Raw genomic sequence first — 144,179 nt, 5'->3', positions numbered from 1 at the left:
CAGTTCACAATTGATCACACTGATAGGTCTAAGAGTCAAAGGGATCACACAAACAAAACTAGTGTCTGCTAATACTAACTGACAGAATCAAAAATGGAGAGAACCATCCATCATGGGAAGTGTGATACACAGCAGACTCATAGAATGGCAGATGTCCTAAATAGCACTCTGGCCTCAGAATCAGCCCTTAAGGCATTCAGATATGGCTAAAGAGCCCATGAGAGTATTTTAGGCATGGAAAGCCAAGACACTCTGGAAAAAAAGAAGACCTAAATGGAAGATCTCTTCGAGTGAGATCCCAGTGGTAAGAACAGGTCATCAAAGGAGGATGTACCTTTCTCTGAAGGGAGGAGAGAACTTCCACTTTGACTATGATCCTGTCGGAATAAGATTGAAGTTGGTGAACTCAAAAGGCTTCCATAGCCTTGGCAACTCATGACTAGACCTAGGGAGATTACTGACACCGTAAACAAGAGTGTCAAATTGTTAAGTCAACAACAGGAGTCATTGTGCACTTACTTCTCATGTGGGATCTGTCCTTAATGTGTTGTCCAATGTGAAGCAATGCTATAACTAGTACTGAAACAGTATTTTACACTTTGTGTTTCTGTGTGGGTGCAAACTGATCGATCTTCTGTATATAAAGATAATTGAAAATGAATCTTGACGTGAATGGACTGGGAGAGGGAGTGGGGGATGGGAGGGGTGTGAGTGGGAGGGAAATTATGGTGGGGGGGAAGCCATTGTAATCCACAAACTGTACTTTGGAAATTTATATTTGCTAAATAAATAAAAAATCTTAAAAAAATGAAAAAGAAAGTATCAATAAATTGAATTTTTTTAAAATTAGGAGTTTCTGCTAATTCAAAGACATAAGTAAGAAACAAGGAACATTTAAACTACCAAGCCATAACCTAGAGGTTTATATTTTTAAATGAAAAAAATTTAAAGTGGTATTAACATTCTATTGTTGCCTATGCAAACTTCTGTATTTTTAGATTGTATGAAAAAAAAACACAAATATGGAAACAGAAAAATTAGACAGCAGGTACATACGAAAATAATGATGGAAATACTAGAGTTAATATAAGGATGAAGCAACTGGAATAACCCAGTGCTGCTAATAGGAGAGTAAATTGGTGAAACTCATTTGGGAAACTGTTGACAATATCTGTTAAAGCTGAATATCATATCTTCTGATTAAGCAATTCCTAAAGTGCCAATATATGTGCACCAATATAATTAATTAGAAAATATTTATGGTCCGTACATTGTAACACACCTAAAGCAGTATTTCTGCAAATGTATTGCAAACTGTATATAAGAATATCCCTGCAGGAACATAGAAATGAAGAGCCCCCCCACAGTTAGAAGGATCCATCTTTGGAGGAGCCTGCTTCAGACCTGAGCCATGGTAGCTGACTCCTGTGACCTGGCACAACTGTTATTGACTACTCCCCACTTTGTGAAGGTGGTTGTCAGAGTTTTTAAACTACAATCAAATGTGCTGGGGGCCCCCATATGTAACCATGCTAGATCTTCATATAACAGAAGTATCCAGATAATTGCACAGGGCACTCTGGAGTGGCTCAGAGTCCCTTGCTCTGTGAAGTGAAACCAAGAGGACTCAGAAGCCATGAAATTGTGAGTGTGTGGGAATGGGTGTCCAGAGATGGAGGAGGTGAAGCTAGCAGAATCTCTCAAGTTCCTTCTGTAGCTATTTTTATAAAGAAGTTCTTTTTTTTATTTTTTGACAGGCAGAGTGGACAGTGAGAGAGAGAGACAGAGAGAAAGGTCTTCCTTTGCCATTGGTTCACCCTCCAATGGCCGCCACAGCTGGCACACTGTGGCCGGTGCACTGCGCTGATCTGAAGGCAGGAGCCAGGTGCTTCTCCTGGTCTCCTATGGGGTGCAGGGCCCAAGCACTTGGGCCATCCTCCACTGCACTCCCTGGCCACAGCAGAGAGCTGGCCTGGAAGAGGGGCAACTGGGACAGAATCCGGCACCCCAACCAGGACTAGAACCTGGTGTGCCGGCGCCGCAAGGCGGAGGATTAGCCTAGTGAGCCATAGCGCTGGCCTATTTTTAAAGAAGTTCTAATGAGTAAAATTAATCCTGTCAAATGTATTTTGTGAATGTATTTAAGGTAATCATGTGTGTTGCTCTTTACTATGTTAATGTTTATGTTAATTGATTTACAGATGGTGAGTTATTCTTGCATTTCTAAAAAATCTGATTTGAGCATGTTTTTTAATGTGCTATTGAATTTGTTCAGCCTTTGTAAAAAATGTTCCATCTGTGTCAGTGAAGCTGGCCTGCAGCTGTCTTCTCTTAGTAATGCCTGCACAGCAAGTGTGGGCTTAACTTACTACCTGGCAATGTCAGCCCTGTCACTTGGACTTTGAATCAGAATAGCTGATCTCACAAAATGAATGTGTAATTACATTCTACTCTGGATCTTTCAGAAGAATTACAGAATTGTTATAATTTCTTATTTACATATTTTGTAGAATCCAGTACAGAGTGTACAGGTTCTAGATTTACTTTAATCTTATTATTTGTTTAGTCTCTTACAAAGGTGGTATTCTGTTCATATTCTCTATTTCTTTCTGACTCAGCTTTGTTAGGTTGCACGTTCCTAGAGATACACCCATTTCCTCTAGATTATCAATTTTCTTGGTTTATATTCATTCATAATATTCTCTTATGATCTTTTGTATCCCTGTAGCATCAGTTGTAATGTCTCCCTTTTCACTATGATTTTTTTTTCATTTTTCACACGTTTTTCATTGTTGTTATGCATAAGAATTAATTAATTTTCCTTATGTTTTTGAAAGAAAAAAACTTTAGAGCAGGTATTGTGTTTAGCAATTAGGATGCCTTTATGATGCCTTGATCCCATATTGGAGTGTTTAAATTTAGTCCTGGTTGTATTCCTGAGTCTAGCTTCCTAGTAATTGTACCCTGTGAAACATCAGGGGACAAATCAATTATTTGGGTCCTTACCACCCACATGGAAGGCCTGGATGAGTTCCTCACACCAGATTTTGTCCTGAGTCAGCTCTGGTTTTTATGGATATTTAGGGAATAAACCAAACTTGGACGATATTTCTGATATCAAACCCTGGTACTCGAATATGGGTTGAAGGCATCATAATTACTGTCTTAACTGCTAAGCTAACCAACTGCTCCCCCTTGATTTCTTAATGAAAACAAGTGCATTATGGATAATCTTTTGCAATAAATTTTCTGTATTTAGCAATAAATCCTGAAAATCACCTTATATCTCAGTTATTGTCCTTATTTTTATAGAACTTTTTGAAAGGTATAGACAGAGATAGGTTATATATATAATATATATTATGTTATCTGTTATATATTATAGATTATAATATATAATATTTATAATATATATTGTACATGTTATATATTGTTATATAGCCACAACAACACAACCAGCTCTGTGTCAGACTGAAGTCAGGAGTCAGAAACATGATTCTGCTTTTCCATTTGAGTGGCAGGGTCCCAAATATTTAGGCCATCTTCCACTGCACTCCCAGGCACAGTGACAGGAAATTGGATCATAAGGAAAGGTGTTGGGGCTTGAATAGGGATTCCAGTATTGGATATTGATGGCATACATTGTGACTTAACCCACTGCACCAAAATGCCAGCCCCATACCTTTATTCTTTATGCTGCTGCACAATGCTTTACTGTGTGTTCCATAGCTATTGAAACACTCTCTTATGTGAGCAAAAATATATATAAAGCATTATTACCATTTACCAAATTACCCATCCAGGTTTGTTCTGGTTTGAATTACTAGCAATATAAAAGATTTTATAATATAAGCAAAGTATAAATATTATTCACCACAGCATAATTCACTGTAGCCAAGATTTCTAGTGTGGCCTGTACTCAGTGAAAAGTTATGCAGGCACAGAAGAAAAGGAAATCCTGTGACATGGATGAACCTTGAATATATTTTACTAAATGAAATTAGCCACAAGTATCATTCCCCAAAGGAAAAATACTATAAAATTCTAATCATATGAAATAAATAAAGTAGTCAGAGGGACTGGCACTGTGGAGCAGTGGGTTTAAGCTCCTGCATGCAGTGCCAGCACCCCATATGGGTGCTGGTTCTAGTCCTGGCTGCTCCACTTCTGATCCAGAATTCTGATATGGCCTGGGAAAGCAGGAGAAGATGGCCCAAGACCTTGGGTCCCTGCACCCGAGTGGGAAGCCTGGAAGAAACTCCTGGCTCCTGGCTTCAGATTGGCTCAGCTCTGGTTATCTCAGTGTTTTGGGCAGTGAACCAGTGGATGAAAGACCTCTCTCTCTGGCTCTACCACTCTCTAACTCTGTCTTTCAAATAAATAAAATAAATCTTTAAAATAAATAAAATAGCCAAAATACTAGAAACAGAAAGTAGAAGAGTGGTTATGGATGGTAGGTATTCAGTAGAAATGGAATTTTTAGATAAAAAAAATCCTAGAGATCTGGTATGTATGTAGACATATGTATATGTCACTTACCTTAGAATGACAGCTGCCCTTGTGAGATACAGTACTCAAGCCCTCTTCTACCTGACTCTGGATAAGAAAAGGGCTCCTTCTGTTGGTCTTTGGTCACTCTTTGGGTGCTTGTGAGTAGGTCTGGTGGCAGGCTATTCCCAAAAGAATGGAGATTCATGACTGGTGTTATCTAGGAATGTTGGGAAGACTGCAATGATGTCTTCTTTCTCTCCAGTTTGGTCTCCTTAGTTATCACACTCTCTTTGGGTGAGAATACAGGAAGATACACCAGTCTCTGCCGAGTTTATGATGATGCAACTGCAGTTCAGTCCTATGAATGGATCCTCCTTTGTAAGAAAATGGGCAGCCTCTCATCTTGGCCTGAGACTTTGAAATGCATCCAATAAATATAGTCCTACTTTTATTTTTGTAGGACCTTTTCCCAAGTGTATCAGTCCAGAGGATGATCAATAATATCTTTCCAACATTTACATTAACATTTCTTTCTCCATGAAGAATTTTCCAACAGAGAAAAAACATGAAAGACTGTGATTTTTCTCTTCTATATCATGGAGTTGCTAAGGAAATAATTCCCTCATTAACCATTGGAGTGATCTAAGTGAATTTAAGTCAGTGGTGAACATAGGAGATAGAGCTGAGTGAAGGCAGAAGTTCACAGTGCAGTGAGGAGACAGACACTTCTGCAGCGAGGTCAATCAGTATTAGAGGGACTGGGAGAGGTTGCACAACATTGAGTGAGGGATAAATGAGAGGGTTGGACAGAAGAGCAAGATGGAGTTATTCATTTGTGTTCACCAATTTAAACTTAAATTTATTGGATGTATAGGAACATTTGGATAAATTCTTTTTTTCTATTTCAACATTTCATTTATTTTATTTGCAGTTTGTATTCAATGCAAATCAATTCCATAACATGAGGAATTACTATGAATCAAAGCATAAACACACAAACATATGTGCAATCCAAAATAGAGGAACAGCATTAGATATGAAGCAAAAAGTCACATTCATTCACACACACAGTGGACTCAGATCTGGTCAACCTGGTTGTTCCCAGGCAGGTTTGTAAAGATGATAAAGTGTGACTGTGGAGAATAAGATTTCTGCCAGAGCACTCTTAGTGAAGACATTTTCTTCCTAGTACACAGAGTGTGACCTGAGATAATGATTAAGGATAGCTTATGACCTCTAACAAGAAGAGCATTGAGCCCTTGTGAGAATGTAGACTTCACAAGAACATGCAGCTGCTTTCTCAGACATGCTTGTTAGGGTTTGCAACCATGACTGAGAACTACAACCAAGACCATGCTGAGCAAAGAAAAAGTTTTAGGGTGAAGAACTGCCAGGAGTATCCTCAGAGAGAGAGGTGCTCTGGGCTCAGGTGTAGGACTGGGGTGTTATAGGGAACTTGTCCCAAGGGAGGTGGGAGATAGGTTGGAGAATCTAAACAAAGGGATGTGGGATGTGGGCTGGAGCAGCTGGAGAAGATACCTGATACAAGGAGGCACAGGATGTCTGCCTGATTTATAACTAGGGGCAGTTGTGGGAATGGTGAGGCCCATAAAGTCCCTCAGGCCTGATTTGTGAGAATGATGAGGTTTTCCGTAAGCACAACACCTCTGTGTTTTTGCTTTCCTGATGCCAGGAAAGAGTGAGGGAGATGCCTCAGACAAGTGTGGATTCAGGACTCTCACAATGTTTAATATATCTTGCTAAACGTGTTTCAGAGAAACCTTAGTTCTATGAACACATGCACATTCTCTACAATAGGCTGTTATAATCCTTATCAGTAAAAAAACCACACCTGGTTAGTCTGTGCACACTTTCTGGAGGAAGAGACCCCATGTCCTGTTTTTCCTTTCATTTGCACACCCCAACATGTAACCTTGGTAATCCAGACTTAAAATCAACCATTAGGCTTAAAGCTCCCTGTCACTGGTCCACTCCCCAAATATCTGCATTGGTCAAGATTGTGCCAATACTTAAGGTGGGGTAAGGACTTTATATAGGTTTCCCAAATGGGTGACAGGAACCCAGTTAGTTGAACCATCACCATTGCTTTCCAGGATGTGCAGTAACAGGAAACTGGAGTATGGTTCTGGATGAAGATATAAACTTATGCACTGTAATGTAGGATTCAGGCATCTAACTACTAGACCTGCTGGCTCCTCTTATCCATATTTTTAAAATACATATAATATATGAAGAGTAATTTTATTTACTTTTATCTGTGGATTTAAGATTTTTTAAAAGAATTATTTATTTATTTGAAAGTCAGAGTTACACAGAGAAAGGAAGAGAGAGAGAGAGAGAGAGAGAGAGAGAGAGAGCAAGAGATCTTCTTTCCACTGTTTCACACCTCAAATGGCCACAATGCTCTGCTAGAACCAGGAGTCAGGCGTTTCTTTGAGATCCCTCACATGGGTACAGGGGCCCAAGCATGTGGACCATCCTCCACTGTATTTCTAGGCATATTATCAGGGAGATGAATTGGAATTGGAGCAGCTAGGTCTTGAACCAGCACCCAAAAGGGATGCTGGTGTCACAGGCAGTTTCTTTACCCACTATGCCACAATGCTGGCCCCCTGGCTATAGATTTAAAAGGCATGTAACAATAAAAAAATAATGTTACATGACAATTTTTTGAATGACTGTTGAGATGACATTAAATTGGAAGTATTCTGTTTCCCATTTAGCAGATAGACTGGATTAAGAGACAAGGAGATGGGACTGGCAATATGGTATAGGAAGCTAATCCTCCTCCTCCTGTGGTACTCATATGGGCACTGGTTGGTGTCCTGGTTGCTCCACTTCTAATCCAGCTCCCTGATAATGGCCTGTAAAAGCAGTGGAAGATGGCTCAGGTGCATGGGCCCCTGCACTCACATGGGAGACCCAGAGGAGATCCTGGCTCCTGGCTTGGGATTGGCCCAGCTCTGGCCAATGTGGCTATTTGGGGAATGGACCAGATGATGGAAGAGCTCCCTCTCTCTTCTCTCTGTCTAAAACTCTGCCTCTCAAATAAGTAAATAATAATAGTAACAGATACAAGGAAAATGATAACTGATGATTGGAAACCCCAGAGAAGAGAGAAGGGAGTCTTCACCACAGAAGAAATCAGGCTAAGATCATCATATTGCAGCAATTCAGGAATCTGAGCCTGTCTGGAACTGCTTCTTATTTATGACAGTGAACACAGCAGAGATAGAGGTGAAAGAGCTGTACCTGCTGAACCCCAAGTTTTGTATTTAGACTGCTCAATCTGAATAATGCTGGTCACTGTTTCATCATCCTCTCCACCTTAACACAAACAGACATAAATCCCATTTATTATTTGCTACATATGGAACACCATATACTTTAGCACTTTGCCTCTTCCAATGTTCAGTCATTTTGTGGAGGAACCTAATGTTCATATCAGAGAATAGTTAACTCATGGTCACAGCTGATACATCAGAATTAATTCATGTTTAGCTTCTTCATAATGAGTTAGGAGATGCATTTGAAACTGATAAGGAAATAGCTTTGTATTCTTTAGTTCAAAAATTTTAAATCATGTATAATTTCTCACTTTACTCAGACATCTACAGGTTATTTCACAGCATAGCTATGCACTCCCATATATTGAAATCACTGATTGTTCAGATTGTGTACATATCCCAGTGATTGTGTGGGAAAGACACGTGGAAGGCCAGCACAGGGAAATACTTGAGGGTAATACCAACCATGGTTTAAATTTTCTATCCATAGAGTCACCCCTTTGGTACAGTTATGACCTTCTCTCCTACACACTGGTACAGATGGCCTTGGCTGAGCAAGGATGTCCATATTTTAGGAGTTAGTCACATTCAAGGATATGATTATGGATGTCACCAAGGAAGTTCAGGCCCTGCCTGAGACATCTGAGAGAAAGCTGTAGAGGATGTGATTCTGAAGAACATCTTTTATAAGCAGTAAGACATATGGATTCTAATTCAATGAAGAGTTTTTAGGAAAAAAATGTAGCATTCACTTATCTAACATTTTAACCCTCAGGTATTCACCCAAGGGAAGTGAAAATACATATTATAAAACATTTTCTCAAATCTGCCAGTAGTCATGGAGACAAGACCAGAGAATCCTGGATTATATAAAGCAAACGGTCATAAATGAGATTAAAATAAAATCAGAGAGATGTTTTTCAGATGCAGAATAGGATTGCAAATTGGGAGACAGATTCAGTTTAAAGTGAACCATGGTTCTTCTGAGGTGGAGCAGGACTGAGACTTTTAAAATAAGGAAAGGGAGGGGATGTCCAGATTTGCATTCTTTGAATACATATAGGATAGGATGAATGCACTGGTTTGAATTGATGCAGGGACTAGCATGTGATTCAATAGGTTAAGCTGTTCTTCTGACATTGGCATCTCATACTGGAGTGCAGGTTTGAGTCCTGGCAACTCCTCTTACAGTCTAGATTCTTGCTAGTTTGTCTGAGAAAGCAGTGGATAATGGCCCAAGCATTTCTGTCAACCATATGGAAGACCTGGATGAAGCTCCTGACTCCTGTCTTTCATCTAATTCAGCCCTGATTGTGGTGGGCATTGTGTAGTAAGCCAAAAGATGAGTGATTTCTGCTGCTTGTCTTTCTCAGTCTCTCTGACTTCCAAATAAAAACTAAATTAAAAATGAAGGAGTGGCCATTTGACATAGTGGTGTGACCACTGCTTGGGATGCTTGCATCCCATGTCAGAGAGCCTGGGAAAAGTCCCAGTTCTGCTTCTGGTCCCAGCTTCATGTTGGTGAGCATTATGAGAGATGGTGATGAGGGTTAAAGGAGTTGAGTTCGTGCCACCCTTGTAGAGACCCAGATTGTGTTTCAGGTTGCTGGTTTGAACTTGGTCCTGCCCCAGTTGTGGCATAAAGTTGGGGAGTGAAACAACAGATTTGAGATACACCCCATTTCTACTTTTCAAGTACAAAAATAAAATAATTATTTTTAAAGGGCAACAGGGTTTTCAAAACCTTTAAAATAGAAAGATCAAGCTGTTTCCAAACTATCACAAATATATTCCCAAAAAGAAATGCATTGTGAATGTTATTCTATTTTTTGTGCAGTCTCCACACAAGCATGTAGATGCTTAGAAGGGGACAAGTTTTACAACTTTGACCTAATAGGAATTGGGTAAGGTTTAGCCTTCATAGTATTTGATGCTGTCCCTGCTTTACTAACATGATATGGATACTGTCATCTTACAATTAGGTCATTTTAAGAGTAGTTAATTTTGAAATTATTTCAAACTTACAAAAATACCATGAGTGAGTCCTATTCATTGAGAATGCGCAGTTAGTATCCTTTTAGCACTTTTGCCTCTGACCCACCTCAAGCTGGGTCCCTCCAGTGTTCCTTTCTGAGAAAATGTGGGCCCTGTATTCTCATCAGAAGCACGGTGGTTCGATGCTGGGCTCTGCTCAGTCTCCCATCTATGCTATGATGGATGCTATCAACTTGGTATTTAGTGAATTTCTGCCAGATTGATTCACACACAACCTTTTAAGGATTTTTTTAGGTGTGTTCTCATGCGAAGGGAAGGAGTGTTGGGGATCCGGAGTCTTGAGCTTGAGACATTTTCGGCCTGAAAGGGGAAGAATCCGCTTCCGCCACTGCACCCGGCCCATGCTGGCCCTTGCTCCCTGCGTCCAGCCTAGCGCCGCAGCGTAGCCTCTTCCTAGTCTCCCTCCTCAGCTCTCCCTGCATGTTGCATGGTCGCCTGGCACCCTGGGCTGCAGCAAGGAGCCCCCTGGAGGCCAGTTGGGCAGGGCAGGCAGCGCTGGCAGCATCCTGAAGTTTACATTAATCTTCTCCGAGTGGAACCCATGACTTCTGGTCAGGACGCTAACGTTGTGGCTGAACTGCAGGCACAGCGAGGCCAAGAGGGCAAGGACAGCTCTCATCTGATGAATGACCCTGTATCTCAAACTACTTCTCAAACAAGTTCCATCCCAGCTTTGAGTCAGGTACAAACAACTGTTTCAGAGCTAAACCCTAATGCGAAAGTGTGGGGGACTCATGTTACATTTGGAAGCAAGTAGTGCAGCTGTCGGTTTGAGTGCTGCATGGGAGGAGACAGCCGGCCATGGTGCAGACTGCAGCCCGCAGGGATTGGATGTCAACGGTGATGGTGACAAAGTCATGAGAATGCAGCATTACCAGATTTACCTGAGTCAAAACAGACATGAACACTTTGGCTCTGGATCATGCAGAATACAAATCTCTACCTGAAAATAGTGAAACAGGAGGAGATGAATCTCAACCAGAAAGCCAGGAAGAGTCTCAAGAAGTACTTTAAAAAAATTGGAATTCTGTTTATCTAGGGAGACTCTTGCTAGTGCCATGTATCTTACATCACAGATGGATAGTGATCAGTATACTCTAATTACAATGGTAGCTAACTCAATACTAGTGTGGATTTGATTATTGAAGTGCTAAGATCTTTACCTTTAGTCCAGGTGGATGAGAAGGGAGAAAAAGTAAGGCCAAATCAAAATCATTGCATAGTAATATTGTGAGAAATATCTGAATCTACCCCTGTGGAAGAAGTAGAAGCACTATTCAAAGGAAATAACTTACTGAAATTTATAACTGTGAATTTGCCCATAATGATAATTGATTTATTACATTTGAAGCAGAAGCTGATGCACAACAGGCTTACAAATACCTGCAAAAAGTCAAAACTTTTCAAGGAAAACCAATTAAAGTGCAGCTAAAAGCAAAGGCAATAGCTATAATCCCATTTTTGCCAAAGAATGGATTTAGGTCTCTCTACATGAACCTTTATACACAGCAGTGTTACACATCATTTATTTACCTCCAGTATACAGTCCCCAACAACAGTTTCCTCTGTACAGCCTGACTGCCCCCAGACATTGTCAACAATGTGTAGCTATTTCGATCCACCCTTGGTAACTATTGGATTTATACATGGGTTTACATCTCCAACCTTCAAGCCTGCAGCCTCTCCTTTGACTTCACTCAGACAGTATCCTCCCAGAAGCAGGAAAAATTCCTTTGGCTATAGGAAGAAAAGGGAGGAAAGGTTTACAAGCAGCCAAACTCAGTCTCCAACACGACCAAAGCCTCCATCACAAACTTTGAACTGGGGCTGTCCAAATTCCCCCCATTACCTGGAGCTGAGGCAATTTGATGACAGGACTTGTTTGAAAACAGGCTATCTAGCTTGATAATAGGATTATCAAAGGAAAGGAGCCTCCATGCAGATGCAAGTAGGAATGCTATTCCTGTAGTGGTCCCCAGAGAGCCCTCACTGCTAGCCCCATCCCTAGCCCATTTACCTGAGGATCCCAAGGTGACAGAAAAGCAGAGGGAAACCACAGTGTGGACAGACTCCCTTCTGTCCTTACTACAACTGCGTGTAAATCAGAGCAGGTGCATGGAGCTGCCACAGAATTGCAAAAGCCAAGATTTGTCAGAGAACGAGTAAAGAGCCACCTTCTTCCCCACTGCAACCCTCAAAAGAACAAAAGTCAAGTGCTGGCAGTTGTAGGAAGGAGGAGAAGCTTGCTGCACCTGTGTAGAAATAGAGAGAGCCCCCTGCCCTCAAGTCCACTCCCAGAGTCCCCAAAGACCAGGGGAAGCAGCCTGGGCACTGGCCCTCACCACCAGCTGTTGGAAAGTGTCTTCACAGAGGACAGAACACTACCCTCAAGTCTCCTCAGTAAAAATTCTATGTCTGGGAGGGGTTGCAAAGAGCTGCATTAGCCACAAATGAAGCACTTTTCCCACTCAGTATGAGAGTGAGTTGCTGGTTAGGCAGTTGCAGTATCTGTGAGCCCCATGGAATGCCTGCAAGTTATTTTTTCTTCTGTGAGTCAGATTCTCCCCCTCTAAAAAAACTGTTTCTCAGAATTTAATTAATATAAACCTTATTTTTGTTTGGTGCTTAACTGGAGGTGATGTGTAAGTCTGATTTTTTTCAGGATAGAAAATTCATTAATCCCAACAGATTGGTGTTTTCTATTAAGCCTCTGTGTGGTTCTGAATGCAAGCTATATACAGTGAATTTTTCTAAATTAAGGGAACTATGCTACTTTATTTTTTTAAATAATATTTATCTACAAGTGCGTATCTCAGATGCCCCATCAGATGGATGAGGGCTGTCAAGGGTGGCCTTGGCCTCGAGGTGGAAGGGGGTTGGCAATGTCAGGTCACTGACACACTGGCATGGGAGCTGTGCTTTCATCTAAACTGTTAACAAATGATTCTAGCATTTAAAAATACATCTAAATGTACATATAGGCCTTTTTTGATCCAGTGGGCAGAAAGAACCTGCAGAGCACACGCTAGAGAAACCTGAAAGCTTTCAGTTTTGACATCCTGCCAGCAAGTAGTCAGCTTCTCCCCTCAATTGTAAGTGGCTATTACCTAAAATCAATTCAAAACACGTGAATAGAACCTAGATGAAAATATACTTTGTTGGCCACTGACATGTTGCCAGTATGTTGTATCATGAAATGGTTTTCATCCCTGTGAGCTGGCTGCTCTGGCTCTTGGCCTAGTGCACCTGCTCCATGCACATTTCTGTCCATGTTCCCCCACCCCCAGGCACTCTCTCGGAAGAGTCCTCATCTTAACTCCATGAGGTTGTCTTCCTGAACCTCTGCATCAGCACATGGATTTAAAAGTTATGTAATGGTGAGAGAATGCTGTTTGTGGTTTTATTCCCCTCTTTGGCTGGTGGAGGACAAAAATTGTTGCGCTTTTTACCTCCAAGATGAGGGTCTCGTTGATTCACTTCTAGAAGTGTTGTACTTCTGAACAAGAATGCACTAATGTTACCAAGTTTATAATAAATTTGAATATAAATTATTTTGTTTTAAAATGCCTAAAATTATTCTCTTTTATTTATTTATTTGACAGATAGAGTTATATAGTGAAAGAGAAACAGAGAGAAACATCTTCCTCCCATTGGTTCACCCCCCAAATGGCCACCACGACCAGAGCTATGTCAATCTGAAGCCAGGAGCCTGATGCCTCCTCCTAGTCTCCCATGCAGGTGAAGGGGCCCAAGTACCTGGGTCATCCTCCACTGCCTTCCTGGGCCACAGCAGAGAGCTGGACTGGAAGAGGAGCAACCAGGACTAGAACCCAGTGCCCATATGGGATGCCAGTGCTGCAGTGGAAAATTAACCAAGTGAGCCACGGTGCTGGCCCCCAACATTTTTCTTTAATTATTCTAAGCAGCAGACATTAAAATATTTCCTGCTACATGTAACCATGCAGTTTATTCCATGAAATGTTATTTAACAAGACTGATGGTTTTTTAAAAAATTATTTCCATCCAATATTTAAAGGCTTGAATTGCATTTAAACTTGAAAATGACTTTGCTTTAACTTTTGTATAAGACAGCTTAGAGTTCATGGAGACACCCCGGGTTGGCATGAGTGGATCAGAATTATTCAGTTACTGTGTGTGTATTTTGTCGCTAGTTTTACTGAGTAAGCATACCACAGTAAAAGAACTAGCAGCAGTTTTTGTAATATACCTTAAAGATCTTAAACAGGTGATCTTTTTTCTGATTGTTGAAAAATCCTGTAAAAGCAAATAGTTGATACCGTATTAAATATGTGCACTTTGGGAGTGTGCTTTGCTTGTACAGTTGTAAATAATCTGAACATATTAAAAAAGGTTCCCTACAGAGAAAATCTGATAAAATTATTGATATATTATAAATGTTGATGCTGAGCTGGATGTAGATATACTTAATGCTGTGGTTTGAATATTATTTTAATTTGTTGAGTTTTTTCCCCCTCTCATACTGGTGTGTTGAACTGACTTTGCCTATTTGCTGCAAAAGGGAAAAGGAAAGTTTTATTAAAAGCTGTGAGATGTTTGTATACTCTCTTTCAAAATATGGAAATGCATATTAGTCATATTTAATGTGAAAGAGTTCTGAAGACAACGTAGTAAGCAGAAACTGGTAGGATCTTTAAGTCAAAATGGAAAATGATCTACTAATTTGAATCATATATTACTAAGTATGATTTACCCTACCAGAGAAAACCTGCCTGGTGTCTCTCACTGTTCTCTTCAGAGAAGTAGTCATTATTCAAAGATGAAGAAATACACATATTGCTAATAAATTTCAAATGCCTGATTAAGGAATGGGAGAATTAATTTCTTGGTAGCTGTCAGATCGCTGGACTGAAAACTCAGAAATAATTGACCTCTTCAAACCAAACCAAGAGATGCTGTAAACACTCAAAGGGCAAGCTCTGAGATCTGGGGCCCTTTGTGTCACTTCTTAGCAGCAGGTGCCAGGGTGTGTTCAGCCATCCCTGTCCCCAAACACCAGTGGGTCTGTAACAGTAAGTTCTTTCTCAAACATGTGATATTTGCAACATGACATGTGTGATTAGAGCCAACTGTGGTTGGTTGGTTGCAAACTAAAAGGCTAGAGCTCAAGAGCAGCATGCAGGAGAGCGGTGGGCATGTGGAGTGGTGTCATCACAGAGAAGGGGCTGTGCTGGTGGGTTCTGCTGACATCTGGAAGATGTCATTACACTGTAATTACCACTTAGCCAGTGACAGTCTGTTGCATCCAGAGCCGAAAACTTGCTCAGATGTGATTTTTATAGTAAAGGTGATATGCCAAATAACTTTTTAAAAAAAGATTTATTTATTCAAAAGTCAGAGTAACACAGAGAGAGGAGAGGCAGAGAGAGAGGTCTTTCATCTAATGGTTCACTCCCCAATTGGCCATAATGGCTGGAGCTGTGCCAATCAGAAGCCAAGAGCCAGGAGCTTCTTCTGTGTCTCACTTATGGGTGCAGGGGCCCAAGAATTTGGGCCATCTTCTACTGCTTTCCCAGGCCATAGCAGAGACTGAATCAAAAGTGGAGCAGCCAGGTCTTGAAGCGGCGCACATAAGTGATGCTGGCACTTCAGGCCAGGGCGTTAACCCACTGCCTAATATTAAAATAGTGCACTCAGAGAATTTCATCATGACAGCCTCAATTTCGGACTACACCTTCAGCACTGTAAGTTTCTACAGCACCAGCAGCAGTGTGGGCCATTAAGGATTCTTGCTGGGAGAGATAAGAGGAAACTTTCAGCATCAGTGATCCATGCATTAGAAAGAAAGAATTTCTGCAAATAATTTAAATCCATAACCATCAGCTTTGTTCAAAACTTTGTTTTCCATAACTGTGAAAGTGAAATTAAGGGAGAGATTTGAGACAGAATTCTTAAAGATACATGAAAGAAGGTTACTGAGTGGTACCTAACTTGGCAAACCTGCAGCAGCAGGTTTTATATAAGGAACAGATCACCCATAAACACCTCACTCACACCACCAGAGTGCACAATCTTGTCTTCCTTCTCATCAGCTTCACCTCCACTATTAGCAATTTTATTCCTGTTTTAGAATTTAGGCTCTCTTTAGTTCAATTTGAAGGTATAATCAGAAGATATCACTACTCCCAACCTAGGTAATACTAGCAAGCAAAAACACAGTGTCTTCAGTGTCAAACACCTTTCAGTGTTATGCCAAACTTATTAAACAACATGATACTGGCATTTTTACAATGATGAAATAATAAAAATCATTAGAGCAATTTATCAGGCTTACAGTGCACACAAAAAGAAAGTGCTATCAGTGTGTCAAATGTAGAGCACAGTGTGCAAATTGTTGAATATTCTCAGGGAGAAGTGAAAAAATTAAGACAAATCATGCTGGGTAAAAGTATATGGGGGGCCGGTGCTGCGGCTCACTAGGCTAATTCTCTGCCTTTCGGTGACAGCACACCGGGTTCTAGTCCCGGTTGGGGCACTGGATTCTGTCCCGGTGGTTGCCCCTCTTCCAGGCCACCTCTCTGCTGTGGCCAGGGAATGCAGTGGAGGATGACCCAAGTGCTTAGGCCCTGCACCCCATGGGAGACAAGGAGAGGCACCTGGCTCCTGCCATCAGATCAGCGTGATGCGCCGGCCGCAGCACGCCAGCCATGGCGGCCATTGGAGGGTGAACCAATGGCAAAAGGAAGACCTTTCTCTCTGTCTCTCTCTCTCTCTCACTGTCCACTCTGCCTGTCAAAAAAAAAAAAGGTATATGGGGACAAGATTTCAGCAGGCAATGTTAAACAGAGAAGCACCACACAGAAGTATGGAATCATTGTTTAATCAATGGATGCCCTATTCTGGGTTCACAGCTGGGAGGTAGAAATACACTTGGAGATGCAGAGGTCCTTGATCCTCTTCATGATGACTTTTATGCAATCAAGACAGTATTCTCAGTCACTCTCACATGGAAGCAAGTGTCTTTATGCCTTTATCTCAGCTGTGGGCTCTTTCAATTATGCTTCCTCCAGTGCTGGACTTAAGTATCCTGCAAATGAAGCAGATTTTCTTTCCCAGAAGAGCAGCTGGAAACAGTGGGGAAGATCCTATGGCTGCATCTGACAGAGCATATGACTAGTGTATTTATAGTGGTCTAACTAAACTCATCTTTACAAAATCACTTAATATGTGTATCTTTCTATATCTAAAAGTTACACAATTTTTGTCCATGAATACTTTATATCATCATGCATGGATTGAGTATTTTCACATATTCACATCACCATTCCCTGTTCATGTAGAATGGATAATATGACATAATGTCTCTACTGATGCCATAAGATTTATACATAGGGGCTGGCACTGTGACATAGTGGGTAAAGCCACTGCCTGCAGTGCCAGCATCCCATATGGGAACCAGTTGAAGTCCTGGATACTCCACTTCCAATTCATTTCAATAATAATTTTATTTTGCACATTGGAATCGAAGGGTGAACCAATCACAACTCTCTCCATTCATCTTCTCTTCCAGTTACAATCATAAGTACATCTATATATTTCCAAGATTAAAGAAAATTAATTTTTCTCCAGTAAGGTTATTACTTAATTATTCTTAAGCTTATTTTCAGTCTTCTCTTATTTTCAATTCAATTTTCTGCAAACTCTTTGAAGTATGCTTCTTACGTTGGTTGCTAAATAATCTCATGGGCCTGGCACTGTGACATAGTGGGTTAAGCCACTGCCTGCAGTGCTGGAATCCCATATAGATGCTGGTTCAAGTTCTGCCTGCTTCACTTCCCATCCAGCTTTCTGCTATGGCCTTGGAAAGCAGTGGAAGATGACCCTAGTCCTTGAGACGCTGCAATCACATGGGAGGCCCAGGAGAAGCTCTGGATCCTGGCTTCAGATTGCCTCAGCTCTGACTGTTTGTAGCTGCTTGGGGGAGTGAACCAGTGGATGTAAGACCTCTCTATCTCTCTCTCTCTCTCTCTCTCTCTCTCTCTCTCTCCCTCTCCCTCTCCATCTCCCTCTCCCTCTCCTTCTGCCTCTCTGTAAATCTGCCTTTCAAATAAATAAATATTAAAAAAAAATCCTTCCCTATTCTCATTAGAAAACAGACATGAACTAAATTAATAAAAAAATGGGGCCAGTGCTGTGGCATAACCGGTAAGCCTGTTGCTGGCAGTGCTGGCATCCATATGGGCACCGGTTCAAGTCCCAGCTGCTCCACTTCCAATTCAGCTCTCTCTGTGGCCTAGGAAAGCAATAGAAGATGGCCCAAGTCCTTGGGCTCCTGCACCTACTTGGGAAACCTGGAAGAAGCTCCTGGCTCCTGGCTTCAAATCAGTGCAGCTCCAGCTGTTGCAGCCAGATGGGGAGTGAACCAGCAGGTAGAAGACCCTTCTCTCTGCTGCTCCTTCTTTCTCTGTGTAACTCTGACTTTCAAATAAATAAATCTTTAAAGAATTTTAAAATAAAAAATTAATACTCTCATGGCTTTCTAAAGTTCTGTGCATTTTCCTTCTCTTTTTTTTAATTAACATGATGTCCTCCAGAAGCTAGTGTTCTGTTTTTTTTAAAGATTAATTTATTTAATAGGCAGTATTACAGAGAGAGGGGAGGAGACAAGGAGAGAGAGAGAGAGAAAGAGAGAAAGAGAGAGAGAGAAAGAGAGAGAAAGAGAGAGAAAGAGAGAGAGAGAGAGAGAGAGAGAGAATGAGAATATTCCATCCATTGGTTCACTCACCAATGGCTGCTATGTCCAGGGCTGGGTCAAGCTGAAGCCAGGAGTCAGGATCTTCATGCAATTCTCCCACATGAGTGCACACTCTCAAGTACTTAGGGCATCTTTTGTTCCTTTTCCAGGCATATTAATAAGGAGTTATCAGAAGTAAAGCAAGCCAGGACTAGAATCAGTTCCCAAATAGGATGCCAGCACTCCAGGCAGCAGTTTAACCTGCTAAGCCACATGCTGCCTCTCCATTTTCCTTCTCTCTTTCCTAAAGATGAGAAAATATGTATTGATCTATTTTCAGTCTTAGTCTGTTTTGTGTTGTTACAAAACCAGTGTACAATGTGTAATTTATAAAGAAAAAGTGTATCTTACAGTCATATGAGAAGTCCATGATCAAGAGGCCCCATCAGGAGAGGGCCATATTCTTGTTACTTAACTTGGCAGAAGTCATCACATGATGAGAGAGAGTGTAAGAGATAAAACTTATCACCTCAAGGTCCTTTCAAAATTGGTGTCAATCTGTTCCTGAGGGTTGAAACTATTGTCTTGGGGATTTTTTTAAAGATTTTGTTTATTTGAAAGGTAGAGCTACAGACAGAGAGAGGGAGAGGCAGAGAGAAAGGTCTTCCATCTGATGGTTCACTACTCAAATGGTGACAATGGCTGGAGCTTGGCCAGTCTGAACCTAGGAGTTAGGAGCTTCCTCCAGGTCTCCTATATCAATGTAGGGGTCAAAGCACTTGGGTCATTCTCCACTGCTTTCTCAAGTGGCAGAGAGCTAGATTGGAAGAGGATCAGCCAGTACATGAACTGGTAACATATGGGATACTGGCACCACAGGCAGAGGCTCAGCCCACAGTGCCACAGCACGAGTCCCAGGTATTAGGTTTTCAATACATCATCTGGGACGATACATGTTAAAGTCAGACCATTTTTAAAATCATATTGCATTTTTATTACTATTCCAATTTATTTGGCCTACAAGTAGAATTTTTTATTGTAGTTATTCTATTTCACAGCTATTGAAATTAAATGTAAGTTTTTAATTTTTTTTAATTTAAGGTAAACAGATTTCACATATTTCATATATACAGATTTAGGAACATAGTGATACTTCCCACCTTATCCTCTCTCCCACCCACACATCCCCTCTCATCCTTTCTCTCTAATTCCCTGTCTTATTTTTCCTTAAAGATCCATTCATTTTTTATTTGAAAGGCAAAGTTACAAAGACAAAGGAAGGAAGAGACAGAGAGAGATCTTCAATCCACTGGTTTACTCCCCACATGGCTGCGATGGCTGGAGATGGGCTGGTCCAAAGCCAGGAGCCAGGAGCTTCTTCCAAGTTTCCCACGTGGTTACAGGGGCCCAAGCCCCTGAGTGATCTGATCTTTTCCAGACACATTAGCAGGGAGCTGGACTGGAAGTGGAGCCTCCGGGACTGAAACTGGGCACAGTTCTCCCCACTACACCACAGTGTCAGCCCTACTTCTCTTACTTTCTACACTGATCTACTTTCAGTGGACTTTTTACTCTTAAGATTCACCGTATACTAAGTAAAGAGTACAGCACTGTTGTTCAGCAGCAGAGACAAGGGCTATAAACAATCATAAACTCTCAAAATGTCAATTTCACTCCTATACATTCCATTTTTTGCTGCTCTATTAGTTACCGCAGATCAAGGAGAACATAAGGTATTTGTCTTTTTTGAATTGGCTTATTTCACTAAATTTAATGGTTTTTCATTGTATTCATTGTGTTGCAAAACAAAGGATTTCATTATATTTTATAGCTGAGTAGTTGTTTTTTTATCCAGTCATCAGTTGATGGACATCTAGGTTGAATCCATATCTTAGCTATTGTTAATTGAGCTGCAATGAACATGAGGATACAGATAGCTCTTTCATATGCCTATTTCTTTTTTTAAATATATAATTAATTTATTTGAAATACAGAGTTACAGAGAGAGGTAGAGACAGAGAGAGAGGTCTTCTACCCGCTGGTTCATTCCCCAGATGACTGCAATGGCCAGAGCTGCACTGATCTGAAGCCAGAAGGCAGGAGCTTCCTCCAGGTCTCCCATGTGGTGCAGGGGCCCACGGACTTGGGCCATCTTCCACTGCTATCCCAGGCTATAGCAGAGAGCTGGATCAGAAGAGGAGCAGGCAAGACTAGAACTGGTGCCCATACGGGATGCCAGTACTTCAGGCCAGGGCATTAACCTACTGTACCACAGTGCTGGCCCCTAATATGCCTATTTCATTTCACTTAGATTAATTCCCAGGATTAAGATTGCTGAGTCATATGGTATATCTACATTCAAGTTTCTGACGTGTCTCCATATGTCTTCCACAATAGCTATGCTAGTTTACTTTCCCACCAAAAGTTGATTAAGATGCCTTTTCCCCACATTCTGTCCAGCATTTGTTGATTGTTGATTTCTGTATGAGAGCCACTGTGACAGGGGTGAGGTCAAACTTCATTGTGATTGTGATTTGCATTTCTCTGGTGACTAGTGATATTGAGCATTTTTCACTTGCCTGTGGTTTTTAAAATTTTCTCTTTTGATAAGTGCCTATAGAGCAGTTCACATTGGTTGTCCAGAGAACCAGCTATATCCTGTGCCTTATTATGCAGTCACAGAGTTTCCACAGTCTCAGCACACAGGGCTCCCACTGTCAATGGGTGCTGAGGATTTGATCCACCTTGCTAGACTGTCTCATTCACAGAGAGGCAGAGACATTCCCAGAGCCTCAACAGTTTGAGCACTGGAGCCCATGACATGTTGAGAGATTGGGGGGACCTCAGTAATATGTGGGTGCACAGACTCTAGTCAACTTGCCCAGCCAGACTCAAAGTCAGTGTGAAACATGGAGTTTTCCTTCTGTTAGAATCTCTGGATCTCACACATGCACAATAGCCACCAACCAAATGCTTCCTTCTCCCCACCAGTTGCAAGTTGCATACATTGAAGCTGCTGCCACTGGTACTGGTAGTAGATGGCATCTTGTCTCAGCCAGGTGCTGGGCACGTGCACAAGAGCTTCTGTTTCTGTCCAAATTAGTGCCCATCTTCTCTCAACTGATATTGGGCACCATTGCTTAGTGAATGTAGTGAGAGAAACATGCCCCCCCTAGTTTTTTACTGGGTCAGTGGGTACACTTTCCCCTCAGAGCTCCAGGCCAGACTCATGTCAAAGTCTCGCTCTGTCTATATCACCAGTGGTATGGGTTGCTGCAGTCTGATCTCACCTCACTCTCCAAAGCTGGTGCTTTCTCCTCCTCTTGGCTGCTGGCATCATGTTGTGTCTGTGTTCATGCTGCATGTCTGCATCTTCCACACTGATCCATGGTGTTTCTCTCCTGTAGAATTTCCACCACTGTTTTCTCTAACTCTTCCCCAATAATGTACTTCCAACACTTTTTGAAACTAGTTACCACTAGTATATGCGCTTCCCTATTCCACCATCTTGGAATCCTCCAACATGCATGCTTTTTATGGAATTTCAGGTATATAAAATCTGGAGATACTCTATTGAAAAATGCTAACATGGCATCCCAAGGGTATCCCTGTATTAAGAGGAACATAGTTAATATCATTGAATTATTTTTCCATTGTTCAGTTGTGAGAGACTCATGATCTTTCTTTGGAATTCTGTAATTTATTTGGATAATAATTCTTAAAATTATGTTATCTTTACTAACTTTATTTTTTTTACAAAACCAGTAGCAAATGAGTGTCTTCATGAAACTAAGTTGTGTTTAATCTTTACCAATTAATAAACTGTGAGTGCCCTTTCAAGAATGTCTTTCCAGCCTGTAATCACGGGTAAAACACTATTATTGCAGAGGGAGGTTTATTGTTTTTGTTCTTCCAGCTTATCTATCTGTAAGTCTGTATACATTTCTATCATAATCTTGTTTTGCACAGTGGAATGTAGGTACAATCCTGACCAGTTCTCTCACTACCACCTACTTTCATTTTCTCTTCCAGGTATAGTTCTATTGACTTCTACATGTCTACATGTTTCTAAGACCAGAGAAATTAATATATCTCAGTAACTTGCTTACTTCATCATTCCTCAGTTCATTTTATATTGTGCTTTAGGACCTCTATGAAAATTTGTTAATTAAAATGGAAAGGCAAACACAACATTCATCATTAGAGAATGCACATGAACAAGATAAAGTTGGCATGGTTAAAAGACAATAGAGCCATGTAAGCTGAGAGCAAATTAGTATCTTGTCTTTCTCCCACCCATGTACTAACCAGGCCTGACCCATCTTAGTTTCCAAGATCAGATGAGATTGGGGTTGGGAGGTTCAGGGTGGTATGGCTTTAGAGAGTCTCTTGTCTTTCTGATGCTATAGCAAAAAGACATATTTGTTACATTTCAATTTAAAAATTAAGAGGAAATTTGCTAAATACCTATGAGATGTATTCTGAAACAGAACCTTTATGAGTCATAAAGATGATGTTGTGCATAGTGTTTTAGTTCAAGGCTGGAAATAAACACTCAATATGCTGCAGAGCCAAGAATTACCTAGTGTTAAAACATAAACAGGGGTCAGTGCCATGGCTTAGTTGGTTAATCCTCCGCCTGTGGTGCCAGTATCTCATATGGGCACTAGAACCCATATGGGTTCTAGTCCTGGTTTCTCCTCTTCCAGTCCAGCTTTCTGCTGTGGCCCAGGAAGGCAGTGGAGGATGGCCCAAGTGCTTGGGCCCCTGCACCTGTATGGGAGACCAGGAGGAATCATCTGGCTCCTGGCTTCAGATCAGCACAGTGCCATCCATAGCTGCCATCTGGGGGCTTAACCAACAAACAGAAGGAAGACTACTCTCTCACTGTCTAACTCTACCTGTCAAATTAAAAAAAAACATAAACAGGTTATTTAGGTTATTTTGGAATTGCTAAAACAGTATGATATTTGAGAGCTTTTGGAGCCTGTACTTATGTATAGATAAGACCAGGAGTATGTGGAGGACAGAATCTATTGTGTGGCCTTAAATAACTCTCCATGCATTTCTCTCAGTCTATTAATGTAGGTTGTGCAGACACTTTTTAATGTTATATTTTCAGGAAAATCATTCTATTATACATTTGAATTTTAACCTACTCAAATTAGTCTTTTGTTTATTTTACAGGCTGAGTGGACAGTGAGAGAGACAGAGACAGAGAGAAAGGTCTTCCTTTGCCATTGGTTCACCCTCCAATGGCTGCTGCGGCCGGTGCCCTGCAGCCGGCACACTGCACCAATCTGAAGGCAGGAGCCAGGTGCTTCTCCTGGTCTCCCAGGCGGGTGCAGGGCCCAAGCACTTGGGCCATCCTCCACTGCACTCCCGGGCCATAGCAGAGAGGTGGCCTGGAAGAGGGGCAACCGGGACAGAATCTGGCGCCCTGACCGGGACTAGAACCCAGTGTGCTGGCACCGCTAGGTGGAGGATTAGTCTATTGAGCCGTGGCACTGGTTTCAAATTAGTCTTAATTGAAGTCCTGAAACACCAGTAACATAAACTATAGTGAGAGCCAAAGGCTATTCTCTAATCATTGCATTAATTGAATCTTTTGTCATGTCTAAAACTATTTTTATCTTCAAGAGAAAGGGAGCTAGGTAGAATGAGACATATAGGTAGAGAGAACACTTTTTTTCATTAATTCATTCCTCAACACCCACAGCAGCCAGACCTGGGCCAAGACTGAATACAAGAGCCAGAAATGTAGTCCCAGTCTCTCAGAGGTGTGATAGAAGCCTAATTAATTGATTCTGGAAGTCACTTCCAGGCACTCTAAAGTAGAACCAGGGTATCTTAATAGGCATCATAGGCGAGCAACGCAGCTCACTAGGCTAATCCTCAGCCTGCGGCAATAGTACTGCAGGTTCTAGTCCTGGTTGGGGTGCCAGCTCTGTCCCAGTTGCTCCTCTTCCAGTCCAGCTCTTTGCTGTGGCCCAGGAAGACAGTGGATGATGGCTCAAGTGCTTGGGCCCCTGCACCCACATGGGAGACCAGGAAGAAGCATCTAGCTCTTGGCTTTGGATTGGCACAGCGCGATGGCTGTAATGGCTATTTGGGGATGAACCAATGGGAGGAAGACCTTTCTCTGTCTCTCTCTCTCTCACTGTCTAACTCTGCCTGTCAAAAAAAACAGGCATCATAACCACTACACTAAATGCATAATGCCCCTTTAAATGTTTTTCTTTGTCATATTTGAAAGCACTATATATTATTTTCCCCTGGTAATTCCTCTCTGTTTCTATCAAAACTCCACTGATGGTTTCTTGTATTTTCCTCCTGAAACCATCTGCATTCTCCTTAACATTACCAATTGAGGTATTCCCTCTAATCTCCCATTCATCCCAATCTCTGATTCTGACTGACTGATTTTGCCATCTGTAATCAGACACTTCTCTTTCCAGTATGAAGGTCTTCCATGACCTTTAGACTATAGTTCCTTCTCCATCTTGAATGCTTCTTTGTAGCTGTTCAAATAATACCTCACATTTGATGAATCTCAAATGAAACTTGCAGCATTCATTCTTCTTTTTTATTTGTATATGGTATTAGTACAAGCCAGCCATGTCTTAAATCAACATAACGGGATTTTTGTTGGACTCCTCATTTTCTATCAGGTCTAATTTCAGATCTTTCTGTTTCTTTGCCTTTAAATTTGTAAACTCATTTTTTTCATTACTTGATTTTATTTTTGCACTAGGTGGACAGAAAGCAATCCTCCTTAATAAAGTTGACAATTAGCTTCACGCAGAACATTTTTAGCAATGCACGTTAAAAAATTCATCTTACAAATTGTTCTGTGATCCAAGTATACAACAACTTGAAAAATTATGTTTATCATGTGGTGTCTGTCATTAGTGTGTTGTCCAATGTGAATTAATGCTATAACCAGTACTGAAACAGTATTTTACACTTTGTGTTTCTGTGTGGGTGCAAACTGATGAAATCTTTACTTAATATATACTAAATCGATCTTCTGTATATAAAGATAATTGAAAATGAATCTTGACGTGAATTGACTGGGAGAGGGAGCGGGAGATGGGAGGGGTGTGAGTGGGAGGGAAATTATGGGGAGGGGAAGCCATTGTAATCCATTAACTGTACTTTGGAAATTTATATTTACTAAATAAAAAAAAGAAGAAAAAAAAAGAAAAATGATGTTTAGAAAACAAAAGCCAATGTAAAAAGACAGATTAAAGGCTATGGAGATGTACCTGGACTCAAATTGAGTTTTGCCCAAAAATTGCTGTATGTTGTCATCTTGCTTACGCCTGGTCCCCATGACAGTCTGGTTTATGTAATCTCTGAACTGCAATTCTTCCTGTTTCTTCATGGGTCTGAAGACTCTCATTTCCTCCTTGAATGACTTTGCATCCCTGTCTTCTGCTGAGAGTTGGAACAGTATTGGATTGCTGGTGGAACCAAGCCCACCACAAACTATAAATACACTCTTCCTGACCAATGACTTGACTGAGAAGGTGATGGAGGAGGCTCTGCATAAGAAGGCAGATCTCATCTTTTCCTACCTTCCACCTATTTTCCTACACATAAAGCATATTACCTGGATGTCCTGGAAGGAGCGCCTGGTGTTCCAGACTTTGGAGAACAGAGTTGGCATCTACTCTCTTCACACAGCCTATGATGCTGCACCCCAGGGATTGAAAAAGTGGTTTTCCAAAGGGCTTGGAGCCTGCACATCCAGGCATATATATCCTTCCAAAACTCATGACTATCCTATAGAGGGAACCACTGAGTACAATTCAACATTAAGCATACCCAAGATATGGACAAAGTTGTGTCTGCAGTGAGAGAAGTTGAAGGTGTTCCTGTCACTTCTTTTTCTGCTAGGATTGATGAAGAGAAAAATAAGGATCAGCCTGAATTGTACTGAGAAGACTTTGATGCAGGTGATGGCTCAGCTCTCTCAAAACAGATAACTTTACCAGAGAACTGAAATTCTGTCACTGCAGAAGCCTTTGCTCTACATACTGGAATGGGTCGATCATGCACCCTGGATGAATCAGTTGCCCTGGCAACCATGATTGAGCGAATCAAAAGATATCTCAAACTAACTCATATTTACTTAGCTCTTGGGGTAGGAAGGACCTTAGCATCGTGAGTCAAGGCTGTGGCCCTGTGTGCTGGTTCTGGGAGCAGCATCCTACAGGATGTGGAAGCAGACCTGTACCTCACAGTGGAATGTCCCATTATGATGGTCTGGATGCTACTTCCTAAGGAATAAATGCCATCCTCTGTGAACACAGTAACACTGAAAAGGCTTTCCTTCTGACCTTTGTGATATTCTGGGTGCCCACTTGGAGAATAAGATTAATATTAACTTGTCAGAGACAGACAGGGATCTTCTTTGTGTGGTATAAGGCATACAGAAACATCAAGATGATACAACCTACAGATTGCATCTCCACTCATGTGGATGTGTAACATGAGTCAGTGGAGTTGATATATCTTTCTGGAAGAGTATCTTAAGATGTATGAGGATGCTTCAAAAAGTTCATGGAAATGTTTATTTTGAGAAAACTGCATAGATTAAAAATTTCACAAAATAAACAACTTTTAACTCCATTTTCTGCAAACCTTTTGAACTGCCCTTATATTATCTTTTCTAGTTTATCTGGTTCAACAAATGTTTTATAGTTCATAAGGAAATAACTGAACTATCATTAATGAAGAGCAAATATTAAGAAAGATCAACTAAAATCAGTTTACTAAAGATTCTTGGGAAGTAACCAAGTAATTTTCTCCTTAGCTTAATTATAGTTGGGATGTGTTAACCTAGATATCTCTGCCATTGGTTAGTTTTAAAATGTCCTTTAAAACTTGGAATTGAACACCTATTTTTAGGCAGAAGCCAGTTTGGGATGATATGGTCTGTCTCTGTGTCCATGTTCTGTAGATCCACCTAAATCCTAAATTCCAGTCTTTCACCTCAGTTTTAGAATCAACATGATATTTATTAGGAGGAATTTTTAAAAATATGATTGCTACTCATATTACTATGTCTTTATTACTTTTCATTTTATAAAAATAAACCAAATTAATAACATTGGCCCAAGCCCTAATCCTTACCCTGGCCCTAGCCCTAGCCTTAGTCCTAGCCCTAACCCTAAACCTAATCCTAGATGTAAACCAATTCTGAAGCCTAATACTATGTCTATCCCTAGACAAAGCATTAACCCTAAATTTGGCCCTCATGTTAACCATAACCTTACCTTAACTCTATACTTAGCCAAAATCCTAATTGTATCCCAACATGGTGCTTTAACCCAATCTAAACTCTAATCCTATGCCTAACTTTAGCCTTAATAACTCAAGCATTAACCTTAATCCTAATCTGAGCCCCAACTCTAACACTAACACTAATACCAAAACTTAAACCTAACCCTGCATTAACCCTAACCCTAACCCTGGCCTAAAACCTATCCATAGTCCTAACTTTAACTATCACACTAGCTCTAACCATAGTCCTAACTCTGGCTCTAACTCTAAAATTTACCATAGAACTAAATATAACCCTAATCTTAAACTAATTTTAAATCTCGCCCCAACACTAATCCTATCTTTCTGCTTAGGCCTAACCCTAAAACAAACTAGCCTTCAGTGTGAACTTACCCATAGTCCTGATGCTAACTTTAATGCTATATCTAACACCAGCCTTAAACTAACCATCATGCTAACCAAAGACTAAGCTTCATCCTAGTGATGATGACCCTAACTTCAACTATAACTGTATGTTATATATAACCACAGCTCTCTCTATATATTATATATAGATATGTAAACATATATATTTATAACCATATATAAAACATATATATTATATATATAAAAAATGTATATAAAACCACAGCTCTAACTCTATCCCTAGCCCTACACCTAAACTTATCCCTAATCCTAGCTCTATCCCTAGGCCTAACAATAGTCTTAACCCTATCTATAACTCTAATCACAAATCTAATCCTAAATATAACACTAGTCCTAGACCTAATCCTTATTCTAACCCTAAAGCTAAACATAACTCTATGTGTAGCCCTATCCCTAAGCCTAGCCCTAACCATAACCCTAACCATGGCTTTTAATCTAACCTAGACCTAAGCCTAAACTTAACAGAACCCTAATCCTAAAACTAGCCCCAACTCTTGCCATAAGCCTAATACTAACACCGACACATAAACCTAGCTCTAAATCTTACCCTAACCCCGACCCTAAGAATAGCCTTAATAATAGCACTCATTCTAAACCTTAACACCAATCCTAGCTCTCATCCTAGTCCTAATACTAACCCTAACACTCATCCTATATCTAGCCCTACAATTACTTCTAACCCTAAATGGCAGAATTTGCATTCACATGAACTGTCAGGGTTTATATACACTTGAGTAACTGAAATGGTCAGAGAAACAGAAAGAGAGCTCAAGCCCTTTTGTGTTTGAATGGTGCCATCATTAGTCACCAATTCTGAAAACACCCCATTTTCAAGCAAATTGTTATTAAACTTCTAGGTGTCACTGTGGTGATACATATGGGAAGGCTTGTGGCTTAGGATGAGGAAAAACTGCAACTTGGCAAAAAAAATCCATAAAGCATCAGTCAGTTATTGAAGTCCAATAGAGGCTTTATGAGTAACTGCCATGGATTGGCCCTCCAGTCCTAGTGTAAAATTTGCAACAGGAGGAAAGCAAACAAAATGCTGAAAATGTATCATTTTAAACATATTAAGTGGAAAAATCAAATATAGAAGGCAGATCAAATGAATTTTATTGTCTACAAATAAGAAAATGAGCTGAATGTCAACAGTGGCTGTGCTCTATGATGAAAGATAATATCTGAGTAGTACTTGTGAAAATAAACTGCACCCTCTCAGGAAGGCCTGGAAAAGTGATGCTCACAGTCAAGCATTTAGATGTAATGGCTAAAACACTCCACAGAAAAAGAAAACCTTGGATTTGATCCCAAGTCCATCTCTAGACAACTCTTCAAGCCACAAAAGAGAAAACAGGCATTTTTCATTTTTCCCCATCAGAATAGCAGCAAAATATGCAGTCATGGGAGCAGAGAGGAAAGGGAAGACTGAGAAACAGTGAGCAAACCTAAATCTGTTTAGGTGATTTAATGGTGCTGTGACTTTGCACCTGTTCTCAAAACTGCCCATTTTAAAATAACTTTATCTTTTTATCTTCTTCTGGTGCATTGGCTTTGGGAAGTGGGTTGGCATGGGGACACAGGAAGTCACCTGGACCATTGGCCACCTTGTGGGCTGCCTTAGATGCTAGAACTGAAGGCATCAAGATTAGCAATGGGGTCCAGCTCTGAGATTAGACCCGACAACTCTGGAGCTGGCCGAGGTATCTCAGCTTCCAAGCAGGTCCTGGAGGCTGGGGGTGCCTCATCTTGCCAGGCTCTGCCAGATTTCCCCAGGTGCCAAAGTCTGTGCAGCAGGACAGGGTGCTCATGCTTCCCTGCCCCCACTCCTGGCCTGCTCCTACCACTTGCCTCATAGCAAGCAGCGCTGGTTTCTTTAGTGGATTCACTATTGTGTACATGGCAGTTTAATTTTCTACTTTGTGTTGACTCTGAAACCAGATGCTATGGAATTATATGGATTTATTATATTTATCCAGAGTAACTGAAATGTTGTTTGTAAAAATTCACCTGAGTATTTATTTTAAATACATAATTCAAAGTTTAGATGGTTTCATTTTTAGATGCTTAATTTTGGTAGCAACCACAATATTTTGACAAAACTACTTGTAGAAATTTCTTTCAACCATGAATTCATATAATATAAAATGTGTGTTGTGACTGATGTTATCATTTGCTGCTGACATTGTAAGTTCATGAAAATCGGGGAACTCAATAGCAAAACCTGCCCAGTTCAGTAAGAGGTGGAGCTCACTTGTGCTTTTCATTCCTTTCCAGCAGATGTCTCCCAGACTAGTTTCCATTACAGAAGAGATTCCTTTTTTGCTATGTTTTATGTTTTCAGGTGGGAATGCTGCTTTCATTTTATAACCACAATTCTCTTCACAAGTGCCAGTAATGGGAGGATTGAATAAATGCTGAGATCCCTTTCAATGCCAGCTCAGTAAAGTAGAATAAACAGGAAATCAGATGTCATTTAAGGAATTTTGTCCCAAATGTACAAGGTTTTATATACATTATATATTTATTATATTTATATAATTATATATTATATAATATTCACTATATTATATTAATATATTATATATTTATTTTATTATATATATAACAAAATAATAAGCACTTGCCAAAAACAAATACAGTGCCAATCTTAAGTGATTTGGAGTGCTAGTTTATTGTGTTTTATATCTCAGCATATCAATTATATTCCTTTGTATGCATCAAATATTACATAAGAATGTAAAATGGTCTTTACAAAAGAGAAGTAAATATAAGAAAAGTAAATATTACTAATATGCAGCAGTACATATTTATTATTTGCAAATGGTTCAAAGATTACAAGGCCCATTATTAATAAAATAACAACACATGTGAATTATGACTTAGCAACATAGAGTGTAAAGGAAGTTACATATTTATATTAAAAATACACATACAAATGCATAACAGTCTCTCTCAAGCACTCACCATACATTGCTTCAGAAGCAGGAGGCATGAAGCTGTAGCAGTTTGAATATACACAATATACTGAAATCTCTCAAGCATAAAAACTGTACCTAATTTGCCATAATAGTTTCTTTCTTCAAGTATTTGGATCTGAACTCAAAGAAAATAATGAACACCAATGATTTTCATACTATGAAAATATAAACAGATTAACAGTTGTAAAAATCTTGAAAAATATGGAGTTTATGAGAATGAGAAATGCATTTCATAAAAAAGGCCATAGTGGATCTATTTCATTGGGGCTGTATTTGTTTTTTTAATTTAAGATCTCTGTCTCTTTTTCTTCCCCCTTCCTCTTTGTAACTCTGCCTTTCAATTAAGTAAGTAAACCAATCTTTAAAAAAAGATGGACAGATGTGGCTGCACATACCCAAAGGAATAGATACACAAAGGGAGAATGTTGGATACATGTAGTCTCCAAGGCAGGATTTGAATGATACTGAACAATCAGTGGTAGGATGACAGCTGCACTGCAGTTATTTTCAGATCAGTGGCAACCCTCAATTCCACAATCCAACTTGCAAAATTTAGAATTTAGAATTCTCTTTTCCCACTCAAGGATTACCTGAACCACACGTACTGAAAAGGAACTAAGAGGGAGGATCTTCAAGCACATGTAGTCATCATTCAATTTCAAAGTCAGAGCTTTAAATGCTAAGGTTAGTCTGAAAGATATCAGGCCCTTTTAGCTTCTTAGGGAACACACACTCTATCTTTATTTTTAAAGAAAGCTTTTATTTAATAAATATAAATTTCAATAGTTACAACTTTTGGAATATAGCAATTCTTCCCCCCATACCGCCCCCCTCCCAACCCCAGGTCATCCCACCTCCTACTGCCTCTTCCATCCCATTCATCATTAAGATTAATTTTTAATTATCTTTATATACAGAAGATCAACTCCATACTAAGTAAAGATTTTAACAGTTTGCACCCACACAGGCACACAAAGTACAATGTAATGTTTGAAGACAAGTTTTACTATTAATTCTCATAGTACAATTCATTAAGGACAGAGGTTCTACATGTGGAGCAAGTGCACAGTGACTCCTGTTGTTGATTGAACAATTGACACTCTTATTTATGATGTCATTGATCACCTGAGGCTCTTGTCATGAGCTGCCAAGGCTATGGAAACATTTTGAGTCCACAATCTCTGTCAGTATTTACACAAGGCCATAAGCAAAGTGGAAGTCTCTCCTCCCTTAAGAGAAAAGTACATCTTTCTTTGATGGCCCCTTCTTTCTACTGGGATCTCACAGAGATTCTTCATGTAGATCATTTTTTTGCCACAGTGTCTTTGCTTTCCATGCCCGAAATGCTCTCATTGGGTTTTCAGCAGCTCTATGTTTTTAAGAATTATAATAATTGGGGCCAGCACTGTGGTGCAGTGGGTTAATGCCCTGGCCTGAAGTGCCAGCATCCCATATGGGTGCCAATTCAGGTCTTGGCTGCTCCACTTCCAATCCAGCTTTCTGTTGTGGCCTGGGAAAGCAGTAGAAGATGGCCCAAGTCCTTGGGCCCCTGCACCCATTGGCAGACCAGAGGAAGCTCCTGGCTCCTGGCTTCAGATCGGCACAGCTCCAGCTGCAGTGGCCATTTAGGGAGTGAACCAGTGGACAGAAGACCTTTCTCTCTGTTTCTCCTTCTCACTGTCTTTAATTCTAACTCTCAAATAAATAAAATCTTTTAAAAAATGAATTATAATTCTCTATACAAAGCTGCAAGTAAAGCTAGAACAAGCCTGTGACAACATCTGAGAACATTTGCACTATGAGGTTCCTGAGTTAAAGGGATTTAAGTAAATAGATGTGGTTGATTTCCAATAAATCTTTACAAAAAGAGGTGAATCTTTTTTTTTCAGAATATCTTGCATGCATGTTATCACCCATTTTATGGATACCAATTTGTGCCACACCACATTTTTCAAGTGGAACTTCAAATAAAACTTTCAAATCTTTAATTACAAAATAAGGTTTCTTTCTCATTTTTTTCTTTTATTTTTTAAGTAATTCAAAATTTAAATATGATTAAGAAATTTTATACTTGAATAGGGTAGAATTACCAAGTCTTTAAGATTTTCAAACATTTTATGGTATCCACAAATCTAAGCAAGATGATAAATGGTATACATAATACATATTTGGGAATTTTGAAGAAGTCATTTTATTCTTTAGCTTTAGATGTGTATCATCTAGTACCTTGATCTGCCTGTTACTGCTATATATTCATTTCATAGTTTAAAAGCTTTGAAGTATTGTGAATATAATTTGTAACCATTATTTAAGGATTAGAAAACTCAGATAAAGTAAAATTAGATTGTGTATGATTACATCACTCAGCAATGATGACTGTGAAAGGACTCTCTTTACGCATTGTCTCAAATATCCTTTTCCTTTACTCCTTAACTCATTCCAGTAATTTCCACTCCCCTGACCATTCAAAATTTGTTCTCTCCAGGTTGACAGTTTTTTTTTTTATAAAATTGGAGGTCATTTCTTCGTCATTTAATATAACCTGTAAGTAGTATTGTTCTCAACTGAAAACTCTTCTCCAAAATAGCTTCCTCATTTGTCTTCCAAAATATTTGCATCTAGGGAGTTATTTTAGCTCATTTGTCAAATGCTAGTTGGTGTCAATGTGTGTGTTCATTTCTGGGGTTTCTATTCTGTCCCATTTGTTTACATGTCTATTTTTGTTCCAGTACTAGGCTGTTTTGATTACAGCAGACCTTGATTATGTCTTGGAATCTGGTATTCTGATGCCTCCAGCTTCATTTCTGCTGAAAATTGAGTAATTGGGGTCTTCTTTTTTTCCATATGAACTTTAAAATCATTTTTTTCTATAATTGTGAAGAATGTCCTTGGTATTTTGATTAGGATTGCTTTGACTCTATCAATTACTTGGGGTAGTATGGCCATTTTGATGATATTACTTTTTCCATTCTGTCAACATGAGAGATTTTTCCCATTTTTATGTCTTTTCTTTAATTAAGGTTTTGTAATTTTCATTATAGAGATCTTTCACATTCTTGATTAAATTTATGCTAAGGGTTTTTGTTTTTGTTTTTGTTTTGCTACTGTGAATGGGCCTAATCTTACAGTTCTTTCTCAGGCAGAGAACTGTTCATGTATAAGAATGACACTGGTTTTTTGTGTATTGATCTCACATCCTGAAAATTCTCTTAATTCTATTATGAGTTCTAATAGTCTCTTAGTGGAGTCTTTTGGTTCCTGTATATAAAGGATTATATTATCTGCAAACAGGGATAATTGGAATTCCTTTCCAATTCGTATCACTTTGATTTTTTTTTTGCCTAATGCCTGACTAAAACTTTCAGAACTCTACTGAAAAAAATAATAATGAAAATGGTCATCTTTGGTTCCAGACTTAGTGAAATTCCTCACAGCTTTTCCTCATTCAATATGATGCTGCCTGTGGTTTAGTCATATATTGCTTTGTGTCAATGTATGCTTCTTCTATCCTGAATCTTAAGGGTTTGTATCATGAAAATATGTCATTTTATCAAATGGTTCTCTGTATCTATCGAGAAAATCGAATGACTTTATCTTTCATTTTATTGATTTTAAATAACATATTTATTTGCATAAGTTGAACTACCCCTGAATTCCTTGAATAAATTCTACTTTGTGTCTTATTGATGTATTATTGATGGTTTTATTGATGTATTTCATACCATTTTGTTGAGAATTTTGAATCTATGTCCATTATGGATATTGGTATGTAGTTCTTATTTATTGCATCTCTGTGCTTTTGTAATTGAGCTAATTCTTGTCTCAAAGAATAGATTTGGATTGATTTTATCCCTTTCAGTTGTTTTGAATAATTTAAGAATGGGGATCAGTTCTTCCTTCAAAGTTTGATAAAATTCAGCTGCTTCTGGGCTGGCTCTGGGGCATAGAATGTCAAGCTTCCACCTGCAGTTTCTGCATCCCATATGTGTGCTGGTTCAAGCCTCAGCTGCTCCATTTCCAATCCACCTTTGTTCTAATGCACCTTGGGTCCCTGCACCCATGTGAGAGACCCAGAAGGAGCTCTGTGCTTCTGGATTTTACCTGGCCCAACTCTGACCATTGCAGCCATTTGGGGAGAGAACCAACAGACTGAAAATCTCTTTCTCTGTCTCTCTTCCTCTCCCCCCCCCACAAATCTCTGTCTTTTAAATAAATAAATAAATATTTTAGAAATGAATTCTGTCTCTTCTATAAATGATGTTTGGAAAGTTGGATTTCCACTGCTGTAGGTCAAAATCAAACCTATATCTTACAGCCTATACAAGAATCAACTCACAATGGATCAAGGATATAAACCTAATACCTGAAACCATCATATTGCTGATGAACATAGGGGAAAGGCTATTGGCCTAAGCAATGAATTCTTGAATAAGATAGCAGAAGCACAAGTAATAAAACAAACACCAGTAGACTAATGTGATTACATCAATCTAAGAAATTGTTTCACAAAAAAGAAAATAATTAATAAAGTGAAGAGGTAATCAAAACAATGAGAGAAAATATTTGAAAACTATGCATTCAATAAAGGATTAATATCAAGAATATATAAGGAGTTCCAGAAACTCAACAACAAAATGATCCAGTTAAAAATGTGCTGGGGCAGGAACAAGCATTTTCAAAGGATGAAATAAAAAGGGCTAACATGGGGCCAGCACTGTGGCATAGCAGGTAAAGCCACCGCCTGCAATACCTGTATTCCATATGGGTGCTAGTTCAAGTCCCAGCTGCTCCACTTCTGATCTGGCTCTCTGCTATGGCCCAGGAAAGCAGTAGAAGATGGCCCAGGTCCTTGAGCCCCTGCACCCACATGGGAGACCCAGAAGAAGCTCCTGTCTCCTGGCTCTGGACTGGCTCAGCTCTGGCCATTGCAGCCATTTGGGGAGTGAACCAGTGGGTGGAAGCCTCCTCCCCTCCTTCTCTCTGTGTGTAACTCTGACTTTGAAATAAATAAATCTTAAAAAAAAAGGCCAACAGACAGATGAAAAAACTTCAGGATCACTGCCATCAGGGAAATGCAAATACAAGTTACAGTGTGGTGTCACCTCACCGCAGTTAGAACGGCTGTCATTCAAAAATCAAAAATGGAAAATGCTGGTCATTATCACTCATAAATATTCTGAAATAGCATTAAAACTATCACTCACCTAGTTTTCCTATTGCTTTTCTAGTGTATCCATAATAGCCTGTTTCTTTTGATTTTTTCTCATCTCCTCCTTTTTAAACAGAAGTGCTGTAGAGCTCAGCCTTTGATATTCTTTCTAATGACTTTTACATCCTTGTTTGCACTAATGGTTTCCAAATTTATATCTCCAGCCCAGGAACCCCTCCTTAATTTCAGATCGGTATATCACACTGCCTACTTGAGACCTTTCTTTGATTATCTATTGTGTATTTAAATCCCAACAGGTCCAAAATATTACTAATGTTATTCTTTCTCATACCTGTCCCTTAGGTAGTCTTCCCTACATGAGTTAATGGCAACTTCTGCAGTTGCTGTGCTGTGATCCACAGTGCAATTATTTATTTATTTATTTGCCAAGCAGAGTAGACAGTGAGAGAGAGAGAGAGAGAGTTATAGACAGTGTGAGAGAGAGACAAGAGAAAGGTCTTCCTTCCATTGGTTCACCCCCCAAATGGCCACTACATCTGGCTTGCTGTGCTGATCCGAAGCCAGGAGCCAGGTGCTTCCTCCTGGTCTCCCATGCGTATGCAGGGCCCAAGCACTTGGGCCATCCTCCACTGCCTTCCTGGGCCACAGCAAAGAGCTGGACTGGAAGAGGAGCAACCGGGACAGAATCCGGCACCCCAACCAGGACTAAAACCTGGGCTGCTAGTGCTGCAGGTGGAGGATTAGCCTAGTGAGCCACAGTACTGGCCCACAGTGCAATTCTTGATTAATATCTCTTTCACAACTCCTCTCTTGTCTGTAAACAAATCCTATCAAGTTTACCTCAAAAATGTTTCCAGAGGTGAGGAATATCTACCTTTAGTTCACCAACAGATGGAGTCTATATTAGTAGGCTAATTGCTTTTCTTCATTGTTTTTTTAAATGAAATACTCAGTTAATTGATTTTAATGCAGGAGTCTGCTACAAGTGAATGATGAAAACTGTTTATGTGATCAGGATGAAAAAGGTAAACTAAATCCTTCATTTTCTTTTGCAAAAATGTTAGCAGTGATAACTTTTCTGGAAATAAAGCAGGATTGTATCTTCCCTGGGTCATAGCAAGAAAATATTTCACTATATCAATGACCTTGAATGCTTTACAGGTAGCTGATAATTGAATTTGTTAAGGAACCATTTCAATAGATGGTTGCTATAGAATTTTGACTGATATGGTTAAGTTCAGAGAACTTAAAACATTTTTACTAAGAAAGGCAATAGAAAAGTTGGTGATAATTGAGGAATGCGGAACTCTAAGAAGTTTTCTTTTAAAAATAAATCAATTACAATATGTTTTTACAGTGCTTTAAGTGATCTGGTAGAGAAGGCTGTGTTTATTCTATATACTTTTGTTTGCATGTGTAGGCAGTACAAATCTTGAAACATTTTATAAATTTACTGTGACAAAATATATGTATGTTAGAAAAATTGAGACTTTAAAATGTGAATATGGTTTAGTGTCCTTGTCTATACTCTTGAAGAACAGTGGTTTTCTTACTTGATATCTATTGAATGCTTTACTTAGTGGAGTTTTAAAAGTATGTCATTGTAAAAATTAAAAGAAAAATTAAGAAGAGAAGGAAGAGGGAAGATAGGAGCAAGGGCGAGAGAGAGAGTTGGTGGGAAGTATTACTATGCTCCTAAATCTGTACATTTGAAATGCTTGGGATTTGTTCACCTTATGTAAATGAAAAATTAAAAAATAATTCTGTTTAGAACTTCAATTACTTTATAGTTCATGGTTAGATGTGATTCTTTATTAAATGGCTCAGAAATAGAATTACTGTCATTTTTTTTTAAATTTGGAAGGCATAGCGACAAAGAGATGGGAATTTAATGAAAGAGCTAAACTCTTCATGTCCACTCCATGAGTGCCTAAACACTTGGGGTTAGGTCAGCAGAAAAGGCACTCAATCAAGGTCTCCTAGGTGGGTAGCAAGAGCAGTTATTTGTCTCCCATGGTCTGGATTATCAGGAAGTTTGAGTCAGGTTCTAGAGTCAGAAATGAAACCCAGGGACTCTGACATGGGATGCAGGCATCTTAAATGCTAGGTTACATACCTGCTCCACAAATGAAATATTCTAGCACAACTGAACACTGAAATGCTGAACTGAAAGTTGACCTATCATAAATTTATGTGATAATAAACAGAAACACTAACAACATTCTGAATATAATTTAGCCATTTCTTTCCCTCCCTAGGACTCCTGGAAAAGGATGACATGAGGCAGCTCTGGGAATCTCTTAGGTGTAGACACTTGAGAATTAACTTTTTTTATTGGAAAGACAATACTGGATTATGCTGCAAATTTCAGCTTTAGGTTTTGTAATTCACTTCCATGAAATTAATTTTATTTTCCATTTAGAGTTCTGATGGTTTCTTGTAGTAATAATTATTATTTTTTATGCAGAAGTGAAAGTTTATCTACTTAGAGCTTTGAATGTAGTAAATTATCCAAAGGAGATAGCTGCTGTTGAGAGCAGTGCATTTCTAGTAATAATGCCTATTACTGTATTAGTGTCTCTAGAATAGTTGTCACAGACTTGGTGTTCTTTTCCTTTTGAGAATTACCCTAACAGTTGCCTTGGAAACCCCAGGAGGCCAATGAAGTGATCCTAACCACCCTCAAACTTAGAGAAAGCAAATGAGGACATTGATTTCATCCTGGAAGGACTTTATTTGTGGTGAAGAAATAAGCAAAACTCATCATACATTTTGGTTATTAACATCTGTTTTGTTTAGATAATTCTGATTTCCTAAGCTGGGAATTTGTACAACTGTTGCATGTGCATGTATATTTTGCTGCATCAAAGTAGCTGCTATATGTTATTCAGATTTGATTTTTTATATTCTCAGAGTTATACTGTAGGATTTGTGTCTAGTAAAATCTGATTCTTGTCTCACTTCCATTAGGGATTGTCTTTTAATAAAGAAATAAGGATTTTATTACTATTTTCTGAAGGCCAACTTCATATGTATTTAAATTTCATAGTAGCTCTGCAAAGTTGGTGTTTTATCTCTGCAGATGAGGAGACAGATGCTGAGGAGCAAGATAATTGGCTCAAGGTCTTGTGACAGACTAACATGTGGCAGGACCTGGATTGGAACCAAGACTGGTAAGTTAAGTGCATGTTGTCTCTAATACTCAAACCTGAATTACATACTTCTCCATATTTCTTTTTATTGTGACTTGTCTTCACTCAAGTTTGGCTTACCAGTCTCTCTGGTCCATCCAGCTACAGAAGCTGGGGATGTTAAAGTAGGGCTTGGGGATAGGGTATAGGCTTCAGTGCTGCTGAACAGGGTAGAGGCCAGCTGATGAATGATGATGGCTACAGTTCAGCTAGGGGGAAAGTATGGCATATGTTTGATGGCTGACATTACCAAGAAGACACCAGATGCTGGACAGATGCTTCATGAGATGGAGAACATTCTTCAAGCATCATGTTGAAAAATGTGTTTCTCTTATTATCTCATTGGAGTCAGCCTAACTGGATTCTTTAGCTGTCTTTTCTTCCTGGGGCATCTCAGTTTCTAGGAAGCTTGTTTCTGAATTTTGGAAAGCAAGAACTTTTGGTGTGGACCATCACTTTTTTTTTTTGATAACAATACAGGTACGAATTTATTTATTTATTTATTTATTTATTTATTTATTTATTTATTTTTAACTTTTATTTAATGAATATAAATTTCCAAAGTACAGCTTATGTATTACAATGGCTTCCCCCCCATAATGTCCCTCCCTCCCACAACCCTCCCCTCTCCCACTCCCTCTCCCCTCTTTCAGCTAGGGTTGGCTTTTGCTGGTTCAGAGCTTGCACTCTTGTCCAAACTCTTTTCCTCCTCAAACTGCCAGCTGCCTCTATGAAAAAAGGAAAAAAATAGCAGCACCCTAGGTTCATTTTCTTATTCATTCCATGATGCTATGTTATCTCTTTGTCCTAACGTAGTAAGTAGCTGATCTAATAATCTAACAAATTTTAATTGGCTAACACAAATGTGTTAGAGGAAGACTTGACCTTTTTTTTTAATAGGGAATTCTATGCTGTCTGTCTTGATCCAACTCCTTGGTGACCTTAGCCATGAGAATTTTAATCTACAGGCTCTGGGAAGACACAAAACCCATGAAATGTGGGATTGCTCTTGTCTTTTTTTTTAGTGCCTGTTGAAGGACGTAACAGTGACCGTTGAATGACAGAGTGGCTGTTTTTGGAGGTAGAAGCACACAAGTGTCCAAAAAGCAGCATCTAAACAGGAGATGAAGTGATTTGCTCTTCACATTAGTTGGCAGGTGCATTCTTTTTCAGAGAGTGAAGATGATACAGAATCCAAGTTAGAGAGGGCAGTTTGTAGGGAGGGAGGTGTGGTCAGGAAAATGAGCTTAGAGTGAAGCCTTTCTAATAGTGTTCTCACAAGCATGCATCCAATAAAAGCAATTTGAAAGATGAAATTTAGCCATTCCTTAGCATTATATATATGACAGTGTCATTGACCCTGTTATCATAAATGACTATGATTTTTCAGGGTGCTGTTTATACTCTAGGGAAAATGAGAAGACTTGGTATATGTACTTTAGAAAATAAAATATTGGCAATATATCACAGATTATCATTTTTATTATAAAATTTTAAAATTTAAAAGCCATGTTTCTTTCCACCGTGACTATTATGGACATGCATTGGTTGTTCAATAAGTATTTGTTGAACCCAATAATAAACAATTGAACAGATGAGTAAAAGCCTATTGATGAATTTCTTGAGAAAAAGTAAATCAAGGATTGGATTAAGATGGAGCAATAGAGGGAGCTTACTGTTGTAGAAGATAGGAAGAGTTAGGGAAAAATGGCAGAGGAAACTCCACACAAATTAGAGGGACACTGTGAACCATGTGCAGGTTGTGGACATGCACAACTCAGAAACCCAGCAGCCAAGAACCTCAGCAGCAGCTCAGAAAGTGAGACTAGACTGGAGCAACCCAAGCCACTGGTGATAAAGTTGCAGAAAGATCCTGGTGGGAATCCAGCTAGGAGCCCTAGGTAAGACAGTGTACCTGCCTTGTTTCTCTCTCCCTGACCACCCTGAAACTGGCATTCTGTAACAAGCTGATAGAAAACAGGCATCATTTTGGACATATGTAACAGATGCACCAGTGTCTGCACACCCAGCAAAGAGCAGAGCAGAGAAACTTGAATTTGGTGGGGAGAACTGATGGGGGGCTGGGTGCTCATGACTGTGGGAGGCTTATGTGCTGGGACTGTGAGAACACTGATGCTGTGTGGGAGGGCTCAGGGTGTGGCTGGTACTTTGGGCAGTCACTGTGGGAAGTTTCATGTACTCAGGGCTCGCTGATTACCTGGTGAGGGTCACTGCATATAGGTCTCCCACATATGTGCCAGGGGTCAGAATATGTGTGGAATCCACTGCTGCTTTCCCAGGAGCATTAACATAACTGGTTTGGAAGTGTAGCAGCCAGAATTCAAATCAGCACTCATATAGAATCCCAGTAGTGTAGGAGATGGCTCAACCCATTATTAAACAAAAGCTCCCTCTCCTGCCTTCTGTGGTGAACTATTTCTAACATGCTTATTATTTTAGAATTAAGGGTTGTTTTGTTGGCATCTTATGTATTGCACAATAAAATTTAATTTATCAGGTATATTTTTCCTTTTTCTTTTTTTTTTAAAGATTTATTTATTTACTTGAAAGTCAAGTTACACAGAGCGAGAAGGAGAGGCAGAGAGAGATAGGTCTTCCAACTGCTAATTCACTCCCCAGTTGGCTGCAATGGCCAGAACTGTGCCTATCCAAAGCCAGGAGCCAAGCATTTCCTCCAGATCTCCCATGAGGGTGCAGGGGCCCAAGGATTTGGGCCATTTACTACTGTTTTCCCAGGCTATAGCAGAGAGCTGAATCAGAAGTTGAGTAACTGGTACTCAAACTGGTGCACATATGGGATGCTGGTACTCTAGGCAGAAACTTTACCCACTATGCCACAGAGCTGGTCTCATAGTATATTTTTCAAGGATTTTTTTTTTTTGCTTTGACTTTCATTCTTTAAACAGCATTTTGAAAAGAAGTTTTTGGGGCCATGCTATGGCATAGTGGGTAAAGCTGCTGCCTGCAGTGCCGGCATTCCATATGGGTATGACTTTGAGTCCTGGCTGCTCCACTTCTGATCAAGCTCACTGCTATAGCCAGGGAAAGCAGTAGAAGATGGCCCAAGTGCTTGGGTTCCTGCACCCACATGGGAAATCAAGAAGAATCTATTGGCTCCTGACTTCAGATCAGCCCAGCTCTGGTTGTTGTGGCCATCTGGGGAGTGAACCAGCAGATGGATGATATCTCTCTCTCTCTCTCTCTCTGCATCTGCCACTCTGTAATTCTGCCTTTCAAATAAATAAGTCTTGAAGAAAAGAAGTTTTTGACTTTGATTAAGTGTAAATTATCCCTGTACTCAATTATAGATTTTAATTTTTTCTTGTATCTAGGAAATCTTTGCCTAACTTAAAGTGAAAAAAAAATTCTTCTATGATTTTTTTCTGGAAGTACTGTAGTTTTCAGTACTACAGTTAGATCTGTGGCATTTTTTTTTTCAATTTTGTAAATAGAAGCTATTTTATTGGAAATTAGTATCTCCTTGTGCTAATACCATGTGTTGAAAAGGCTATACTTTCTCCCCTGCACTGCGATAGTGCCTCTGTAGAAAACCTGTTCACTGTTTGTGTTTGGATCTTCTCTGGGACCTCTTTTGTGTTCCATTCATCTGTCTGGCTTTCTGTATGACAACAGCACACTTTAGATTAGTATAAATTTATAACACTTCAAAATCATCCCTTTGATTTTATTATTTTTTCAGAGTTATTTTGGCTATCCTAGATTCTTTGCATTTTCATATGCACTTATATCAGCTTGTTACTTTAAACATAACCAGGTAGCTAAATGAAAGATCTCTGTGAGTGAGATCCCAGTGGAAAGAATGGGCCATCAAAGGAGATACCTTTCTCTGAAGGGAGGAGAGAACTTCCACTTTGATTATGGCCTTATCTAAATAAGGTTGGAATTCGTGAACTCAAGAGGCTTCCATAGCCTCAGCAGCTCAAGATAAGAGCCTTGGGTGATTACTGACATCATAAATAAGACTGTCAATTGTTAAATCAACAATGGGAATCACTGTACACCTGCTTCCCATGTAGGATCTCTGTCCTCAATGTGTTGTACTATGTGAATTAATGGTAAAACTACTACTCAGGCTGGTGCCATGGCTCACTGGGCTGATCCTCTGCCTGTGGCACCAGCACACTGGGTTCTAGTCCCAGTTGGGGTGCCGGTTCTGTCCCAGTTCCTCATCTTCCAGTCCAGCTCTCTGCTGTGGCCCGGGAAGGCAGTGGAGGATGCCCAAGTGCTTGGGCCCTGCACCTGCATGGGAGACCAGGAGGAAGCACCTGGCTCTTGGCTTTGGATCAGAGCAGTGGGCCAGCTGTATTGGTCATCTGGGGGTTGAACCAATGGAAGGAAGTCCTTTCTCTGTCTCTCTCTCTCTCTCACTAACTCTTCCTGTCCAAAAAAAAAATCAGGCAGACTTTATCTTTTCTTTTTAAAGATTTTATTTATTTATTTGACAGGTAGAGTTACAGACAGAGAAAAAGAGAGACAGAGAGAAAGACCTTCCATCTATTGGTCACTCCTGAAATGGCCAGAGCTGGGCCAATCCAAAGCCAGGAGCTTCCTCTGGTTCTCCCACATGGGTGCAGGGGCCTAAGGACTTGGGCCATCTTCCACTGCTTTCCCAGGCCAAAGGAGAGAGCTGGATGAGAAGTGCACCAGCAGGGACTCGAACTGAAGCACATATGGGATTACGGCACTGTAGGCAGAGGCTTAGGCCACTACACCACAGTGCCAGGTCCCAGACTTTATCTTGAAACTTAACTTTACTCTGACTGAAGTTATCCCATCTCACAGATATTTTCATCTGCATGTTCAGGCTGTTGAAACAGGATGCGGTATTCAATGCTAATGGCCCACATGATTTGTGAGCTCATTTCCTTTAGCAATAGGATTTTTTGTATGATATGTTATGCCCAGTTCGATTGTCCCCAAAGACCACCAAGGAGCCTATACTGTTGTAAAACACATGAGAGTTTTATTGTAGGTCTGGGCTTGGGCGCTCAACTATCACTGATGCCACAGGTCTGGTTGAAAGCCCCAACTTCAGTTAATGGGGTTTTTATAGGGTTTTCAGAGACAATCTATACATTATAGCACCATTCAGCAACCCATCTCATTCCACGGGAAATTCAAAGAACATCTCTTAAAATTGATTAGTGCATCCAGTGGCAGGAATGGACCTAGTAAAGGTGGTGGGATGGCTTTTGGGGTTGATGCCTTTTAAAATGATTGGCTAAAGTATAGGGTTGGAGCCCCTAAGGTATGTGCCAAACTGCAGGGTCTCAGGATATTATCAATTACCTTAAGTGCCTGAAAGACACCTGAAACTTTAGGTATCTCCCTGCTATCTGCTGATTGGCTGTTGCTAGGCGGGGTTTATTGCAAGGGGAGTTCATTTATTTATTTTTTCTTTCATGAGCTTCAGGATTCAGGGCTCGGTCAGGCCCAAGTTACAAGATGGAGGCCTATTCTAAAATAGCTGCGCCTTGATCCAGGCTCAGGTCTCTCAGACACAACACAGTTTACTCATACATTCACCTATTGAAGAATATCCTGTTTCAAATTTAGTTTGATTTTTATATTATTGCTCATGTGGAAATTTGATTTCTTCAATCATTGCAGTTTTATAACGTTTGCATTATGAATTAGTCCAGATGTATTCTTCCTCTTTGTCTTTTGAAAAGTGTGTAGAATTACATTGGTTTTTCCCACTTTTTCTCCAGTTTTATTGACTTCTTCATCCTGTCACAATGAAATTGATTATGAAAACAAGCTGGTGTTCAGACATTGGGACAGACAAGTGCTTTTGGGTGCTTGGCTCAGGGGCAGTGGTATGGCTTCTTTATGTTGACTCTATCCTTGCTGACAGAGGCCATGCCATGCACTGAGCAGTGCTGTGGGGCCTGCTTGGCCATGTCTGAGATTAATTCTAGTCAGCCAAGGGATGAGCCAAGTTTTGCATGGGGCTAAGGCCTCACAGCCAGCACGATTCACGTATTAACCAGTACTGAAATGAGCAATCCTCTGCCTGCCACAGGAAGTCCACCAGAGGCACACTCACTGTCCTCTGTGAGACATGGGGAACTCCTGGCCACACCGCCATGGGTCCTTGCCCCTTTTAGAGACTCCAGCTCCAGGCTCCACCACCGTCACTGTGGGACTGTCCTTGTTCTCTGCAGTGATGCTGGCAACCCAGTTTCCTGTAACAGAGAATGGGGAGCCATGCCAGGGCCATGCTGAGGTCAAGGTGGTCAAAGTCAGAGGAGCCTCTGGGTCCATGCAGGAGGTCCTGCAGCTCCTCAGGCTAAGTTTTACTGATTTTCAAGTACAAATGAGCTATGGCCTGACCAGAGTCACTCCATTTTGTCCCTGATTGTCCTCTATTTTTTTGTAACCAGTCCCACAACTGCTAGTTACTCCAAAACTAATCTTGTGAGAGGTTATCTGTAAGTTTATTTACATTAAGTACTGGGAAATTGGTTAATGCCCCTGAGATAAGCATAATGTTGCTTGCTCTAGCTCCTGTAACAAATACTTGGCTTTGTAATTAACTTCAACAATATATGGTTTTGGCCTTTAGAAGCTTACCCTTGAGCTCCTTCAGGGCAGTATGATTTGGATAGCACAGGATCCTGTGTAGCCACAGGCTTTTAGTAATAAAAGACTCTATAATTTGGCCCTGAAACTTCAGCACTTATTAATATTTCTGAAATTAAAAATCTGTGTGGGTTCTTGCCATGAATTCAGAGACAAATTCTGAATACTGGCTCAAATAGACCAGACGATAAGCTGAGTTACTAAACTTTTATTCAGTGAGAGAAATGCATAGGAGAGTGAGGGCTCCATCTAAAGGAGAAAGGAAAGTCTGGAAATTAACTAGGGGCCATACCAAGCAGGGAGCAGGCCAAGAGCTGTGGACTTGTCCTGTGAGGCCCACACCATCGGGGAGAGTGAGGCAATGGTGCTCTTCCACAGGAAGCACCGGGGACAGGCTTCAGTAAACATGTCCACCTTTATTAATGACCATGTACACTTTCAAAGGGCAGGCAGAAGGGGCATAACTAATTCAGGGCAACCCTAACTCTATAGGATAGAACCAACACTGGCATCAATATGCATCTCCAAATAGCTTGAAGGTCTCATAGTTAGGGTAGCTTTCAAGGTGGGCCTGGACCACCCCCAGCAACAGTTTACCTAATTGGCAGAATGTGGGGGTGGGAGGAAATGTGCCTGAGGCTCCCACCTCCCACCATCAGTCAGGCTAGCCACAAGGGCTAGGCAGAAAGTCTCACAGGATTACCCACATCTCCTCCCTTTGTTTTAGGGCAAGTGTGACTCTGCTTAGTGTGGCACGGCAACAAGCCATAACCCGCAATAAACTTTAAATTAAATTGAAGAATGCCTACCATGGGGATTAAGGGCAGGGAGGAAAAGAAGGGCAAAGGGAAAAAGGCCAGGCCCACCATGTTTCAGGCCTTTGTAAATGGCAGGCAGTGCACAGGTATGGGAAATCAGGGGCATGAGATCACACGGGGGCTGGGGAAAGTGTGATGAAGGCGTAGCCTTCCAGTTCTCAAGTCTAATGATATATGACTGCCTGCATCATTCCCCCTTCAGAGACTCCATTTCCTTAATCCTAGGGATGTTGAAGGGTGTAGAATCATCACATCTTCTATAGCTGCTTCCTGTTTATGAGGGATGTATTGCAGGCCCTACCTGTCCTGGGTCTGGAAGTCTCTGCCCATCTCATCTAACAAATTCTCTTTGTGAGCTGGAGCAATCTTGGTCACCACCAATGTCTGTGTCCCCTGCATGGTCAGTGACTCCCAGAAGTTGTTGAGTTCTGGAACATATAAGTTTGTTAATTAGTATGAGCAAAACTGGAACGTGACCAATTAAGATGAAAAGACCACATCTTACAGACTCCCAGATAGTGGGTAGTGATACATGATAAACCCATTTAGCTTGAGTATAGAGAATTATAATAGAAAAACACATTAGGAGCTTTATTATTAATAACAGAATCAAAAGAGGCAGGTACACCATGCCTGCCTTCAGGCGCAGCACTCTTGATGTGAGGAAAACAAAGGCTTTATTTTTCTTTTTGCTTAAGATCTCTGGCTTACAGGAATAATCAGGCATGTCTTTTGAGTACACCTGTGAGGACTTGAGAGGTAGATGTTTAATCCTAATTTTACTGAGGTGGTCATGTTCAGTAGCACCTTGTAAGGTCCCTTCCATTTAAGCTGTAGCTGATCTGAAGAGGATCTTTCTATGAATGGCTTGTTCAGGGAAAGGTGCTGAAGTTGGTTTGTAGAGGGTCAGCTTTCAGAGACTGGGTCCAGGGTTTGGCATTTCAGGCTGTTATAACACAGGCTGCAGAGTGATCTCTGGAAAACACAAGCAAAACCTTTGCCCAACATTATGAGGGGATCAGGCCCCTTCCATTGTTGGGTGGTTGGGTCCCTCCATCAAACCAGAAGCAATTGGGTTGCACCTGTGAGAGGTCTCCAATGTTTCTCTGCTGGTGGCTCTCCATGGGGTGAGACCTGTAAGAACTTTACAGTGAAAGGAGCAAAGTTAATACACTCATAATGGGGTTACCATACTCTCCCCTCTGTTTTTTAAGCATAGTCTTAAGGTCCTGCATGGGAAGTCAGTGCACAGTGACTCCTATGGTTAATTTACCAATTCACACTCTTTTGTGTGATGTCAGTGATCACCCAAGGCTCTTAACATGAGCTGTCTAGGCTATGGAAGCCTTCTGAATCCACAAACTCCATCAATATTTAGAGAAGGCTGTAAGCAAAGTGACAGTTCTCCCTTTGAAGAGAGTACATCCTTCTTTGATGACCACTTCTTTCCACAGGAGTCTCACCCAGGGAGACTCTCCATGTAGGCACAGCTTTTTGCACAAGTGTCCTGACTTTCCATGCCTGAAATGCTCTTGTGGGCTTTTTAGCCAGACCAGAATGCCTTTAGGGATGACTCTGAGGTCATTGAGCATTACTTAGAGCAATTGCCATTCTATGAGTCTGCTGTATGGACTGCTACCCATGTTGAAGCATTTACTCCTCTTTAATTCTATTAATTCTATTGATATGATCACTTTAACAATTAGTGCCTCCTATATGACCAACTTAAAACTTAATGCAATCAAATACAGTCACTTTTAAACTTAATCATATATATATATAAATATGTTAAAACTTAAGATGCCATTTTCACCATCTAGCCCAAGGGGATTTGGGATCCCATGATGAAGTAAGTCCAGCTGTGAAATTATTATTTAAGCTCTCATTTTGGCTATGCTGTTACACAGATTATGTTAGTCACTCCTTTCATAAGATCAAAAAATCAAACTACATCTTGAGGAATCCCTCAGGACAGAGTCAGTGTCCCATCTTAAAGAGAATAGAGAAATGTGGGAGCAAGTCAGGCTTGCCAGAATGCCCACTAACACTGTCAAATGGAATATTAGCAAGTGGTTTTAACCATTAAATAATAGCCTATAAAATATTTACTGTAGGTCCAATGCCTTCTATAAATTTTAAGAATACATGTATTTAAATATATCTTAAATATCTTTTTTTATTTTTTATTTATTTTTTATTTTTTTGACAGGCAGAGTGGACAGTGAGAGAGAGACAGAGAGAAAGGTCTTCTTTTGCCATTGGTTCACCCTCCAATGGCTGCCACGGCCAGCACACTGCGGCCGGCACACCATGCTGATCCAATGGCAGGAGCCAGGTATCTCTAACATGATGTGGCTTGTTTAAACAGAAAACAGAAACATAAAACATTTTTTAGTTCCTTTTTCTATCAGCAAATTTAAAACATCTGACAAAGAGATTCAGGTCACATGAATCAAATGCATCTTCAATTAATTTTACCTATTAAATTTATGAGCAATCTTTCCTTGATAAACCAAGTAAGACAGAGCTCAAAATAAATTTTCCCATGTAGACATACAATATGAACACACACATAGCACAACATACAAGATAGAACAATAAGGCAGTTTTAGTAATAGTTTCCTAAAATCTTTAGCTGTTTTTTTATTACCAATTAAAATTACTTTCTGTTCTTGTAAATTGATTAACCATACTTTCTTCCAGTTGGAACCTGTAGTGCGTTATTGACTTCATCTGTTTACAGAACAATTCAGAACTACTGAATTCAATAGAAATGGCTGGAAAAAGTCCATCAGAACCTATAGGAGGGCAGCTAAACACAGAACCAACAATGTTGTAGTTTAGAGCAGCAAATCTGGTATACAAAACTGTGGATGAGAAAAGACTTTAAATAGCTATGTTTAAAATGATAAACTCATTAACCAACAAGAGGCATTTGCTTACTTCACACAGTATTTTCAAAAGCACCTGTAGGATTTTACAAAACATTTAATTCTTTTAGGCCTCTGAGCCTTTCTCATTAAGATAACCACCATGTCTAGTGACACAAGATCATTAGACTTTTTAACTTTCAGACATTTGTATCAGTGGCATTTTATAACAGTACCTGTAATATAACCCAAATAGCCTGATTGATTAGCTGGTGTCTCTGCAAGATGAGAGACGTATATCCTTTGACATTTCCAGGAACCCAAATGGAAATATCAAAGTTCAAATTCTTTGGAACTTTGATTTTTTTGAATGCCTGTAAAAGATGACAAGAAGGCTTAAAATATCTTGTTGAAATAAGATCCCTTAACATCATAATAAAGTATAGACCAGATTTGATCAAATCATAACTTCTTTAAAACTCAGTTGTTTTAAACAATTAGAACTTAAGAGTCATTAAGAAAACATAATAGATTACTTTAAAATAACACAAAATCTGTCTTTTTGGGTGTTCAAAAGTCAGAAATAAAACCTTAAATTTAAGACCTGGTGCGTTGAATCAAATCCCATAATTTGGAACAGTGTTAAGAGTCAGAACTAGGGAAGAAAGAATAGCACCCACAAGGGAGACCAGGAGAAAGAATCTGGCTCCTGGCTTTGGATCATTGCAGTGTGCTGGCTGCAGCGCACCAGCCATAGTGGTCATTTGGGAGATGAACCAATGGAAGGAAGACTTTCTATCTCTCTCACTGCCTAACTCTGCCTGTCAAAAAAAAAAAATCAACAAATGACAAAACTGATGAGGATGTAGAAAAAAGTTACCCTGGTCCACTGTTGGTGTGAGTGTAAACTGGTGCAAACCACTGTGAAAGACTGAATGGAGATGTCTTACGAATCTGATTATAGACCTACCATATGATCCAGCCATCCCACTCCTTGGAATTTACCCAAACCAAAAGAAATTAGCATATGCAAGAGTTATCTTTAACCCCATGTTCACTGCAGCACAATTCACAATAGCTGAGGGCTGGGAACAATCCATATATCAATCAATTGTTGACTTGATAAGAAAATTATGGTATATACAGACCATGGCATACTACTGTTATGAAAAAAAGAAAAAGAAACCCTGTCTTTTGCAACAAGGTAGATGAAACTGAAAACCATTATACCTAGTGAAATAAACCAGTCCCCAAAAGACAGATATCATATGTTTTCCCTGATCTGAGGTAGCTAATAGAGTACCTAAAATGCAATGTATTGGAGTTACACATTTTGAGATTTGATGATTGTTTAGAGCACTTGTCTTTTCCATTGAGGAACAGTGATTTTTTTAATTTATTTTTTTTTCTTCATACTATTTGCTGACTTGTTGAACTCTTAGTGTAGGGTTAACTATACAATCATTAAGTAAACTGAAAAGAGATTTTGTAAAAGTTAAGTGGGAATGTGAGAGGGAAGAGGAGAAAGGCTTGGAGTGTGTGTGGGAGGGAGGGTATTGAGAGAAGTGTCACTTACATTCATTAGTCTGTATATATGAAATATATCAAACATATTACTTAAAATGTTAAAAGAAAGTAAATATTTAAAATTCAAAAAATTTATACCAATAACAAGGATAATTTTAAAGGTGTTTATATATATAATATATAATATATATGTGTGTGTATTTATGACATTACAATGTAAATGTATATATATAATTTGTAATATAAATATATAGAGAGCAACATTTTGAAATTTTTTAATGTATTTATCATCAGAAAAGAATAGCTCATATTTGTGTAATAATCCAGTTTCTGAAAATTACAAGAATGAAGAGTAACCCACCAAGTTGTAGCTAATAAGGTCTTTCTCTGTGTCTCCAAGTCTACCAGCCTCTAAAATTAAATAAACATACATAATTCTGGGATAAAAATAACATTAAGATCCCACTATTTTCCCGCATAATTTTCAGGAAATATACTAGTATCTAGACACACAGTAGCAAATTTAGCTATGTATAAAATATATGTATGTTATATATGTTACATATATTCATATATATACTACATTGAGGAGAAAGAATTATCACCCTTGGCTAAAATGGCCCTGAGACACTGTGTACCTGACAGTTTCCAGGGCACCTTACAGAATGTTGGGGGTGATGATGATCTTACAATAAAAGTGAAATTACCATGGCCACAGATTCACAGGGTTAGGATTGGCCTAAAGTATTTGTGCAAAAGAGTGACTCCAGTGAATTTAAAAATTAACTAAAATTTTCATAATTAAAGATTAATTTCAAGCTTCATGAATGTCTGTAAGGCTAAGAATGAAATCTGCTAATGAGTGATGGAACTGGCCCTAAATTGTTCTTATGTACTGTGAAAATAAAATTTGGACATCTTCCAGAATTTGATGGCCTTATAATGATAAAGTAAATCATGGCAGCCTGAAGTGCCCTGCACTAGAATTGGCACAAATTAGGTTATTATTTATTGAGGTGGTAATAATAAATTTGAATCAACATGAAAAATAGAGAAATGTATTCATTTCAATATATGTTTTATATTGATAGCTGTGTGTACAAATGGTAAATTTAGTAGAAACAGGAATAAGGTTGCAAGATGTAACAGATATTAATAAAAATAGCCCTAAATACACATTTAAATACAGAAAATTTGTCCTCTCTTAAATCAAAGAAAGCTTATGCCATTGAATTCAGTAATTTTAAAAGCAAGATAAAATTGTCTTGATCTAATGCATGGAAATTTTAAAAAGAATGACAACTTTGATTCTCAAAATATAAAGAAGCTATAAAAAAGTGTCCTTGAAAGTGTAAAAGAATGTAATGTTCTAAAATTATTTGACAGGCCATAAAGATAGAGATTGCTAACACAACTTGAACATTATTTAGTGCATCCATGACATGAAAATATAAGTGCCCAAAAAAATCATACCTTGGCTGTGCTAAGATTGCTTTCCATGTGGATATTGACATACTCAGATGAAATTAATGAAAGACAAAATATAGAAACCTGATGCACATGGAAGTTAAAACTTTGCCTTGCCCTTAGTAACAATGTCATTTTAATGTGAGCCATAATTAAAAAACAAATATGCGGATGAATATTTGGTGAAAAAACAGTCCAGAATAAACTGGAAAAATTACAGTATGATACAGACTTGTAGTTTGGAAAATTTCCACAATCAGAAAATAATTTAAAGTTCCAGGAGCATCTAGAAACATTAAGAATGTATCCTATGCTGATGACCATGATGATGCTGGCACTACAATGTACTCAAATCCTATACACATGACAGTTGCTGGGACAACTTCCAGCATTTAGATTGAGTAGATGACCACACAATTATAAATCAAACCATGGTACCCATCATTTCCCTGTGTTAGGAATATCACAAATCAGGTTACTCATTATACATGCAGGTGACAGTAGTAAATGACAAAATAAATATGCACTCCATGGAAGGCATTTAATTTTGATTATATGGTGTATAAATTAGTAATTTGGCAGAAACAGAGTCATAATCATATAGAGATAATTGGATGGTGGAGTAGGGAGGGAGCTTACTGCTCTAGCCTAGGAGAAGATAGTTTTCAAAAAGTGGAAATAGAGTAGTCTCAGGGAAGAGTTAGGGAAAAAATGACAGAGGAAATTCTACTGACATTAGAGGGACACAGTGGACCCACATGGAGGGGTGGTGCCCACAGCTCATGACTCCAACAGCTGAGAGCCTATGCACCAGAACTGGAAAGTGAGGTGAGACAAGACCACAGTAGCCTGAGCCACTGGCAAAAAATGTGGCAGGAACTTAGAGGAAATGAGGCTTAAATATCCGAGGGAAAGTGTGCCAGCCAAACTAGAGGAGAGAAAAAAAAGGGACAGTACAGACACGTTTCTCTCTCTCCAGTCACCTCACAAAGGCATGCAAGCTGATGGAGCAGGAGCCATTCTGGACATACATAACATCTGTGTCAGCTTGTGTCTGCACCTGGCAAGCAGCCAAGTGGAGACTCCTGACTCTGGTGGGGAGAAATAACAGGAAACTAGGAACTTGTGACTGTGTGAAACTTCTGAAGCAAGACTGAAAAAATAAAAAACTGAGGCTGTGTGGGAAGACTCATGGTGTGGCTGCGACTTTGAGCACTCTCAGTGGGAGAGGCCACAAGCTTGGGGATTCCTGGTTACCTGATGAGACATTTCTGGAGAATCTGAACTTATACAGAGGACTACACAGACCCTTTGTGTGGTTCTTTGGATAGAGCAAACAAATATTATACCCACTAGGGCTAGTACTCAGGCACTGGTCTCCATTGAGGAGAAGAGCCCAACTGAGCAGAATGTACTTCCCTTCTGATTAAAAAAAGGGGAGATAAGACTTAACATGCCAAACTTGGGTGTGTCACCTGAGGCACACCCTTAACCCTGGAGACTGAACAGAGCTCTCTGGCCACACCCAATACAAGCCTCCAGAGATTCAGTGAAAGCAGAAAGTCCACTTATCTATAGTCATAGTACAAAGATAAAATCTGCCACAACGGAAAAAAAAAAATAAAAAAGAAGAAATCTTGCTGGTCTGGACAAGTGGTGGCAAATTCTTTCAATTTCTGTTTGTTATGAAAGGTCTTTATTTCACCTTCATTCACAAATGAGAGCTTTGCAGGGTATGATAATCTGGGATGACAGTTTTATTCTTAAGACTTGGGCTAGATTCTGCCATTTTCTCTTAGCCTGCAGGATTTCTGATGAGAAGTCTGCTGTGAGTCTAATTGGAGATCTTCTTGAAAGTAATCTGGCATTTCTCTCTTACGCATTTTAGAATCCTCTTTTTGTTTCACTGTGGCAGTTTGATTACAATGTGTCATGGCAAGGATGTTTTCTGATCATGCTTATTCAAAGTTCTGTGTGCTTCCTGCACTTGAATGTCTCTTTTTCCAAACCCAGACAGTTTTCTGCTAGTATTTCACTAAAAATGCCTTCTAATCCTTTCTCTCTCTCCATGCCTGCAGGAACTCCTAGAACCAGAATGTTGGTTTTATTTTTTATTTTTTTTGTAGTATCCTGTAGATTCCCAACAGTCTTTTTTAGATTTCTAATCTCCTGTTCTTGTGTTTGGTTTGACTGTATACTTTCCTGTACTCTGTCAACTTAGTCTGATATTGTCTTCTGCCTCACTGATTCTATTTTTAAGGCTGTCCACTGAATTTTTTATTTGTTCTATTGAATTCTTCATTTCATTTTGATTTCTTTTTAATATCTCAATTTCATGTTCTGTTGAATTCTTCATTTCATCTTGATTCCTCCTGATAATTTCAATTTCATGGGATTTTCTTTCATGTCCTTCATGGATATCAATAGTTTCTGCATTTGCTTTTGATTACTTCTATGTAATCTTATGACCAAATTTTTGAGTTCTATTTCTTGCATTTCTTCTATCTCATCATCTTCACGATCTCATATTGAAATACCATGTTCTTTTGGGAGCATGATGATGTTTTCATTATTCTTGCTTCTTGGATTCTTGCATTTGTTTGGCATTTGTGGAGATACTCGTCTTTTTTTTCTGGCAGTTTTTATCATTCTATTATGATTGTAGATAAATGGACTTTCTGCTTTTAGTGAATCTCTAGAGGCGTGTAGTGGGTGTGGCCAGAGAGCTCTGTTCAGTTTTCAAGGGTAAAAGGTATGCCTAAGGTGACACACCCAGCTTTGGCATGGTAAATATCTTTTTTTTAATCAGAAGGGAGTTATATTCTGTTCAGCTGAGTTCTTCTCTTCAATGGAGACTAGTGCCTGAGTACTAAATCAAGTGGGTATAATATTCACTCTGTCCCAAGGACCACATAAGGATCTGTGCTCTCAATGTGGGTCTTCTGTCCTTAGTGAGAATTAACAGTAAATCTACTCTTCAAACACCTGTTTAGCTGGGAGCCTAGGAAAAAGTGCTCAGGCAAGCAATATAATGTGAAAAATTAGTTCTAAGTAATATGAAAGATAACCCAGACAAAACAGCAGTCCAGCAAATCATTCAACCTCACTGAAACTACCAGCAGCTACATCATTCATTTTCTATTAAATATGTTTATAAGATTTAATTTGATGAACACTTGTAAGAAGCTGTGGGGACTTAAACAGGGATGAAGAGCTATTTCTCATGTGTAGTAATGGAGGTGGAATGGATTACTTGCACAGCTATTATCTAGATGGGAAATAAAAGAGCTACTGCAGCTAGATACATCATAGCATTTGTAGCCCTGTTATCATAGGATAGCCATGCAACCTAGGAAAAGTGTTCCTCCTGAGAGTATTGTGAGGAATTAACTGAATGTAAATCAGATTTATATTAATCCAGAAAGGACTTTGTAAATCAGAAGGAATAAAAACACACATTTTTCAATAAAAATTAGGGCCACCTGCAGGAGCAGGGAATAATACAACAAAAATAGGTCATAAAAATTATAAGTTAAATTAATACAAAAGTGTACTACAGGGGACAGCACTTTGTCACAGCAGGTTAATGCCTTGACCTGAAGTGTCGGCATCTCATATGGGTGCCAGTTCGAGACCCAGCTACGCCACTTCCAATCTAGCTCTCTGCTATGGCCTGAGAAATAGTAGAAGGCCCAAGTGCTTGGAACCCTGCACCTACATGGGAGATCTGGAGGAAGCTCCTGGCTTTGGATCAGCACAGTTCTGGCCATTGTGGCCAATTGGGGAGTGAACCATTGCATGGAAGATTCCCTCTCTCTCTGCCTCTGCTCTTTCTGTGTAACTCTTTCAAATAAATAAATCTTTTTTTTAAAAAAGTATACATTTATGCTCCTGCTTCTCTGTTGCAATGGGTACCACATGGATAGACTTCATTCCATGTTCTTGTCTCAAGGCAATTAGGAATAGAATGAAAAAGTGTAGAAAATGGGCATCATGAATGAAAAAGGCATTATGCACTCAGTAATACAGGAAAATTCAGATGAGTGTTGCAACTTATAGGATTTGAAGTTGTCCCTTTAAAGAATGAGGGTAATGTGTGCGACATCTACTTGCATATTCAAATAGACCTTGGGTAGTGGAGTCTAATCCAGATGTGCACACAGATTAGTTGAAATTTCTCATGGGTATATAGGTCACCACAAACTCATTCCCTTGTGTTGCACACAACACTTACTATCCAGGGCTGGGGTACACTATGATGGCTGGAACATGTGTCACCTGATATGCCTATGGTCACATCACTGGTTTGCACTACAATAATGTGGGGAAAGAATCCTGGGTGGCCAACAAAGCAGCTATAAAACAAATAACTTTGTGCTTTTCTCGGGACGGTAGAGGCCGTGTAGCGTCTCCGTTACTCTGAGGAAAGAACCGTCGGTAGAGGTACAAAAATGCAGAGCAATAAAACTTTTAACTTGGAGAAGCAAAACCATACTCCAAGGAAGCATCATCAGCATCATCACCAGCAGCACCACCAGCAGCAGCAGCAGCAGCCACCACCACCACCAATACCTGCTAATGGGCAACAGGCCAGCAGCCAGAATGAAGGCTTGACCATTGACCTGAAGAATTTTAGGAAACCAGGAGAGAAGACCTTCACCCAGCGTAGCCGTCTCTTTGTGGGAAATCTTCCTCCTGACATCACCGAGGAGGAAATGAGGAAACTATTTGAGAAATATGGGAAGGCAGGCGAAGTCTTCATTCATAAGGATAAAGGCTTTGGCTTTATCCGCTTGGAAACAAGAACCTTAGCGGAGATTGCCAAAGTGGAGCTGGACAATATGCCATTACGTGGAAAGCAGCTGCGTGTGCGCTTTGCATGCCATAGTGCATCCCTTACAGTCCGAAACCTTCCTCAGTATGTGTCTAATGAGCTGCTGGAAGAAGCCTTTTCTGTTTTTGGCCAGGTGGAGAGGGCCGTGGTCATTGTGGATGATCGAGGAAGGCCCTCAGGAAAAGGCATTGTTGAGTTCTCAGGGAAGCCAGCTGCTCGGAAAGCTCTGGACAGATGCAGTGAAGGCTCCTTCCTGCTAACTACATTTCCTCGGCCTGTGACTGTGGAACCCATGGACCAGTTAGATGATGAAGAGGGACTTCCAAAGAAGCTGGTTATTAAGAACCAGCAATTTCACAAAGAGAGAGAGCAGCCACCCAGATTTGCACAGCCTGGCTCTTTTGAGTATGAATATGCCATGCGCTGGAAGGCACTCATTGAGATGGAGAAGCAGCAGCAAGACCAAGTAGACCGTAACATCAAGGAGGCTCGCGAGAAGTTGGAGATGGAGATGGAGGCTGCTCGCCATGAGCACCAGGTCATGCTGATGAGGCAGGATTTGATGAGGCGCCAAGAAGAACTTCGGAGAATGGAAGAGTTGCACAACCAAGAAGTGCAAAAACGGAAGCAACTGGAGCTCAGGCAGGAAGAGGAGCGCAGAAGCCGTGAGGAAGAGATGCGACGGCAGCAGGAAGAAATGATGCGGCGACAGCAGGAAGGATTCAAGGGAACCTTCCCTGATGCGAGAGAACAGGAGATACGGATGGGCCAGATGGCTATGGGAGGTGCTATGGGCATAAACAACAGAGGTGCCATGCCCCCCGCTCCTGTGCCAGCTGGTACCCCAGCACCTCCAGGACCTGCCACTATGATGCCGGATGGAACCTTGGGATTGACCCCACCAACGACTGAACGTTTTGGCCAAGCTGCTACAATGGAAGGAATTGGGGCAATTGGTGGAACTCCTCCTGCATTCAACCGTGCAGCTCCTGGAGCTGAATTTGCTCCAAACAAACGTCGCCGATACTAATAAAGTTGCAGTGTCTAGTTTCTCAAAACCCTTTAAGAAAAAGGACCCTTTTTGGACTAGCCAGAATTCTACCCTGGAAAAGTGTTAGGGATTCCTCCCAATAGTTAGGTCTTTCCTGCCTGTACTACTTGAGGGAGTATGCTGGAGGCAGAGGGCAAGGGAGGGGTGATATTTAACAAATGAATTTTGTGTGGTATTTTGTTTGATTTTGTGTGGTGCATTCCTGAAGTCTCAAATGTTTAATTGTTGAGGGCCTGGGGGAACTGTGGCAAAATGGATCCAGTTAGAACCCCGTTAATCTTGATCATTCCGGTTTTTGTCCATTCTGTTTTATTTGCTTTCTCATCTCCACACCACTCTTCCCTTCCCCCAGCCCCAGAGACACTGCCACATATACCACCAAAACCAAACATCCCCCAATGACCTTAGCCCCATTGTTCCACTCCCAGGTGAGAATTCAGGCAAATGTCCACAGAGGTCACAGACAGCTTACATACGGTTCTGTTCTATCCCATATATTACCCTGTCATGTCCTAAGGAAGACATTTTCTCTTAGAGATTTTCATTTTAGTATATCTTTAAAAAATTTTGTGTTAACTTGCCTCCATCTTTCTCTTGGGTAAGGACAACCCAAGAATGGCCCTTTTGTGTCTGATGTTGCTGTTCACAGCTTTTCGTGATAGGCTTAGTACAATCTTGGAAACAGGGTTGCTGTATGCTGAAGGTCTGACAGTAGCTCTTAGCATTGCCTATCTTAGGTAGTTATGCTGTGCATTTTCTATTGATGTGTCATGTTTGATTTGTCCCTGATATCTTAAATTTGGAGTTTTTCTGAGAAATGGAGCAGAAATGCAGCATCAACTTATTAAAACACATTTTAAGCCTTTAAAAAAAAAAAAAACAAATAACTTTGTAATTGATGAAGATGATATTCCAAATAACTGTTTAAATAACTGTTACTCAACTTTTAAACATTTATTAACAAAATTTACACAAGAGAGCACAGTTCAGTTCATATACTTGATCCCACTCACAATAATGAGAAACCAAAAGTTCAGTTTGAATAAGAGAAAAATTTCTGAAGAATGGTTAACCACTCTGTCACAATTCATCATGAAAACTGCCCAATACTCATTAAGGTGTGATTCCACCAATGAATTCTTCCAAACAAATTATATTTCAGAGACTTCTCTCTGTAATCTTGCTATCTTTTGTGGAAGTTTGCCTAATAATAAAGGTATTTCCCATGATAATACAGTCGTAGGATTTTTTCTTTCTGTGAGTTGTCAGGTAACCATTGAGAGGTGACCTATGGTACATGACTTTTCTATGCATGTGTGTTTTCTCATTTCTGAGTCTCTTCATGTGAATTGATTAATGGCAGAAGAATTTTTTCACATTCATTAAATTGACATTTTACTTTATGAATTCTCTGGTGTTAGTTGATGTTTAATGGCTTGTTTTTTGAGATTTTTATTTATTTGACAGGTAGAGTTATAAACAGTGAGAGAGACAGAGATAAAGGTCTTCCTTCTGTTGGTTCACTCTTTAAATGGCCACAATGGCCAGAGCTGCACTGATCTGAAGCCAAGTGCCAGGTGCTTCTTCCTGGTCTTCCATGTTGGTGCAGAGGCTGAAGCACTTGGGCTGTCTTTTACTACTTTCCCAGGCCATAGTAGAGAGCAGAATTGAAGAGGAGCAGCTGGGACTAGAACTGGCACCCATATGGGATGCCAGCATAGCAGGTGGAGGATTAACCTACTGCTCCATGGCACCGGCCTGATGTTTAATTTCTGGTTATGGTTTTTTGAGGTCTATTGCACTTGAAGGATATCACCTTTTTTGAGTTGCATATTTATGCAAGCCTGATTTCCATGAAAATATACTTCCACATTCATTACACTAAGAAATCCCTTGTGTGAATTCTCTGATGTATAATGCAATTTCTGACAAATGGCTTTTTGTCACACTAATAATATTTCTGAACTTCTTCATTTTTTTTAACAATTTACTTTATTTATTTGAAAGAGTTACAGAGAAGCAGAAAGAGGTCTTCCATCCGCTAGTTCTCTCCCCAGATGGATGCAATGGCTGGAGCTACAGTGATCCAAAGCCAGGAGTCAGGAGTTTCTTCTGGGTCTCCCACATGGGTGCAGGGCCATCTTCTGCTTTCCCAGGCCATAGCAGAGAGCTGGATCAGAAAAGGAGCAACTGGGACTAGAACCAGTGCCCATATGGTATACCGGCATTTCAGGCCAGGACTTTAACCTACTGTGCCACAGCACTGGTCCCGACCTTTCTTCCTTATGGGAGTGCCTATTGTATGGGATGTAATTTCCAGCAAAAGGCTCTGTCACATGGTTATATTGATTTTGGAAAAAGTCCTTCACATTCATTATATTCTTAAGTTCTCTCCCTTGCTTGATCTACATGTGTTATGAGGTATTCCTTCTGACAAAAGGCTTTCCCACATTTATTACAAGATTTCCACCATGTAATAAATTCTGTTATATTGTGTGATTTTGGCAGAGTTTTCAACACTCATTCCATTCATAAGGTTTCTCCCCCATGTGAATTCTGATGTTTTATGAGGTGTTACTTATGGATAAAGGCTTTTCCATATGCATTATATCCAAAGTGTTTTCCCCCATATGAATTAGATGATGTGCAATGAGGGCTGAATTATGGGAAAAAGCTTTCTAAGTCATTATGTCCAAAAGGTTTCTCTTCATGTGAATTTTTTGATGCATTCTTGGATGTGACTTATTGCCAAGGGCTTTTCTACAGTCATTGCATTCATGAAGTTTCTCCCCAGTGTGAATTCTCTGGTGTGATATGAGCTACGGTTTATAACATATGATTTATAAAGGTGTGAATCTTCTGATGCATTTCGAGTTGGAACCTAAAATCAAGTTTTTCCACAGTCATTACACTCATGAAGTTTAAACACTGTGTTCATTCTATGGTACATTATGAGGTTTGACTTTTGTTCAAAGGCTTTTCCAGTCATTACATTCATAAGGTTTCTGCACTGTGTGAATTCTCTGATGCATGATGAAGGTTGACTTATGGCTAAATGCTTTCCACAGTTATTACAATCATGAGTTTTCTACCCTGTGTGAATTCTCTGCTGTGATATGAGGTTTGTCTTTTATCCAAAGGCTTTTCCACAGTCATTACAATCATGAGGTTTCTCCCCTGTGTGAATTCGCTGGTGTATGATGAGGCATGACTTTTGTCCAAAGGCTTTTCCACAGTCATTACATCTATGAGGTTTCTCCCCTGTGTGAATTCTCTGGTGTATGATGAGGTGTGACTTTCTTCCAAAGGCTTTTCCACAGTCATTACATTTATGAGGTTTCTCCCCTGTGTGAATTCGCTGGTGTATGCTGAGGTTTGACTTTCGTCCAAAGGCTTTTCCACAGTCATTACATTTATGAGGTTTCTCCCCTGTGTGAATTTGCTGGTGTATGATGAGGTGTGACTTGTGTCCAAAGGCTTTTCCACAGTCATTACATCTATGAGGTTTCTCCCCTGTGTGAATTCGCTGGTGTATGATGAGGTGTGACTTTCGTCCAAAGGCTTTTCCACAGTCATTACATTTATGAGGTTTCTCCCCTGTGTGAATTCTCTGGTGTATGATGAGGTCTGACTTTTTTCCAAAGGCTTTTCCACATTCATTACATTTATGAGGTTTCTCCCCTGTGTGAATTTGCTGGTGTATGATGAGGTGTGACTTGTGTCTAAAGGCTTTTCCACAGTCATTACATTTATGCGGTTTCTCCCCTGTGTGAATTTGCAGGTGTACCATGAGGTCTGACTTTTTTCCAAAGGCTTTTCCACAGTCATTACATTTATGAGGTTTCTCCCCTGTGTGAATTTGCTGGTGTATGATGAGGTGTGACTTGTGTCCAAAGGCTTTTCCACAGTCATTACATTTATGAGGTTTCTTCCCTGTGTGAATTCGCTGGTGTATGATGAGGCATGACTTTTGTCCAAAGGCTTTTCCACAGTCATTACATCTATGAGGTTTCTCCCCTGTGTGAATTCTCTGGTGTATGATGAGGTGTGACTTTCTTCCAAAGGCTTTTCCACAGTCATTACATCTATGAGGTTTCTCCCCTGTGTGAATTCTCTGGTGTATGATGAGGTTTGACTTTCGTCCAAAGGCTTTTCCACAGTCATTACATTTATGAGGTTTCTCCCCTGTGTGAATTTGCTGGTGTATGATGAGGTGTGACTTGTGTCTAAAGGCTTTTCCACAGTCATTACATTTATGAGGTTTCTCCCCTGTGTGAATTCGCTGGTGTATGATGAGGTGTGACTTTTGTCCAAAGGATTTTCCACAGTCATTACATTTATGAGGTTTCTCCCCTGTGTGAATTCTCTGGTGTATGATGAGGTCTGACTTTCGTCCAAAGGCTTTCCCACACTCATTACATTTATGAGGTTTCTCCCCTGTGTGAATTTGCTCATGGTTTATGAGGTATGACTTTTGTGTAAAGGCTTTTCCACAGTCACTACATTCATGAGGTTTCTCCCCTGTGTCAATTTGTTGATGTTTTCTGAGGACTGACTTTTGTCCAAAGGCTTTTCCACAGTCATTACATTCAGAAGGTGAATTAAAACTGAGTAATTTTCCACAAGGTTTACTTTTGTAAAGTTTTTCCCTTGTGTTTAGTCTCTGGTTTATTGCAAGATGTGACTGGTGAATGACAGGTTCAACATACATAATGTACTTATCAATCTTTCTTGTGTGAGTTTGTTGATGCACACTGAGGCTAGAATTCTCATGGATAGCTTTTTCTATTTGAGTTGCTTTTCCAAAAGTGACAGTTGATTTATTACAGTTTTCTGCCATATGAACCCTCTCAGATTTACAGAACATCTTTCTTGTGAAGACTTTTGCTTGTCCAGTGGGTCCAAATGGCTGCTTCATGATATGAATATTGTCATGCTGACTAAGAGGCTCACAGAACTGCAGAGATTTTCCAGGTATCTTAGTGTTATCAAATTTTTCTCCAGCCTGTAGTTGATCAGGCCCACTGGGGGGATACACAGTGTGACATTTATTGCATTCCTCAGGCTTCAATCCTGAATAGATTCCCTTTTGAATAATCAGTGTTGGAATATGGCTTGAATTTAAACTAAGAGTTTTTCTTAATTCAACTCTCTTGAGAGCTGATGTCTTGTTATTTTTCATAAAATCCTGATTCAGATTTGTGTCCTGACTTTCCTGGTTGATCTTAATCAGGTCATCCCTTTTCATGACCACTGAAATGAGAAAAAAGCAATCATGTCACTGAATCACATGTAACTGTTTCTCCTGGCATGCTCATGTAAAGGGAATGAAGTTACTTGTAATCCAAGTGGCATAAGATTTTCACAAAATCAGTATGAAGTACTTATTTGTAACCATTATATGGTTTTTCTCCTTAATACATTAATATACCATGAGGTTTCCCAATGTTCAAACATGATCCTTTTTACTATGGGAATTTGTCAAGGATGGTAGAATGACATTTGTGCTATGAAGTGTGGGATGCCTGCATCTCAAAACAGTGTCAGTTTGAGCCCTGGCTACTCTGCTTTCAGTACAGCTCTCTGCCTATGTAAACTGGAAGGAAGCAGATAATGGTTCATGTGCCTGGGAACCTGTGAGAAACCAGGGAAAACTAGAGGGATTCTAGAGTTTTGGCTTCAGACTAGTTAGACCTAAGTGTTGCAGGCATCTGGGAAGTGAGCTAATAGAGGACCTCTTTCTCTCTCTCTTCTCTCACTATCACTCTGCCTTTCACAAAGATGAAATAACTATAAAATATTTTAAAGAATGGACAAATGTTTAATAAAAATATTCACCCACTACCTAGCAACAATTTTTTTCCCTGTCCTTTTTCTCCAGTTTATTTTTATAAAAATTGTGTGCTTTTTGCTTCTCTGATATCTCAACCATAAACATGAGAAAGTTTTACTGATCATTTACTTGCAGGTGGAGAAGAGTGAAATGTGCCTGTACTTTAAGCAGGACAACATTTAAGGAGTATGATTTGAATCTATGACTGTCTCGTGCTCAGTCTTCCTAGGTAAACATCATTTGTGGGATTTTTCGAATGAAAAACTACTTTGTCTCTACTCTATGACAGCTTCCCAAAATTCCTAAGGACACCCAACACCTTCAGCTTCTCAAAAGTACAACAGGTACAGAAAATTCCCAGTATACCACTTTAGTTAAACACTCCCAATCAGTTTGAAGAATTTATTTCTGCAAACCGGGATGTGCTCATCTTCTTTGAAAAGTGTTTTCTAGCTCATTCTGAAATCATCAGTGCTGGTTACCTCCTCTCAATTCTTTCTAGAAAAATTCCTGTGATGATTTGAATTTCTGGAGGCTTTTGATCAGTTGCCTCCTATTTTCACTGAAAGCTTCATTTTCTATGCTTTTCTTATCTTTTTATTTGCTTATTTTTCAATGATACTGAAAAATAAGAGAGAAATCACTCTTCAAACTCCACCCTTAAAGAAATCTGAGCTACTTAACATAAACCCACGAGGCTACTTGACCTTGGGTCTCAAAATCTCATTAGTTTTTTGGTGAGTCTAGGATCACATATTTTCATGTTTTATATAAGTTCATGCTTTGTTTATGATTTCTTTTTTTTCAAAGATTTACTTTATTTATTTGAAAGCTAGAATTATAGAGAGAGATAGAGACAGAGAGAAGTCTTCCATCTGCTGGTTCACTCCCCACATGGGCACAACAACCAATGCTGGGCCAAAATGAAGTTAGGAGCCAGGAGTGTCTTTCTTGTCTCCAACATGGGACAGGGGCCAAAGACTTGGGCCAACCTCTGCTCTTTTCTCAGGTGCATTAGCAGAGAGCTGGATTAGAAGAGGGCTAGCTGGGACTTGAACTGGCACCAATATGCAATGCTAGTGTTGCAGGCTGGAGCTTTAACACACTGCACCACAATGTCATTCCTAGCTTCATAATTTCTGATGCCACAGCACAGAGGCTTACTCATGACCATCTTTTATTTTTAAAGACTTATTTATTTATTTGAAAGTCAGAGTTACACAGAGAGAGGAGAGGCAAAGAGAGAGTCAGGTCTTGATCCAATGGTTCACTCCCCAATTGGCCACAACGGCCAGAACTGTGCTGATCTGAAGCCAGGAGCCAGGAGCTTCTTCTGGGTCTCCCTTGGGTGCAGGGGTCCAAGGACTTGGAACATCTTCTACTGCTTTCCCAGACCATAGCTGAGAGCTGGATCAGAAGTGGAACAACTGGGTCCCAAACTGGTGGCCATATGGGATGCTGCTGCTTCAGGCTAGGGTGTTAATTCACTGTGCCACAGCAAGCCACATGACCATCTTTTAGCATTTACTTATTTACTTACTTGAGAATCAGAGAGACAGAATGAGAGATAAAGACAGACTGAAACAGAGGTTTGCCAACTGTAGGCTCACTCCTCAAATGTTTCCAACAGACTATAATTTTCTTATTTATTTGAGAGTCACAGAGGAAAAAAAAGAAAGAGACTAAGAAAGACAGAGTTCACATTTATTGATTCAGTCCTGGGCAAGTTCTATGCCTGGGAAAAATCATGAGTGGGAACTCAATCTGAGCAATGAGTTAGAAATAAGATTCCGGGGCCTGGCATTGTGGCATAGCAGGTAAAGCCACCATCTGCAGTGCCAACACCACTTATGGGCACCAATTTAAGTCCTAGCTGATCCACTTCTGATCCAGCACTCTGCTATGGCCTGGCAAAGCAGTAGAAGATGGCCCAAGTCCTTGGACCCCTGTACCCATGTGGGAGACCTGGAAGAAGCTCCTGGCTCCTAGCTTCAGATCAGTATAGCTCCAGCCATGACAGCCAATTGGGAAGTGAACCAGTGGATGGAAGACCTCTCTTTCTCTCTCTGCCTCTCCTTCTTCTCTCTCTCTGACTTTCAAATAAATAAATCTTTAAAAAAAAAAAGAAACAGGCTGGTGCGGTGGCTCAATAGGCTAATCCTCTGCCTGCGGCACTGGCACACCAGGTTCTAGTCCTGGTTGTGTTGCTGGATTTTGTCCTGGTTGCCCCTCTTCCAGGCCAGCTCTCTGCTCTGGGCCAGGACTGCAGTGTAGGATGGCCCAGGTCCTTGGGCCCTGTGCCCACCTGTGAGACCAGGAGAAGCACCTGGCTCCTGGCTTCAGATCAGCACGGTGTGCCAGCCACAGCATACTGCCCATGGTAGCCATTGGAGGGTGAACCAACAGCAAAAGGAAGACCTTTCTCTATGTCTCTCTCACTGTCCACTCTGCCTGTTTCAAAAGAAAAAAAAAACAGAAAAATTAATCTTAAAAACAATAAGTTTTTGTATGTTGCCTAATTAACAAGCACTGAAGGAACTAATAAGTGCATAAAGGAAAAGGTATGGAAGTGCAAAGAAGGAGAAGTTAGAATTTGGGGAATGTATCAAATCTAGATAAAAGCCTTAGTAATAGCAGAAAATGACTGGATTTTGTTTAATCAAAAAACATCTTCACTAAGAACAAAAGTTAGAAAGATACTGGTATCTCTAAATGCCTGTGTCTGATGCACAAAACCAGCTGTCATCAGGAGTAAGGCTTGAGAAAAATTCATGGAAAGAACACCAGTCAACATCTGCACACTTTCTGCCTTGGCCTCCCTGTTATGTGCAGACTGACCTGAAAGACTCTGATTCAGGCATTCTTCCACCATCCATGGCTCTTCTCCTTGCTCCAACTTGAAGATTAAGTCAGGTTTGGTAATGCAGTGCCCTATTAATGGAAACAAAGTAAGACTTTGTAAAATCACTATCTTGGGTTATTTAAAGGACTACAGCTTGGTTCAGGAGCTATGCAACAAATGTTCCAATTTGAATCTTTTGTTAGATGGTAGATAGTCAGATTGTTCATGGACTCAAATTCTAATCCTGCCCAATATTAAACATTATAAAGTGTTCCCTTATTTGTCAAATAGCAAGAAAATGTTATCACTGGGCATGTGATGGGTGTTACTCACCCAACGAGAACAGGCTGCTGTAGGTCTCCAGCATCACATCTCTGTACAGGATTTTCTGAGCATTGTTCATGTTCTGCCATTCCTCCCAGGTAAAGTACACAGCCAGGTCTTCAAATGCTATCATCACCTGTAACATTACACTTCCAGTCAACATATTAACTCTGTCACAAAACAAACACTGACAGTTGTGTATAGATAGGAAGGAAAAAGGAAGGATATGGTTTCACATTAGACTTGTTGAGTGTTTAGAACGCCACACAGAGCATTCAACAGAGTCAAACCCATGATCTACAGGCAGTGAGAAATGCCCAAGCTGGAGGGAAACAGAAGGTTCAAATCACAAAGGCCACATCTGTCAAGGGGAATTGCACAGCAAGCTAAAAGAGGGGCAATACTGACTCTTGAATGGGCAATGTTAAGGAGAAGTATGTAGAAGCATTGAGAAAAAAAGGCAAGAAACCATCAGTGAAACTACGATGGGAATGAACAGAAAATAATTTCCAGGAAAACACCATGCATATCATTTCCAATATGTCAGAGAAAAAATATATTAAGACAGGGCAGACATTTAGCTTATTGTTTATGATGCCACCTTAGAGTGTCTATGTTTGATTTCCAATGCCAGCTCTAGATTTTAGCTCCCAGATAATGCAAACCTGGGGAAGCAATGGTGATGTCACCAATGAAGGAGGGCTAGATTCCATTCCTCAATCTTGGCTTCAGTCCTGCCCCACCTCTGTTTGGTATGGTTATCTAGGAAGTGAATTAATGTGTCAAAGCTCTCTATCTCTCAGCCAATCAACTTCTTTCTCTATCAAGCTAATAAATATTTCTTGGTTCCTGGCCTCATTCTGTCCTGGCCCTGCTCAATGCGGCCATCTGTGATGTGAACAAGCAGAAGGAAGATCTCTCTGGGTCTCTCCTCTATATACAATATTTTCAAATAAACTTTTTAAAAAATGTAGAAAAAAGCTCCTATAAACACAATCTTTGCCTATCAATTAGACCTTAGAAAAGCTGCTAATACACACACACACAAAAAAAAAAAGTCCTGAGATTCACACAAATAAATTATCTGGAGACCCTAAGATTGTTCTTTACATTTCAGCTTATATATGGTCATTGTGTTCTTTTGTTTTATATTTTAAGAAGCTTATTATCATATGAAATCTAATTTAATATAATTTTACTATTTCAGAAAGCAGGATAAAGGTTCACAATAATTTTCTGTAGCTGCATGTATACTGCATATTGTTCAAGAAGAATGACTGAAAGGGGGAAAATTTTTATGATATGCTTTTTGTTTTTCTTAAAGATTTATTTATTTAGAAGTCAAAGTTACACAGAGAGAGGAGAGGCAGAGCAAGAGAGAGCGAGAGTGAGAGCGAGAGAGAGAGAGGGAGGTCTTCGATCCAATGGCTCACTCTGCAAATGGCTGCAATGGCTGGAGCTGCACCAACTGAAGCCAGGACCTAGGAGCTTCTTCCAGGTCTCCCACATGGGTGCAGGGACCCAAGGACTTGGACCATCTTCTACTGCTTTCTCAGGCCATAGCACAGAGCTGGATCAGAAGTGGAGCAGCTGAGTCTTGAACCCGTGCCAATATGGGATGTGGGCACTTCAGGCCAGGTCATTAACCCGCTGTGCCACAGCACCAACCTCACGATATGCTTTTTGAAGTCATACACTCCAAACATTGCATTAGTAGCAAAAGAGAAGACACACTCATGAAAGTTTTCTAAAGCAGTACTATTTGAACTGGTGACAATTTCTGAAATGGATCTGAAAAATAAATGTTTTTTAATTAAGTGTGGCAAGATAGAGAACATTGGACAGAAGTTAGGGTGCCGGGTATTTAGAAATCATGTGACACTACTCAAAGCACTTTTCTCCTGAAAAACAATTTATTTCATCTTTTTTACAGAGATCCTGGCAAAACTTCCTTGAGCTACCAGGAAGGACTATTAGAACACAAGGGGCAGGAGTCCTCCAAGATGGTGGAATAGGGAGGGAGCACACTGATAGTCCAAGAAAAGATAGTTTAATAAAAGTGGAGATAATGTAGTTTCAGGGAAGAGTTAGGAAAAAAAAAAACTGCAGAGGAAACTCTTCTGGAACTAGTGGGACATGGTGGAGCTACATGGAGGGCAGGGGTGCCCACAGATCGGGACCCCAGCTGCTGGAAAGGGAGGTGAAGCAAAACCTCAGTAGCCCAAGACAAAGGTGGGGAAGTGGCAGAAAGAGCCTACAGGGAATGAAGTTTGAAGCCCTGTGGGGGAAAGTCCAACAGGATAACTGGAAGAGAGAAAAAAATAAAATAAAATAAAATAAATAAAATAAAATAAAATAAAATAAAATAAAAGGGACCTGTATGGACATGATTCTCTCTCTCCACTCACCTTACAAAGGCAAGCGAGACAAAGAGCAGGAACCATTTTGGACATACATAAAAGCTGCACCACCTCAGGGCTGAGCCCGCCCTCAGCTAAGCAAAAAAACCTGACTCTGGTGGGGAGAAATAAAAGGAGGTTAGGACCTAGTGAATGTGTGGAGCTTATGAACTGTGACTGTGAAAAAAAAAAAAAAACTGAGGGTGTGTGAGAGAATTCATGGAGTGCCTGAGAGTGAGTACTCTCAGGAGATGCTGCAAACTTGGTAACCTTAGCAACACAGTGGGAGAATGCAGGGGAAACTGAGCTTACACTGAGGACTGCACAAATCCTTTGTGTGGTCCTTGGGGTAGAGTAGATGAATATAATACCCACAGGGGCCAGAGCTCAGACATTGACTGCAATCAATTCTGCTCAGCTGTGCAAAATTAATCCCTTCTGAATCAAAAAAAAAAAAAAAAGAGAGAAAGAGAGAGAGAAAGAGAGAAAATTTACCATGCCTTACTTGGGTGTGTCACCCTTAACCCTGAAGAACCAAACAGAGCTCTCTGGCCACACACATCACAAGCCTCTAAGGATCCATCAAAAGCAGACAGTCCACTTATTCGAATGATAGTATAATGAGAAAAACCACCACATCAAAAAAAAAAAAAAAAAGAATATCTCCACAATGCCAAACAACAAATGCAGAAACTGAGAAAACAAGAACAAGGAAGACATTATGATGCCCCTAAATGAATAAGACACCCCAATTCAAGATTATAAAGTAGATGAGATAGAAGAAATGTAAGAAATGGATATCAAAAAATTTATGATAAGAACACTTAGAAGTTCTCAAAAACAAATTCTTGAACTACAGAAATCCTTACTGGACAGGGTAGAAAATCTCTCTCATGAAAATGAAATCTTAAGGAGAAATCAAAAGGAAATGAAGCAACTAGTAGAACATGAAATTGTGATAGTGAACAGAAATCAAAATGAAATGAAGAATTCAAAACATCAAATGACAAATGCATTTGAGAGCCTTAAAAACAGAATCAGTGAAGCAGAAGAGAGAATATCAGACTTAGAAGACAGAGCACAGGAAAGTATAGAGTCAAAGCAAAGAAATGAAGAGGAAATTAGAAATCCAAAAAATATTGTTGGAAATCTACAGGATACTATTAAAAAAACCAACATTCAGGTTCCAGGAGTTCCTGAAGGCATGGAGAGAGAGAAAGGATTAGAAGGCCCTTTTTAGTGAGATACTAGCAGAAAACTTTCCAGGTTTGGAGAAGGACAGAGACATCCAAGTACAGGAAGCTCATAGAACCCATAATAAACATGACGAAAAGAAATCCTCACCACGACACGTTGTAATCAAACTCACTAGCGTGAAACATAATGAAAAGATTCTAAAATGTGCAAGAGAGAAATGTTAGATTACTCTCAGAGGATCTCCAATTAGACTCACAGCAGACTTCACATCAGAAACCCTACAGGCTTGGAGGGAATGGCGAGATATAGCCCAGGTACTAAGAGAAAAAAACTGCCAGCCCAGAATATTATATCCTGCAAAGCTATCATTTGTGAATGAAGGTGACGTAGAGACATTTCATAGCAAACAGAAATTGAAAGAATTTGTCACCACTCATCCAGCCATGCAAAAGATGCTTAAAGATGTGTTACACACAGAAACACAGCCATCAATATGAAAGAAGGTAAAGAAAGAAAACCTCCCAGTAAAAGATAACAGGAAGTTCAAAGCATATATTAGAAATATCTTTGGGAAAATGTCAGGGCAAAGTTACTACTTATCAACAGTCACATTGAATGTTAATGGCCTCAACTCTCCAGTTAAAAGACACAGACTGGTTGAGTGGATTAAGGAACAAAACCCATCTATCTGCTGCTTACAAGAAACACATCTCTCCAATAAAGATGCATGCAGACTGAAAGTGAAAGTCTGGAAAAAGATATACCATGCCAACAGAAATGAAAAAAGAGCTGGTGTAGCCATCTTAATATCAGACGAAATAAACTTTAACACAAAAACTATTAAGAGAGACAAAGAGGGGCACTATACAATGATTAAGGGATCAATTCAACAGGAAGATGTAGCTATTATAAATGAGCTTTCAACGCATCTCAAGGATCTACAAAAACTGCAGCAAACCAGACCCAAAACTAGTAGGAGAAGAGAAATGATTAAAATCAGAGAAGAAATCAACAGTCTTATATACAAAAAAAGAAAAAAGAAAAAAAATTACAAAAAGTCAGCCAAACGAGGAGCTGGTTTTTTGAAAAAATAAACAAAATTGACACACAACTAATTAAAAAAGGAGAGAAAAACCCAAATCAATAAAATCAGAGATAAAAAAGGAAATGTAACAGACACCACAGAAATAAAAAGAATCATCAGAAATTACTACAAAGAGTTTAATGCCAGCAAACAGGGAAATCTATCAGAAATGGATACATTCTTGGACACATGCCATCTACCTAAATTGAACCAGGAAGACAAAGAAAACATAAACAGACCCATAACTGAGACAGAAATTGAAACAGTAATAAAGGCCCTTCGAACAAAGAAAAGCCCAGGACCGGATGGATTCACTGCTAAATATACCAGACATTGAAAAAAGAATTAATTCCAATTCTTCTCAAACTATTCAGAACAATGGAAAAAAAGGAAATCCTTCCAAATTCCTTCTATGAAGCCAGCATGACCTTAATCCCTAAGCCAGAGAAAGATGCATCATTGAAAGAAAATTACAGACCAATATCCCTGGTGAACATAGATGCAAAAATCCTCAACAAAAATCTCGCCAATAGAATGCAATAATACATCAGAAAGATCATCCACCCAAACCAAGTGGGATTCATCCCTGGTATGCAGGGATGGTTCAATGTTGGAAATCAATCAATGTGATACACCACATTAAAAAACTGCAGAAGAAAAAACATGATAATCTCAATAGATGCAGACAAAGCATTTGATAAAATACAACACCCTTTCATGATGAAAGCTCTAAGAAAACTGGGTATAAAAGGAACATTCCACAATATAATCAAAGCAATGACCAGCAGCCTATTGAATGGGGAAATGTTGGAAGCATTTCCACTGAGATCTGGTACCAGACAGGGATGCCCACTCTCACCACTGCTATTCAATATAGTTCACAAAGTTTTAGCCAGAGCCATTAGGCAAGAAAAAGAAAGTAAGGGATACAAGAAGAAGTCAAACTTTCCATTGTTGAAGACAATATGATTCTTTATTTAGGGGATCCAAAGGACTCTACTAAGAGACTATTGGAATGCATAGAGGAGTTTGGCAAAGTGGCAGGGTATAAAATCAATGCAAAAAATCAACAACCTTTGTATACACAAGCAATGCCACAGCTGAGAAAGAACTGCTAAGATCAATCCCATTCACAATAGCTACAAAAACAATCAAATACCTTGGAATAAACTTAACCAAGGACGTTAAAGATCTCTACGATGAGAATTACAAAACTTTAAAGAAAGAAATAGAAGAGATACCAAAAAATGGAAAAAATTCCATGCTCATGGATTGCAAGAATCAACATCATCAAAAACTTCATTCTTCCAAAAGCAATGTATAAATTCAATGCAATATCAATCAAAATACCAAAGACATTCTTCTCAAATTTGCAACAAATGATGCTGAAATTCATATGCAGACACAGGAGACCTGGAATAGCTAAAGCAATCTTGTACAACAAAACAAACCTGGAGGCATCACAATACCAGATTTCAGGACATACTACAGGGCAGTTGTTATCAAAACAGCATGGTACTGGTACAGAAACAGATGGATAGACCAATGGAAAAGAATTGAAACACCGGAAATCAATCCAAACATCTACAGCCAACTTATATTTGATCAAGGATCTAAAACCAATTCCTGGAGTAAGGACAGTCTATTCAATAAATGGTGCTAGGAAAACTGGATTTCCACGTGCAGAAGCATGAAGAAAGGCCCCTACTTTACACCTTACACAAAAATCCACAACATGGATTAAAGACCTAAATCTATGACCTGACACCATCAAGTTACTAGAGAACATTGGAGAAACCATGCAAGATATAAGGACAGACAAGGAATTCTTGGAAAAGACCCTGGAGGCACAGGCAATCAAAGCCAAAATCAACTATTGGCATTAATCAAATAGAGAAGTTTCTGTACTGCAAAAGAAACAGTCAGCAAAGTGAAGAGACAACCAACAGAATGAGAAAAAATATTTGCAAAGTATGCAACATAAAGGGATAATAACCAGAATCTACAGAGATCAAGAAACTCCACAACAAAAAAACAAACAACCCATCAAGAGATGGGCCAAGGACCAAAATAGACATTTTTCAAAAGAGGAAATCCAAATGGCCAACAGGCACATGAAAAAATGTTCAAGGTCATTAGCAATCAGGGAAATGCAAATCAAAACCACAATGAGGTTTCACCTCACCCCAGTTAGAATGGCTCACATACAGAAATCTACCAACAACAGATGCTGACGAGGATGTGGGGAAAAAGGGACACTAACCCACTGTTGGTGGGAATGCAAACTGGTCAAGCCACTATGGAAGTCAGTCTGGAGATTCCTCAGAAACTTGAATATAACCCTACCATACAACCCAGCCATACAACTCCTTGGAATTTACCCAAAGGAAATTAAATTGGCAAACAAAAAAGTGGTCTGCACCTTAATCTTTATTGCAGCTCAATTCACAATAGCTATGACATGGAATCAACCTAAATGCTCATCCACAGTAGACTGGATAAAGAAATTATGGGACATGTACTCTATAGAATATATAAAGCAAAATAAATAAACTAATAAATAAATAATACTATAAAGCAGTAAAAAAAAAATGAAATCCAGTCATTTGCAACAAAATGGAGGAATCTGGAAAACATTATGCTGAGTGAAATAAGCCTGTCCCAAATGGACAAATATCATATGTTCTCCCTGATCAGTGAGAACTAACCGAGCACCTAAAAGGCAGTCTGTTGAAGTGAAATGGACACTATGAGAAACAGTGACTTGCTCACCCTTTGTACTGACTGTTGATGAACAACTTAATACTTTATCCCTTTTAGTATTTTTTGTTATACTTAATACTATTGGTTGACCTTTGTAATTAACACACAATTATTCTTAGCTGTTTAAATTTAACTGAAAAGCGCCAGTGCCATAGCTCAATAGGCTAATCCTCCACCTTGTGGCACTGGCAAACCGGGTTCTAGTCCTGGTCGGGGTGCCGGATTCTGTCCCAGTTGCCCCTCTTCCAGGCCAGCTCTCTGCTATGGCCTGGGAGTAGAGTGGAGGATGGCCCAAGTCCTTGGGCCCTGCACCCACATGGATACCAGCAGAAGCACCTGGCTCCTGGCTTTGGATCAGTGCAATGTGCCAGCCACAGCACGCCAGCTGCAGTGCGCCGTCTGCAGCAGCCATTGGAGGGTGAACCAACAGCAAAAGGAAGAACTTTCTCTCTGTCTCTTTCTCTCAATGTCCACTCTGCCTTTCAAAAATAAAAAAAATAAAATAAAATAAAAAAATAAAATAAATTTAACTGAGAAGTGATCTCTGTTAAATATAAGAGTAGGAATAAGAGAGGGAGATGAGGTACAATTTGGGACATGCTCAATCTGACTTGCATCAAATGGTAGAGTTAGAAACGTGCCGGGGATTCAAATTCAATCCCATCAAGGTAGCATGTACCAATGCCATCTCACTAGTCAAACTAATCAGCCTCAGTTCAGAATTGTTCACACTGATAGGATAAAGAGTCAAAGGGATCACATAAGCAAGACTAGTGTCTGCTAATACTAACTGATAGAATTAAAAAAGAGAGAATGATCCAACACAGGAAGCAGGATACACAGCAGACTCATAGAATGGCAGATGTCCTAAATAGCACTCTGGCCTCAGAATCAGCCCTTAAGGCATTCGGATCTGGCTGAAGACCCCATGAGAGTATTTTAGGGATGGAAAGCCAAGACAATCCAGCTAAAAAACAAACAAAAACAAATAAACCAAAAAAAACAAAAACAAAAAAAAAACACCTACATCAAAGATCCTTGTGAGTGAGATCTCACTGGAAAGAATGGGCCATCAAGGAAGGAGGTACCTTTTCTGAAGGGAGGAGAAAACTTCCACTTGGACTATGACCTTGTCTAAATAAGATTGGAGTCGTGAACTTAAAAGGCTTCCATAGCCTTGGCAACACATGACAAGAGCCTAGGGTGATTACTGAGGCCATAAACAAGAGTGTCAATTGTTAAATCAATAACAGGAGTAACTGTACACTTATGCCCCATGTAGGATTTCTGTCCTTAATGTGTGGTCCAATGTGAATTAATGCTATAACTAGTATTCAAACAGTACTTTACACTTTGTGTTTCTGTGTGGGTGCAAACTGTTGAAATCTTTACTTAATATATACTAAATTGGTCTTCTGTGTATAAAGAGAATTGAAAATGAATCTTGATGTGAGTGGAATGAAAGAGGGAGTGGGAGGTGGGAGGGTTGTGGGTGGGAGGGAAGCTATGGGGGGAAGCCACTGTAATACAAAAGCTGTACTTTGGAAATTTATATTTATTAAATAAAAGATAAAGAGAAAAAGAATACAGGGGGCAGCAGCATAGCCCAGGTACCAAGTATATGACAGAGTAGGTTTCACAGACCTCCATTTCTAGAGATGTTGATAGTGGAATGAAGTAATTGACATGTGGTAGGAAGCAATGCAGATAGTGCCTCTCAGATATGAGAGGTTATCCCTCCCCCCCAGGCTGTACCCTTAAGACCACCATCTTTCTAATCCATTCACAACTCTCTTTTGAATGCTGGTCCAGAACTTCTATTACCACCAAGTCTTGAAAACTAATGGATGAGGTAAGGTAATATCAAGTATATCTTATTCACTCTGGTCAGTATGATCCATAACTGCTTGAACCATGCAACTAGGATCTTTACTTTTTAATGACTCTTGTCTCTGCTCTGAGCCTTAAGGTGTTATCTCAGAGAGCATTAAGTAGTATTCTGTTAGAAAAGATTTCTATTTGTTGAGCTCTCTTCTTCAAATACCATAACAACTTCTCACTTCCAAAGGAAATGGGACTGTCCCCCAGTACCCAAACTTCCATGTTCCCAGAAACTATGTAATGTATAAGTTCTGTAACCTCAAACGAGTAGCATTGGGCAGGCTATGCAGTGCAGGAAACCAAAAACTTCACTTAAAGAAAATACACCAGAAACCCGATAAATGCAATTGCAACACAGTATAAGTCAGCCTGCACACATCTCACAGTAAGGACATTTCACTAGTATTGTTGCTGTGCTCATCTTAAAAATGAGTAAACAGTGACAGAGGTGCAACCTACATTCAGCTCATATACAATTCAGCTCAAATGGTCTGAATACCCATCTCCATCCCACGGCAATCTTGTATGAGACCAGTGGTCTACAGAAATTTTAGAACACCTTTCTGTATAGCTGGAGACCCACTGGTCTTCTGTCAGACACATCATATACCTTTTTTTTTTAAAGATTTATTTTTATTTATTTGACAGGCAGAGTTACAGAGAGAGGTAGAGGTAGAGGTAGAGGTAGAGGTAGAGGTAGAGATAGAGGTAGAGAGAGAGAGAGAGAGAGAGAGAGCTCTTCCATCCACTGGTTCACTCCCCAGATGGCCACAACAGAGCTGTGCCTATCTGAAGCCAGGAGCCAGGAGCTTTTTCTGGGTCTTCTACAGGGGTGCAAGGGCTGAAGGACTTGGGCTATCTTCTACTGCTTTCCCAGGCCACAGCAGAGAGCTGGATCAGAAGAGCAGCCAGGATTAAAATTGGCACCCATATGGGATGCTAGCACTTCAGCCCAGGGCATTAAACCGCTGAGCCACAGTGCTAGCCCCTCATCTTCTGACAAAGAAAAAAAAAATCTTTGAAAATCCAACATTATTCATTTCTTCTATGGCTTTGGAAGTGAGGATCTACCACTGCTATCCCTTCCTGAACCAGCCAAGGTCTATAGGGTGTACCTGAAAGAGAGATTATAATGCCTCCAATCTACAACTGCACCTATGCCATCAAGAGACAGGAACCTGTCCTGCTCTCCAAAGTTCCTTTTACCCCCACACTAACATTCATAAACATAGAAACCAGTCATACAGTCCTTGAGCAATATGAGGACAGCTTCAGGACCAGAAATTCTCTAAAGATGGTGGGAGTGGTTACAATGGCATATGCTGAGAAGGAAAATAAAGGAGACTTTCCATGTTCTTTCCCTGTTGACATCAGACTGATGAAGCAACTTTCCCTTTCAGACAGTGCACACCTCCATTAGGAAGAAATTTGCTGGAAAATCAACCTCTTAGGATACAGCGGGGATACATAAAACTTGTCTAACCACACGAAGTGCTCACATAATATTCCCATTCCTCATTAATTCCTGCCTTGGCAAATACATTTTAAAGAAACATACTATAAATTGGCTGGCTCCATGGCTCACTTCGCTAATCCTACACCTGTGGCGCTGGCACCCCAGGTTCTAGTCCCAGTTGGGGTGCTGGATTCTGTCCCAGTTGCTCCTCTTCCAGTCCAGCTCTCTGCTGTGGCCTGGGAGTGCAGTGGAGGATGGCCCAGGTCCTTGGGCTCTGCACCCACATCAGAGACCACGAGGAAGCACCTGGCTCCTGGCTTTGGATCAGTGCAGTATACCGGCCATGGCGGCCACTTGGGGTGTTAAACAATGGAAAAAGGAAGACCTTTCTCTCTGTCTCTCTCTCTCTCTCTCTCACTAACTCTGCCTGTCCAAAAAAAAAAAAAAAAAAAAAAAAAGAAGAAAAGAAACATACTATAAATGGAGAAATTAAAATGTGGATAGAATTTTTGGAAATTCTCATTAAATATATTATTTTTTCAATTCTCATAATTAAATTGTGGTTCTAAAACCTCAAATACTTCTACAGATACTTAGAAAAAAACCTCCAAGGGCTCTCTTTAACTTTAGTGTTTAGAAGAAAATAATATCCCTGAATAAATCATTTTTAATCCTTTAAAATGATGCCTGAGCTTACCTACTAAAACAATTTGTGGATATTTCACAGTAAAAAAGTAATAATTTGGTGGATTAATATGGCTGGAAAACAGGGTGAATGCCTTGTAAAATCTTTGTGAATATTTAAAACTGCACTATCTGGTAATTCCTTACCCAAAACTTCCTGAAATTCATCTATCCATCAATCCAGTTATCTGTATATTTTTAACAAAGCTATATTAAAAAAAAAAAACTGCACTTAAGTTGCAGTTTCTGCCAATTAAGCAAGAGACATATATTAGGGTATCATGAAGCTCCTGCTTTTACTCCTCTTCTTGTCTAAATGATAATTGGCGTGAAATTATAGTCAAACTCTTGAGGATTTGAGTGATGGTCTCATGGGCCATTGACTGCTGGGCCACAGCTATTAGTCATTTTTTCTATGTATAGTGTATGAATTGTGCTATACAAATGCCTATATCAGCACTGATCTGGTAATCGCCTTTCGGTGACTTCATTCTCCAAATTGAGGGACGTCAGTTTTGAACTTCTATCTTAAATAACTTCATCTCAGACCTAGAAGAAAATTATTACTTAGTTCCCAGAATCATACAATGTAAAAGAAAATGAAGTTTTAGGCATCAAACAAGAATAGTATATGAAATAGTGGATTCCCTTGTCCTTTCTAAAAATTATTGCTCCCTATAGTGGTATCCACACACTTCTGACAGCAGGAGTTGATGATTTTGGAATTATGGTTGTAAATTCTGTGGGGATTCCTGAGAAGAAAGTGTGCAGGCAGCAGGCAACACTCAATTGTTATTGATTGATCTTTTACAACTCATTTCCTCTCACTGGTTTTAAATACTTTTTTTTTTTTGACAGGTAGAGTAATAAACAATGAGAGAGACAGAGAGAAAGGTTTTTCTTCAGTTGGTTCACTCCCCAAATGGCTGCTATGTCTGGCACTGCGCCAATCTAAAGCCAGGAGCCAGGTGCTTCTTTCTGGTCTCCCATGTGGGTACAGGGACCCAAGCACTTGGGCCATCCTCCACTGCCCTCCAGGGCCACAGCAGAGAACTAGACTGGAAGAGGGGCAACTGGGACAAGAACCTGGTGTCCATATGGGATTGCCAGTGCCACAGGTGGAGGATTAACCAAGTGAGCCATGGCACCAACCCCTACATACACCTTCTGAGTAATGACCAGCATTTATAATTTCAAGCACTTAGAAATAGGAGCTCTAACCAAAGGGGAAACCTGTTGAAGTGAAGTGGACACTATGAGAAACAGTGACTTGATCAGCTCTTGTCCTGACTGTTGATGTACAATGTAATACTTTATCCATTTTAATATTTTCTCTTTGTTTTGTTCTAGTACTATTGGTTGAACTCTGTGATTAACACACAATTAGGCTTATGTGCTTAAATTTTAACTGAAAAGTGATCCCTGTTAAATATAAGAGTGGGAATAAGAGAGGGAAGAGATGTACAATTTGAGACATGCTCAATTGGACTTGCCCCAAATTGTAGAGTTAGAAATTTGCCAGGGGATCCCAATACAATCCCATCAAGGTGGCATGTACCAATGCCATCTCACTAGTCCAAGCGATCAATTTCAGTTCACAATTGATCACACTGATAGGTCTAAGAGTCAAAGGGATAACACAAACAAGACTAGTGTCTGCTAATACTGATAGAATCAAAAAGGGAGAGAACAATCCATCATGGGAAGCGGGATACATAGCAGACTCATAGAATGGCAGATGCCCTAAATAGCACTCTGGCCTCAGAATCAGCCCTTAAGGCATTCATATCTGGCTGAAGAGCCCATGAGAGTATTTTAGGCATGGAAAGCCAAGATACTCTGGGGGGGGGGGGGGAAAGAAGACCTAAATGAAATATCTCTGCAAGTGATATCCCACTGGAAAGAATGGGGCCATCAAAGAAGGAGGTACCTTTCTCTGAAGGGAGGAGAGAACTTCCACTTTGACTATGACCCGGTCTGAATAAGATCGAAGTCGGCGAACTCAAAAGGCTTCCATAGCCTTGGCAACTCATGACTAGAGCCTAGGGAGATTACTGATGCCATAAACAAGAGTGTCAAATTGTTAAGTCAACAACAGGAGTCACTGTGTACTTACTTCTCATGTGGGATCTGTCCTTATTGTGTTGTCCAATGAAGTAATGCTATAACTAGTACTGAAACAATATTTTATACTTTGTGTTTCTGTGTGGGTGCAAACTGATAAAATCTTTACTTAATATATACTAAATTGATCTTCTGTATATAAAGAGAATTGAAAATGAATCTTGATGTGAATGGAATGGGAGAGGGAGTGGGAGATGGGAGGGGTGTGAGTGGGAGGGAAATTATGGAGGTGGGAAGCCACTGTAATCCATTAACTGTACTTTGGAAATTTATATTTACTAAATAAAAAATAAATAAATAAAAAATAATTTAAAAAAATAAAAAAAGAAATAGGAGCTCTAACACTTGATTTTACTGAATCAATAATGAAAAATATAGTTCCTAAGATATAAAGAGAGTGAGGATCACAGAGTGAAACTAATTCAGGATCCTGCAACGACTAAATTTGAGGTCAAGTTTGAGCTACTTATCACTAATAGAAATGTCCCTAATAGAAACAATCAGTGTTATCTGACCAAGTTTTACTAGATGGGAATGGCATCCCATATTTGTGCCAGTTTGTGTCCCAATCTCTCCACTCCTGATCCAGATCCCTGTTATTGAACCTGGGAAAATAGCAGCAAAAGATGGCCCAAATGTGTGGGCCTCTACCCACACCACAGTGCCAGCCCTAATAAATCTTATTAAAAACCTAAAGGAGGAAAATGTAAAATGTAAAAATTACAGTTATATATAGGTATAAATTTCTGAAAAGTACATAATTTCATCCTGTTCGACATCTAAAATTTATTTGTAATTTATATAATTAAAAAAGATAAAGAGACATTGATTCTTATGTCTCTTCAGCATCAGACATCAACTTTTCCAGGTTCTAGATGCACTTAATCACAGTTTCATAGGTGTAATCAGTAATGTGGCTCAAATAAGTCTTACCCAGGGGATCCCAAATTTAAACAGGGTACTCAATACCATTTTAGAAAAATTCCAAAATATGTATCAGAAGAAAAAATAATTTATTTGGTACATCTCATTTTAACTATAGTATTACCTAAATTTCTTTTTTTTTAATTTATTTTATTTTTTTCTTTTTTTTAACTTTTATTTAATGAATATAAATTTCCAAAGTACAGCTTATGGATTACAATGGCTTCCCCCCATAACATCCCTCCAAACCACAACCCTCCCCTTATCCACTCACTCTCCCCTTCCATTCATATCAAGATTCATTTTCGATTCTCTTTATATGCAGAAGATCAGTTTAGCATACATTAAGTAAAGATTTCAACAGTTCGCTCCCACACAGAAACATAAAGTGAAAAATACTGTTTGAGTACTAGTTATAGCATTAAATCTCAATGTACAGCACACTAAGGACAAAGATCCTACATGAGGAGTAAGTGCACAGTGACTCCTGTTGTTGACTTAACAAATTGACACTCTTGTTTTTTTATTCCCCCCCCATAACGTCCCTCCCACCCACAACCCTCCCCTTTCCCACTCCCTTTCCCCTTCCATTCACATCAAGATTCATTTTCATTTCTCTTTATATACCAATAGTCAGATGTACTCAAAAAATCCCACAGGTGGGAGAGATGGCCTAACACAGCAAGTAATTATTAAAATAAAAATTTTAAGCTACAACTTAACTAGGGAAAATAACAATCCACAGGTCCCAAACTAAAATAATTAAGATGACATAATAAAAGGAAACTCAATGTCTTCATGCATTAAAATTTATTACATTAGACTTAATTAACAAAAAGGTGAATATTCCAGCTCTTTCCCACTTGGCAGCCCAATTTTACCTGTTGGATCTGGAAAAAAGTAAAAGGCATCTCTTGGTAGATTACTAAAATCTTAATGCTATATGCCATCGATTATGTCCACCATACTTCATATCTAATATTAACATATCTGATGCCTCTTAATAGATAAATGACCCATCTTAACTATTACAAAAGTGGCAAATGTGTTTTGCTCAAAGCTTTTCCAACAGCCCCTTAATCTAGTTTGCCTTCACTTTGAAAAGACACTTCTTCTAGGGTATACATGAGCATCTCATTGACTTTGCCATCAAACACAATTTTTTTTTAACTTTTATTTAATGAATATAAATTTCCAAAGTACGGCTTATGGATTACAATGGCTTCCCCCCATAACATCCCTCCTACCCGCAACCCTCCCCTTTCCCATTCCCTCTCCCCTTCCATTCACATGAAGATTCATTTTCGATTCTCTATATATACAGATCAGTTTAGCATACATTAAGTAAAGATTTCAATAGTTTGCTCCCACACAGAAACATAAAGTGAAAAATACTGTTTGAGTATTAGTTATAGCATTAAATCTCAATGTACACCACACTAAGGACAAAGATCCTATATGAGGAGTAAGTGCACAGTGACTCCTGTTGTTGACTTAACAATTTGACACTCTTGTTTATGGCATCAGTAATCACCTTAAGCTCTTGTCATGAGCTGCCAAGGCTATGGAAGCCCCCTGAGTTCACTGACTCTGATCATATTTAGACAAGGCCATGGTCAAAGTGGAAGTTCTCTCCTCCCTTCAGAGAAAGGTACCTCCTTCTTTGATGACCCATTTTTTCCACTGGGATCTCACTCGTGGAGATCGTTCATGTAGGTTTTTTTTTTTTTTTCCCCCAGAGTGTCTTGGCTTTCCTTGCCTGAAATACTCTCATGGGCTTTTCAGCTGGATCCACATGCCTAAAGGGCTGATTCTGAGGCCAGAGTGCTGTTTAGGACATCTGCCATTCTATGGGTCTGCTGTGTATCTCACTTCCCATGTTGGATCATTCTCTCCCTTTTTGATTCTATCAGCTAGTATTTGCAGATACTAGTCTTGTTTATGTGATCCCTTTGACTCTTAGTCCTATCATTACGAACAATTGTGAACAGAAATTGATCACTGGGACTAGTGAGATGGCATTGGTACATGCCACCTTGATGGGATTGAATTCGAATCCCCTGGTATGCTTCTAACTCTACCGTTTGAGGTAAGTCAGCTTGAGCATGTCCCGAATTACACATCTCTTCCCTCTCTTATTTCCACTCTTACATTTAACAGCGATCACTTTTCAGTTAAGTTTCAGCACTTAAGAAGAATTGTGTATTGATTACAGTATTCAACCAAAAGTATTAAGTAGAACAAACAAAAAAATACTAAGAGGGATAACATATCAAGTTGCTCATCAACAGTCAGGGTGAGGGCTGATCAAGTCACCATTTCTCATAGTGTTCATTTCACTTTAACAGGTTTCCTTTTTGGTGCTCAGTTAGTTGTCACCTATCAAGGAGAACAAGTGGTATTTGTTCCTTTGGGATTGGCTTATTTCACACCACTTCTGATTTAGTTTCATGCTAATGGCATGATAGAGTGGAAGATGGCTCAAGTACTTGGGCTCCTGCCACCCCCATGGGTGACTCAAAAGAAGCTCCTGGTTTTAACCTGGCCCTACACTGCCATTGGAGACACCAGGGGCATGAAACAGACTATGGAAGATCTCTCTATGTCTCTCTCTGTCTGTAACTGTGACTTTCAAATAAAGAAGTAAATAACTTTTAAAATGATTTTAGAAAGGTCAGAGAAACACACAGAAATTGGGTGAATAGAGAGAAGAAGAGAGGTCTTCCATATGTTGGTTCACTCTAAATGTCTGCACCAGCTGTGGCTGGACCAGGCTCTCAGGTCCCCTAATAAGTAGTAGATCTTGCACTTAGGTGAAAGGAACTGAAGAATTTGAGCCACTACCTCATGTTTCCCAGAGATATTAAGCAGGAAACTAGTTTGGAAGTGCAACACTGAAAACTTAGATTAGCACTGCAATATAGAATGTGGGCATCACAAGCAATGACCAACAAATTCAAAAACCTGGAAGAAATCAAGACACATGCTAGGTAAAAAAAATTGAGCCATGAAGACATATACAAAACCTAAACAAACCAAAAACCAAGACAGATATTGAATCAGTAAAAAAAACCCTCCAAAGAAAAGCCCAAGACCAGAAAGCTTCACTGCTGAAGTCTACCAGACTTTTAAAAATAGAACTAATTCCAATTCTTCTTAAGCTATTCAAAGCAATTGAAAGAGAAGAGTATTCCCAAATCCCATCTATTTGACCAGTGTCACCTTATTTTCTAAACCAGAAAATGATACAATAGAGAAAGAGAATTAAAGAACAATATCTCTGATAACCACAGATCCCAAAATTCTCAACAAAATACTAGCTAATAAAATCCAACAACAGATCATAAAGATAATTTACCTGGACCAAGTGGAATGCACCTATGGTATGCAGGGATAGTTCAACATATGCAAATCAATAAATGTGATATGTGACACTGGCAAACTAAAGAATAAAAACCACATGATGATCAATAGATGGAGAGAAAGTATTTGATAAAAAACAACCTTTCATTTTCAAAACCTTAAGCAAGTAGGGAATAGAAGGAACATACCTTATCACAATCAAGGCAATATATGACAAATCTTCAACCAACATCATATTGAATGGGAAATCTTGGAAGCATTTCCACTAAGATCTGAAACCAAAGTTGCTCTCCATCACTACTGCTGTTCAATACATTACTGACAGTTTTAGCCACGGCAATAATGTAAGAAAAAGAAATCAAAGGAAAACAAATTAGAAAGGAGAAAGCCTAATAACCTGTTTGCAGATGACATGATCCTAAATATTGGGAAACCAAAAGACTCCTCCAAGAGATTATTAAAACTCACAAGAAAGATGGCAAAGTTGTAAAATATGAAATCAACACATAAAAATCAATAACCATTATATACACAAAAATGCCATGGCTGAAAAATAACTTATGAGATCAGTGCCATTCTCGATAACCACAAAATTTTTTATTACCTTGGAATAAATTTAGTCAAGGGTGTGAAAGATCTCTACAAGAAAAATTACAAAACATTAAAGAAAAAAAAAGAAAACACAAAAAAGGAAAAATCTTCGATGTTCATAAATTGGAAGAACTAATATCATCAAAATTCCCATTCTACCAATAGAAATAATTTTTAATTTTACTTTTATAATCATTTATTTATTTGAAAGGAAGTTATAGACAGAGAGATGGAGAGACAAAAAGTGATGCCTTCTAACTGTTGGTTAATTCTCCAAATAGCTGTAATGGCTGGTGCTGGGCTGATCTGAACCCAGGAGCTAGGAGCTTCCTCCTCATCTCCTATGTGGATACAGGAGCCCAAGCACTTGGGCCATCTTCCACTGCCTTCCTAGGCCATGAGCAGAGAGCTGGATCAGAGGACCAGCTGGGACCCAAACTGGCATCCATATGAGATGCCAATGCCACAGACAGAGGCTCAAACTATTATTCCACAGTGCCAGCCCCTCAAAAGCAATTTACAGATTCAACGTGATCTCAATCAAAATACCAAGAACATTCAGAAGGAAGACCTTTCTCTCTGTCTCTCTCTCACTGTCTATTAACTCTACCTGTCAAAATAAAAAATTAAAAGAAAATACAGCATCACCTGATGGTTCAGGAGCATGACAAGTAGGACCCTGTGGTGGCCTATTACTGAATAGTTGCTCAAGAATTGATCTGAGGGGTGTTTGTTGTCAGCCATTGTTTGATCATTATGTATTTCACCAAGGGGGTCATTTATATGCCATGCAAACTAGAATGAAGATTGATAATAAAACTCCTGAGTGTCATAAATTTTTATCAAAATTAACAGGTCAGTTAGCAGCTCTTAATAAATAGTTGGGGGGTTGGCACTGTGGTGAAACAGGTTAAAGCCCTGGTCTACAGTGCTGGCATCCCATATATGCTCCAGTTCAAGTCCCAGCTGCTCCACTTCTGACTCATCTCTCTGCTCTGCCTGGGAAAGAAGTAGAAACATGGCCCAAGTCCTTAGGCCCCTGCACACATGTGGGAGACCTGGAAGAATTTCCTGGCTTCTGGCTTCAGATCAGCACAGCTCTGGCCATTGCGGCCATTTGGGGAGTGAACTAGCGAATGGCAGAGGCCGACTCTCTTTCTGTTAGACTGAACTTGGATGGGACTCAATTATCCCAATGAGAGACTTCAATGATGCAAAAGCAAAGAGGTTTATTGTTCTAGCTTGACCTAGGGTCCACTCCTCCAATCATCACAATGGTCATCTGATGAGGACCCATCCCATATACTTTGTAGAGTTTATATAGTTTTCAGAGACATTCTACATATTATAGCACCATTCAGCAAATCATCTCATTCTGTGAGAATTTAAAGAACATCTCTTAAAATTGTTTAGTAAATCCAGTGGTGGGAATAGACCTAGTAAAGGTGGTTAGATGGCTTTGGGGTTGATGCTTTTTAAAGTGATTGGCTAAAGTATAGGGTCCAAACCGCTAGGGTGTATGTTCCAAACTACAGGGTTTTGGGATGTTATCAATCACCTTAATGACCTAAAAAGACACCTGGAAAAGATTCAGATTCCTTTTGAAGCATTCATCAGTAGCATCAACCAGTTTTTATTTTCTTTTAATGGCTCCAATAATTTATGGGTACATAGGGCTGATGTTGGCAAGATCCTAAAAACACCCTTTGAACCCTGCTTCAGGAAACAGAAAATATATATTGGAAATAAGCTTTATTAATTTACATACATGAAGAGAATTTTTTAAAAGCCATAATATTTGGACAAACAGATCATATTACTTTTCAGTAAAATTGTAAATCTAATAAAAGATTCCAGAATTGTCTAGATTAGAGATTACCTCTTTGTTTTCCTTAAGACTTATAAAACAAATACAAATGTCCTAAAGTGCTAGATTAACCTGAAAAAATTATGTTCAAAACACAATTTTTATTCATTAGAGTTTAACATTGACAGAAGAGAAAGTGATTCAGTAAAGTGGTAGAAATGCTATCAGACTTAATATTAAGAATGTTGGTTTCCCAAATGCTTTTTCTTATCCATTCAGCTTAAGATGAATTGGTATTTGCTGCATCAGCAGTCGGACTGCATGTCTTAGAGCATGAAAAATAGACACCTGTAGAGATGCCTGAAGAGTTGGTGCTTTTAAGTTAAGATTCTTCTCAGCTGCTGAGGAGTTCATTCCATTGAGTGCATAACTATGAATGATTCAGAAGATTTATAAGCCTTAAGATACTCAGTTGTTAAGTTTATGAATTTTGTGGGAAATTATGGACTTACTGTGTCACCTGAGTTTGCTGTGTTAAAAAAGTAAATACAGGCGGAGCCAAGGAGGCGGAATAGTAAGGGTGCGCACCGATAGGGCGGGAAAATTTAGTTTAATAAAAGTGGAGTTACAGTAGCCTCAGAAAAAGGACCAGGAAAAAATTGCAGAGGAAACGCTTCTGGATCTAGTGGCTGTGACTCAGAGGAACTACTGGGAGAACAAGGTCACCCACCGTGCAGAAGCCGAGCCGCAGGAGCCACAGGGTCTGCATGCCAGTGCAGGAAGGGGAGTGCATGTCTAACAGACACCAGCAGGGAGAGTTGGGACGCCCAGAGCTCCGAGTCAACACATCGGCACTGGAAGGGGAGGTGAGCTCAATAACCCGAGACATTGGCAGGGAACTGCGGTCAGAATCTACAGGGGAGAGGGAAAGTGCACCAGACTCACTACCAGAGAGAAGGAAAAAAAGGTGGGGGGTTTCTCTCTCCACCAACCTTGCAAAGGTTACAAGGCTGCAAGGCTTGCAAGAGTTTGCAAGAGTTTGCAAGAGACAAAGAGCAGGCCCCCTCTCTGGATTTACATAACAACAGGGGAGAGCTAAGGAACTGAGTCACTACAATTCAGTAGCCTAGGCAACCCAGTGGGAGTCCAGAGGAGAAACAGAGCCTGCACAGACTCTTTCGGTAGAAGCCAGAGATCGGACACTAAATACCATCAATTCTGCACAGCCGTGCTGAGCGGTATTACTTACCCCCTGAATAAAATAAATAAATAAATAAATAGAGAGAGATTTACCACGCATAACCTGAGGTTGTCACCTTTGCACACCCGTAACCCAGAAGAACCAAGCAGAGCTCTCAGGCCACACCCATCGCAAGCCTACAAGGCTCCTCCAACAGCAGGCAGTCCACTTAACACAGACATAGTATAAAATAAAAAAAAATTAAAAAAAAAACGCACAGTGACGAAAGAAGAATTAACTATGCCAAGCAACAAACACAGAAATCGAGGGAACAAGAACAATGATGACACTATGATGCCTACAAATAAACAAAACACCCCAAGCCAAGATTATGAAGATGATGAGATAGAAGAAATGCAAGATACGGATTTCAAAAAATTTATGATAAGAACATTTAGAAGTTTTCAAAAGCAAATCCTTGAACTACAGAAATCCTTATTGGACAGGATTGAAAATCTCTCTCGTGAAAATGAAATTTTAAGGAAGAATCAAAATGAAACTCAGAAACTAGTAGAACAGCAAAGTGTGATAGTGAAGAGAAATCAAAATGAAATGAAGAGCTCAATAGATCAAATGACAAACACATTAGAAAGCCTTAAAAACAGAATGGGTGAAGCAGAAGAGAGAATATCGGACTTAGAAGATAGACCACAGGAAAACATACAGTCAAACCAAAGAAAAGAAGAGGAAATTAGAAATCTAAAAAATATTGTTGGGAATCTACAGGATACTATTAAAAAAACCAACATTCGAGTCCTAGGAGTTCCTGAAGGCATGGAGAGAGAGAAAGGATTAGAAGGCCTTTTTAGTGAGATACTAGCAGAGAACTTTCCAGGTTTGGAGAAGGACAGAGACATCCTAGTACAGGAAGCTCATAGATCCCCCAATAAACATGACCAAAAGAGATCTTCACCACGACACGTGGTAAATAACTTACCACAGTGAAACATAAAGAAAAGATCCTAAAATGTGCAAGAGAGAAACGTCAGATTATTCTCAGAGGATCTGCAATTAGACTCACAGCAGACTTCTCATCAGAAACACTACAGGCTAGGAGGGAATGGTGAGACATAGCACAGGTGCTAAGAGAGAAAAACTGCCAGCCCAGAATATTATATCCTGCAAAGCTATCATCTGTGAATGAAGGTGACATAGAGACATTTCATAGCAAACAGAAATTGAAAGACTTTGTGGCCACTCATCCGGCCCTGCAAAAGATACTTAAAGATGTGCTACACTCAGAAACACAGAAACACGACCATCAATATAAAAGAAGGTAAAGGAAGAAAACCTATGAGTAAAAGAGCATGGGAAGCTCAAAGCATATATTAGAAGATATCTTTGGGAAAATGGCAAGGCAAAGTCACTACATATCAAAAGTCACATTAAACATTAATGGTCGTAATTCTTCAGTTAAAAGACACCGATTGGCTGATTGGCTCAAAGAACACAACCCAACTATTTGTTGCCAAAAGAAACACATCTCTCTAACAAAGATGCATGCAGACTGAAAGTGAAAGACTGGAAAAAGATATACCATGCCAACAGAAACCAAAAAAAAGCAGGTGTAGCCATGTTAATATCAGACAAAATAAACTTTAATACAAAAACTGTTAAGAGAGACAAAGAGGGACACTATATAATGATTAAGGGTTCAATTCAACAGGAAGATGTAACTATTATAAATGTATATGCACCTAATTACAGGGCACCGGTCTATTTAAAAGATATGTTAAGGGACTTAAAGGGAGATTTACATTCCAATACAATAGTACTGGGGGACTTCTATACTCCACTCTCAGAAATTGACAGATCATCCGGACAGAAGATCAACAAGGAAACAGCAGATTTAATCGACAGTTTTGCCCAAATGGATCTAACATATATCTACAGACTTTCAATCCTACATCTAAAGACTTCACATTCTTCTCAGCAGTGCATGGAACCTTCTCTAGGATTTATCACATACTAGGCCATAAAGCAAGTCTCAGCAAATATAAACGAATTAGAATCATACCATGCAGCTTCTCAGACCACAGCGGAATGAAGCTGGAAATTAGCAACTCAGGAAACCCCAGAAAATATATAACACATGGAGACTGAACAACATGCTCCTGAATGAACACTGGGTCATTCAAGAAATCAAAAGAGAAATCAAAAACTTTCTGGAAGTAAATGAGGATAACAACACAACATATCAAAACTTATGGGATACAGCAAAAGCAGTATTGAGAGGCAAATTTATAGCAATAGGTGCCTATATCAAGAAATTGGAAAGGTACCAAATAAATGAGCTTTCAGCCCATCTCAAGGACCTAGAAAAACTGCAGCAAACCAAACACAAATCTAGTAGGAAAAGAGAAATAATTAAAACCAGAGAAGAAATTAACAGGATTGAATCCAAAAAAAAAAACACTACAAAAAATCAGCCAAACAAGGAGATGGTTTTTTGAAAAAATAAACAAAATTGACACCCCATTGGCACAACTAACTAAGAAAAGAAAAGACCCAAATCAATAAAATAAGAGATGAAAAAGGAAACATAACAACAGACACCACAGAAATAAAAAGAATCATCAGAAATTACTACAAGGACCTGTATGCCAGCAAACAGGGAAATCTATCAGAAATGGATAGATTCCTGGACACATGCAATCTACCAAAATTGAACCATGAAGACATAGAAAACCTAAATAGACCCATAACTGAAACAGAAATTGAAACAGTAATAAAGGCCCTCCCAACAAAGAAAAGCCCAGGACCAGATGGATTCACTGCTGAATTCTACCAGACATTTAAAGAAGAACTAATCCCATTTCTTCTCAAACTATTCAGAATAATCGAAAAAGAGGGAATCCTCCCAAATTCTTTCTATGAAGCCAGCATCACCTTAATCCCTAAGCCAGAGAAAGATGCAGCACTGAAAGAAAATTACAGACCAATATCCCTGATGAACATAGACACAAAAATACTCAATAAAATTCTCGCCAATAGAATACAACAACACATCAGAAAAATCATCCACCCAGACCAAGTGGGATTCATCGCTGGTATGCAGGGATGGTTTAATGTGCGCAAGACAATCAATGTGGTACACCACATTAACTGACTGCAAAAGAAAAACCATATGATTATCTCAATAGATGCCGAGAAAGCATTTGATAAAATTCAACACCCTTTCATGATGAAAGCCCTAAGCAAATTGGGTATAGAAGGAACATTCCTCAATATAATCAAAGCAATCTATGAAAAACCCACAGCCAACATCTTATTGAATGGGGAAAAGTTGGAAGCATTTCCACTGAGATCTGGGACCAGACAGGGATGCCCACTCTCACCACTGCTATTTAACATAGTTCTGGAAGTTTTAGCCAGAGCCATCAGACAAGAAAAAGAAATTAAAGGAATACAAATTGAGAAGGAAGAAGTCAAACTATCCCTCTTTGCAGATGATATGATTCTTTACTTAGAGGATCCAAAGAACTCTACTAAGAGCCTGTTGGAACTCATAGAGGAGTTTGGCAAAGTGGCAGGATATAAAATCAATGCACAAAAATCAACAGCCTTTGTATACGCAAGCAATGCCATGGCTGAGAAAGAACTTCTAAGATCAATCCCATTCACAATAGCTACAAAAACAATCAAATACCTTGGAATAAACTTAACCAAGGACGTTAAAGCTCTCTACGATGAGAATTACAAAATCATAAAGAAAGTAATAGAAGAGGATACCAAGAAATGGAAAAATCTTCCATGCTCATGGATTGGAAGAATCAATATCATCAAAATGTCCATTCTCCCAAAAGCAATTTATAGATTCAATGCAATTCCAATCAGGATACCAAAGACATTCTTCTCAGATCTGGAAAAAATGGTGCTTAAATTCATATGGAGGCACAAGAGACCTCGAATAGCTAAAGCAATCTTGTACAACAAAAACAAAGCCGGAGGCATCACAACACCAGATTTCAGGACATACTACAGGGCAGTTGTTATCAAAACAGCATGGTACTGGTACAGAAACAGATGGATAGACCAATGGAACAGAATTGAAACACAAGAAATCAACCCAAACATTTACAGCCAACTTATATTTGATCAAGGATCTAAAACCAATTCCTGGAGCAAGGACAGTCTATTCAATAAATGGTGCTGGGAAAACTGGATTTCCACGTGCAGAAGCATGAAGCAAGACCCCTACCTTACACCTTACACAAAAATCCACTCAACATGGATTAAAGACCTAAATCTACGACCTGACACCATCAAGTTACTAGAGAACATTGGAGAAACCCTTCAAGATATTGGCACAGGCAAAGAGTTTCTGGAAAAGACCCAGGAGGCACAGGCAGTCAAAGCCAAAATCAACTATTGGGATTGCATCAAATTGAGAAGTTTCTGTACTGCCAAAGAAATAGTCCGGAGAGTGAAGAGACAACCGACAGAATGAGAAAAAATATTTGCAAAGTATGCAACTTATAAAGGGTTAATAACCAGAATCCACAAAGAGATCAAGATTCTCCACAAGATCAAAACCAACAACCCACTTAAGAGATGGGCCAAGGACCTCAATAGACATTTTTCAAAAGAGGAAATCCAAATGGCCAACAGGCACATGAAAAAATGTTCAAGATCACTAGCAATCAGGGAAATGCAAATCAAAACCACAATGAGGTTTCACCTCACCCCAGTTAGAATGGCTCACATTCAGAAATCTACCAACAACAGATGCTGGCGAGGATGTGGGGAAAAAGGGACACTAACCCACTGTTGGTAGGAATGCAAACTGATCAAGCCACTATGGAAGTCAGTCTGAAGATTCCTCAGAAACCTGAAGATAACCCTACCGTTCGACCCATGTGGAGAGCAACCCAGACTGGACTGAGTTACTGGAATTAAGACTTATTCTATGCATCTGCTCTACCACAATATGGTGCTGGGAGAGGAGAAAACAGCTTCTATGCAGCTGCCTCTTGCCAACTTGAGTGATGACCTCCAGGAGCTGATCCTGCTCCTGATTGGAGGAGAGCAGCATACTCGGCGTGTGGGTAGCAGAGTTGGGATTGGTGGAAGAGGACTATAAAGAAGGAGAGAGACAGCATGCGCCAGGAACATCTAAGGGGAACACCTGTGCAGCCCCCGAGAGAGCTGGCCGGCGGTGTGCTACTCCCCCGCGGAAGTGGGGAATGTGGCAGGGGGAACCACCCTTCCACAGAGCTGGAAGGGACGGCAGCAACCCGGGAAGAACCAGCAGCAAACCCGGGGAGGGCCGAGCAGACAGAAGAACAGCGCAGGGTCCTGTGTCGTTCCTCCACGAAGAGGGGGAGCGACAGACCCAGCCATCCCATTCCTTGGAATTTACCCAAACGAATTTAAATTGGCAAACAAAAAAGCGGTCTGCACCCTAATGTTTATTGCAGCACAATTCATAATAGCCAAGACCTGGACCAACCTAGATGCCCATCAACGGTAGACTGGATAAAGAAATTATGGGATATGTACTCTTTAGAATACTATACCGCAGTAAGAAACAACGAAATCCAGTCATTTGCAACAAAATGGAGGAATCTGGAACACATCATGGTGAGTGAAATAAGCCAGTCCCAAAGGGACAAATACCAAGTGTTCTCCCTGATCGGTGACAACTGACTAAACACAAAAAAGGAAACCTGTTGAAGTGAAATGGACACTATGAAAAACGGTGACTTGATCAGCATAGACCTGACTGTTAATGAACAACTTAATACGTTATCTCTCTTAGTAGTTTTTTTTTTTGTCTATTCTACTTAATATGACTGGTTTAATTCTGTAATTAATAAACAGTTATTCTTAAGTGTAGAAAATTAACTGAATTGTGATCCCTGTTAAACATAAGAGTGGGAATGAAAGAGGGAAGAAATGTACAATTTGGGACATGCTCAAACTGAGTTACCCCAAATGGTAGAGTTAGAAACATACCAGGGGACTCCAATTCAATCCCATCAAGGTGGCATGTACCAATGCCATCTCTCTATTCCAAGTGATCAATTTCAGTTCACAGTTGATCATAATGAAAGGACTAAGAGTCAAAGGGATCACATAAACAAGTCTAGTGCCTGCTAATACTAACCAATAGAATAAATAAAGGGGAAAGCGATCCAACATGGGAAGCAGGATACACAGCAGACTCATAGAGTGGCAAATGTCCTAAACAGCACTCTGGCCTCAGAATCAGCCCTAAAGCCATTCGGATCTGGCTGAAAAGCCCATGAGAGTATTTCAGGCATGCAAAGCCAAGATACTCTGGCGGAAAAAAAAAAAAAAAAAAAAAAAAAAACCTAAATGAAAGATCTCTGTGAGTGAGATCCCAGTGGAAAGAACAGGTCTTCAAAGAAGGGGGTACCTTTCTCTGAAGGGAGGAGAGAACTTCCACTTTGACTATGACCTTGTCTAAATAAGATAAGAATCGGAGAACTCAGAGGGCTTCCATAGCCTTGGAAACTCATGACTGGAGCATAGGGAGATTACTGATGCCATAAACAGGAGTGTGAATTTGTAAGGTCAACAACAGGAGTCACTGTGCACTTACTCCTCATGTAGGATCTCTGTCCTTAATGTGCTGTACATTGAGATTTAATGCTATAACGAGTACTCAAACAGTATATTTCACTTTGTGTTTTAATGGGGGTGCAAACTGTTGAAATCTTTACTTAATGTATACTAAACTGATCTTCTGTATATTAAGAGAATCGAAAATGAATGTTGATGTGAATGGAAGGGGAGAGGGAGCGGTAAAAGGGGAGGGTTGCGGGTGGGAGGGATGGTATCGGGGTAAGCCATTGTAATCCATAAGCCGTACTTTGGAAATTTATATTCATTAAATTAAAGTTTAAAAAAAAAGTGAATCATATTTTGATGGGAATAAAAGTGTTGAGGAATATTGCTAAAAAAAATAAATACAAAGATTCTTTTTAAATAAAACATAAAAAAGGTATAGGCTTGTATTGAACAAGATGTATCTAAACTTCATAAAATGCATTATTTTAATACAAAACATACTTAAGTATATGTTTTAAACATAAATAATTGATTATAAAAGCTTGTGTTTCTACTCAAATACACTTGTGAAAAGAAATTACAATTTACTCACAAAATAATCTAGAATTTCCTAACAGTATCTAACTTAAATGATGAAGTAAAACATACTAAAACATCTTTTGTTTGTGTGAATTTAATTACAGTACCTTAAGTTAGCATTCTCCATCCCAAAGGTTATTAAAAGTTTTGAAAGGGAGATAAACTCCATGAGGTTGGTAGATTTTCTGTTCTAAATTCTTCATGTACTTGGGGCTGGTGATGTGGTGCAGAGGTTAATCCTCTGCTTGTGGTGCCGGCATCCTGTATGGGTGCTGGTTCTAGTCCCGGCTGCCCCTCTTCCAGTCCAGTTCTCTGCTATGGCCTGGGAAAGCAGTGGAAGATGGCCCAAGTGCTTGGGCCCCTGACCCGCATGGGAGACCAGGAAGAAGCAGCTGGCTCCTGGCTTTAGATCCATGTAGATCTGGCCATTTCAGCCATCTGGGGAGTGAACCAATGGAAGGAAGACCTTTCTCTCTGTCTCACCCTCTCTGTCTGTAATTCTACCTCTCAAATAAATAAATAAAAATTAAAAAATATATTCTTTATATATTCATATTACTTACAACCTCTTATTTTAGAAAAATGAGGGTTAATGGTTCATGACTTCTGCTAGTCTGTGATTGTTACAAAGTAAAACTTCTAGTCAAGGTATGAATTTGTAAATTCCTTATTGGCAATCAAATTATTATAACAAAAATTGTCATGCTGAGTTAATAGTCTTTTTTTTTAACTTTTATTTAATGAATATAGATTTCCAAAGTACAACTTATGGACTACATTGGCTTCCCCCCACCCCCCAATGACTTCCCTCCCACCCTCAACCCTCCCCTTTCCCACTCTCTCTCCCCTTCCATTCATATCAAGATTCATTTCCAATTTTCTATATATACAGATCAGTTTAGTATACATTAAGTAAAGATTTCAACAGTTTGCTCCCCCATTGAAACACAAAGTGAAATATACTGTTTGAGTACTCGTTATAGCATTAAATCTCAATGTACAGCACATTAAGGACAGAGATCCTACATGAGGAGTAAGTGCACAGTGACTCCTGTTGTTGACCTTACAAATTCACACTCCTGTTTATGGCATCAGTAATCTCCCTATGCTCCAGTCATGAGTTTCCAAGGCTATGGAAGCCCTCTGAGTTCTCCGATTCTTATCTTATTTAGACAAGGTCATAGTCAAAGTGGAAGTTCTCTCCTCCCTTCAGAGAAAGGTACCCCCTTCTTTGAAGACCTGTTCTTTCCACTGGGATCTCACTCACAGAGATCTTTCATTTAGGTTTTTTTTTTTTTTTTTTTGGCCAGAGTATCTTGGCTTTGCATGCCTGAAATACTCTCATGGGCTTTTCAGCCAGATCCGAATGGCTTTAGGGCTGATTCTGAGGCCAGAGTGCTGTTTAGGACATCTGCCACTCTATGAGTCTGCTGTGTATCCTGCTTCCCATGTTGGATCGCTTTCCCCTTTATTTATTCTATTGGTTAGTATTAGCAGGCACTAGACTTGTTTATGTGATCCCTTTGACTCTTAGTCCTTTCATTATGATCAACTGTGAACTGAAATTGATCACTTGGAATAGAGAGATGGCATTGGTACATGCCACCTTGATGGGATTGAATTGGAGTCCCCTGGTATGTTTCTAACTCTACCATTTGGGGTAACTCAGTTTGAGCATGTCCCAAATTGTACATTTCTTCCCTCTCTCATTCCCACTCTTATATTTAACAGATATGACATTTCAGTTAAATTTTAACACTTAAGAATAACTGTCATACTGAGTTAATAGTCTTTAAATAAATAGAAATTAGGAGAATATTTAGCAACTTAAAAACACCTGGCGGCCAGCACTGTGGCTCACTAGGCTAATCCTCCACCTTGCGGCGTCGGCACACCAGGTTCTAGTTCCAGTCAGGGCATCGGATTCTGTCCCAGTTGCCCCTCTTCCAGGCCAGCTCTCTGCTGTGGCCAGGGAGTACAGTGGAGGATGGCTCAAGTGCTTGGGCCCTGCACCCCATGGGAGATCAGGAGAAGCACCTGGCTCCTGCCATTTGATCAGCGTGGTGCACCAGCTGCAGTTGTGTAGCCGCAGTTGCCATTGGAGGGTGAATCAATCGCAAAAGGAAGACCTTTCTCTCCATCTCTCTCACTCACTGTCCACTCTGCCTCTCCAAAAAAAAAAACAAAAAAACAAAAACAAAAAACACCTGGCTATCAAAATTATTCAGATGCAGACAAAATAAGACTTCTTGTGGTGTAACCACATGCTGAATCTCTGTTTATTTATTTACATGTCATTGTCACAGGCTGAACAGAAACAGAACACAGTATGAGAATGATGAGCACTCCTCTAATTCTAGAGACATATGTGCCCTGTCAGGACTTCATTGGCCTAACTCATCAAAATACTCAGGAATAAATGTTTCTGTTTTCAAGAGAATTGTGGGGCCAGTGCCATGGCACAGTAGGTTAATCTTCCATCTGTGGCACTGGAATCCCATATAGGCACTGGTTCTGGTCCCAGCTACTCCTCTTTCACTACAGCTCTCTGCTATGGCCTGGGAAAGCAGTAAAATGTGGCCCAAGTGCTTGGACCCCTGCACCCATGGGTAAGTAGGAAGAAGCACCTGGCTCCTGGCATTGGATCAAGCAGCTCTGGCTGTTGTGGCCATTTGGGGAGTGAACCAATGGATGGAAGACCTTTCTCTCTGTCTCTACCTCTCACTGTCTGTAACTCTGTCTCTCAAAGAAATAAATAAAATCCTTCAAGAAGTCTGTTAAAGTGAATTACAACCACCATTGTAGGTTTTCTTTCACAACTTCAAGTGGACATAGCTCATAAAATAAAATAAATCATAGGCTGATGCCATGGCTCACTTGGCTAATCCTTCACTTGTGGCACCAGCACCCCGGGTACTAGTCCTAGTTGGGGTGCTGGGTACTAGTCCCATTTGCTCCTCTTCCTGGGCCCAGGAGGGCAGTGGAGGGTGGCCCAGGTGCTTGGTTCTCTGCACCCGCACGGGATAACTGGAGGAAGTACTTGACTCTGTGCTTCGGATCGGCAGAGCACTGGCCATAGTGGCCATTAGGGGAGTGAACGAATGGAAGGAAGACCTTTCTCTCTGTCTCTCTCTCACTGTCTATAAATCTGTCAAATATAAATAAATAAACAAATAAATAAATCATAGTTTCATAAACACTAAAGCTTAGACAATTGGTACCAATGAATAGCTTCTTTCATAGTCTCTCTTTATAAATAATTAATAAACCAATTATTTTCTTCCTACTCTGCAAAGTCAGTCAATGTAGTTGATTTCGAATTTAGAGTTTCCAAATCACCCAGAAATGCACAATGTTAATGCTTTTGCAGCTTTAAAAGAGTATAAAATAATAACAATTTTTAATTCTTGCACTTTTTAACATTAGAGAGTTCTAAGACATTAAATAGTATTTTTTTCTAACCCATGTAAGACTAACAATGTGCAGAAAATCATGAGGATTTTTGTTATGCAGATAAATAATTGTGCTTTGCCTAGAATCATGCTTCAACTGTGGTTATTTTTCCTCTCCACTGAAGCCAGGAAGAAGAGAGTCCTGTGAAACTAATAAAATGCCCCTGGTGTTCTTAAATGATTACTTTTTGGACAGGAACTTCCAAGAAACAACATCACAGTCATAGTGAGCTTTTTCTGTGGTTGGAATCTTCTCTTTGCTTCCAGGAGACTAAGGAAAGCCACCTGGAGATCTCAGGGGAAGGACACATGGGAATGGAGAGGCATGTATCTTCTCTGGAAGCAGTTGTGTCTGTGAAATTTTTTGCTCATGGCAAATTTGACAGGTCTCTATCCATTGATAAAGAAGAGACTCATCATAAAAATTAGTAATACAGAAAAAAAATCATTGAAATCTCATTTTTTTCTGCCACAGGCAAGTGGAACAACATCTCTCACAGTAAAACAGACTGTAAAGAGTCTATCCAATATCTCTGGCTCTCCTCACATTCTAAGGACAGACCTCAGAGAACTCTTCCAGAAAGGTAAGTCAATAAATAAATTATTAATAAAAAGAAAAAGGAGGTAACTTTTTTTTGATATTTCTGGATAGGATTTCTGTCTTTGAATCACTATCTCATTATTTTTATTCATTTTTCCTTCTTTGGAATTGGAGTAGGAGTAGGCAAAAACATGCATGAAAGAAGGGGGAAAAAAGCTTAAAGTACTAGATTGTAAAGTAGGAACAAATGGACAGGAAGGCTGGAGGTGAAGGGGTAAAGGCTAGGTTAGGGAAAAAAAGCCAGCTTATTAAATCCTTAAAGAGAAAGGAAGAAAGGAGGGGGAAATAGAAAAGTATGGTAATGTTCTTCTGGAATTACAATCTTATACAATCTGTTCTCTTTGTATTAATAAAAATAAAAATGTTTAACAATTGAAAGTTCATTGCTTTATTGCATCACTACTGCCTCATTCCAACACTCTATGAAAGCAGAATCCAAAGGCAGGCATGGATTGCAGGGTGGAAGTGACAGTGATAGCCCTATTTCTCTAATGTCAACCTCTGCACCACAACTTCTGATCCAGCAAAGTTCTATACAGTACCCATAATCAGCTTCATAAAATAAACCACTTAGGGCAAAAGCTCAGAAAAAATCAATGTCCCCATTATTCTTTGCCTATGAAGTACTCATAAAAATTAGCATGCTGCTAAAGAAAATGAGATTGTGGCCCAGCTATGTATAAAGAACATAGGGATGCAAAGTCAGGAGGCAGTTTGGTGCTTTATGAGCACCCAAAGTGAACTGCAGATGATGGAAGGTGATGCATTACAGAATGGGAGCTGAGTAGGCAGCCCAGCCAGTAGTGACCACCAAGCCTTTAACCTGAGATTTGTGAGTATTTGTGAAGTGTACAAATGAGTTCTAGCTATAACAACAGTAATTACTTTTTCCTTAGGACACAAGGCAAAACACACTTTTTCCAATGTTTATCTGTTTTTCATTTTATTTGAAAGGTAGAGGGAGATGGAGAGGGAGAGAGATTTCTTCCATTTTCTGGTACACACCCAAATGCTCACAACAGCAGGCAATGTTCAGCCTGAAGCCAGGATCCCAAAACTCCAGGCAGGCCTGGGTGAGTTCAATTGATTCTGAAGACACACAGCCTTCAGTGACACCTGTCTTTATAAAGACACATCTCAATACAAAATAAAACTCCCTACTCAGGACTTTTGAGATCCAAGAGAAAACTCAAATATTTTGCAGATGAGTGCAAAACAGAAATCTGGAGACTTCTGTGAGCCAACAAATTCCCTTCCTACCTGAGAATCAGCCTGGTCACCAGGGAGATCTAGGGAAGAGGACCAAGCAAAGCCCCTTGGGACCTGTTCCCAGAGTCTTATCTCTTGAGTGACCATAAAGGCAGCCCAGTCATTGGGCACTGGCAGTTTTGGACCACCTTAATCCTGAAGTGGCTACACAAACTAGTCAACTCCAATTTGGACTGAGTTATCAGACTGGAAGTCTGGTCAAAGATTGTCACCCATTAAGGAATCTGGACACAGAAATCTCCAAAAAAGAACCATCAGGAGATGCTCACAATAGGAGTCAGAGTACTAAGTGGGTAATAAATGCACAGATCCCAGACCAAGGCAACAGGCAATGCCAACCTTCTCTTTTGTTGCAAAATTTGCTTATTTTATCTTAAAGGCCTTGAGAAACAGATCTGTAGACATCTCACGTGTAAGACAAACATGCATCATTCATAATTGGCCTATAAATACTAGCATTCTTGCCCTGATCCATAAGCCTAAGGAACTAGCTCAGGGAGGGGCAAGGAAAGGGAATCACTTCTGTCTCATTTCTAGGGAAGTACACATCCTCCTTGAACTGCTTCTTATAAAATATTTCTCCAATTTTCCAGGAGAAATACATCAACTCTGAAAAGGCTACTTTTTTTTTTTCCATAGAGCACAACACCTGTCTTGGGAATCCCCTGTGATGTCAGGTAGATGGATAAGAAAGCCAATTGGAATCATCTACTAGAAGACAAGATACTTTACCCAAATCACTATATTTCACTCTACAGAAAAATGCAAACTGAATCACAAAGAACTCCAGTCAATCAATCCCCTGGTTTAAGCAAAGGGCATATTTGCATTACTCCAGATATGCAGGCCTCTCTTTCATTGTACCCTCATGTGGACTATCTGCATAGGGACACAGAGTGAGGGGGAGGCTGCAGCAGTAAAAATGGTCAATGTTTCAATTATGAAACTGATTTTTAATTATCTCAAATTCAGTCATAAAAATTCTGCTCTAAGCAAGACACACATAAAGCCAAGCTCATCCCTTTCTCAACAAAAATTTAATGCTAACTGCATATTTAGGAGTGTACTATTGCATTTAATTCCAGTATTTCTCTACATCTTATTTTTTAAGATTTTATTTATTTGAGAGGTCAAATTATAGACAGTGAGAGGAAGAGACAGAGATAAAAGTCTTCCATCTGCTGGTTCATTCCCCAAATGACTATAACAGAGGGAGCTGCACTGATCTGAAACCAGGAGCCAGGATCTTCTTCTCTGTTCCCCCTTGGGTACAGGGACCTAAGCACTTGAGCCATCTTCTACTACTTTCCCATGTCATAGCAGAGAGCTGGATCAGAAGAGCGGAATCTGGGACTAGAATGGTGCCCATATAGGATGCCAGTGCCACAGGCAGAGGATTAAACTACAAAGCCACAGTACCAGCCCCTCTACATCTTATAAACACATCTTATCTGTAAGAAGAAAACTGAAAAGTGAGTCCAGTATATCACAAATCATGTTAGAAATTATCTCTAATTAAAAAGAAAAAAAAAAGGGCCGGCGCCGCGGCTCACTAGGCTAATCCTCCGCCTAGCGGCGCCGGCACAACGGGTTCTAGTCCCGGTCGGGGCGCCGGATTCTGTCCCGGTTGCCCCTCTTCCAGGCCAGCCCTCTGCTGTGGCCAGGGAGTGCAGTGGAGGATGGCCCAGGTGCTTGGGCCCTGCACCCCATGGGAGACCAGGAAAAGCACCTGGCTCCTGGCTCCTGCCATCGGATCAGCGCGGTGTGCCGGCCGCAGCGCGCCAGCCGCGGCGGCCATTGGAGGGTGAACCAACGGCAAAGGAAGACCTTTCTCTGTGTCTCTCTCTCTCACTGTCCACTCTGCCTGTCAAAAAAAAAAAAAAAAAAAAAAAAAGGAAAACCCTATAATGGAAACCTGCACAAATGACCTGTGTCCTATTACTTTACCCTTTGGAATACTTTTCAAGATTTCTTTTTTTTTCAAGATGGCCTTCCCATCTTCCCTTGTTCCTCATACCCTTTCAATATCACTACCTCTCTGTCCCTGCAGCCCTCTCCTTTTGGAAGCAGTCTTGTGGACTGTCAATCATTATTTCAAAATGTATCATAGGAAGGGCCTGAATGGCCTTCTAATGTCCCTTAAATATTTCCATAAAACAGACAATAGAGGGGCTGGTACTGTGTCCCAGCAGGGAAAGCTGCTGCCTGCACTACTGGCATCCCATGTGGGTGCTGCTTTGAGTCTCGGCTGCTCCATTTCTGATCCAGCTCTCTTCTAAGGTCTGGGGAAGCAGTAGAAGATGACCCAAGACCTTGGGCCCCTGCACCCATGTGGGATAACTGGAAGAGTCTCCTGGCTCTTGGCTTCAGTTCAGGGTAGCTCCAGCCATTGCAGCCATCTGGGAGTAAACCAGAAGATGGAAGGCCTTTCTCCCTCTCTCTCTCTGCCTCTGCTTCTCTCTAACTCTCTTTCAAATAAAAATAATAACAATAATAATAATAATAATAGACAGCAGAGCATAGTGGGAAAGCCATTGCCTGTGATGCTAGTATTCCATATTGTGCATGAGTTCATGTCCCAGCTGTGCCTAAGAAAGCTACAAAGTTTGGTGCCTATGCTCCTACTCCCACATGGGAAATGTGGAAGAAGATACTGGCTCCTGACTTTAATCCAGTTTCAACCCCAGGTGCTGTGGCCATTAGGGGTGTGAAACAGTGGATAAATGATTTACATCTCTCTTTCTCTCTTTGTAACTCTGCCTTTCAAATAAATAAATACTTTTAATTTTTTAAAAAATTTAACAAATGGCCCTAAATATTCTGACTCATCTTGACATGTAACAAGAGCCAAGAAAGTTGCTGCTGACTTTATGTAGTGCCTCCTCAATCCATTCTATAAGAAAAAAAATATGTATTTCTTTTGCTATCCAGGCACTCAAATCCAAAAGAAATAATACTACCCAGTACAGCTCTCTTTAAGGCTGCTCCTGCACTGAAGAAAAGTAAAGGAGCAAGGGGCCCAAGCCCTGTGTGGCCGGCTGGCAGTCCCCTCCTCACTCTGCATCTGAGTTTCTGGTTAGAGATGGAGACAAAGGCAACTCCAGATACTGCAGTGGTACACAAACAGCCTCAATCACAGACACGCCTTGTGTGTGTGCAACAGAAGGAGAGCACAGAGCACTATGTAAGAGAGGAATACAATGAACAAAAAGGAAAGGATGTGAATGGACATAGCCAAGAATTTCCCCCACTCTGCTGATCATAATCTCAAGGATGTCCAGGCCAGAATTCCATTTCACTTTGGAAAACCCACTCCTTGAAGTTTTCTCCACCTAGGTGTATCCTTGTGTGAGGAATCTGTCCTCCTGTGAGAGAGGGCACCACCACAAATTGAAAACCAGTCAAAAAGCAGAGTGATGGCTTTAATTCTCAGAAGTGAATGGATAACCATATCTATGAATTCTGCCTTGAAGAATAAGCTTCCTTCTGCTCTAGGAATCTATATAGGTTTGGGCTAAAATGAGAAACACAGAGACCAGTTGGGTCTGTTAGGTGAGAAGAAAGGAAGCTTGATTTCCAGTTGTTACTCGTAGCATGTTAGTTTTGAGAGGATTTCATTTTCTACTTCTACTTGAAGAAATGGAAAGGTAGAATCAGTGCCAGCCTAACACATGGCAGTTTTAGCCACTGATGACATCACAGCTTGCTACCCAAAAGTGGCAGCCAAAATAAACTCAACAAATGAGAACCAAAATAAAACAGAAGAGTCTAACATAATACTAACAGTTGTTCAGCAGATATCACCAAGATCTTGACACACAAGTCACCAGGATAAAGGGTGGGGCTGGCTTTGTGGCACAGTGGATTAAGCCACCACCAAATAAAATGCTGGGATCCAATATGTGTGTCCACCCTTTAAAAAAGATTTATTTATTTGAAAGTCAGAGTTTTGGGGGCCAGTGCTGTGGCACAGCTGGTTGAGACACTGGCTTGCATCCCATATGGTCACCAGTTTGGGTCTTGGCTGTTACACTTCCAATCCAGCTGCCTGCTAATGTGCTTGGGAAAGTGGCACAGTATGGCCCAAGTCCTTGGTCCCCTATATCCACATGGGAGATCCAGAAGAAGCTAATGGCTCCTGGCTTCAGATCAGCTCAGATCTGGCCACTGTGGCCATTTGGGGAGTGAACCAGCAGACTGAAGACCTCTCTATCTCTCTCTATCTCTATCAGTAACTCTGTCAAATAAATAAAATAAATCTTAAAAAAAATGTCAGAGTTATGGAGAGGAGGGAGAGTCAGATGGGATGCCATTGTGGACTAGCAGGTAAAGCTGCTGCCTGCAGTGCTGGCATCTGGTATAGGCACCAGTTCATGTCCTGGCTGCTCCACTTCTGATCCAGTTCTTTGCTAGTGTCCCTGGAAAAGTAGAAGATGGTCCAATACCTGGGTCCTTGACACCCAAGTGGGAGACCTAGATGAAGCTCTTGGTGTCTGTCTTGGGCCTGGCCCAGTCTTAGCCATTGCAGCCATCTAAGAAGTAGACCAGCAGATGGAAAATCTCTTTCTCATTCTCTCCCTTTCTCTATCTCTGCCTTGCAAATAAATAAATAAATAAATGCTAAAAAAGAGAGAGATCTGCCATCTGAGATGGCTGCCATGGCCAGGGCTGAAGCACATAGAAACCAGGAGCCAGGCACTTCATCTGGGTCTCCCACATGGGTTACAATGGCCCCAACACTTGAGTCATCTGCTGTTGCTTTTCTCAGACCATCAGCAGGGAGCTAAGTTAGAAGTGGAGCAACTGGGACATGAACTGCTGCTCATCTGGGAAGCTAGCATTGCAGATGGTGGCTTTCCCCATTGTGCCACAATGCCAGCCCCATGAGTGCCAGCTTGAGTCATAGCTGTTCCACTTCTGATCCAGCTATCTGCTAATGCAACTAGGGAAGCAGAAACAGATGGCACAAGTACTTGGGTCCTTGCACCAACGTGGGACACTGGGTTGGATTTCCAGGCTGGGCCAGCATTATTCATTGCAGTCCCTTGAGTGAACCAGCAGATGCAAGATCCCCATCCTTCTGTCCCTGCCTCTTTCTCTGTAACTCTGCCTTTAAAATAAAATTTTTAAATCTTTATAAAATAAAGAGAGAGGGTGAGAGAGTAGCCACAGTAAAGTAACAGAGCAAAGCTAGTTGTGCTGTCCCTCAGCAGCCTTCTGCCTTAAGTGGGAAGTCTCTGGCTTACAGACACTGACATAAAAGACACATTCACAAAACATTTCAAAGCAAGAGATGAGAGGTTTACAAAGTATATTGATTTTATGATGACTTTCATTCATTAGGTACACTGGGTTTAGATATATGCCTTTTGTGCAGCCAAGTTAACCCAGGGTCTAATTCAAAGAGACACACTGAGGAAGATGTGCTACCAGGGGAGAGAGCTGCAATGTCCCATTGCTCTTGTAGCATCATAAAGAGAAGGAAAAGAAATGGCGCTGTGGCTCAATAGGCTAATCCTCCTCCTTGTGGCGCCAGCACACCAGGTTCTAGTCCCAATCGGGGTGCCGGATTCTGTCCCAGTTGCCCCTCTTCCAGGCCAGCCCCCTGCTATGGCCTGGAAGTGCAGTGTAGGATGGCCCAAGTCCTTGGGCCCTGCACCCCATGGGAGACCAGGAGAAGCACCTGGCTCCTGCCTTTGGATCACCATGGTGCACCAGCCGCGGTGGCCATTGGAGGGTGAACCAACGGCAAAGAAAGACCTTTCTCTCTCTCTCTCTCTCTCACTGTCCACTCTCCCTGTTAAAAAAAAAAAAAAAAGAGAGAGAGAGAAAGAAGGAAAAAGGCTACTCATGTCCATGGTTATAAGGAGGACAGAAGCACAAACATTTCAGAAAGGGGGAGCAAATTTCAAATATAGTTATTTTAAGAAAATAAAAGGAAGTAAATTTCAGAATATAATGTGGGGTAGAAAAACACCATCAGCTCAGGAAAAATACCCTGCCTACCCACAGATCAAATGTTTCAAAACACATTTTCTGATTAAATTCAGAAGATTACAGGACTCAGCACTCTGGGTGTTCAAATGCCAAATTAAGTTTTAGTTTCCACTACGGGCAGATGTAGCCAATCACTCAGATCATGAGAAAAATTTTTCCATAAGAAAGAACATGAAATATTCAGTCACACAGAATAACTGTGCTTAGAGCTCAAAGTGAACCCCAAGATAAGCACCCAGAAAACCTGTTAGGTCTTGGGGCCAGCTCCATGGTGTAACATGTAAAAATTTATTTATTTATTTAAAAGGCAGAGTTACAGAGAGGCAGAGGCACAGAGAGAGGTCTTTCATGCACTGATTCACTCCCCCAATGGCTGCAATGGCCAGAGCTGGATCTATCTGAAGCCAGGAGCCAGAAGCTTCTGTCAGGTCTCCCATGCAGTGCAGAACCCAAGAACTTGGGCCATCTTCCACTGCTTTCCCAGGCCACGGCAAGAAGCTGGATCTCAAACAAGCACCCATACGGGATGCCAGCACTGTAGGTGGCAGCCTCACCTGCCAGCCCTCAAAATAAACCTATTTTTAAAAGCATTTTAACTGAGGGATGGGAGAGAGTTTGTTTATCCAAAGCAAGGATAACATAACATAACTACTACACAGAAGAAACTCCTGGCTCCTGGCTTTGGATCGGCACAGCTCCAACCACTGTAGCCAATTGGGGAGTGAACCAGCGAACAGCCTCTCCTCTCTGTAACTCTTTCAAGTAAAAAAAATAAATCTTTACAAAAAATAAGATAAATACTAGTACTCATTAACTTAAAAAATATACAAATTTAATGAAACTCAAAATATAACCAAAATCATCATCTACTACAAATTATAATCTTTGAGAGTCATATTAGAAAAATTTAACCCCTCCCCCTCTTTGAAAAATGCACATGGGACTGGTGTAGTAGGTTAAGCAGACCCTGGCAGTGCCAGCACCCCACATGCGCACTGGTTCAAGACCTGGCTGCTTCTTTCCAATATAGCTCCCTACTAATTCACCTGGAAAAGCAAAAGATGATGGCCCAAGTGTTTGGGCCCCTGAAATCAAGTGTGAGAACCAGAAGCTCCTAGCTTCTCATTTTAGCCTGGCCCAACCCAAGTCATTGTGGCCATTTGAGGAGTGAACCAATGATGGAAGACCTCTCTGTGTCTCTCCATCTCTCTGTAAATCTGCCTTTCAAGTAAATAAAATGAATTTTAAAAACCCTATACAATGTAGTATTTTGGTGATTCCCTCATACAAGGAAAGCTCAGATAAATTGTAGAGGAATCTTGCTGGCTTGATGCAATTCAGAAGGAGGATTGCTTCTGTCACCCTGTGCTGGACATCAATGAGAGTCATTAATGGGAAGATGAATGGACACATCAGACTGCTTCCTCACATGGCACCTTTTCTTAAAGACATCACTGCTGCATTACCAGATTATGTCTCTCATATGAAACATATCTCTCCTAAAAATTTTAAAGAACTTGCCAGAAACTTATTGCAGAGCAGGGAATGATGTGCCAAGGACAGTGAGTTAGCCTGAGTAGTCCAGGAATCCTGTTCTTGGCTGTTTTCAAGTTCATATTAATGTACACACAACATAGTTGCTGAGAAAGTGTCTTACAGTTGTTTCCTGGGTGTGAAGCAGCTCTTTTCAGCAGAAACACATAACTGCTTGTCCACTCACAAGCACTGTGATAGGGAGTACATGTGAGAAAAGGTAAAAAACACACTGGATTTGAGAGGAAGAATGCTGTCACCCTAGCAACCTCTATCCAGAAGTCACTTTCTATTTTTACTTCCTAGGTAACCTTACTATGCTAAATGACTTTCACAGATTATTAATCTGGTGACAACAGGACTCTAACAGAATCTATGAATCACTCAGTCAATCAAGTGAAAACTTCATTACACTGAAAGTCTATAGCAATAGTTTTCAGGGCCACATTTCTCTTTTTTTAAAAGATGTTTTATTTATTTATTTGAGAGGTAGAATTACAGGTAGTGAGATGGATAGACAGAAAGGTCTTCCTTCTGCTGGTTCACTCCCCAGTTGGTCAAAATGGCCAGAAGAGCTGTACTGTTCTAAAGCCAGGAGCCAGGAGCTTCTTCCAGGTCTCCCACATGGGTGCAGAGGCCCAAGCACTTGGGCCATCTTCTACTGCCTTCCCAGGCCATAGCAGTGAGCTGGATCAGAGGAGGAGCTGGGACTCAAACTGGCGCCCACATGGGATGCTGGCACCACAGGCAGAGGATTAACCTACTGAGCCACAGTGCCAGACCAAAGCCACATCTTTTACCGTACTGTGTGGGCATCTCTGTGGGGGGAGAGGGGCACATTTTCTCTTTTCTTCCTTACCCCTCTTCACATTAACACCTGTACAAAGGCTTCCACAGACCAGTCATTTTGAAAATCTATCACTATTATCCTCCCATGTTGAAAATGTCATGAGGTTAAACACAGAACCCAGAATAAGAAAAGTAACTTGAAGCTGGTGTTGTGACTGAGTGGGTAAAAGCATATGGGTGCTGGTTCAAGACCTGGCTGCTCCACTTCTGATCCAGCTCTCTGCTATGGCCTGGGAAAGCAGTGGAAGATGGCCCAAGTGCTTGGTCCCCTGTACCTGTGTGGGAGACCTGGAAGAAAGTCCTGGCTTCTGGCTTCAGATCCATACAGTTCTGGCCATTGTGACCATCTGGGGAGTAAACCAGCAGATGGGAGCTCTATCTCTCTCTCACTCTGTGTGTGTCTTTGCCTCTCTGTAACTCTGCCTTTCAAATAACTAAATATTTTTTTTTTTTTTAAAGTAACTGGCCGGTGCCGTGGCTCACTTGGTTAATCCTCTGCCTGCAGTGCTGGCATCCCATATGCACACCGGATTCTGTCCCATTTGCTCCTCTTCCAGTCCAGTTCTCTGCTGTGGCCCAAGTGCTTGGGCCCCTGCACCCATGTGGGAGACCAGGAAGAAGCACCTGGCTCCTGGCTTCAGATCAGCACAGTGCACCAGCCATAGTGGCCATTTGGGGGGTGAACCACCAGAAGGAAGACCTTCCTCTCTAACTCTGCCTGTCAAATTAAAAAAAAAAAAAAGTAACTGGCCCCCTTAATTAAAACAGTATGGACTGTAAGATAATCAGCTTGGTGGAGCATTGAGTGACTGTAAAGAACTAGACAAGAAAAATTGATACTTTTCTGTATTTATGTTTTCGTAGCTCTCCACCATGAAAATCCAGATTGAAGTAGCTCATTATTAACTCACACGGTAGACTTGCATTAATTTCAGTTCACTTCTCACTTTGCAAAGGGATTAGCAGCAGGTAATAAAAGTTGACATCCCTAATAACATGAGAAGAAAGAAGGGTTGAAGACAGAAATCGAAACGCAGGAAAATAAATCAGCTATGTTTCCATGGCCTCAAGCTCTAGACTGAAAAAGAGTCTGTTAATTAAACACAGAGGAGCGATCAATCCACAAAGCTACTGCACAAGCTTCACGCGCTGCTGGGAAAGTTAGCCAAACACATAGCGCCCCAACTGTCAGATGTGTCCGCGGGGTCCAGCATGGGGGCCAGGAGCCAGTGCCTACTCTGATCTGCCATCTCCACCTCTCCACTGCCTTGGGCTCCAGATGAGGGCCACTGAGCCCTGCCCAGCTGGAACTACCAGAGGATATAGCCGGAGGCCCAGCCACAAGGCATTCTCTGACCCACCCAAAGTGAGAACTGGGCTTATTTAAATATAGGGAATGAGACTCTTTCCTTCAGCATGCTCTCAACTGCCCTGCTTGTGCTGTTCCTCGTCCAGTGTACTTTAAGGAGAATTTGAGTGAGGCAGCCCGTGGGACCGGCCGTGCATCGGGAGACTGGGAAGCGGCGGTGGGAGACACAACACCAGGGCCCCAGCCTTGACTCTACCGGAGAAGCTCCCAGGATCACTGAGAAGCAAGTGATCGAGGTCTGGGAGCTGCCACCCACCATCGCACCCTCCCCTCTCCCACACACGCATAGATGCCCCTCCTGTTCTGCATACTTGCCGTGGAAAATCTCGGGAGCACGTCCCCTTTCTTCAGGACACACGGGGAGCAAAGCGGAGAGTGTGGGACAGGAGAAGTCGCTGGAACTTGGGGCCCACGGTGCCAGATGCAGAGGCACAGAAGCAGTTGGCGGCAGGACTGGGGTGTGTGCTCCCCAAATGCCTGCAATTGCACTTGCAGAGCAAGACTCCCCAGTGAATGTGGGAGAAGGAGCAGCGCGGCCTCTCAGGGTCCTCTCTGATCAGTAAATGAACTTCTGTTCCCAACCCGGAACCACAGGGAAAGGCACGCGCATGCGCACGTTCTCCCACATGCACACGCACAGGCGTTCAGAGCAGGAAACGTTAGAGCACCGGGTGACTCTGGGAAATGGAGTCCAGGCCAGGACATAAGATAGACTTACTGGCCCTCTCCTAGGACTTCAGTGCGGGGTGGGTGGAGACAGGCTGGGAACCAGAGGGCATTTGCTTTTGTTTACATCCCTCCTTCCCTTCCTTCCCACCCCAGATCTCCAGGATCAGCTGCTATTCATCCTTTCTTGAACAAAATCTTAAGAAGTGACAGCCACTGCTGCTGAGTCCCAAATCCCGGTTCCCTCATACATGCTGTTTCCCTCAGGAAAATCCCCCTGCTGCTTTATTCCTGGACAGCTTCTCTCAAGTAATGAATGACAAGGATTTCAATGTAACTCTCAGCACAGGTGTACACGGCATAGTTTAACATCTAGATTTGAGAATACAATTTTTATTTGTGTCTTTTATTTGTGGTTCTTTTCAAAGCATTTTACACCACCCTCTAATTCACCAAGTACAAAAAAAAAAAAAAAAAAAAAGAGAGAGAGAGAGAGAGAGAACTGGATACAGGGCTAACATTTCCAAGTATCTTCTAGGGGCCAGATTAACAGAGTAAATGCCTTACTTTGTATCAATTATACCTTAGGTTAATTCTGGAGACCGTATTCTCAATTTTCAAAGAGAAAGCTGAGGTGGAAAGAGATTAGAATTGAATTTGCCCATGGAAGTATGGTAAAAAAAAAAAAAAAAGTCTAGCTTAAAGGCCAACCAATGTGAAATATTGGTTTAAGAAGTCTTTCAGGACCAGCACTGTGGCATAGTGGGCTAAGCCTCCGCCTTCAGCACCGACATTCTATACGGGGACTAGTTAAATTCCCTGCTGCTCCACTTCCAATACAGCTTTCTGCTGTAGCCTGGGAAAGCAGTAGAAGATGGCCCAAATGCCTGGGACCCTGCATCCACATCAGAGACCCAGAATTTCCTGGCTCCTGGGTTTGGATCAGCTTAACTATGGCTATTGCAGCCATTTGGGGAGTGAACAAGTGGATGGAAGACTTTCTCTCTCTCTCTCTCTGTCTCTGCCTCTGCCTCTCTGTAATTCTACCTTTCAAATAAAAAAAATCTTCTTTAAAAAAAGAAATATTTCTTTTATCTTGGGGCTCAGTTTCTAAAACCCCAGATTTCTCATCTCTAAAATAAAAAGTGAGGGAGAGGAAGAGTATCTACAATCCTAATCTTCACTGTAGAGAAACACATAGGATTATAACTTATCTAAAAAAGAAAGGAGGTTCAAAGTTGCTATTGCTGTATGGTTATTTTTCTCATGCTTAATATCAAGATAGCATATAAATATTATGCATTCTTAGGTATATGTGTGGTGTTTGATTTTTAAGATTTTAAGTAGAAATATAAATGGAAGCGGGATGACATGGAGTTCTGTTTGTGATTACTTCTGTCAATTATAATTCATGGGATTAGAATTGCTGGATTAGGAATGCTTAAATGTATCCATTCATTTCACACTAATGTTTATTATATCAGGCAATATTCTTTGTGTAGACTGTTTTTTCTTGCCAGATTGAAAATTCAGGAGGGCAAGAAACATGTTTGCTTTGACATTGAAACTCAGTATCTTGATAGAGTCATTCTTTTAGTTGAATGAATAAATGAGGCTATAAAAATTAAACAAATATAATTTCTGACCCCCAATAACTACCTAGTTGAAGAGACAATGAAATAGATATCTATTTGATAACAGACACAATTAGATGAATGTATAATTTGTTGCTCAGAGACAACTTTGATAATAAAAGAGACATATTAATAATGACACAGGGTTGAAATGTATAAACAGAAACCATCCAGGGCCAAGCAGGTTAAATGTTCACCCTAGCTTTGTAAGGCATTCCATTCATTATTTAGTAAGTCTTTACTGAGCATTCTTTTGTGCAGTGTGTTGAAAGAACTACCAGCCACATGATTTTCCTAGTTATCGGAGTAAGAGAACCTGAGCAATCAGAAAAATATTTAGATGACCTAAGAGGCTTTACACAAAGGTAAGAAAAACAAAAAGCAGAGAGGTCAATTAAAAAGTATATCAAAGGAAATTTCGTAGGATCTGAACCAAGGTATGGTGGTAGTGGGAATGAAGAAGAGGCAACAGATTACAGGGAGATCCAAAAGGCAGAAACAACATGATTTCAATGGTAGATGAAGGCAGGAGGGAACTCATGTGTAAATCTTCATTTGGATTTTATTATTTAATGGAGAAGGAGTTCTCAGTACATTCATGTTCATCAGTAATAAAAGGCTACCTCCAACTGACATAAACTTCCCCTAAATCCAAGACAGAATCTCATGGGCAGCTACTATCTATAAGCCTTATGTTGATCATCAAGCCAAATATTTTTAACTGCTACAATCTACAATGGTCCTCATTATGATGCAGTTACTTAGAAACTAGAAGACATAATCCATTTCTATAAGAAAGGTCTAAATAAAAAAGTAAAATTCAGGGGCTGACACTATGCCGCAGGTTAACACCCAGGCCTGAAATGCCAGCATCCAATATGGGCCCCTGTTCAAGACCTGGCTACTCCACTTTCAATCCAGCTCTCTGCTATGGCCTGGGAAAGCAGTAGAAGATACTTGATCCCCTGCACCCACATGGAAGACCTGGAGGAAGCTCCTGGCTGCTGGCTTTGAATCAGCACACTTCTGGCCATTGTGGCCAATTGGAGAGTGAACCATCAGATAGAAGACCTCTCTCTCTCTCTCTCTCTCTCTCTCCATCCCCTCTCTCTATGTAATTCTGATTTTCAAATAAATAAGTAAATAAATATTTTTAAAAGAGAGTAGTAATGGTCACTATTTATAAAAAGGCCGGCGCCATGGTTCAATAGGCTAATCCTCCACCTTGCGGCACCGGCACACCGGGTTCCAGTCCCGGTCGGGGCGCCGGATTCTGTCCCAGTTGCCACTCTTTCAGGCCAGCTCTCTGCTGTAGCCAGGGAGTGCAGTGGAGGATGGCCCAAGTGCTTGGGCCCTGCACCCCATGGGAGACCAGGATAAGCACCTGGCTCCTGCCTTCGGATCAGCATGGTGCACTGGCTGCAGTGTGCCAGCTGTGGCAGCCATTGGAGGGTGAACCAATGGCAAAAGGAAGACCATTCTCTCTGTCTCTTTCTCACTGTCCACTCTGCCTGTCAAAAAAAAAAAATTATAAAAAAAAGTTAAGTTAAAAAACCCACAAAATCATATATTGCAAAGCTAAATTTGGAATACCTCGCTAATTCACAATTTATAGATTCATCAACCTTAGGTAACTAAAGCACAATTAAGCAGGAAAGAAGTAAAAAAAATTCTTTGGGGAGGGGCCAGCACTATGGCATAGTGGGTAAAGCTGCCACCTGCAGTGTGGCATCCCATATGGGCATCGGTTCAAGTCCTGGCTGCTCCACTTCTGATCCAGCTCTCTGCTATGACCTGGGAAAGCAGTAGAAGATGGCCCAAGGCCTTGGGAACCCGCACCTGTGTGGGAGACCTGGAAGAGGCTCCTGGCTCCTGGCTTCAGATTGACACAGCTCCGGCCATTGCAGCCAATTGGGAATGAACCAATGGATGGAGGACCTTTCCCTCTCTTTCTTCCTCTCCTTCTCTCTCTGTGTAACTATTTCAAATAAATAAATAAATCTTTAAAAAAAAAACCAATTTCCTGGATTAGCCAAAATGCACATTATAAAGTCCAAAGTCTAGCCACTGGCTCACCATCATGACTCATAAAAACTCACTCTGTCCTGGCTACTCTGATATGAGTGGATGGACACAAAGCAGAAAAGAAAGCAATAGGTTTGAGCAGTGAATAAATGGAAGGGGCTCCAACAACAATGCTGCAGAGCTCTGTGTCTCCTAAATGAATGGGATATGCAGGCAGGCATCTCCTTAATTCTTGCCATGTCCTCAGTTCTCATAGGACCATAGAACTGAGCACAACAATCAGAGCTTTCAAGGCCAACATCCACAATTCACTTAGTGATAGTGGAGCTCTATAGCTTCGCTTCATGAGTACAACTAAAACTCCACACTTGATATATCATCCTGTTAGGATCCACTGGAACTGGAGAGTGTATGGGGTCAGAGGGAGTAGAGGAGCATGGTTTGTAGGTCTCATGGTGGTGGTAGCTGTGCAGAGGGAGGGGTGGAGGAGGAGGAGAAAAACAAGAGCCCCTAGCATTGTGTGAATGAGGAGCCGAGGATGAATGGAGACAGGGGTGACTTGTCTGCATTATGCCTGGTACTCTCCTGGGTATGATTGATGCAATATGAATAATGTGAATATCATTATTACCCTAAAGGTTATTTCAGTTCTGGTGAACAAATGACAAGGACATAGATAATTAAAAACATGATAAAAGTTGTGGGTGCAGAATAGAATCACCTACATCATTTGTGGATGCCATGCTCATCAGGCAGGAACCACCAGGTTAAGGTCAGATCTCAGGGTTGCCAGCGCTGTGGCACAATAGATTAATCCTCCACCTTGTGGCACCGGCACACCAGGTTCTAGTCCCGGTTGGGGCACCGGATTCTGTCCCAGTTGCCCCTCTTCCAGGCCAGCTCTCTGCTGTGGCCCGGGAGTGCAGTGGAGGGTGGTCCAAGTGCTTGGGCCCTGTACCCCATGGGAGACCAGGAGCAGCACCTGGCTCCTGCCTTCAGATCAGCACGGTGTGCAGGCCGCAGTGCACTGCCTGCAGTGGCCCTTGGAGGGAGAACCAACAGCAAAATCAAGACCTTTCTCTCTGTCTCTCTCTCTCTCTCTCTCACTGTCCACACTGCCTGTCAAAAAAAAAAAAAGAAAAAAGAAAAAGATCTCAGAGCTGTCATTGTGGTGTAGAGGGTAAAGCCACCACCAGCAGTGCCAGCATCCCATATGGGCACTGGTTCAATTCCCAGCTGCTCCACTTCTGATCCAGAACTATGCTGTGGACTGGGAAAGCAGATGGCACAAGCCCTTGGGCCCCTGCACCCTCATGGGAAGACCTGGAGGAATCTCCTGCCTCCTGGGATCTGAGCAGTGCAGCTCTGGCTATTGCATTATTGAAAGACTGACATCTGTGGTCTCTTTGTGTGAGACCCTCAGCTGTTGGGCTGGAAGAGCAATAGCATCTCTCCACAAGAAACACTGGAGACAGGCCTGATGAGCCTGTCTGTTTTTAGCAATCAGGCTCAGAATTTATAGGGTAAGAAGGGAAGAAAAAACCTTGGGTGGCAGTAGCAATTCTATAGAGCAGAAGGGGCAACATGCCAAAAGGCCTCTAACTAATTGACTTATAGGTCACTCAGCACACATAGGCCCCTGGGCTCCTTTGTGCAACCAGCCCATGTCTGGGAGTTGCTTATCAGCTCTCTGTTTATGAACCACAAAAGCATAGCCACAAGGCTTCCAACAGGAAGAGGAGATGTTGGAAATGGGCCTGGAGCTCCTGCCACTTGCCAGCAGCCAGGCCCGGGTCCCTCCTGGGAGGCATAGCGCACCATGCCCTCTCAACCTCCTGCATGGGCAGGGCAGACAGTCCCATGGGATCACCCACAGAAATGTATTCCAACTACAAAAGATTGTGATTGGCTAAATTTTTATTATAGAATTTATATCAGAAATTTCCCACCAAAGTCTGCTTTATTCTTTGTCATACACAGTGATGGAGAAAGGACAAAAATCCTTATGTCCATGTTGACCTCTCACCTACACAACAAGCAGTCCCCTGTTTCTCTGTCTTGCTAATACAGCCTCTCCCCCCTCCACCCCCACCTAGACCAGCCATGCCCTGCCTCAACTTTTGGGCACAGCACTATATGAAAACTCTGCTATCAGCCTGAGATCTCCCCCACTCCTCCCAAGCTGTCTCCCTCTATCTCAGTGCTCAGCCTCAGAGTCCAGCCTCAGCCCAAACCCCTCCCAGCTCACACTGTGACCTCAAAGGACCTTGAAATCTAGCCCAAGCTCTTCTGTATCTCAGCAGCCCTGCTTTAGCTCAGACCTCCAAGCTCCTTCCCACCACTTTGTGCTATATAAAGCAGCAGTCTGTAAGACAGGGGGTTCTCTCTTTGCTGTTTGCTGGGAACTCTCTGCCATGCATTCACCTTGGAGTGAACCAACCTTCTGAATAAACCTGGCCTGCCTGTGGCTCCATGCTCTGTCTCCTCTTTCTTGGCACACAGCTTGTCTTGTTTTGTGGACTTGTGCATGGAGATTTAAGATTACTACCCCAATCCCTGACCATTTAAAAGCTAATTTATAAACACAGACTTGGAATGTGGCTCCATTAATGTGTGTCTGTGATCTTAGAAGTTCTTTTGGCTGCTTTTATTGGGAAATAAACTGCTAGGAAGAGATTGATGAGATTTCCTTTGAATTCTGTGGTGCTTCACTGAAACTGGAACACTTTGGTGATCTAAGATTAAAAGCTCATTAACAATTCTTGCTCAAAGATGTTAAAAGTAATCAGCTATCTAGATCATAGACCTTGGATAAATTTTCTCTCCAACTTGAAATTTCTTTTCTTTTTTATTTGATAGGTAGAATTATAGACAGTGAGAGAGAGAGAGAGAGAGAGAGAGAGAGAGAGAGAGAGAGAGAGAAAGGTTTTCCTTCTGTTGGTTCACTCCCCAAATGGCCACAATGGCCAGAGCTGCACCAATCCGAAGCCAGGAGCCAGGTGCTTCTTCCTGGTCTCCCATGCAGGTTCAGGGGCCCAAGCACTTGGGTCATCCTCCACTGCCCAGATGCCAGCACCACAGACAGAGGATTAACCAAGTGAGCCACGGCGCTGGCCCATCCAACTTGAAATTTCTAAAGAAGACTTCACTTAAATGTTTTTAGCATTGATGTTTTCAGAAAGGAAATACAAAGAGCTACCCTTTTTCTTTGACTTAGCTGAACTTAGTTGTGGGAAGGAAGGGGAATGTGGAACCCAGTGACTGGTGATGTCTGGAGACCTAAACTCCTAATGGCTACTTCCATGATTTCCTACAGCTTTTAAATCTGAGTGAAATCAGATGAGGAACTCCAGTGTGCAATCAAAGCACTCTGACAATCAATATGTGGTCCACAGTAGAGACTAGGGTACCTGAGGAGTCAATATAGTCATTTTTCAGCATGGTGATTGCCTTAGAGCCATGCTGGGTGTAAGAAATTCCCAATTTTTGGTCCCCCAAATCCAGAGAGGATTCCATACAGCTCATGACAAGAGAAGTTTTGACCAAACATGTGAAGCCCTTTTTGCATTCTTGATAGGATTTCTCAGGATCAAGGTTCTAAGCATTTTGACCTTGGGATTTCTAGCTGGACCCTTGGATATGTCAAAGGATAATTTTGTATTTTCTAAAAACACTTGAAATCAGTTTAACAGAAAATATTCTTAAATACAGATCTTAGGCTACTTTAGACACTAATTTCCAGAATGCTGAGGGAAATAAAAAAACTAAAAATCACATTAAACTGCTAGTAGAGGGGCCAGTTTGGTGGCACAGTGGGTTAAAGCCCTGGCTTGACGCTCCAGCATTCCATATGGGCACCAGTTTGAGTCCTGGGAGCTCCACTGTTGATCCAGTTCCCTATTCATGTTCCTGGGAAAGCAACAGAGGATAGCTCAGGTCCTTGGGCCTCTACATCCACATGGGAGACCCAGAAGAAGCTCCTGGATCCTAGCTTCAGATCAGCTCAGCTCCAACTGTTTCAGCCACTTGGGGAGTGAACCAGCAAATGCAAGTGCTCTCTCTCTCTGTGTCTCTGTCTCTCTCTGTAACTGTCTTTCAAATACATAGAATTAGTTACATCAGATTGAATTAATCATATTTATGGATTTCTATGCTTTTATTTAAATTTTTTTGGTTCTGCATTTCAGTGTTCCATCTAGATTCAGGAAGATTTCTACAATTTCTATTGGTTACTGTTCTTTAGTATAGTTTTGTAAATAGATGGAAATGTTTACCTTTCCTCCTACTTAATTCCTCTAAAATGCAAAACTTTTTTGATTTCTTGTGGCAACATTATTGTATGAGCTCAGTAAGAATCCATTATCAGGGCCAGCACGGTGGCATAGCAAGCAAAGTCGCTACCTGCAGTGCTGGCATCCCATATGGGCAATGATTGAGGTCCCGACTGTTCCACTTCTGATCTGGCTCTCTGCTATGGCCTGGGAAAGCAATGGAAGATGGCTCAAGCCCTTGGGCCCCTGCACCAGTCTGGGAGAACCAGAAGAAGCTCCTGGCTTCAGATCAACCCAGCTATGACCTTTGTGGCCATTTGGAAGAGTGAACAAGCAGATGGAAGACATCTTTCTCTCTTTCTTACCTCTGCCTCTTGGTAATTCTGGCTTTCAAGTCAAAATGAATAAATTTAAAAAAGAAGAATCTATTATCATCATACCACAATATCCTTGAAAACATTAGTATACACAAAAATGATGCACAGAATATCTGGCATCATGAACTCCTAGCCTTACAATTAGTGAATAGAGTTGTCACTTCTTAGTGAACCCCAAAACTTGAAAATACCAGGGGCGCTGGATTCTGTCCCGGTTGCCCCTCTTCCAGGCCAGCTCTCTGCTGTGGCCAGGGAGTGCAGTGGAGGATGGCCCAGGTGCTTGGGCCCTGTACCCCATGGGAGACCAGGAAAAGCACCTGGCTCCTGGCTCCTGCCATTGGATCAGCGCGGTGCGCCGGCCGCAGCGTGCTGGCCGCGGCGGCCATTGGAGGGTGAACTAACAGCAAAAAGGAAGACCTTTCTGTCTGTCTCTCTCTCTCACTGTCCACTCTGCCTGTCAAGAAAAAAAAAAGAAAATATAAGCCTGTCTTGGATTCAATTTTTAACTTTCAGAATTTTTGGGTCAGACATTATACATATTTCATGTAAGTAGTTAGCACACTGTAATACTCCCTCTTTCAGATCACAACTCTGTTCATTGTTTTTGTTTTATTTCAAAGATTTAGTTTTTCATTTATTTGAAAGGAAGAATTACAGACAAAGAGGGAGAGACAGAGAAAGAGAGGTCTTCCATCCATGGTATACTTCACAAATGGCTGCAATATATGGAATGGGGCAAGGCTGAAGCCAGGAATCAGGAACTTCATCTGAGTCTTCCCCATGGGTGACAGGGGTCCAAGCACTTATGTCATTTTCTACTGCTTTCCCAGGTCCATTAGCATGGAGTCAAATCAGAAGTGACTCAAATTGGCACTCGTATGGGATGTAGGCATCAAAGATGGCAGCTGAACCACTGGGCCACAATACCAGCCCATGTTCATGGGCCTGAAAACTTTCACTGAAGTTAATAAGCATTTCCTGTGTACTTATATGATGTTAATTATGGTATTCTGCTATTCGCTTGTAATCTTGTTCATTGTTTTTTTTTTATCTTTTATTTAAGAAATATAAATTTCCAAAGTACGACTCATGGGTTACAATGGCTTTCCCCCCCATACCGTCCCTCCCACCCACAACCCTCCCCTTTCCCACTCCCTCTCCCCTTCCATTCACATCAAGATTCATTTTCGATTATCTTAATATACAGAAGATCAGCTTAGTATACCTTAAGTAAGGATTACAACAGTTTGTTCCCACACAGAAACATAAAGTGAAAAATAATAGATGATTTTTTTTTAAATGATGATGAAATCAGATCAGACCTATTGTCATGTTTAATCCCAGTGAGAGTCAAGTTGGGAATTGATAATTTCTTTTTTTTTTTTTTACAGAAGATCAGTTTAGTGTACATTAAGTAAAGATTTCAATCGTTTGCACCCCCATAGAAACACAAAGTGAAATATACTGTTTGAGTACTCGTTATAGCATTAAGCCTCAGTGTACAGCACATTAAGGACAGAGATCCTACATGAGGAGTAAGTGCACAGTGACTCCTGTTGTTGACTTTACAAATTGACACTCCTGTTTATGGCATCAGTAATCTCCCTATGCACCAGTCATGAGTTTCCAAGGCTATGGAAGCCCCTTGAGTTCTCCGACTCTTATCTTGTTTAGACAAGGTCATAGTCAAAGTGGAGGTTCTCTCCTCCCTTCAGAGAAAGGCACCTCCCTCTTTGAAGACCTGTTCTTTCCACTGGGATCTCACTCACAGAGATCTTTTTGCCAGAGTGTCTTGGCTTTCCATGCCTGAAATACTCTCATGGGCTTTTCAGCCAGATCCGAGTGCCTTTAGGGCTGATTCTGAGGCCAGAGTGCTATTTAGGACATCCGCCATTCTATGAGTCTGCTGAGTATCTCACTTCCCATGTTGGATCACTCTCCCCTTTATTTATTCTATCAGTTAGTGTTAGCAGATACTAGACTTGTTTATGTGCTCCCTTTGACTCTTAGTCCTTTCATTATGATCAATTGTGAACTGAAATTGATCACTTGGAATAGTGAGATGGCATTGGCCTTGTTCATTGTTTTAACATATAACTTCTGCATAGCTTATAGGCATAGATGTAACTCAATTTGTTATCATCTTGTTGGTTTTGTTAAACACTATTATTTTGAACTTTGGGCCTACTGAATGGCATACTTCTGCAGAAGTATAATTCCCAGCAAAATAATCCTGGCTAGGTACTTCGGGGCAATGACTTCTGTATACAGAACAGATATATCTAAGTTTAGCAATGGAGTACAGATAAAGTTAGCCTGAAGACCACTCCTAAATCTTCATTGTTAATCAAATGTGACTAAAAACATATTTACACTGACTTCTTCTCATCAAATGTTTCTATCTTGCCATGAGTCTGCATGAAAAACCAGGTCAAATACAACTTTGCAACAAGAGACAGATGGAACATGATTGATCAGCTGTGATTTCAGAACTAGATCTTGATCACATGGAAGAAACAAAAGTCAAGATGTAATGAGTCACTGGTGTGAACTCTAAAGCAAATTAGATAAAGCAAAGAAGTTATAAAGATTTTTAATGAATGATGGATAGTAACTGGCACAAAAAGACTCTGCTAGAACTACAATCTCTAGAGTGCCCTCCCATTTTGAAAAAGAGATGAGAACTAGATATGATACTTTATATTCTCACACCTAATGCTACATCTATATGCTATTTAAAATGATTGTCATTCTATGAGTCTGCTGTGTGGACTGCTTCCAAACTCAACATGTCTTAAAATGCAATGTCTGGCCTCATTCTAAGTCTTATTTATTTTTGCTAAATATTTATTTATTTAATTGAAAGATAGCCTTACAAAGAGAGAGAGGGAGAGACAGAGAGATCTTCCATCTGCTGGTTCACTCCCCAAATTGCTGCAACAGCCAGAGATGGGACCACCCAAGTCAAGAGCCAAGAGCTTCTTCCAGGTCTCCCAAGTGGTTGCAGGAGCCCAGGACTTGGGCCATCCTCTGCTCATTTCCCAGGTGCATTATCAAAGATGGATCAGAATTGGAGCATCTGGGACTCAAACCCATGTCCATATGATGCTGCCAAGACAGGCGGTGGCTTTATTCTCTACACTAAAGTGGTTGCCCCATGCACACAAAGTCTTAATCAGTGACTCTTCCTGGTTTTAAACTGAAAGTTTTCAGGCAGAAAAATCACTAATTTCTCTGGTTTCATTTGAGGTACAGAAATACTAGCATGTTGCTTTTATTACTGCTGGAGAATGGTGATGTACCTGCAAGATAAAGCTATGCAGAAACTGGCTGTGTAAACCTTCTATTTATGCAGAAGATCACTACAGCTAAACCCAGAACTAGGGAGTTGTTTCTTAAAGAAACACCTACAGCAGCTGCTGTTGTGGTGTAACAGGTAAAATAGCCAACTATGACTCTAGCATCCTATATGAGTATTGATTTTAGTCTTGGCTGCTTCAGTTCCAATCCAACACTTTGCTAATGGCCTTTCAAAAGCAGTGGAAGATGACCCAAGTACTTGTGCCCCAGCTGCCCAGGCAGGAGACCATGAAGAAGCTCCTGGCTCCTGGATTTGGCATGATCAAGCCCTGGCTGATGCCGCCATCTGGGAAAGTGAAACAGCAGGTGGAAGATCTCTTCCTCTCTCTCTCTCTCTCTGTTAATTAATAAGTAAGCAAATAAATAAATTAAAGAAATGCCTACAACCTCCTCTCCTTTCACACTTAAAATACCCTCACATTACCCCATAAATTTCATGAAGCACGCCAGGCTTTCAATGTTATCTGGATAATTTCTCTTCAAATGCAAAAAGAATTGGTTGACTTTTCCAAACACCTTGTATTGAAGAGATGACTCATTTTTCTTCATCTGTTCTAGACACCTTAAAAGTCAATTGACTATAGGTTAATGACTTGTTCTCTATTCTGCCCCATTGCTTAATGTATCTGCTTTAATGCCAGTGATATGCTATTTTGATTAGTTAAAGAGGGGCTTGTTGGCACTGTGGTTTAGTGAGTAAAACCACCACCTGCAGTACCAGCATCCCATAAGCATGCCAGTTCAAGTACCAACTACTCGACTTATGATTCAGCTCTCTGCTATGGTCTAGGATAGCAGTGGAAGATGGCCCAAGTCCTTGGAGACCTGGAAGAAATCCTGTTTCTTGGCTTTGGATCAGCACCCTGCCGCAGTCTTTGTGGCCATCTGTGGAGTGAACCAGTGGATGGAACACTTGATTCTCTGTCTCTGTCTCTCTGCAATTCTTTCAAATAAATAAATCTTTTAAAAAGTTTTGTTAAAGAATAGCATTGAAACTTTGCAATTGCACTATGTCTGTATATTGCTTTGGATACTAAGAATATCCTAATATTATTCTCATTTAGGAATGTGAGTAATGTGTCAATTATTTCTGTTGTATTCAATTTCTTTTATCAACATTATAAAATATTCAACATCCAGGTAATTATCTTCCTAGATTAAATTCACTCCTGTATATTTATTTTTTCTGCTAGAATTTGTTTTTCAAAAAATTGGTTCTTAGGTTATATAAATTCTCTTAAGTTTGTATTCTATAACAGCTGCAAAGAAAAAAGCATCTGGCAAAACAAACCCAGATTCATTATTTAAAAATTTCAAGAGAGAGGGCCAGGAGCTGATGCTGTGGTGCAGCAGATTAACGCCCTGGCCTGAAGTGCCAGCATCCCATATGGGTGCCAGTTCTAGAACCAGCTGCTCCTCTTCCAATCCAGCTCTCTGTTGATGGCCTGGGAAAGCAATAGAAGATGGCCCAAGTCCTTGGGCCCTTGCACCCAAGTGAGGACCTGGAAGAAGCTCCTGGCTCCTGGCTTTGGATCAGCGAAGCTCCAACTGTTGTGGCCATCTGGGGAGTGAACCATTGGATGGAAGACCTCTTTCTCTCTTTCTCTCTCTCTCTCTTCCTCTCTCTCTCTCTCTCTCTCTCTCTCTGCCTCTCTTCTCTCTATGTAACTCTGACTATTAAATAAATAAATCTTTAAAAAAGGGAGAGAGAGATAGAGCCAGTGTTGCAGTACAGATGGTTAGGCCACTGTCTACAGCATCAGCATCCCACATGGTCACTGATTCAAGTCCCAGCTGCTCCACTTCTGATCCAGGTCTCTGCTACTGTGCCAGGGAAAGCAGCAGTGGATGGCCCAACTGCTTGCACCTATGTTGGAGACTTGGATGAAGCTCCTGGCTCCTGGCTTTGACCTGGCCCACCCTGCCATTAGTTGGGCATTCATTTGGGGAGTTGAACTAGTGAATGGAAGACCTCTGCTTCTCCTCGCTCTTTGAAACTCTGACTTTAAAATACTAAATAAATCTTACAAAAAAAGAAATGTATCTCAATAAAATAAAGGCCATAAATGACAAGCTCACAGCTAACATCACAGTCAACAGTGAAAATTTGAAAATTTCTCCTCTTAGGCAGACATCGTGGAATACTGGGTAAAGTCACCATCTAATGCCAACCTCTCATATGGCATTGATTTGTGCCCCAGATGCTCCACTTCTGATGAAGCTCCCTTTTAATGACCAGGAAAAGTCAGCAGAAAATTCTCCAAATGCTTGGGCTCCTGTAACCCATGTGAGCCCCAAAAGAAGCCCCTGTCTTTGGGCTGGCCCAAGGCTGGCCATTGCAGCCATCAGGAATGAACCAGAGCATGGAAGATTTCTCTCTGTCTCTCCTGACTCCTTGAAAATATAAACATTTCCAGGGCCAGCACTATGGTGCAGTGGATTAAAGCCCTGGCCTGAAGTGTCAGCATCCCATATTGGTGCTGGTTCTAGTCCAGCTGCTTCTCTTCTGATCCAGCTCTCTGCTGTGGCCTGGGAAAGCAGTAGAAGATGACCCAAGTCCTTGGGCCCCTGCCCTCACACAGGAGACCTGGAAGAAGCTCCTGGCTCCTGGCTTTGGATCAGCACAGTTCTGGCCATTGTGGCCATCTGGGGAGCAAACCAGCATGTAGAAGACCTCTCTCTTGCTCTCTCTCTCTCCCTCTCTCTCTCTCTCTCTGCCTCTGCCTCTCTGTAACTCTGCCTCTCAAATAAATAAAAAATATTAAGAAAAAACACATTAAATTTAGGGCCCATTCTGATCTTGAAAGGTCTTACTTTAGCTACTTACCTATGCAAAGATTCTATTTCAGAATAAAATAAGATTCTGAGATTCCAGGTATATTTGAAGGAAATAATATTCAACCCAGCAGAGTTTAATTTGCAAATTCCAAACAACAAACAAACCAATTCAACAAACAATAAGAAAGACAACATGATAACCCCAAAAGACCAGCATTTCAGTACTAGATTGTGAAGATGATGAGATGGAAGAAAATCAAGGAATGGAATTCCAAAAACTGATCATAAGGTTACACAGAAGTAATCAGAAGCAAATGCTGTTTTTTTGAAAAAATAAGCAAAATTGATACACCATTGGACCAACTAACCAAAAAAAAAAAAAAGAGAGAAGACCTAAATCACTAAAATTAGAGATGAAAAAGGAATTGTAACAACAGACACCCAAAAATATAAAGAATCATCAGAAATTACTATGAAGCGCTGTATGCCAACAAACTGGGAAACCTAGAAAATGGATAGATTCCTGGACACAACAAACCTACCTAAATTGAGCCATGAAGACATAGAAAACTGAAGCAGATCCATAACCAAGACAGAAATTGAATCAGTAATAAAGGCCCTCCCAAAAAAATAAAAGCCCAGGACTGGATGGCTTTGTTGTAGGCAGAGAGAGAAAGAGAGAGAGAGAGAGAGAGAGAGAGAGAGGTCTTCCATCTGCTGGTTCACTCCCCAAATGGCCTCAATGGCCAGAGTTGAGTCACTCAGAAGCCAGGAGCCAAGAGCTCCTTCAAGCTTTCCCCTGTAGGTGCATGTCATAAGCACTTGGGCCATCTTCTACTATTTTTCCAGGACACAAACAGAGAGCTGGATCAGAACATGAGCAGTCAGGACACAAATAGGAACCCATATGGGATGCTGGCACCACATTCAGAGGCTTAGCCTATGTGACATCACCGACCCCCAGAAGATTTGCATTTTAAGAGCCAAACTCTGGAAAGAGAATGGAGTCATAGAGAGGAAGAACTAGAGGAGAAATCAAAAAGAGACATGACCACTAACCATTAGACAGAATAGTAAGAATACTGAACAGAAAAGACAGGAAACAAGAACACAATTCAGTTATAATTGGCTGAGCAAAGGATCAAAAGTGGAGTTCAATTCCATGATGTATGTATGAAAGACTGCGTGGGCACTGGTATAGGATGTTGAAATTGATAAAAAATCAACAAGAATATGATGAAAAGACATGAGACTGAAATTGGACACATTGTGTTTGAAGTTTCTGTATGTCAGGATCAACAATGGGCAACTAGAAATATGAGGTAGAGCTCAGTGTAGAGATCAAAGTAGCAGAATATCAGTGATCAGGGTGAATGAAATATCATGAAGAACAGGATAATATAATGTGAAAAGGAATGTGAACAGGATCTGAGGAAACTATGACACCTACTAGTAGGTAAGGACATAATAATAAAAGGACAGGAGAGAAGGAATATTTATGTTTATTCCAGGGATAACGAAAATCTCAATATTAAAAAATCTGGGGCCAGCTATGTGGCATAGTGGGTAAAGTCTCTGCCTGCAGTGCCAACATCCCCTGTGGGTGCTGGTTCAAGTCCTGACTGCTCCACTTCCAATAGAGCTCTCTGATATGGACTGGGAAAGCAGTGGAAGATGGTCAAGTCTTTGGGGCCCAGCACCTACATGGGACAGCTGGAAAATTTCCTAGCCCCTGAGTTCAGATTGATCCAGATCTTGCCCTTGTGGCCATTTGGGGAGTGAACCAGTGGATGGAAGACTTCTCTTCCTTCTGCCTCTGCCTCTCTGTAACTCTTGTCTTTCAAATAAATAATTTTTTAAAAAAATTTTTATTGAGTATATATGGTTTCAAGATTTACAGCACCAAAAATAACTTACATCTCAATTCTATTTCCCAAACATTTATGAAGCACCCTGTCATATTTCATGATATTCAGAGGTCTACTGAAACAAATTTCATGATCATCGACAAAGGCATTGAGAAAATACATTTTAAAATATTTCTTTGGTAAAAAAATATTTATTTAATTGAAAGTCAGGGTTAGATAGAGAGGAAGTGAGACACAGAGAGAGGTATTCCATCTGCTAGCTCACTCCCAAAACAGTTGCAAAAGCCAGGGCTGGAATCAACTGAAGCCAGGAGTCAGGAGGCTCTGCTGGGTCTCCCACATGGCTACATGGGCCCAGGGAGTTGGACAATCTTCCATTGCCTTCCCAGAAGCATTAGGAGAGCTGGATCAGAAGTGGAGCAGCCAGACTCAAATTGGTACCCATATTGGATTCAGGCTGTAGCTTAACCTTTAAATCTTGAAAAAAATTATTATTTGCACATAATTTATACCTGCAAGACTCAAAGAATCCCCCTGAAAACTCCTATTTGGGTGGTACAATAAAATAAAATAATATTGGAGCCAACACTGTGGTATAGAAGGGTAACCCCCTGCCAGCAACACCAGAATCCCATATAGGTGCCAGTTCAAAGCCTCTCTGCACCACTTCCAATCCAGTTCCCTGCTAACGTATCTCAGAAAGCAGAAGATAAGCCAAGGGCCTGGTCCCCTGCATGCATATAGGAGATGTGGAAGATTCTTCCAGAATCCTGGCTTCAGACTGTCATAGCAGCAGTCACTGCAGCCGTTTGTGTAATGAATCAGCAGATAGAATCTCTCTCCTCTTTCTGTAACTCTTCCTTTCAAATTAATAAATAAATCATTGAAAAAAAGATGAAACATGACCACTGCTGGACAAGTAACAGGAGTCAGAGAGTCATCTTATTTTATATATTATTGTTTAAGGTTGCCTCCTCCAGTTCTTACAAAAACTACAAGCAATCCTTTGGGAATCAAGAGCAATCTGTCATCTCTCAAGTAACTGATAACTGAAAGTTATGGCAATGACAACACTGTTAAATATGTGAAGGGGTTAAATAGACCCCAAGTAAATGCTTCCAAATGCTCAAAATTGGCCAAAGGAAAGGAGAATGAAATATACATAAAACATGCTTTTCAAAAATCATAGAAGTCACTGTGCACTTACTCCTCATGTAGGATCTCTGTCCTTAGTGTGCTGTACATTGAGATTTAATGCTATAACTAGTACTCAAGCAGTATTTTTCACTTTATGTTTCTGTGTGGGAGCAAACTGTTGAAATCTTTACTTAATGTATGCTAAACTGATATTCTGTATATAAAGAGAATCAAAAATGAATCTTGATGTGAATGGAAGGGGAGAGGGAGTGGGAAAGTGGAGGTTGCGGGTGGGAGGGACGTTATGGGGGGGAAGCCATTGTAATCCATAAGCTGTACTTTGGAAATTTATATTCACTAAATAAAAGTTAAAAAAATCATAAAAGGCAAGATTAAAACATCATGTCTCAAAAAGTTGACCCCATCTAAAATTATGAAAACATATATCTAAGTCTATTTTTTATTTTGTCAGAAGCAACGTTACTGACAAAAAAGTATGGAGGGTTTAAGCTGTAGAGAGGCCAAGGGTGAGACAGAGGAAACACAACACGTGAGCAATCTAGCCCTGAGAGTCCTTGCCAATGGGTACAGTGTGGATTGCAGAGGAAGGACACTGCAGAGGGCAGAGACATGTGCAGCAAGGGTACATAATCAAGGCCTCTGTGAAGAGTGTCTCGTGTGAACTTAGAGGTCTCTCCCTACTTCTGCCACCAAAATGGGCAGATTGCTATGATTCCCCTCCATGCTCTAAGCCTCTACATGGGGTGCACAGAAAGCACATAACTTATTTCTCTGTGAACAGGTCTATGGACCAAGGGTAGCTACCTCAGGGGATAACACGGGTGCATGGCATTATTCAAGATTCTGGATTTGAGGGCAATATGTGACATTATGACTATTGAATTACACCATAAAATATGAGCATCATTTGGATTACCATGAGAAAAAAAGGAAAGTTGGGAAGCCTATGAATGTCCAAAGAGGGCAAAAAAGATAGCTCTGAAGGTTAAGGTCTACCACAACCAGTGCCACACTGAGAAATACAGATGAAAAATTATCAGGGCTGGTGCTGTGGCATAGTGGGTAAAGTGGCTGCCTGCAGTGCTAGCATCCCATATGGTCACTGGTTTGGCGAGTCTTGGATGCTCCACTTCCATTTCAGCTCTTTGCTATGGCCTGGGAAAGCAGTAGAAGATGGCCCAAGTCCTTGGGCCCCTGCACCCACATTGGAGACCTGGAAGAAGCTCCTGGTCCCTGGCTTCAGATCAGTGCAGCTCTGGCTGTTGTGGCCAACTGGGGAGTGAATCATCAAATGGAAGACTCTTTCTCTCTCTGCCTCTCCTGTGTAACTATGACTTTCAAATAAATAATAAATAAATCATTTTTTAAAAAAGGAACTTATGGGATATGTACTCCATGGAATACTGACAGAGGTTAAAAACATCATTTAATTTGCAACAAAATGGATAAAACTGGAAAACATCATATTAGTGAAATAAGCCAGTCCAAAAAGGATAAATACCATATGTTCTCCCTGATCTGTGATAACTAATAGAGCACATAAGGTAATCTATAAAAATGAAATTTACACTTTGAGAAGCAATGACTGAATAGCCCTTGTCTCAACTATTGAGGAAGAGGTTTTTTTTCATATTATTTGTTGAAATCTTTAATTAGTATAGTTAATCATATGTGTATAAAGTTATTTGCAAATAGATCTTAGTGAAAAATAAGAATGCAAATAGCAGGAGAAAGAAAGGGTGTAGGAGTGTGGGTGGGAGGGTGGGTATGGTTGGAAAAATTACTATGTTCTTCAAGTTTTAATTATGAAATTCATGAAGTTTGTATTCCTTAACTAAAAGGTTTCTGGGGAAAAACAGATAGAAGAGCATTCCAGGAAAATTTTCATTCTGATGATTTGGGTCAAGGCTACTTGGTAGTAATATTTAAAATGAAAATAAATTATGTGTTTTTCATCTTATTTATTTTTAATTATTAACTGATTTGTTTTGAAAGACATAGTTTTGGGAGAGAGGAGAAGACAGAGAAAGATCTTCCAGCTGTTGCACCATGCCCCAAATAGCTGTAACAGCTGGAGCTGGGCCAGACTGAAACCAGGAGCCAGAAGCTTCATCTGGGTCTCACACATGGGTGGCAGGTGTCGAAGCACTTGGACCATCTTCTGCTTCTTTCACAGGTGTCCTAAGCAGGGAGCTGGATTGGAAGTGGAGCAACCAGGAAACAAACCAGAACCCATAAGGATGCTGGCATCCTAGGCAGCTGTTTAACCCACTATACCACAATGTCACAATGTCAGCCCCAGGTTTTCAATTTAGAATTGTGTGGCATGAGGTGCCATTTGCACAGCTACAAAGAAACACTCAACAGGGCGTAGATATAGTGGTATACATGCTGTGCAAGAAATACAAGCTGGAAGGAAACAGACATGTCAGACCAGATAGGGTCAAACCTGTCAATGTGAATTGCAGAGTGGAATCAATAAGATACCAGTAAAAAGAGAAGAAACCATCCGTGATGTCATGATACAAACAGGATGGCCTCCAGAAGGCTGTCTAGTAGTTTCAACTATGGCAAGGGAAAAGATTCTAGAAGTGAGGCAGTCATTTAGGCTTGTGCCCTAGTCCTACAATAACATTTCTGGCTGTGCTTCCAGCACTGGCTCCTAATTCTAGATTTTTGCAAATCTAGACACCAGAAGTCAGTGCTGACAACTCAAGCAAGTAGGCTTCTGCATCTCAAGTGAGAGGCCAGGACTACATTCCTGGCTCTCAGCTATGACTTTGTTCCAGCCTTGGCTGCTGTGGGCATTTGAAGTGTGAATCAGTGGATTAAAGGTCTCTCTCTCTCTCTCTCTCTCTCTCTCTCTCTGGCATAGTAGGCTAAGACTACACCCATGGTGCCAGCATCCCATATGGGCAACAGTATGTGTTCCTGGATGCTATTCTTCTTCTTTTTAAGATTTATTTATTTGAAAGTAGAGTTACAGAGATGGAGAGACAGGTTTTCCATCCACTGGTTCACTCCCAAAATGGTCACAAACAACTGGAGCTAGGCCAATACGAAGCCAGGAGCCAGAAGTTTCTTCCAGATCTCCCCTGTGGATGCAGTGGCCTGAAGACTTTGGCCATCCTCTACTGCTCTCCCAGGTCATACCAAAGAGCTGGATCATTAGGGGAGCATCTGGGACTCAAATCACTGCCCATATGGGATGCCAGCAGTGCAGACAGAGGTTTAACCTACTAAGCCACAGCACTGACCCCAGTTGCTCTTCTTCTGATCCAGCTCTCTGTTTATGGCCTGGGAGACCCAGAGGAAGCTCCTAGCTTTGGATCAGCCCATCTCCAGCAGTTTGGGCCATTTGGAGAGTGAACCAGTGGATGGAAGACTTTCCTGGGGCCGGCGCCACAGCTCAATAGGCTAATCCTCCATCTGCAGCATTGGCATCCCAGGTTCTAGTCCCAGTCGGGGCACCAGATTCTGTCCCGGTTGCTCCTCTTCCTGCCCAGCTCTCTGCTGTGGCCCAGGAGTGCAGTGGAGGATGGCTCAAGTGCTTGGGCCCTGCACCTGCATAGGAGACCAGGAGAAGCACCTGGCTCCTGGCTTTGGATGGACAGAGCATGCCTGTCGTAGCAGCCATTTTGGGGGGGAACCAATGGAAGGAAAACCTTTCTCTCTGTCTCTCTCACTGTCTAACTCTTCCTGTCAAAAAAAATGGAATAATTTGCCTGAAAACATAACATAACATAACTTTGTGAGTATGAAATATTCCTAAGTAGTCTCCTAACTATGGAGAGTTATTTAAGGACGTGCAATAGATTCTGTCCTCTACACAATTTCTGATCTGATCCATGAAACAAGCTCAGCCTCCAAAAAGCTTTTGAGGACACCCTACATTAACAATTCCAAATATAACCATTTTAATTAATTGTTTCTGAGGTAGCCAATTCTTCTCTAAGTTTCAACTCAAACCGTGTAAAAAGTCTTGTAGCTATGGCAATAAAAAAATTGAGACCAATGTACATTCAGCTCAGATGGCTTTAGATCTTGCAGCCATGCTTACTTTATCTTATATAAATCCTGATTCTGAATTATATTTCTTTATGCTTTTCCAATTTATTTAACAAAATCTCAGAAAGCTCTTAAAATACAATGCGAAAGAAGCTAAGGAACAAATAAACAACTTACTGGCAATATGTTTATTTTCGTTGGACTTGGCCACATGTAGAGGTCTGTAGAATCTTATCTGCAAGAGGAATTACTTGGAGGGAGGGGTGAGACAGTCTAGATTCTTCCTAGATTCTACTGCACTAGCAAGGTCATGAAGGAAATGTATATAGAAAAATGGCCATATTAGCTGTGCAACAAAAATAAAGTACCCTCCCTATGGGGGAATGTAGGCTTTACACATGGGAAGAGCAGAACAGACCCTGAAAGGGCACACACAACTCTACCAATCACTCAGGTTAAATATAGACTATGGTTAGGCTAATTAAAATATTAATTTGTTACCAATGCTGTAAAAAAAATCAATGCCAGGGCCATTACTGTGGAGCAGTGGGTGAAGCACCAATTCCAGTACACCTGCTCCACTTCTTATCTAGCTCTCTGCTATGGACTGGGAAAGCAGGGGATGAAGACCTAAGTCCTTGGGCCCCTTGCAGGTACATGGGAGACCTAGAAGAATCTCCAGGCTCTTGGCTTCAGATTGGCCTAGCCCCAGCCAATGAGGCCATTTGGGGAGTGATCAGCAGATGGAAGACCTCTCTCTTTGTGCCTCTGCCTCTCTGCAACTCAGACTTTCAAATAAATAAATCATAAAAAAATCAATGTCAATGCATAGAAATAATTTATAATGTTCATCACGATTGTTCATATAAGTAGCAGTACACATTATGCTTTCACTAGTATCCATATTACACAGAAAATTACTCAGGCAATACTGTTTTCCTTACAGTATTTTATGTATTTAAAATTCCATAAAAGTATGCAGCTTGAAAATCAGTTTTTGGCCACAATTATATCTACAGGAAAAATTGACATAATATACTAGTACAGCTCTCTGTAACTGTTCCATGTGACACTCCTCCCTGTATATAAACCTTGATATAATCCTTCACCACAGGGACCCCGTGACATTTTCCAGTTCACTTGCTCTAGTCCATGGGACAACAAATATCATACCAACATAGTTCAAAAAGTATTTTGCCTTTGTAAGTTTGCCTTCTGGCATAGCAATCATGTGGAGAATCCTGAGACTTGCCTGTTGGACACATGGGGCCTAGGTCACAGGCTGCACAAACCAGACATTGGAAGGGTAGGCTTTATGATTCAGGAGGTTAAGCTACTTCTCTGGACATACCACATCACATACCAGAGTGCTTGGTATGTGTCCTGGCTATTCCGCAGCTCCAACCCAAATTCCTGCAAGTTTTTTTTAAAGATCTATTTATTTATCTAAAATACAGAGTTACACAGAGAAAGGAGAGGCAGAGAGAAAGAGAGGGAGGTCTTCCATCCACTGGTTCACTCCCCAGTTGACTGCAATGGCTGGAGCTGCACCAATCCGAAGCCAGAAAACAGGAGCTTCTTCCAGGTCTCCCACATAGGCACAGGGCCACAGGACATGGGTGATCTACTTTCTCAGGCCATAGCAGAGAGCTGGATTAGAAGTGGGCAGCCAGAACACAAACTGATGCCCATATGGGATTTCAGCACTGCAAGTGCTGACTTCACCCACCACACCACAACACTGCTCCCATGAGTGTTCTTTTGAGTCCACAGCTCATGGCTCAAAAACTTGGTTTCCTGCCATCTACATGGGATACCCACATGGCATTCCTACCTCCCTCACTGTTGTGGGCTTTTATAGAGTTATCCAGCAGAAGGAGGCTCTTTTTCTCTGCCTTTCAAATGAATAAATTAGTAAAACAGTATTGATATGTGATGTGGAACCCTGGGTTGTTACCACCACTGGTTAAAACCCTGGTACCTCCAATTCTGATCCAGCTCCCTATTAATACACCTGGGAAAATATCTGAAGTCAGTCCAAGAACTTATGCCCTTTTCACCCACTTGGGAAACCTGGATGGAGTTCCTGGCTTCCGACTTTGGCCTGGTCCAGTCCTAGCCACTGAAGCCACTTTTTTTTTTTTGACAGGCAGAGTTAGATAGTAAGAGAGACAGAGAGAAAGGTCTTCCTTCCATTGGTTCACCCCCCAAATGGCCACTATGGCCACTATGCTGCACTGATCCGAAGCCAGGAACCAGTTGCTTCCTCCTGATCTCCAATGTGGGTGCAGGGACCAAGCACTTGGGCCATCCTCCACTGTACTCCCTGGCCACAGCAGAGAGCTGTACTGGAAGAGGAGCAACCGGGACAGAATCTGGAGCCCCAACTGGGACTAGAACCCGGTGTGCCAGCGCTGCAGGCAGAGGATTAGCCTAGTGAAGCCATTTGAGGAGTAAACTGGCAGAGAGATCTGTCTCTCCCTGTCTCTCTATAGCTCTGCCTTTCAAATGAACAAATAAATAAATCTTTCAAAAACATACTTGTGTGAGTTAAGCAATCTTGAAGGCAGCAGCCTCAATTAAAGCAGTAGACAACTAAAACCTCATTTGTGATCACAGGTTCCACCAACATATGAACTGCCTAGCCACCCAAAAATGCTTAGTAAGAATTACAAATAAAATGGGTGTATTTTATACCTGTATAATTTTTATTTATTTGCTATAAGTCAAATGCATATGTATATGCATTCTAGTCCCTGACTGGAACTAGAACCCGGTGTGCCGGCGCCGCAGGTGGGGGATTAGCCTATTGAGTAGTGGTGCCAGCATAAATAAATCTTAAAAAAATGAAAAAAGAATGACACTGCTGCCTTGCCACAAAAAAGAAAAAAAAACTAAACGTGACTTGTAAATTAACTGTGGTAAATTAAATAACACTACTCAAAAATAAATAAATAAATCAGGATGTGTGACATTTACAAATCATTTGACATGTCAATGTACCTCATCATAGTTCTAGATATCAAACATGACAAACTAGGTTTCACATTAATTGTAAAACAATAAAGTTTTTTTTTTTTTAAATCACAGTAGGCAGGACACACTCTGGTATTTGATGTGAGCATCCCAAACAGCAGCTTAAACTGATGTAGTACAGTTTCTGCCCCAGCAGCTCCTAGTTTTGAGTTAGCGTTTAAGGAACCAGCACATGAAGGCATTGTGTCAGTTTGTGTCTCTGCCTGAAAGAAATAAAATAATAAATAAATTTGGCCCCCCTCTGCTATCTTCTCCCTATTTCCAAACTTGGCAACACAAAGCCACCACAAATGTGCACTATTAAAATAGAGTTGCTTTCTGTGGACATTGCAGGGAGCTTTGAGGGTAAGAAATGCCACTTGTGATAATGGCATTGCATATTGGAGTACCTTGTTAGAGCCTGGTTATTCCACCTGATCCATCTTCCTGCTGATGTTCATCCTGAGAGATGATGATCCAAATTCTGAGTCCCCTGCCTATCTATGTAGATGCAAATGCAGTTGGGTGCTGGCTCTAGCCTTGCCTAGCCACAGCTGCTGCAGGCCCCTGGGCAGTGAGCCCGCAGATGGGAAAGTCTTTCTGTCTCTGCCTTTCAAAAAATAAAAATAAATAAGACATTAAAGAAAAATGACAGCTAAAATAGGTTATTTTAATGAATTCAGCCGTATCAGTTTAAATGTGAATTATCTAAATGCATCAAAAGACAGAGATTGACACAGGAAAAATGAAACCAGACACAACTTTTGTGTGATAGATAAGAAAAAAAAATTTTTCTTTTTCACATCATACCATTGAAGAATTTCATGCTCCATGAAGATAATAACAATCTAACACTTAAATAATAGAACAGCATTTCTAAATAAGTTGGCAAAGCATAAGTAAAAGGCAAAAAATGGGGCCAGTGGCTTAAACCTCACTTAGTGATAGCTTCTGATCCCATGTGCTTCACTTCCAATCCAGCTCCTTGCTAATGCACCCAGGAAATCAGAAGAACATGACCCACATATTTGAATTCTTGTCATGCATCTAGGAGATCCAGGTGGAGTTCCAGGTTTCTTGCTTTAGCATGGCCCAGCTCCAATTTTTGCAGTCATTTGGGGAGTAAGCTAGCAGATTAAAGTTCTTTCTGCCTTCTCTCTCTACCTCTGTCTTTCAAAGAATATTTTTTTTGACAGGCAGAGTTAGACAATGAGAGATAGAGACAGAGAGAAAGGTCTTCCTTTTCCATTTGTTCACCCCCAATGGCCACTGTGGCTGGCATGCTGTGCTGATCTGAAGCCAGGAGCCAGGTGCCTCTCCTGGTCTCGCATGTGGGTGCAGGGCCCAAGCACTTGGGCCATCCTCCACTATCTTCCCAGGCCACAGCAGAGAGCTGGCCTGGAAGAGGAGCAACTGGGACAGAATCCGGCGCCCCGATCAGGACTAGAACCCGGGATGCTGGGGCCGCAGGTGGAGGATTAGCCTAGTGAGCCATGGCACTGGCTATAATAAATATTTTTAAAATAAATAAAAAGCAGCAAGTTTCTACAAATGTATTAGAGAATGAGCTCTGGGTAGCATTCTGCTTAACACGAAGTTCACCAGGGAACCTGTGTAACCATAATAAAGTCATATTCCTTACCCTTTTCAGATTTTTAGCTTAATGCAGACATTTTCTCTTCTTCTGTTTTGTGAAGATTTGAATTCAGAATTTTGGGAACATACTGAAAGTTGATTTAGAATGTTAGACTTGGAGCTGGCATTTTGGTGTACCAAGTAAAGCTGCTGCCTTCAGTGCCAGAATCCCATATGGGTGCCAGTTCAAGACCCAGCTGCTCTTCTTCTGATCCAGCTCTCTGCTATGGCCTGAGAAAACAGTAGAAGATTGTCCAAGGCCTTGGGCCCCTGCACCCACAGGGGAGACCCAGAAGAAGCATCTTGCTCCTGGCTTTGGATGTATAGCCATTCTTGGTGTGCACCAAATGCATTTGCTTGTCAAATCTGGCAACACTTAGCTAAGGTGGATTTCACTTGCCTTTGCAAAAGTTTTGTTCCCTACACAAGGAATCCAGGATCAACCCAGCTAACAAGGAAACTCTTCAGCTGATGCACCTGACAAAATTCAAATTACAAACCAATGCTTGACTGACACCTTGGTTTCCCAGTAAATCATCAGAACACAAAGCCTGAAAAATCTGCCAAATTATCAATTAACTAGACTCAAATTTTCTAATCTCACTGTAGCTACACCTTTTCCATTTTTTTACTAGGTTATGGGCAGGAAGAGCATATTTTGGATCTTGAGATCTCTTTCCCCAAGACTATTTAGTCCTTGAAATAAACCTTTATCCTCTAGCCAACTTCAATCTCTGGGGAATTGGTCTAGTAATAAAAATTATTTGATTAATAAAGAAATTACTTAAATATCTTAATAACAAAACTATCTTTTCAACTATTAAATTTAAGTATGGAAACCTAACAAAAGTAGAGAATGAAGGGGCCACTGCCTGAAGTGCCAGCATACCATATGGGCACCGATTCAAGTCCCAGATGCTCCACTTCCAATCCAGCTCTCTGCAGTGGCCCGGGAAAGTAGTAGAAGATGGCTCAAGTCCTTGGACCCCTGCACCCACATGGGAGACCTGGAGGAAGCTCCTGGCTCCTGGCTTTGGATTGGCACAGCTCCGGCCATTGCAGCCAATTGGCGAGTGAACCAGTGGATGGAAGACCTCTCTCTCTCTGCCTCGCATTCTCTCTCTCTGTGTAACTCTGACTTTCAAATAAATAAATAAATAAATCTTAAATAGCAAAAAAAGTAGAGAATGAGATTTTGACAAAACATAAAATGTCTTTTTCTCATTTAATAATCAGAAATGTAAAATATTCTCTTGTAGTCTGTTTATTTTAACAAGCTGCTCAACCAGATAACTTGGAAATCAAACCTGATGATAAAGTACTAAAATTTAATTAGAAATTAGAATGGTGTTGTTTCTAAAGGCTTGGACTCTGTCCCAAGTGCCAATTAAAATAATGAAAACATGGTTTTGGGGAGAATAAAACAAAACAGTTAATCTGCAAACGAGGACACAGAAGTCTATCAAATCTCAATAATAGTTACCAAATAATCAGGCCCTTACTGCTTGCTGCTAAGATGGTCAACTCATCAGAGTGTTGGTAAAAGGAAAGGGTTAATTTAAAAAATCCAGTACTCTTGGGGGAAAGAGAGATCCCCCAATCCAAAATGAGCTCTTTCCCAAAAAGCCAACAGGACAGTTGCAGAGTGAGGTTAGAAATAGAACAATGGGTCTATTTGATTAACAATTATGCAGATTTTCATGCTTTGTGTTTTTTTTTTCCTTTTTTTAACTTTTATTTAATGAATATAAATTTCCAAAGTACAGAATATGGATTACAATGGCTTCCCCCCCATAACGTCCCTCCAACCCGCCACCCTCCCCTTTCCCACTCCCTCTCCCCTTCCATTCACATCAAGATTCATTTTCGATTCTCTTTATATACAGAAGATCAGTTTAGCATACATTAAGTAAAGATTTCAACAGTTTGCTCCCACACAGAAACATAAAGTGAAAAATACTGTTTGAATACTAGTTATAGCATTAAATCTCAATGTACAGCACACTAAGGACAAAGATCCTACATGAGGAGTAAGTGCACAGTGACTCCTGTTGTTGACTTTACAAATTGACACTCTTGTTTATGGCATCAGTAATCACCCTAGGCTCTTGTAATGAGCTGCCAAGGCTATGGAAGCCCCCTGAGTTCACCGACTCTGATCATATTTAGACAAGGCCATGGTCAAACCTGGTTCCAGATGGTATCCAGGAAATTAAGTAGAGCCATTGACTAGGGCTCAGTTTGTAGGTCAGACATAGTATTAAAGTGGATGGGCATGTTAGCTAGGAAAATGATCCCAGAGCTTTTGGGACTTTATACACAATATCTTGTTTTGATGGAGGCACACATTTCTTCTTTGGATGGCCATGGAGGTGTTTCAAGCCATTTGGCTTTGGGGGATTGCCTTCCTCAGTAGGGAAATTTAAGCTCAATTATCTCTCCTTCACCATCTAATAAGCACCTGCATAATAAGAAAAAGCATAGTTTCCTACCTTATTCTCTCTCTGTAACCCTGCTGTTTAAAGAAAATCAATCTTTGAAAAAAAAAATGAATTCCAGATCCGAATTTCTAAAGGGGATGTCAATCACATACAGGCTTGCTGGACTAAGTGTTCCATGCACATGTTCCTCAGAAGGCTTTAGAAGAAAGGTGGCTGACACTCATCATTTTTAGATTAATGAGCAGGTCATGTGACTGTGAGCTGGGAACCTCCCTGTTGTTTATGAGGTTGCAATAGTGAGATGGGCTGTCCAAGAGTGAACTGCTCTGCCTCTCCATAGTACATCATCAGTGCCTGTTATTCTTACATGCATTAGGCAGTCTTGGCTAGCAATGTCCAGATTTTTAAATTTTTAAATTTTTAAATTTGAGTCAGTATTCTGAGTCCTATTTCTTGCTTCTTGATTACCAAGAACTCCAAGACCTATCTCAGATCTAAAAACCCCAGTATGGGTGCTGTATATAGATTCTAGCATAATGTGAGAGTATAAGATGAGAGAACTCCAAACATTGTATTTAGTTAGCATACCTTAGAAATAGTGGCAGTCTGTAGAGGTTGCAAATCTACCTACCAGGGTGGTGAGACATTTAAGGGATTTTAATAATTCCCCAAAATTTATTAAAAGGAAAAACAGCAACATAAGAAAGGCTGGCTTCCCACGAGTCCTAACCCTATTCATCTTCCTGCACTATACATCCTCACCCATCCGTGATCCGTACCCACCCTGCATAGCTTGTCTGGGCTGCAGCTGAGAGAAATTTGATGGGGAGCTGATGACAAATGCCCTAAACAGCACATTGACATAGGAATCAGCCCTAAGAACTTTGGATCTAGCTGAAAAGCCCATGACACCATTTCAGGCAAGAAAAGCTAAGACACTGTGGCAAAAAAAAAAAAATATCTACATGAAGAATCTCTGTGAGTTAGACCTCAGTGGAAAGAAGGGGCCATCAAAGGAGGTACCTTTCTCTGAAGGGAGAAGAGAACTTCCACTTTGCTTATGGCCCTGTCTGAGTACCGACAGAGTTAGTGGACTCAAAATGCTTCCATAGCCTTGGCAGCACATGAGAAGAGCCTCAGGTGATCACCGACTTCATAATTAAGAGTGTCAATTGTTAAATCAACAACAGAAGTCACTGTGCACTTTCTTCCCATGTACGACCTCTGTCCTTAATGAGTTGTACTATGAGAATTAATGGTAAAACTTCATCTTCAATCTTCATCTTCATCTTCAAAAGTACCTTATACATTGTGTGTCTGTGTACGAGCAAACTGTTGAAATCTTTACTTAGTGTAGAGTTGGTCTTTGGTATATAAAGATAATTAAAAATGAATCTTTATGAAGAATGGGATAGGAGAGGGAGTAGAAGGTGGGACAGGGAGGAGTGGGGGTGGGAGGGTGGGTATGGGGGGAAGAACTGCTGTATTCCTAAAACTGTATCCATGAAATTTGTATTCATTAAGTAAATGCTTTATAAAAGGAAAGGAAAGGAAAGGAAGGGAAGGGAAGGGAAGGGAAGGGAAGGGAAGGGAAGGGAAGGGAAGGGAAGGGAAGGGAGGGGAGGGGAGGGGAAAGGGAGGGAAGGGGAGGGAAGGGAAGAGAGGGGAGGGGAGGAGAGGGGAGGGGAAGGGAGAGGAAGGGAAGGGAAGGGAAGGGAGGGGAGGGGAGGGGAAGGGAGGGAAGGGGAGGGAAGGGGAGGGAAAAAAAAGAGCCAAGAATGGGACAAATATCCCTGAAGCTCCTGCATTTTCTAAATTGACAAGGACTCCTAACTGGGCATCAACAGCCACAGATACAGTTGCTGGATGGTTTAAGGGATTTAAATGTTTACTCCATCCCATTTACCAGATCTCTCACAAAACCTCTACTATAGGAAATCCACTTAACAGGGGCTGATGCTGTGGCATATTGGGTAAAGCAGCCACCTGCAGTGCCAGCATCACATTTGGGTGCCAGTTAGGGCCACCCCCTGCTGCTTCAGTTGTGATCCAGCTCTCTGCTGTGGCCTGGGAGAACAGTGGAGGATGGCTCAGGTGCTTGGGCCTGCATCCAGGGTGGAGGGAGTCTGGGAGGAATCTCCTGACTCCTAGATTCAGATCAGCCCAGCTCTGGCCATTGCAGCTACCTGGGAAGTGAACCAGTGAATGGAGGACCTCTCTCTCTCTCTCTCTCTCTCTCTCTCTCTGCCTCTGCTTCTCTGTAACTCTGCCTTTCAAATAAAAGAAACATTTTTAAAAATCCACTTAACAGCCAACTTCTCTTAAATTTAACACACATACAGGGCATGCAGTATTACAATAGAACACCACTTTCTTCTTAGTAATAGGAGTGTAACTATAAGCTGCTCAATCAGCCACAATGCAACTCAAGGTGCTTTTGGATGGAAATTAAATTGAACCACTCGTATTTCACCAAATGAGTACTCTTCCAAATTGGTGTGTGTGAACCTCTGGATCTCCTCACATCCAGAGCTGAAGAGGCAGCCCGCTACTCTGCATGGAGCAGGTAGCGGCACAAGCCAACCTGCAGAGCTGTCCCTGAGCTGTAACCCCACTGTCTGTGTGAGTGTGTGTGTGTGTGTGTGTGTGTGTGCATGGGCCCAGTGCATGTGAACCTCTGGATCTCCTCGCACGTGGAGCTGAAGCACCAGCTCACTAGCCCCCTTGCTAAGTGACACAAGGTGACTACGAGATGCTCAAGCTGAGATGCTGCCTCACCACCTTGCCTGGAGTTCATATCAGCCTACTGCCAGAGTTGACCACAGAGGCAGACCAGGCCTCTGAGCAGGGGACCTCTCCAACTTCTCTTCACCTTCCACTGCAGTTTAGTTCACAGGTTCCAGAGCAAAGAAACAACCTGATATGCATTAAATATCCTCCAAGAACAAATCTGAGTGAAACCAACATTTGTTCTCAGGAAAATAGACTTTTCTTCACCTTCTACTGCAGTTTAGTTCACAGGTTCCAGTGCAAATATGGAATAGGAAACAATCATCAAGAACATGAACATAAAACTCACTTGCTGGGACTGGCATTGTGGTACAGCACATTAAACTATCACTTATGATGCCTGCATCTCCAATCAGAGTGCCAACTTGAATCCTAGCTGTGTTCTTTCTGATCCAATCTCCTAACCTGTGCCTAGGAATTAGCAGATAATGGCCTGATTACTTGACTCCCTGCCACCCACATTAAATACTCAGATGAGGTTCCTGACTCCTGGCTTCAGTCTGGCTCAGGCCCAACTGTTGAAGCCATTTAGGGGAAGGAACCAGTGAATGGAAATCTCTCTCTCTTTATTCCTCCCCTATGTATGTGTATCTCCTTCCCTCTCACTCTGCCTTTCAGCAAAATAAATAAATCTCTAA

General features: G+C 40.7%; 2 protein-coding genes and 2 pseudogenes across 5 annotated transcripts; 3 read left to right on the top strand and 1 right to left on the bottom strand.

The window, feature by feature from the left end:
- Positions 1 to 10,395: 10,395 nt before the first annotated feature.
- LOC149127919 (la-related protein 4B pseudogene) lies at positions 10,396 to 12,258 on the top strand (annotated as a pseudogene).
- A 13,613-nt stretch (positions 12,259 to 25,871) lies between these two features.
- LOC149127918 (NIF3-like protein 1 pseudogene) lies at positions 25,872 to 26,999 on the top strand (annotated as a pseudogene).
- Positions 27,000 to 55,253: 28,254 nt separating this feature from the next.
- On the top strand, positions 55,254 to 59,701 carry LOC100346936 (non-POU domain-containing octamer-binding protein). The gene has a single exon (XM_070068651.2). The coding sequence runs from the start codon at positions 57,384 to 57,386 to the stop codon at positions 58,794 to 58,796; it is 1,413 nt and encodes a 470-aa protein (XP_069924752.2). The 5' UTR covers positions 55,254 to 57,383; the 3' UTR covers positions 58,797 to 59,701.
- A 51-nt stretch (positions 59,702 to 59,752) lies between these two features.
- On the bottom strand, positions 59,753 to 112,123 carry LOC127488233 (uncharacterized). 4 transcript variants are annotated; one of them, XM_070068649.2, is made up of 5 exons: positions 111,827 to 112,117; positions 67,826 to 67,952; positions 67,489 to 67,581; positions 66,956 to 67,101; positions 59,753 to 64,070 (listed from the first exon to the last, which is right to left on the bottom strand). In XM_070068649.2, exon 5 carries the CDS (start codon positions 64,063 to 64,065, stop codon positions 61,948 to 61,950), a length of 2,118 nt encoding a protein of 705 aa, XP_069924750.2. In that variant the 5' UTR covers positions 64,066 to 64,070; positions 66,956 to 67,101; positions 67,489 to 67,581; positions 67,826 to 67,952; positions 111,827 to 112,117; the 3' UTR covers positions 59,753 to 61,947. The 4 variants fall into 4 exon arrangements, with proteins under 4 accessions (XP_069924750.2, XP_069924749.2, XP_069924748.2 ...); XM_070068648.2 differs by having other exon boundaries at positions 111,831 to 112,117; XM_070068647.2 differs by lacking the exon at positions 66,956 to 67,101 and having other exon boundaries at positions 111,827 to 112,123.
- Positions 112,124 to 144,179: the final 32,056 nt, after the last annotated feature.

Source organism: Oryctolagus cuniculus, chromosome 2 (genome assembly GCF_051225735.1).
Source record: "Oryctolagus cuniculus isolate XC-2025 breed Fujian yellow rabbit chromosome 2, ASM5122573v1, whole genome shotgun sequence".
Lineage (NCBI taxonomy): Eukaryota > Metazoa > Chordata > Mammalia > Lagomorpha > Leporidae > Oryctolagus > Oryctolagus cuniculus.
The sequence above is the reverse complement of the archived record's forward strand: the minus strand, read 5'-3'. Positions and strand labels throughout refer to the sequence as shown.

Bases quoted from the DNA above. Each gene is read 5' to 3' on its own strand.
- LOC127488233 (XM_070068647.2), bottom strand. From the start codon at position 67,949: ATGATAGCATTTGAAGACCTGGCTGTGTACTTTACCTGGGAGGAATGG. The intron at 67,582-67,825 runs GTGAGTAACACC...TTCCATTAATAG, and splicing joins CAGCAGCCTGTTCTCGTTGG to GGCACTGCATTACCAAACCT. The intron at 64,071-67,488 runs GTCAGTCTGCAC...TTCTCATTTCAG, and splicing joins CCTGAATCAGAGTCTTTCAG to TGGTCATGAAAAGGGATGAC.
- LOC100346936 (XM_070068651.2), top strand. From the start codon at position 57,384: ATGCAGAGCAATAAAACTTTTAACTTGGAGAAGCAAAACCATACTCCA.